General features: G+C 40.5%; 1 protein-coding gene across 2 annotated transcripts; it reads left to right on the forward strand.

Moving 5' to 3' along the window:
* Window positions 1-8,202: 8,202 nt before the first annotated feature.
* Window positions 8,203-108,069, forward strand: NR5A2 (nuclear receptor subfamily 5 group A member 2). Of its 2 annotated transcripts, XM_052802033.1 has the most exons (8): window positions 8,203-8,490; window positions 19,017-19,154; window positions 21,646-21,764; window positions 23,068-23,209; window positions 25,864-26,510; window positions 63,713-63,832; window positions 76,737-76,884; window positions 104,765-108,069. In XM_052802033.1, exons 1-8 carry the CDS (start codon window positions 8,427-8,429, stop codon window positions 105,010-105,012), a joined length of 1,626 nt encoding a protein of 541 aa, XP_052657993.1. In that variant the 5' UTR covers window positions 8,203-8,426; the 3' UTR covers window positions 105,013-108,069. The 2 variants fall into 2 exon arrangements, with proteins under 2 accessions (XP_052657993.1, XP_052657994.1); XM_052802034.1 differs by lacking the exon at window positions 19,017-19,154.
* The last annotated feature ends 36,110 nt before the right edge of the window (window positions 108,070-144,179 follow it).

The following is a 144,179-nucleotide window of genomic DNA, read 5'->3' on the forward strand; positions in this document are numbered from 1 at the left end:
TTTAAGCTACAACAATTTCACTTGTATTCTGCTAGTTTCTTAAGTCCACTGATACTATAGGAGAAATGATATAGAAATGTTTGACTTCCTGCCAAAGCCCTAGAGTCTGCTGCAAAATTATAGAATGTTTTCCAAACCTTTGAGACTTCAAAACAATAGTCTCAGCTCTTGTCCCTTCCCAACATTTTATACAACTACAGTTTCAGTGACTAAAACAGTTCTCACCAGGATAAGTTAGGAAAGGATTCTAGGTCCTTATTTCTTTTTATAAATAAAACGATATAGCTGGTTGGAATCTCCACCAGCTGAAATCAGTTTCTCTCTACATTTGCCTGAACACTGATCTTGAGTCAGAAAGAACTTCCACCCTATTCCATCCCTCTTCTGTCATTCAGTGTTTATCATTTGTTTCAGTGTGCTTTGGGTAAATAATTGATCCAGTACATTTATTTATTTTAAGCTTAATGGATGTTTGCACCAAGATGAAAAGCATCACAAAATTGTGTACATTTTATAGTTTGTGAAACTCTGATGCCTTAATGAGAGAATTCTATACAGCTTCTTGAAATACAAGGTAAGGATCCAGGAAAGGCAAGAAGACACTTCTTTTACAGCTAAATAGGAGTGTCTACACTAGCATCCCACCCTCACTATCAGATTCAGAACTTGCCATGCCATTAATATGAAATGAAAAATCAATAGTTATTGTTAGTCATTACCTCCCATCAACTGATGCATGAGTGTCAAACATGGCAGCGAGTTAATGGTAACACAAGGTTCAGGTGTTATTTTTCAAAAATGGGTTCAAGCCACACATTACACACGTCCTGGCCTTAACTTCTCACCTGGACAAGCACTCTGTCCCCTCTCAAAGCACTAGTGAGCAGCTGAGAAGGGCTGTGTGCCCACACAGCAACCACCTGGTTTAGAGCTGGTACAAGCTTTTCACAAGCAAGATCTTTTGAAGGTCAGTGGTGCTCTGTCCAGACACCACACAAGGGAAAGAGCATGTTCTTCTCAGCTGCTCTTCGTTGTGAACTATACGAGCAAAATAGCTTCCCCCTTTATAAAAGAAAAAAAAATCCAAGACTATATATCTGTAGGGAGAATCTCAAGACAATCAGACTGCTATTTGAAAAGCTTCCACATTCTAAATGAAAAGCACACCCTAGTGCACAGCAAGTCCCTATGTTTCATTATAGAAGTAGTTATTGCCCATTCCTAAGAAAGGATGAGGATACCACCTACAAAAGCTGTCAGGAAACACCAAGGGCCAGCTGCACCCTACAAGGAGACAAACTGGGAGCTAAGGGCAGCAACAACATAGACTGAGTAGAGAACTCACTGACAGAGCACAGTCCCACAGCACAGGAGATGGTCAAGCAGAGTAGTAGCAAGTCCTACCGATGCTCCAGTGGTGATTGGGTGAGAGCAATAAAATCAACCAGCTCTGAGGTCAAGCCAGGAAATCCAAAGAATAATTCAGGAACAAGCCCCCACCCAGCACAGCTCAGGGAAGAAGTCACCAGCTAGAGCTTAAAAGGGCCCATGGCCCCATGGTTGAGGACCATATGAGTGGGGACCCAGGTGAAGCTAATCAGGGCTATTATGGCCTATTAGTGACCTCAGGGCCCTGAAAAAAGCTGCCTTTTTTTTATCATCCTACTATTGCTCTGTTAAATATCTCTCATTGTGTATATATAAGTATATATTTGTAATATAGTATTTTCTAGAGGTCATGATCAGGTCTCCATCTTAATGGTACATGCTGTTGTCTGGACCACTGAAAAGCTTTTCAGTCTAGTGTGAGGTTAGGCAGTGGTGACCAGAGGAAAGCAAGAGTAACAGTTTTAGGATGAGAATAATGTGAGTTTACAGTTAATAAGGGTACCTGAACATCAGTTTGTATTTCCTGGTGTGGTAGAAGTACCCAGAAGCCCTAGTCTGAGACGAAGAACTCGGTCTAGGCGTTATACAAACAGAATGGCTGAACAGGAGCTAAAGATTTGCATGCCACTGCAGATACATTAACAGTCTGATTTAAAGCTGCTCCCTGAAAGTCAGGACTCGGAAATCCCAGGTGCTACTGCTCTCCCCAGATATACAGGGACTCCAATTCTAGGGTCATCTGCATTTTTTACTGTGGCCTAAACATATAAAATAAAATAAGTATACTGTACAACAAACTGTGGGCACATTGTATAAAAAGATACAAAAATATTAATTAATGTTATACTAATCTATTATTCATGTAACTGCACTAGGGAGACTATGTTCTTGAAGGAATGAAGTATTTCTCAGATCTTAAGTCTACTTGTTCTGGTTTTTAAGAACTGCAATATTTACCAAAAGCGGTGCCTGGATGACTTAGAAGACAATGAAAAAAATGTGTTTCTTCAGTGCTATATATCCTTATGAAATATATCCATTGGACAGAATATATATGGGTTTTTATTATGAAGCTTATATCTAAAGTAGTTACTGCTGTTCGTATTTCAGCATACACCTCCAGAAAACAACCACCTTAAATTTTAAATTGCCAAGAGAAAGACTAGTGTTCTGTTTAATTATTACTGCCATAAACCAGAGCAATATTTACCTGCCTATAACAGAGCTTAGGAAAATCCACTTATCTCTCCTACCAGGTGCTACATTTCTCACAGTTATTAACAAAATTATCAGAAATGCTTATTTCTGAATGGCCTTTACCCCACTTTTCTCTCCTGTCCAGTGTCCTTCCCAATGAAAGTCAGCTTTGAAACTGGAACAAATTCTGCACTTGCACGTTGGAAAGACAGAAAGAAGTGGAAGCCCTCCTCTGCACCAGATCTGACCCATCGCTTGAGCACTAAGCCTTGATTCCTCTTCCCTCTGGCTTGAAGGTGGCTCATCGAGTGTGTGTTACATGCTGTTCTACAGTTCATCAGCCTCCAGATATCCTTCTACTCCTGGTTCAATAAATGAGTTTCAGTAAGGAGACCCCCTTTGCTTAGACATGAAATGCCATTCTGAACTGTTTTCTTTTGCCAGTCTTTCACCTTCCATTAGCATTCAACTTGCTCTTACTCCGTGGTCTCAAGCAAAGCTAGTCCGCGTGCAGCGTAGCACACGTGCAGCGTAGCACACATGCAGCTTCCTTCAGGGGTAGAAATTAGTCAGAAACTCATCATAGCACTCAGGGTCTTTCAGGATTTAGTTTCCTGAGGTAAGATTTGGTATTTCCATCCTGCCTCAAGCTAAGGTGTTGGGGGTTTTAGGGATTGGGGGGGCAGGGATGGTAACTTGTCATCCCTGTACATATGTAGGTATCTTGAAAAAACAGAGAATCTAGCTACCAAATTCAAAAGATTTTAAGTTCCACTTAAGATCTGTGTTGAGACCCTTTCTCCTCTCTTTCTCCTCTCCTCCTACCAAAGTAAGATACTCCTGATATTTTATTAATAGTGCTCTAAGAAGAAACTGTTTTCTGCTCCTGAGTGCTGTGTGAGATGATGGATGAGTTCACAACACCTGTTGCTGCTACATACGTGGAAGTAATTTCCCCTTGCCTGTTTCACAAAAATCTGTTCTTTTCTCACAAAGTCAAACACTCTGCTCCTATTTATAGTAAATATCTCCTAGATAAGCTTTGAAAAGGTTCCGTGAGTAACTAATTAATATCATTTCTCTTTGTATGCCAATAAGTTGGATTATTGAAGAAAAGGACGTGTGCAAGAAATTAAAATTGAAGCTACTTACATAGATAGAGAGGCAGATAAAACTTGCCTAGATAGCTTTTCTCACACCAAGAAAAAGTTTTATTTCTCCACTGCAGAGAGCTAGCACTATATCTGTGTCCTACCAGAACTCATGCTACTCCTTCAGTTAAGGCCAAAAGAGGACTTCTGTGATCCACAACTGTATTGCTTCCTTCTGCACAGAACTGAGTTTTCCTCCTAAGCAGTCCTGAAGGCTTCCTAATTGCTTATTTAACCCAAGAAAGTACTTACAAATGTCTGCATTTACTTCCTCTTCCAGATATTAATTTATTAGCAGCAATATTCTCTGAAATAAATTTTTTTAAGTAATTATTAGGGAAAAGTCACAGGAAGCAATTTTATAATTCCTACAATTCATTATTCATCTCCAAATATGGTTTCTATCAAATCATGTTCATCCAAACAGAGAACAGAAACATATGAGAGACTAAAATATTCTGATTAATGTAATCAGGGAAAACGGTTCACATTCTGAACACCCACAAAGAACTTACCATGCTTCTGCTCACCAGAGTTGCATTTGAATATGCTGAAAATCACGAGTAAGGGGTGGCATATGCTGAAACGCATTTCAATGCCATTACATTCTGTTACTGAGGGCATAAATATAACATGTAAAATATAGATATGTAAGAAAACAAAACTAGCAAGACAGTCAATAGTGCAGTCATAATGGAAGACCAAACAGGAACTGAGAATCAACCAATGGAAATAACTTAATAAATTTGAGCTTTACATTTCAGTACTGTAATTACTTCACCGAAAAACCCAAAAGGTGAAGATCACCACATATACCAGATTCTCTTAATTTCTTTTACAGAACTACTGGGGAAAAGGCATAAAACTGTATTTTTAATGCCTTGATTTTGCACATGTAAAATAATATAAAATTCATTAAGGTGGAGAAAATACACTGAAGCATCCGAAAGAATTTTAAATGTCTGTGATAGATCAGGAGGAATATTGGAATGACTGAAATGAAGAAAAGTTTTAAAAGAGTGATTTCCAGATCAAAGAACAGAGTTTGCAAATCTCTTTCCACCTAAGCAAACCTCCAGCTGAAACCAACTGGACTACTCTCAGGAGCAGACAGCTCATGCCTGGTAGGTGCCATGCCAGGGTCAATGCCACATTTGCCCTGGACTTTCAGTAGAACGAGGATCATGTCACTCATTTGATGTGTGCTGTGCTGAACAGTTACCTTTTCTGAGGTGTATTTATAATAAAGGTGACAATACCCTGAGATGGCATAGAAAGACAACAAGGAACATAGTGGATTTGGAGGATCAACATCCAAAATCTTACAGCAAAATTACAAAATCCTGACTGACCTCACTAAATTTACACGAACATATACAAGTCAGGGATTAAAACTCTTTGAAAAGGTCACTGTTCATTCATCAGTCCGTTTCCAGAGCTTGTTTCTTAACATCCTTACGTGCCCAAATGAAATGCTGCTTGTGAAAATGCCCGCAAGAGAAGAAACTCCTTCTGACTTCATTTTTGTGGTCAATGGTTGCAAAATAATTTTATGTGCAAGAGTCAAAGGAGGGATTGTTGCCAAGCTTTTGAAATCAGGTACACTTTCTTTGAGGGACATTTGTCTGAGGGACAAACAAGGGACAATTTCATCATACAAGAACTGGCAAAAAAAAACCCACGACCCTAAATGTTTTTCAATTAATTATCTTCCTGAAAGACCTGAGACAGAAAAGCATGTGTGAAATAGTAAAATTACCTTTCAAAGCCTTGTCTCACCCTCTCAGGATGAAAAGAGAAAAAAAAAAAGGGGGGGGGGGAGCAGGGCAGGGCGCTGAAAAAAACACTGAGCTAGAAAATAAGTTTATGATGCTTTAACCACGGTTAGGAAAAGTTGCTCCGAGTAAGGTCAGTGGTTGTTTTCCCAGAGACTTCCATGTGAAAAGCTACAGTTCAAAATTCCTGATCAAGCAAAGTATTCAGCCCTAAACTCAGGTACTTAGCGTCAGTGGTACAACTCGTATGCCTCATTACGCACACCCTTATGTACTTTTTTCAGCTGGGGCCCAAACATATTACTACTAAACATATCGAGCTGCTGGATCACAGGCTGATATAGATTGTCCTGGAGTTTCCCTGAGGTTCTTTTCCCCCACTGGACTAGGTATAAAGAAAGGCAAAGAAAGTTTGTCTGGTTATGCACCTGGCATACATTCCTCTATCTTTGGAGACAAAGTATCAGAAAGGAAAAAAAGAACATTTTTCAGTGACCCTGACATTTGATACTGATGCAAAAAAGGAAAGGAATGACAGAGTTTGAAGCCAAAAGCATGAAGTTTCTTGATATTTCCTATGATTTAATATCTTTCTCCCCCACATACAGCAGATTCCTTTATTGAGATTCACATATGGGCCAACAGTGCTCCAGCAATGTCTCTGATGACACAGTGAAAAGTTTCTAACCACAGTATCATTTGCAGCTTTTCTCATTTATCTTATCCCCAGTCCCCAAAGACATGCTTTTTCTGATGGAATAAATTATTGTTTTCATTTTTTATGAATAGAAGTGAAAATCTATTTGCTGACCAACTGAATTAGAATAGGCAGAGAATCAAATTCTTTAGGTTTGTATGAAATCTGTTGTTAAAGCTGGGTTCCAGCTTTCACTCAGTCTAAACAGATAAAAAATATCAGTGACCCTGAAAAAACACTCACAGTATCTGTTTAACCAGGCTTGTAAATTAATTTTTTTTCCTGTAATAAATAGGAAGATACTCTCACATAACATGTTTTGCTTTTAAAGCATTTCATACACATTGCAAGCCAATAATATTCATAGCATTGTTGTGAGGTAGCTTGGTACAGTTTGCTCACTTTGCAAGTATAATTACAAGTATAAAAAAGGAAGAAAAACCTGATATCTGGAAGTTTTTGGTGCACAAATCTGTATGATTTTACTTGCTGTATGTACCATAGACAAAATGAGCGGTTATGATTGTGACATTAATTGGGTGAACAGATGTCTGATTAATACACTCCAGCATGGTAAATAAAGCATAAAAATGCACATGCAGTTGTTTAATAAGAATTTGGAAAATCAGATCTTCCCTCTACAGCTTGCCGTCCTTGCTACGAGGGGCTCTAGAGGGGGACAGTACTGCACAGACCAAGTGATAATTCAGGGTTCCTGGCTGTAAGGCCCAATCACTGCACAGTTTGCCACATCAACCCCATTTTCAGACTGGCTCTCTAGCTCTCATCCTGGCTGGGAGAAGCCTGAAAAGCAGTTCAGTTTGAGCATGAACTAACCTGTCTGCCAGTTTATCATCAAAGTCTAACCATCATGACAAAGTATATAAAAGAGCATATGCTGCTTCACAGCCCTCCACAAATTTAAAGAGAAAAAACTCCTGCTGACTTCAAGAGGCTTCAGATCTAGCCCACAGTGGAATAACTTCACTCTATTTTTCAAGAGACTGGAAATATCAAATATCATCTGATTATTCAGGCTTGAGTCTGATCTCACAAAGTGTATGCAGACTTAATCTATCGGGCTACAGCTGCAAAGGCTGCCGGTGGCACTGCAGTGCAAGGAGAAGCCACGCTGCGCTCAGGCTGCTGTAAATGCAGCACGGCATCACCCAGGGAGCCAGCATGCCCCTGCATTTCCTTTGGTGGCTGTGAAAGCAGAACCTGACCCACTCACAGCTGAGCTGAAAAATCACCCAGTCATCTACACAGCTGCCCACCTTTATAATAATTGTAGCAAAACACTTGACAGCCAGTTGACATGCTGTGAATAGGTATTGTACCTCACAGCCTCAGAGGTAAGCGCAACACTCTCTATGTATCGTAATACTGGGATATCAATGTTTAACCATGCTGTAAAGCTCTTTACTGAGAAAGTAGTGTATGCTTTCAACTAAATGGCTACAGCCTGGAGATAGCCTCCAGCCTGAGGACGGGGGCAATAAAATAATTTTGTCTGACAAACCGTCACCAGAGATTTGCTGGTGCTGTTACTCAGAGTGTAGAATCCCAGCACATTCAGAAGCCTCCTTTAAGGAATTAATGCTTGCTTGTTTTGCCATCCAAGGAGTGTTTACAGAAGCCAAAACAACCATGCTTGCTGTCCACTGTGCAAAGAGGTGATGACATCAGGAAGACAGGTCACAAGTATGAGTTTATAGTCATTACACTTATGTTAGTATGGCTTTTCATCCACTTAGTATGATCTTATGACCCCACAACTTTACAACCTTCTACTCTCTGGGCTTCATAGCACCTCTCCACTCTAGGTTAATCATTTCTCTGCCATTATCTGCCAAGAGTTCTTATCTCTTTTGCTGTCACTTTATAACAGGGTCCTCTTATCAAGCTGTACAAAATCACGTGACATGCCAAACCTATCACAAGTTCCAATTCTTCTGATTAGAGACTATCATGAAATGGGATACATGGTTTACAGCAGGTCACTAACGCTGGAAAAAGTACAGAGTCCACTCAAAGACATACTTGTTGCTTTCTGAATTCTTGGATAATTTTTTTTGTTGCTGTTCATCACACCGACTTTCACTGAAGGCTATTATAGCCTGGATCTCAAGGCCAGAAAAGTTTACAGGCTGCACCTCTTTTGTACTCAATGCTGTACACCTTGCACCCAAGGGTACTGTATATTTACACTTAATAATGTCTTCTGGTTCCCACACAGCCATCATACAGGAATCTATAAAACATGGACTTACATCAGTTGGTAAGTAACAGTTTTCTAACTGTTTTGAAGACGCTGCATAAATATATTAGACTTGGGCTGTCCAAACTGAAAAAAACGTTACAATTGGGCAAACCAACAAAACTGATTAATTTGCATGTGTATTTAAGCAAAAAACAACTTTACGATACAACGTGAAAATGATGATTCAGTGAATAACAATTTTCTCCATAGATAATGTGATTATCAAATATATAATCAGATAATTAATGGCATCTTTATCTATTACAATTGCTAATAACTGTGAAATTGTGTGTGCGAGTGTATAAACTTCTGCAAAAATTAGATTTAAATTGCTTCTGGCCTGACTACTCTTGTTGAAGAAAACCTCAGGAATGTTTTGGGGTCTTTTCTATAGTACACATGTCAAATGCAGCTTCTTTTTTATAGCTAAAAATGCAGATGTATCAGCATTCAGTGGGGATGGACTGGATAATAAGTCGGTTAAGACTTCAGAGAAGCAAAGAAGTGAATACTTTCAGTAGTATATGGAAACAGCACCCGTTCCCCATCAGAAAGCCAGCAGGCGCGGGTTGCTCTGGCTTGCAGGAGCGAGGGGCATTGCACAGCCAGCTGCCCTGGGCTGCCAGGGCTGCAGTGGCTGTGGCCAAGCCCCAGCGGTTGCCTCTCCCCGACACCTCCCTGCCCTTCTCCTTGCATTTCCTATCTCGGGTCATTCTGCCTCTCACCAGACACCAGGAGCTAGGTGCCTTTCCTTTGGCGGTGTCATAGCATCTCCTGCCCAGTCAGCCTGTGCCTGGGTCCGGGCCGGGCCGAGCAGGGCTGAAGAAGGCTTGCCAAGGGAAACCTCTCCTTCACAGAGCAGAAGGCTCTTTGCAAGCCAGCCCAGCAGCGCTGCAGGTTCCACAGCCTGGAGTTTTGCAAGGCTGTGCCTCGGCGCAGCAGTCTATGGCAAGGATGAAAGAAAGGATCTTTGGCCTGTATGTGGGAACCAGGGCTCGCTCTCCTCCTCTTGGCCCCAAAGTGCGTCATCACACGGCAGGCGAGGTGCTCGCACTGATGCTGGGTGTGATATGGGCACCTCGCCATCAGAGGCTTTGGGATGGTGGGGATGGAGGGTGCAGCAACAGCTGCAGGAAATAGCCTCAAACATAGCTGAAACCTGATCTTGATCTCCCGGTTGGAGCTGCTGCTTCTCCTGGGGAAGGTGAGGGTGCCTACAGGAAGGGGTCCGACCTCGGACCTGGCTGTGTCCCAGGCAGCTGGCCCCCAGGGTCTCCCTTCTCACCCTCTTCACGTGCTCTACACTTCCCGCACAAGAACTGTGCCCAACACCATAGTGAGGGTCACTGGGCTGCAAATGGAGCAAATGGAGGACAAATGCCCCATGGATCACACCACCAGTCCCACTACCGCCTGCCTCCTGGCCAGCTGTGCCTGGTGCCAGCCCCACTCCAGGGTGGACTCCTGGTGCCTCTCCTCAAAGGGAGCCATGTGGTCCCTCTGGCAGTGTTGTCAGGGTATCCCATCCACAACAGCCAGAGGGCACAGGGTGCTCCCAGGCTGTCGGACATGGCCGTTACCAGGGTCAGGCCGTACTGGGCCAGGAGGGCTGATCCAAGCAAAGCCACAGAGAATTCAAAGCCAGAGACCCTTTGGTGCTTCTCTACAGGTGTGGGGTGCTCCTCCGCACAGCTCTGCTCCCAGAAACACATGGAAAAGGGGAATGAGTCCAGCTCCCCAGCTGGGCCTTGCTCTCTTGGGCCTTGCTCTGACTTTTGCTCTTTCTGGCTGCCAGGGAGGGAAAGGTGCTGGAGGAGCCTCTGGTCCTCTCTCCTCAGCCTTCAGCATGGGATAGTAAAATAATAAGACATCTCATGAATCTGGAGTGGTCACTCACATAAGGTTTCTCAGGGTGAAATGATACCACCCAAGAGGAAGGGAAAATAAGACACTCTTATCTGTCATATCTAAACCAACTAAGTGCCATTTTCATGGTTTCCAAAAGACTGGCAGGTCTGGGTTCCCTAAATCATGTGGATATGAGAAACAGATTGGTGGGAGTCATAAGTTAGCAGAGCACTCTTGTCACCATACCTCTAAAATGCACTTATACATGTGCTGTACCACAGATATACCAGCACAGATTTGCAAAGCATGGCCCAGAAAAAGCAGGTCTAAATCCTGTGAAACTCTCCAAAATCCTGCGTGCTCTGGGTCAGGGGAAGGATTCTGCCCTTGCGTAACACTGCACAGTCAAAGCCAATGGTGGCATCCCTGAAAAGAGCATCTAACTCAGCATTGTAAACTGATAACCACGTACCTGTAAGGGTTAAACGTAACCAGCACCACCCTGCGGACCTCTGCTTGGAGGTGGAGAGAACCAAATAGGAAGGAGCTGGATTCTGTTCTTATTTGCACTTAGAGAGTAATTCTTTGGAAGAAAAAGCTGTCCTGCCAGGGTGTAAGTACAATCAGCAGCAGGGCCAAGTGCTCTTAAGAGTAAATTCCATCCCTGGACTTTCACTTTTGTCCAGTCCTTCCCAGTGCCTCCTTTGGTTTTTCCTCTCAAGGCAGACCAGGTGGGCTTGTGAGGGCCTGCCAGCCCCTCAGGCCAGGGGCACTTGCTGCTTCCCACCACAGGGGCTGAGAGGTGCCCTCGTCAGGGAGCACCTGCTTTGCAAAGATGCACCAAGTGCCTTCACCCATCTGGCGATAAGTTAGTTTTCGGTATAAATCAGTGATGTGTCACAGCAAGAATGACCTAGCTTTCTCCCAGCAACAAGGGCCTCATCCAGCTCCCATGAATGCAAATCAGACTCCACCAATTTAATTAGCAGTGGATCTGTCCCTTGGAGAGCAAACACAACCAGCCTGGAGCTGGAGTGTGAGTAGGCACTACCCGTTGTTGACACCTGCGCTTAGGTTTACAGTCACATAGTCAAAGAGGCAGCTGGAATTCACAAAATCTTAATAGTACATACTATCTTCCAGATGAAGAACATTGTATGGACTTATGAAAATTTTTATGGAAGTGCCATGATTTTTTTCTTCTACCAGATTCCGGGGCAATACAAAGCTACTTGACTAGTTTTGTTCTTCCTCTAATCAGCCTCTTGTCTTAGTGTCATCAGGGACACTGCAATTTTTATAAGCATTAGCTATGATTATTTAACAGAAATAACTGTTTCATTAACTTGAAAAAAAAGGTTATGTAAGAGGAAAAATAATCTACTTGTAGTTTCTTACTGTAAAATTTTTCAGCTTGTATAATACTTACCACCATCTTAATTTTAATGTATGTCCTCAGGCAGTTTACAGTATTATAATTAGTACTCTTGAGTTTGGCAAGGTTTGTTTTTCTGTATTATTATTATTATTATTATTATAATATAATGATATTTCATATGATTAACAAAGACAGCACATATTACCTTTAAAAGTTTGGATTAGGATTTTGGCCAGCAATGATGCAGGCAAAGCTTCCACAGGAGTGAACTGTTTGGGCTGTGTGAGGGCTGCAAGACATGAGCCATGGGTGATTTTTTTATAATAGAGAACTTTTGCTGTTATTCTTTACTTTTATCAATTTTCTTCCCATTAAATACTTTTCCCGTCGTTATACTGCAAATGAGCTATCTACAAAAGGGACAGTATTTACATTTACACACGATTTTTTCCAGTTAGTCTGATTTTAAATACCCAAATACATGAGGTAAAGTAATAGTGATGATGCCTGTGGTCTCCAGAGGGAAACCTCCAATGCTGACAAAACACCTCCAGCCACTCGTCCGTGTGAGCAATTTAAAGGTCAGTTCTCAAACTTGTCTTTATATAGGGTGAAAGGGAATAATTATCTGCAGCAGGAGTTGCGTTTGGCAGCATTGTGGGAAAAACTGTTACAACTTCTCATGCCAGATTATTATTAATGTCTAGAGTTTACTCACATATTACATGAGTACATTACATATATTACATAGATATGCAACCTTATATATTAATATATATTAATACATTCTTATGTACAATGAACAGACATGCATATGTACACAATCCTTATCAAGATTTTTCAGTATAAACTATGCCTAGTTTATCTTCTCATGGTTTGTTTTATGATTTTATGCTTATGTGTGGAGAAATCTTATATGAGCTAGATATATATATATGAGCTTAAACTTTTTTCATGATAAAGATCAGCTATTAAATTATTTTTTTAACTAAACTTTTCCAAGCTTCAAAACACAATTATTGAGGGCGGGGGGGGGGGGAGCAGACCTAAAACATCCTTTTTATTCCACCAACAGATCAAGGTCAGTTGCCCCAGCAAAAGAAATTTCATTTTTAAGCCTGTCTGTGCAGGATAGAAATCAATTATCTCTTATGATACAGAAACCGGCGCTCAGCCCTGACAGAAGCCTTGCTTTATATACAATTATGTTTGGAGTTCTATTTCCAGACCAAGCTCTTGCTTTTTTAACTAGATGTTCCACTCGCGGCTCCAAAAGGGCAGCACAGGCAGAAACAGAAGAGCCTCATCAGAAAAGTAAATAATTATCAGTGTTGGAAAGGGGCGGTGGGTTCGCGGCGGTGGAGGGGAGCGCCGGGACCGTCCGCGGCGTCCCTTCGGCCCGGCCCCGCGGCGGCTCCCGCCGGCAGCGCTGCCGCCCGTGCCGCACCGCGGAGCACCGCGCCGGGCAGCGGCTCCGCTTCTGGGCGGGCGGGCGGGCGGGCGGGCGCGGAGAGGGGCCCCCGCTTTCGGATTCACCTCCTCGTCTCCCCTTCGGGAGGGGAAGCCGCCACCCCCGCAGCAGGCAGGAGCGATCAGAGCGAGCACGTTTACCCGTTAGCGGCAACAGGTCCAAGCAGTGCGGGACTAGAAGGCGTTTTCCCTACGGAACTCATGTGATTTATCGCGGGGGGGGGGAAGAAACAAAAAAAATCTAGCAGAGTTCCTACTTGCAAACCTGGATCTCTAAGTGCTCTAATGGATAAAGGCTACCGCGCGGAAAAGGCTGCGCTTCGCTGCTGATGCTGTTGGTCCAGGGAACCCCTCCCGCCAGCTCTGGGCAGGGCTCACCACCTCCCGAAGGGCGCCCGGGGGTGCCTCAGCTTTCGCACCTCCCCGGGGCCTCAACCCTTCCACGCCTTCCAGTTTGTTCAGCAAAATCTCCGTGGGAAAGCTGCCTTGCAGCTAGAAATGAGTAACCGTCCCTGCCCACACGCGTGCCGTGCCGCCTTGGGGGCGGGCGGCCCTGCGGGAGGGAGTGCGCCCCGAGCCAGGGCGATGCAGCCGGGGGCGCAGCGGGGCCCTGCGCCCCGACCCGGGCGGGCCGGAGCAGACAGCGGCTGGAGGAGGTGAAGGGTTACGACACCTCACTGATGACTCACTTAGCAATAAAAGAAAGGCAATCACGGCGATGCTTTACCACCCACTTGGCCCAGCTCACTCCTCACTCCGGAGTCTCCTGTAGTTTTGCATCACGCTGCTGCCAGGTGTTTATAAGGCGGCAGCGCATTCCAGCGTGCGGCAGTAAGCTTGGCCGGGCTTGAAAAATAGCTTTTCGGTCAATAATTGACTGTTTGGAGATGGTTCTCTATTTCGGACCGGAGAGGATCGACATCTCCGTAAGGCAACACTGAATGATTCGCAGCAGATAAAAGGCTTTGGAAAGCGATCCTCTGTGGTGTGTGCTTTACTGCCGAAAGTATTTCAGCCTGAAGCACCCACTCTGTTTCCCTGACAGTGGATCAAAAAAAGATACAGAAAAAAGTCTATTTTTGTGTTTCGGTTTTGGCGGGGGGGGGAATCAGTTCTGTAGAGGGGACAGTTTACTTTATAAAGCCCGAGTTGGAGGCACTAACAGCCTCCGCTCAAATGAATCCCTAGGAATTAAAAGCAATATTTCCTCGGCAGAATGATGAAAGGCGCCCGTTGGCTACGCGATTTGGAAGGTTTCGAGGTACTCTCCCTTTCGTACTGTAGGGGTGATTGGAGCGGAGGGGGGAAGACATGAGATGAAAGGGAGAAAAGAGAAGAGAAGAGAAGAGAAGAGAAGAGAAGAGAAGAGAAGAGAAGAGAAGAGAAGAGAAGAGAAGAGAAGAGAAGAGAAGAGAAGAGAAGAGAAGAGAAGAGAAGAGAAGAGAAGAGAAGAGAAGAGAAGAGAAGAGAAGAGAAGAGAAGAGAAGAGAAGAGAAGAGAAGAGAAGAGAAGAGAAGAGAAGAGAGAGAAGAGAGAAAAGGGGAGGGCAAGAAAAGAAAGGGGAAAAAAGAGAGTAGAGCAGAGCCTGTATTGGATACACTTTTCGTGGTGTAAACAGTCTCGTAAAGTTGGGCGTGAGAGGTGTGTGAGGTGAAGCAGCAAACTCGCGTTATAAACTTCCCTAGCTGCAGAGGGGTGCTGTGCCTGCCGCGCTGCCACACGCTGCCTTCTCCGGCGCATTGCCCGGGGCCGCCCCGCTCCGTGCCCGGGGCTGTGCCAGCCTGTGCCCGGGGCTGTGTCTCTGCGCCGGGGACAGGCTGCGTGACCGTGACTCTCGCCCCGCACCTGGCTGAAGCCGCCGGTCTCAGTGAGTGATTGCTCAGAGCGGCTCTGGGCTGGCAGCAAACGGGAATGGTCAGCGGGAGAGGAACGGGGGCAGGATGCAGATTTCTCTCTTTCTTAAATACTTCCCTCTAAGTCTTTTTGATTGGCTTTGGATTTAGACTTCCCAGCAGAAAAGTTTCAGTCCTCCATTTATTTATTTATTTTATTTGCTTCTGCGAAGTTTGTCTTGAACATCCCACCAAAAAGTTCTCTTTCGCTAGTTTGCTGGGAAGATAAATCAAACCTTCTCCAGGACACTTTCCGACAGAAAGCTAGAAGGGAGCGTGTTATTTGTTGCTCATCGAGCAGACCCTCCAAGATGGAAATGTCCCCGCTGAGGGAAAAAGGCTTTGAAATTTGCCCAGGTTCTGTGGTCTCTTTGAAGCTGTAAGAAATTGGAGCTTTCCTTGAAATATCATCACACAAAACCCTCTAGTTTGAAAACAAAGAGATGGAAGAAGCTTCAGATTATTTAAAATTAGACCGTGTTTTTTTAATGTAAATGTACATACATTTAAATAGGGAAGTATAAAATATTCCAGGTCTTGCTCCTCGTACTAATCAAGGCTGCTGGAGGCTCCCCGAGCCATCATCTTTTATAATTATAATTGCACGCGTCAATCAAGACCTTCAGGCAAAGTCAGAACAAGGCAGGCAAACTCAGGAGAGAAATCACATTAAAAAAAAAGTTTGGAGAACTTAGGAAGAAATGGAGAAGAGATTAGAAGAAAGGGTAATTAAGGTTGCTCAAGGCAATCGTGAGAGCTAGAACTCCATGTTAAATTAAACGTAGCCACGAGGGACCAGGTATCATTTATAATATGTAGTGCCCTAAACTGTTACTTCGGAGAAATGTGGATGTGCAATAACCACTCCAAAGTATTTTCAACCATAGCGATAGCTCGCGGAGTGGCTTCGCGATGTACAGTTTGAACTCGCTCCAAACCCTTGCCCGGCGGAATGACATTAAGCCCACGAGTTGGAGCGAAGGAGCCGGGAACTGGTGCTAGGGTCGTGCCCGAAGGGAGAGTGTCGGCCGGGGAGAGCCGGCCCGGCCCGGCCCAGCCCAGCCGCCGGCGGAGACACGCGGCCGTCCCGGCCGGGCTGCCCGCGGGGGCTGCAGCCCGCCTGGCCCCGGCTGCGCTTGGGCCGGTTTCGCCTGCCCTCTCCGGACACTGGGTTGCCTTCCCCGGCTTTCGCCTAAAACGCGGGTGCCTCTGCCGGAGCAGAAATAACGAGAGCGGCGGCACGGAGCGCCCCGGCGGGGCGTCGCCAAGCGGCGTGACCCAGCCGGCGGCGAGCGGGAGGGAAGGGACCGGCTCTTTCCCCGACGGAGCGCAGCGGGCTGCAGGACCTGGTCCGGCGGTGTCCTGCCGATGTGTACTAAACTTCCCACGGTCTGCTGCAAATGCAGCCGGAGCTGTGCTCTGACAACGCTTCTCCTGCGGGGAAGGGCTGCGAGGAGGCGAAGCTCCTCTGCGAGCGGCCCCCGGGGTCCTCTGGCTGCACGTCGGGCCAGCAGCAGCCCGACGCGGCCCGGCTGCAGGCTCGCAAGGCCGGAGGGCCGCGGCCCTGCCGCGCCGCGGGGACCCCCGGCCCGCAGCCCCGACCCCCTCCCGGCGGCCCCCCGGGGGAGCGGAGCGGAGCGGAGCCGCCGCTGCGCTGCGGACGCCGCCAGTGCTGAGCCGCCTGGGCTCAGCGCAGGGCGATGCTACACGGCGACGCTTGCGAGAGGGGTTGTTTGTAATTAATGCATCTGGGAACAACTTCCCAAGGGCCGAGACGGGGTCTCAGCCCGAGCTACTTCTGCCTAGGAACGAGGGCATTCCCTCCGGATGGTGTCCATCCACCCCGCCTTAGCCATCTCGGCCGCTCCCGCAGCTCGCCATGTTGCTGTGCTAAAACTTAGTCGCTGGCGAACTGCTGAACTGTCAAATGATAACTTGAGAAATAACGTGTTGATACAGATCAAGAGTTCGCCTGCTCGCCCTCCCGCTCGAAGGTGAATGGGGGAGCGGTGAGAACGGAAGGAGCCCGAGAGGTCCGAGCCTCTCTGCGCGTTGGGTCCATCCCCAAAATGTTAAACCCTGCACAGAGAAGGAAGGAAAGAGACGTTTTCTACTCCAGTGATGCTGGTGTTGGGTTGGCACGGGATCTGCGCTGAATTAAGCAAAGGTCTCTTCTTCCAGTTACTGGGTGCGAAAAGTTTGAACTGACAGGGGAAGAGCACAGCCGCGTCCGCTCTCTGCACGTGGAGGGATTGTCCCACCGCCGGTCACCTTGCGACCATCTCAAGTATTTAGTAAGTTACAACGAGGGTCAGTTTTCACAAACTCTCTCCCAACCGACGGGAAATGCTATACCCTGCGCTGGAGACAGTTCTGCGCCTCACTTTCAATCGGAAGCAATTTTCATCGCCAAATATTTTCAGCTCCTAATATACACAACGGAGATGAAAGTGTCAGAGGAGTACGGGCAGCCGAGCGCTCGGGCGGGGGGCTCGCATGCTTTCAAAGGTGCAAATATCACCCATCCCACACCGCCAAACCTACGCGCCGCAGTGGGAGCGGCGCGGAGCCCTCCGGACCGTCCCAGAGTGGGAGGGGCGAGAAGGGCAGCGGGGGCGGGCAGACCCCTGGCCCCGGCCTGGCTCGCCGGACGGCTGGGCACCCCACCACCCCCGGGCCCCCCGCCACCCCGCGCCGCGGGGCCTCCCGGCTCTCGCCGCCGAGGCACCCCCTTGCGAGAAACGAGTTCTTTGGGACAACTTGGGAACGAGTGCCACTTGATGCACCTAGAGCCGGGGAAGGGAGGCTCTTGCTCAAGCGATGGCTCTGCCGGGGCATTGGCTTTTGTGCAAACGATGCAACTGGCATTGACAGGTTTTGCAAGTTTAGGGGAGGGAGACCCAAAAAGCCAGAATAGGTACAGCAAGCTCAAGCGCGGCTCCCGCCTGCTCTTCTCAGGCTCCAGGGCTGCGCGGCGGCAACGTGGCCGCAAGGGTCGGGGTTCTCCGAGCGCAGGGGGTTCTGCTGCCTACCCCCGCCCGCCCGGAGGGAAGGCGAAAGCTGGGGATCTCGCAGCCGCCGCTGGCCGGGCGGGGGCATTGCCCCGCCGGCCCCAACGGAGCTGGAGCGGGGCTGCCCGCCGGCAAGGAGGCACACCGCGGGAGGGAGGGCAGGCGCAGCCCGGCTCGGTGGGGCCAGTGAACCCTCGGGCTCCGCTGGGGCGGGGAGGAGCGGCTGCAGCCTAGGCCCCCACCCCGCAGCCCGGGTGAACAACCGGGCAGAGGGTGAGCCCGCTGGGCAAGTGTGTGTGCTCCTGCGCGTGTGTGGTGCCTGTGTGTGCGCGGGGGGTGTTGCTCATCCCGCCTCTGCCTTATTGGCTGCAAGGGCGGTGTCGGGGCCCCCCTTCGCCGGAGCCCCCCGCGCCCTGCAGCCCTCGGGCTCCGGGAGCGCCTCCCCGCGGGCCCGGGGCTAGAGGTCCCGATCGGCACCTCCGCACTTGTGGCGGGGGGAAGAGGGGGGGGGAGGAGAAGGAGGAGGAGGGGGGAGGAAGGGAGGAGGGGGGCGGGGGTGGGAACCCTGTCTAGCAGCACCGGCGGCGGCAGAGCGCTCCTGTGCACTGTGCCGCTCCGCATGGATCGGGGCGCCGAGCTGCCGCCGTGCTGAGCCCCGGGCGGAGCTGCTGAGGGCTCCCGGGGTTCCTCCTTCCTCCCCGGCACCCCCCGGTCTTCCTCCTCCTCCTCCTCTCCGCCCTCGCCGCCTGCAGCCCGGCTACCGCTCCGCGGCTCCCCCAGCCGCGGGCACCCGGCGGCACTTCCCGGCGGCCGGGGCCGCTCGGTGCTCCCGCTGCAGCAGGGCGAGGGCTGGCGTGGAGCAGAGGGAGGGAAGAGGAGGAGGAGGAAGACGCAGCGGCCGCCGAGCGCCCCTTGCTCCAGCTAAATCTGTGCTGCCGTGTCCAGGTGCTGGTGTCGCGGACGGACACGGAGCCCCCAGCCCAGCCCGCAGCCGCCTTGTCATGCTGCCCAAAGTGGAGACGGAGGCCCTGGGACTCGCCCGGTCGAATGGGGAACAGGGGCAGATGCCGGAAAACATGCAAGGTAAGGGGGGAAAGGCACGGCGCTCCCCCTCCGCGCACGCTCGGCTCCCCCTCGGCAAACCGTCCCTTCGTCCTGCCAAAAAAGTTTACGGCGGCTGCCTGCGAGCTCCCCCGCAGCCCCCCGCGCCCGCTCCGCGCCCCGCCGAGCCCCTGCCTTCGCGGGCCAACTTCCAGCGTGGCTCGGGCGGGCACCGGGGCCCGGGGCACCAGCGCCGAGGGGACGGCAAGGCCCCGACCAGGAGATGCAACCGCCGCCGGGGAACCGTCAAGCATCTGGCCGGCGGGAGCCTGCCCTGGGGTGCAGACGCCCCGCCGGTCGCTGCTCGGGGACACCGCGTCCGGGGTCCGCGCAAAACTGAAGTTTATGGCAGGGGGAGTTAGGCGGGGAAGTCCTGCCGAGCACCCCGTGTGTTTCACACCGTCCCGAAACGGGACCCCGAGGGCTCTGCCCCGCGGGTGCGGCGCCCGCAGGCACAACGCAGGTGGCAGCGGCGGCGGTGCGAAACTTCGCTGCACGGAGCCCCGACGCCGCGGCGGATTTGCGCCCTTGCGGGGTACCCGCAAAGGCAGCGGGATGCCCCAGCTGGGTGCGGGAAATGCTTCTGTGGGGCGGGACGGGGCCATTCCCGGTGCCGCACTACGGGCCGGAGCGCTGCGCGGAGGGAGGCAGCGGAGACCCCCTCCGAGGGCCGCCGCCGGGAGGGTTGGCTCCCTGCCTCGGAGCCGGCAGCCCGGTGCGCGGGCGCTGGCCACCCCGCCCTGCCCTGCGCGCCTCTCCCGGGGCACAAACTCGCGTCCCGGCTGCTCTTTCGAAATTGTCCTCCCTTCTGCCGGGAGCCTGCTGGGAAGCAGGGGCGGGGTGGACCCGGGGCCTCGGAGGTGCCGGAGGCGGCCCGCCCGCCCGCCCCTTTCCTCGCCCGCGGAGGAGGCTCCGTGCCAGGGCACGGCGCTAGGAAAACCCCTGCTTCCCACTTGGTTTTGCCTGCGAGGGAGGGGAACTTCGTCCCAGCGCCGGGCCCTGGAGCCGCGGCCGCGGGAGCAGAGGGGAGGGCCGGGCCCTCCTCCTCCGCCGCCTGCGGCCGCCCGTGTCCGCCCCACGCCGCTACCAGGCGGCGATCCCGGGCCGTGCCGAGGTCGCTCTGGAAACGTTTTCCCGGCTGTGAGGGGGGCGAGTTAATGCCCCCCACGCTCCCCAGCAGCTCCCCCGAGCGCCGGGGCGCAGCCCCTCTGCCCGGGCGGAGGGGCGCGCAGCTCCCGCGCCCCCAGCCGGGCGACCGGTCCGGGGGCTTCGGGCGGACTCTGAGCGCCCCGGAGCCCCCGAACTGTGGCAGCCGCGGGGTTACCGGCAAAGAGGCGACATCCGAAGCGGTGCCGCTGCTATGCCCTCGCCTTGCTCAGGAACCCTCCGCTGCCGCTGCGCTTGTCGAGCAGTTCGGAGGTTTAGCAGCAGGGAAGGGGAAGGAAACCGGCCCCGCGGTGAGCGCTGGGCTTTCTTTTGGGGACTAACCAGAGCTGCTGACTGGGCTCTTTGAGGGGGAGCCCGGCTCGAATGGCCGCGCCCTGTGCCTTCATTCAGCTTGTTTTACCCCCCCGTCCCCGTCCCCGTCCCCTCCTGACTGCCGGCTCCTCCCCGCCTTTTCCCCGAGCGGCAGAAACTTCAGGCGGCCCCGGCGCGCGGGTTTCCCGCCAGCCCCCGGTACCGGGGGGCGCCGGCTGGGCAGGCCCCCACCGCATCCCCCGAGGACGGCAGTCCCGGACCGCTACCCCTCTGCCGACCCGCGGGGAGCCGCGCCGACGGGGGCTGAAAAGGGTCTCCCCCGTCGCCGCGGGACCGCTGGCTGCAAAACCCGGGGCCTCTGGGCATGCAGCGCTCACCCCATCGGCTGGGGCGGGGTGGGAGAGCGAGCTAGCTCGGAGGGGTGGCGGTCACCCCGAGACAACGAGTTTGGGGGGCGCGGAGGACGCTGTTTTAAGCTGGTTTTGGAAGTAAGTAACTTGGATTTAACGCGGCGCAAAAGTGCTGGGTCTGTAAGATAGAAGTTTAGGCTAAGTAAATATTTGCAGGCTGATGTTGAAAGAAAACTTTAAAGGAAACGAACTGAGTTGCTTTAAATACACAAGTGACACTTAATCTTATTCTGCTTTTTTAAAGCTTGCCCGTGATAATTTTCGGATTTAAATGAATTCATTTAGTTTGTGATTCTGTAAACTAGGGACTAGGTTAAGGGCACTCTGTAAATATAAATATTTAGAACATAAAACTGAGGAGCTAATGGGTTTTGTTCCACTTGCTAAGTATCATGCAGATTTGCTGTTGATGGAAAGTTGCACGTCTCAATACAAACTGTGGTTTTTAAAATATAACTTTTTTTCCCTCAATTTGCAGTCGTATGTATGTTTAAGTGAGCTTTCCCTCTAGATGAGAACTGTTGCAGAAAATTTGAGTTATTAATGTAAATTCTAATTGAATGTGCTATTTCTCCTTTCTCCAGTGTCTCAGTTTAAAATGGTGAATTACTCTTATGATGAAGACCTTGAGGAACTGTGTCCAGTCTGTGGAGATAAGGTGTCTGGGTACCATTATGGACTTCTCACTTGTGAAAGCTGCAAGGTTCTGTACTAATTACTTCATACAAACACAAGTACAGCAAAAAAAGTTTCAAATATAAGCAGAAAAAATGATAATTAAAGAAAACAGCTGTGTAATAATTTGGCTTATTTCTGATATATTTCTTGTTACATTCACGTAAAAAATTAACCACCAAAAAACTTTAGGATTTAGAAGTCTCTTGGAGAGATCTCATCTGCACAAATGGAAACAACTTGGACTGTTTTGCATTGTAGTTTTATCAGTGCTTTTAAGTATTCTGCTGTTGTGAAGTGATGTAGTTCTAGAACAACTTTCATTCCTAACTGTCCTAAATATTGATTTTAGTTGATTTATATACATTCAGAGTATTTCTGTTCCTTGAGGATAAAGTAGGAAAAGTATCCTCAGTACAGATCAGCTTTGGAAAATCTAATGCAGCTTTCTTAAGATTTTTTCATCCTTCAGTATTACAATGTAAATTTCTGTGACTATAATGACTGTGCACTTTTTTCATACAAACTATAACTGTCAGAGCTCACTCGACACACAAAAGCAAGTAACTAATGTATGATTTGGTTTAGATCATTCATTAATTTTGAGAATAAAATATTTGTAAATGCAACTTACCATATTGGAAGAAAAATGTATCTGCATGGTTCTATTATACTAAAGGGTTTAAATACTTGTGAATTTATGACATGTCAAATTTGTCGTGTAAATTTTTTTTAAAGTTCTTTATGGTTACTTAAGTAATGCACTGTAAAGGAAACTCGTTTGCCAGAACAATGCAATTTAAAATATTCAGTTGCATGGAAAAATTATCTTAGCACATTATATTTTCATTAACAAATAATCAATGAGAAATGAACAACAAGCACTTATTATGCCTCTAGCATGGACCACTGGGATGTACAGTAGCCAGAGGTATTCCATATTTCTGTTATCTTTGCAACGGTGTCCCTATTTATTTAATGTAAAACTACTTGAAAAGGAAGACTTTAATAATTTTGCAATGATTAAAGAATACAAAAGGAACTGGACAGCCTCTCTATTTCTGCTAACACTGTTAGGGGCACAGGAGACTATAGCCAGTCTTACCAAGCTTTGGCATGAGTCTATAAAACATAGCAGTAACACAAGAAAACCTCCTCTGGAGTATGATGGTTTTCTCCTGGGTACATCTCACTGTAATTTAAAATAAACTATGTAACTTCATAAGTGCTTGAGTGGTGTCTGAAAAATATGTTACAATGATTTCCATAAAATAAAATGCTGAAACACACTATTCAAGCAAAACAGGCTAACTTTTGTATCTATCATACAGGGATTCTTTAAGCGAACAGTCCAGAATAACAAAAGGTACACATGTATAGAAAATCAGAATTGCCAGATTGACAAAACACAGAGAAAACGATGCCCTTACTGTCGATTTCAAAAATGTCTAAGTGTTGGAATGAAATTGGAAGGTAAGAGCTATAGTCTTGCTGATATTGTCAACTATACTATAGATTAATTTTGAAAATGATAGGATTTCATATGTTATTCCATGCTATTTTATAAAAAAAAGCTACATATTTATTGTGGTTTTGAAATTATAGTAAAAGGTGACTTTGTATGCTCAGTGAAATTGTTGCTTTATAAAAAAAAATCTAATGAGTAAATGGTAAATCACTAACAACTAGTCAAAACCATAATCCATTTTTTCATATATGTATATAATTTGATATTTCAGTATTTTAGAGTTTGTGAATGAATGGATCTAGATAGAATAGTTTTGCAGCTTTTTAAAAGGACTTAATTTAGATTAAACATAAAATACGTAAGAAGTGTCCGGATTAGAAAAAAAATTAGTCATTGCTATGGAGAGTGGTCTGGTTTTCTTTATATTTTATCTAGGGTTGGTTTTTTTATTCTTCTGACAATAAGGCAGAAAACAGAGAAACAGATAAAATAAGGGTTTTTCTCACACCAACTTGCCTTTGGGATTAAGGAACCAAATAATCTCTGAAGTTGTGTCCTATATTTTTGAGATGCTGCACCTGAGATGCTGTTACAAATGAAAGAGAATAAGGCATTTTGAAGCATACTTTTTGACTTCATTTCACTTTCTCATGTACAGGGAACAATGAAAATGTGCAATACCCTTTGAGATAACTGAATGCAAAATTACCATCGACTTGAATTTGCGAATCATACACAGTTAATTCTAACTTTGGTATATAAAATACTAAATTTCAGATTTCATAGCAAATGGCATTCACCCTAGATGCTTAACCAGGAAAAAATCAGGCCAAGGAGGGAAACCATAAACCCTTAAGGGAACCATAAATGATAAGACCCAATCACCTGAGTCTGGCAAAGGAAAGCTGTTGATATAGCTGAAGATAAACAGAAAAATCACCCTCCTGCAGTTTGATGGATTCAATACTATTCTATCTGCCCACAAGACTGAGCTAGCACTGACACACTGCACTAAACATCCTGAACCACTGCATGTTCTTCCAAATTCAAGTAGTACCATAACAGGGCTTTTGGAATCCTTTTCTCATTGTTGACGTTAAGAATAAGGACAAAATACATTTACCTACTCCTACTTTTAACTCCTCTCAGTTGCTGACAATGATACAGAATCAAATTTTGTCTTCTGTGATTACATGCAGTTCACCTCAATTTCTATAACAGTTATAGAAAAGCATTTGTTAATCCAGTTTGGCTCACAGTTTTTAATTATAGAATACCTGAAAGGGTACTATGTATACAGATTTAAAGTTACTTACATTTACCAGCAGGGTGATTAATTATTTTAATTTCCTGTATTTTGCTCAAAATCAACATTCAACAGCAATATTAGCAGCAACATTTTTATTACAAATTTAAGCAAAGTGCCTGTAGTTTTAAAGATACTCTAGAAAACGTACTTTAGCTTCCTTATCGACACATCCATACAACTTCTTTTCCTTTGTTTAGAAAACTGGAAGAACATGTGCTTCCATAATTGTAAATACTTGTGACATTTATATGTGTATTTCCCCAATAGCAATATATATAGCCTTAAAGTCTAGTTCATAAATTACCATGGACCAAAAAAATCATTAAACGTTAAAGTCCTTATGATAATGTACAGTATTATGCGTATCTAGCATTCATAATAAATTTTTAATGTTCTACTAATCCCGAAGATAAAAAGCTCAAGAACTTAACCTCCAGCAATCTCAGCAGTCTCAACATGTCACCAGGCTGTCAAAGGTTCCTCTTTCAATCTAATTGCCGTTGGGCAAGGTGGGCTTGGTGAGAGCTCCTCGCCAGTCCATTACATATATAACATGGTGACAGACACTGCTGTGACAGAGACCACCAGTATGACTCCCAAGGCAGCTGTTGAGGTGGATTTGTTTTAATTATTTCTAATTCCAGAGATATTACAAGCCAGAACAATGTCAATAGTTTCTGTTTCACTACCACCTTCTGCGTGGAAAGTAGCAAGCTGACAGCTTTCTCTCTGCACATTCCAACTGCAGCTAAACATTTCTGTAGAGCTGTTCAACTACCTAGAAATCTCTTAAAGTTTTACATCAACCTGAAGAATCATCAAAAGGAAATATTTCCTTTTTGCCAAGACAAACGTATTCCCCTTTGTGATTACTGAACATTTCACAATTTACATTTCAGATGTTTTGCTGCGGTGGAAGGCAGTAATGGAATGATTATAATGAGACAATGTGGTCTGCTGGATACGTCTCAGACAAATTCTGGACATCAGCCCTTGTATCTTAATGACATAGTAGCTTGACATAAAACCAAATATACATTGAGATCTCCACATGATCCCATAGCAGGTGTGAAATTCCTGTAGCCAACCATTGTGTTTGTCCCTGTGTCCTAATCAATGTAAAGAGAAGTCTTTCTATATTAGTAATATATGCATGTGATATTTAAATTACCAGAAAAAAGTGACATTTGTTAAGTCAAAATAAATCTTTTTCTTTAGGAATAAAAGTGCTACCTTGAATTTAAAAAAAAAAGGGGGAGTTACATTTTTGCTCTGTCCTAATGTGTGTTTCATTAAAGAATGTTGATTCCAAGTTTTAATTATGACTTACTTCCTCCTCTCCCCTGACAGCTGTGCGAGCTGACCGAATGCGTGGTGGCCGAAACAAGTTTGGACCAATGTACAAGAGAGATAGGGCACTGAAGCAGCAGAAGAAAGCTCTTATCCGAGCAAATGGACTTAAACTGGAAGCCATGACTCAGGTGATCCAAGCAATGCCGACTGACCTGACAATATCCTCTGCAATCCAGAACATCCATTCTGCCTCCAAAGGCCTACCTCTGAACCATACTGCCTTGCCTCCTACAGACTATGACAGAAGTCCCTTTGTAACCTCTCCAATTAGTATGACAATGCCACCCCATGGCAGTTTGCAAGGTTACCAAACCTATGGCCATTTTCCAAGCCGTGCTATCAAGTCTGAGTACCCTGACCCTTACACTAGTTCACCAGAATCAATAATGGGCTACTCATACATGGATAGTTATCAAACAAGCTCACCAGCAAGTATTCCACATCTGATATTGGAACTCCTGAAATGTGAGCCAGATGAACCGCAAGTCCAAGCTAAGATCATGGCATATCTGCAGCAAGAGCAAGCCAACAGAAGCAAACATGAGAAGCTCAACACATTTGGGCTTATGTGTAAAATGGCTGACCAAACCCTCTTCTCCATTGTTGAATGGGCTAGGAGTAGCATCTTTTTTAGAGAACTTAAGGTAGGTAACAATCTTGCATTATATTATCATTCAATCAAGAAAAAGATACCATTTGTTACAATGTTGTACTTCAAGCAAGAAAGTATGGTTTACCTTTTCTTCCTTTGCCCCCCAGCATCTCATTATTAATTTATTTGGCTTGAAGTAGGCAGACTATTATGAGGAGAAACTTGTAGTTGTCTTCCACCTGAGCCTGTAATTAACCGTAGCAAAGAGATTCAAGTTTCAGTTCAGCTCTTCTGTATTTTACTATTTATCACAACTGTTATTAACCTCCATAGGGCCTCACATAAATTTTACTCTTTCTCTGTCAGTATTGCTCACTGTCTGGCTTGTATTCAGAGTTGTAAGCATGCCTGTTACACCACTGTACATTCATTTATGTAATTATTTTATTACCTCATTTAATATATAGGGGAATGCCATTTCTGTGCATCTCTGTACACTCCTTAAATAAGTCCATATTTGGAATATTCACTTTCTCACTGGGATATTATTTTGTGCATTCCTGTGCATGTAGTTAACCATGAAGGCTGAATCCTAAGCAGGGTACACACAGAACAGAAAGCAAGGAGGAAGAAGATACCTTAAGGACTCCTTTTGGTTCTCATCATCACTGATACATGGGGGATTCCCTTAACCTAGGCTGGCTACAGTGACCTTTCGGCTCTTAATTTTGTTGGAGCACGCAATGAATCCTCATGCACAACTCTCTGGCCAGAAATTCCCCCCTTTACATTTCTTGGACTTTTTTGTTAAGGCAGTTTTGTGGTCTGTTGTGGTCAGGTCTGAAATTTTAAGCCAGAAATTCAGGATAAGACAATAGAGATAAACTACAGTTTTTAACCACTCTCTTGATACAGAACTTAGCTCTGGAATGAATAAAAGATCTTCTGTCTCAAAAAAACCCTCAAGATTATGAACTTAGACCACATCTGAATTTCCCTATTATATTGCTAGTTACTGAATCTCTGTCTGCTACGCAGAGATGTTTTTGCCACAAATATTTGCTGCTGAAATCTGTAAAGTTTTGGGACTACACATAATTTCTTGCTGACTACTGCCAAGCTAAGGGAAAAATAATACAACATCTAAATACAACAATTACTGTAGAAGTTCACTGAGAATTGAATCTACATGAATCAAGAGCTGCAGTCAGGATGCTTGCCACAACAGTATTTCTGTCATAACCATAATGATGCAGACACATGAAATAAAGCCTGATTACAAGAGAAGCAAGCTGTATATGTTACATATACAACTCCAGCTTCTCTCTAATTTTTCATGAGAATGGTTGCAGGAACCGTTAAAAACTCAGTCTGTGTAAAGAGAAAGAAGGGAGGAAGTTTACTCAGAGGGGAAAAAGAAAATGGATTAAAGAGAGGAAAATACTGTCACATCTTTGTTTGCTAAGTTGTTTACAATTTTATAGTAAGCTATAAGCCACGCTATGCATTTTAAATAATTTAAAAATTAAAACTGCAAACACGTTACATTTCCAATAGACTATGTCCTAAATATCAGGGACCAGATCTTTCTACTCATACACTGAGGATTACTTTAGTCTGGAGTAACCATGTTAAAAATCACTGAGACTTGGAGAACTAGCTTTAGTATAAGAATTTTAAAGTTATGATCAGCCTTAAAATTCCAGTTATGATTGAAGTGAGAATATGAAAACATATTCAGGAAACATTTACTTTTTATGGTTCCATGCCTTAATCAATAGGCAGATTTTATAAGCATGCAACATGCTATACTGGGAATAGTTTTAGAGACAGTCTTCACTTCCAACCTCATCCGGGATGATATTCTTCAACCAACATATTTACTAGTATGGAGACAAAAGACGCAGAAATTTGTTTCATGAAAATTCTGACCAACTTCTCCTGGCTCTGGACATGTATACAAACTACCATGTATATACAGACTTCTGGAAATACATATATTCTAGAAATTCACTACATATAGCCTTTGACTAATGAATTGACTTTCACACATTTTTAGAAGTCATCGGTTTCATCTTAGTATTTGTTCCCTTTACATCTTAGAAACTTAGAGTTCAGACAGTTTCATACCTTCTGGCACATCCAGATCTTTTTTTTTTTTTTTTTTTTTTTTCAATTGGACAAGATCAAATAAACTGCACAGCATTCCAGAACAATAGCAACACACTTGGAAATCCATCTACATCCGATATTTAGGGGCCAGATTACACACAATGCTAAGAACTTTAAGCTTCTCAACTTCAGAAAAGTGAGGTGCTCAAAATGTATTTAGATCAGACTCTACACCATTAACAGCACCAGGTAACATCATCTCTCTTTGCAGCTGAGAGCAGAGGATCAGAATTAAACAAAGGGTTTCCAAACCTTTACTGAACACAGCTCTCTTCTATCCATCCATGGTTTCAGTTCCTTCTGATCAAGGTAGCAAAAGCAGCTATTTCAGATTGCTCCACAGAACATGAATACCTGTGGGGGAGGGAAAAAAAACCCAAACCACAAGACCTAAGGATATGACAGAGATTTTAATTTCAGAAGGAAGGGAAGAGGCAATTGTGATAAAGGTGCAACTAGGTTTTCAGAACAGCTAACTTAGTTCCCTGCCTATACACAGCTGAGAAGTATGTATTTGCTTGAGAAGATATTTTCTTATTATTCTTACCTGTCTAAACTTAACTTAACAACTGAATCTTGAGATGTCTTTCAGATAAGACGTGCATTAGTAGATCTGTGGGACTAAAATTTTAAATTACATAATTAAACACTAAAAAAGTATAAATGTGGCTTGTATGAAATTCATCATGATTTTGTCATAAGTGATGCCTTGCACAACTGGCTGCGAGTTACTATTCAGCATGTTTGCAATTCTTTACTGTATCCTTTCACTTCATTCTAAATTTAGTCTTACACATCTGTCTCTTCAATTCATATAAAAGGGCAAACATTTTCCTTTCTGCTACACTTAGAGATTTGTAGATAGCAGAGTTTAGGAGGGACTGAAAAGGAGGAGCACATGATAAAAAAATGCTGTCCCAGTCCATCAGTGGTTTAGGCCACATTTACCCTAGAGATAATAACAAAAAAACACCAGTGAAGTACAGTTTTAAAGTTTTCTCTTTTTCCTTCCATTTGGCTGAAAATTGGGGTTTTTTTAAAAGAGATCTCAAGTGATAACAAACATGTTTTAAAACTTTATTTCATGAAGCTTTTATCAGCTTATGCTTATCAATCACAATCATCTCACTTGTTGCTCTACAAATTGTCAACACCTCTTTTGGTATGTGTTATATATGTAAGCATGTAAAAGGTAAAAATATTGACTGAGCAGGAACAACCTACAGTGTGCACTGCATTTTACAGAATTTGACCTGTATATGAATTTAAGTACGTAATTTAAGGCTAATGCTCACACTTGCTTAGGAGCAGATCCTCCCATCTTCACATTGGATATCAGAAATTGATGGAAATATTAACGAAGCATACAGCAGAATTAGTAATAATGTCAGAGAAAGATCCAAAGCAGCCAGTTGCAATCCTGTAACTTTGAATTTAACACCTGCTAAAATCTCAAACATACCTATCTGTCTTGTGAAGTCAGAATACTTTGTAATTAGTAATTACATCATAAATTTTGGGGTTTGACGTCACATATTACTTGCTTATTCATAATGAGAAATGTTTCTGTATAGTTCTTTATACACAGATGAAATAAGAATACAGAGATCACCTCCCAGTAGACTCATGATGATACTAACAGTAATAGTAAAGAAGGCCTTTGTTTGCTATTCTGGAGTTGTTGAAAGCTCAGTAAATATAAAAGTAAGATATATCCGTCTTATCCTCAGCTAAGAAAACTCAGGAATGCCCTGGGGATGCTAGATTTGTAGCCAGCTGTCTTAGTCAGGTGAAAGGTCTTTGTACAAAGCTAAAAAGAAAATATTGCAAGAGTTTCTAGAGTCCAAAGGTTACCTGGCCTCGAGAAAGGATGCAGACAGTTCCACTGGACTGGTCTTTCCTCATCAGCCCTCATCAGGGAAAATTCAACAACTACTTCCAAAGCTAAGTATTCCTGAACCCATAAAAGAAAGCAGTCTCTGCTTGGGGCAGGAAGAAGACAGGACCTGCACTGTATAACAGTCCTCAGGATACTTTCTCCTGGCTAAGGATCAGAAAATTAACTAAATGTTGATAGTTACAAAAAAGACACAAAAGGACTTGTGACTCACAAAAAAATATTACCTTGACTTATTTGGCTATTTTAGTGAGGATGTCATAGGTCAAAGTACTATGTGAGCACAAACCCATTTAGTGAATGATTGCAGGAAGAGCCAGTGTACTTCATGTTAAAGCAGCTCATCCTAGAACTATTCACTGAGTTTGCAAATTTAGGCTATTCATTGATGTCAGACTGTATCAGTTCTGGGACAGATTTCTTGCTATAAGTATAAATTTGTCCATGCTTACACTAGCTCCACATGTGGCCTTCAAAGAAACAACGGTTTAACCACGTATCTCAAAAGAACCCTATCTATAGAACTTCTACTGTACATGGTAATACAGATGTTTTAGCAGCTAATAAGCTAACAGAGGCCTATTTTTGTATTACATATTCCCCATAAGCACAACTATATTAGCAGAGTTTCAAATTATTTCTTAAAGCAGTACAAACTTAGCATGAATAGGATTAACAGGACTCGGAGTCTTAATTTTTTTCTGTAAAAAGTATTTATATAGATATAGTAATATAATACTCAATACATCATCTTTAATTTCAAATTTCAGTCTCCATGTAATCATGTATCAAGAAATGCATAGAAAATAAGGAATTGCAGTACAGAAATCCAGTTATTTAACTGAATTAACACAGAATAGGAAAAAAAATAGTTTGGGGGTGGTTTTTTTTGAGAAAAAATATCAACAGTGGAATACCTTAAAAGTTTTTCTTCAGGATGATGAAACGTTGATATATTATTTAGACTTAAGTAATCAAAAGCAATTTGATAACTTCAAGTGCTTTTGGACTTTGTAGTATGTTTATCAGGACAGGAAATGTAACTAATATAGGTGATGAAATAAAACTTCTGCAGTGTTCTTTCAATCAGGGAAGCTGCCAGAAACTGATGTCCAGGATTTCCCTTAATATCAGTAATCAGATTAGATAATATGTTGTCATATGTCGCTGTTGACTTTTAATCTGGTTTATGTGTATCTGGATCTGAAAAATTTCTCAAATATTTAAAAAATGTTGGGGAAAGGGAGAAGTATTTCTCTTACACAACCAAATAATTCTTTGCTTTAGATGCATTAATTTAATTTCACAAATAGTAAAATCATTGCTATAGAAAGAAGACTCAGCAGAGAAACCAGGGTTTAATGAAGCATGGGATTATACCTGCCACATAGCTGAACCCTGTAGGGGAACACTCTGCTAAAAGTTAACTTTATGATCTTATTCTGGCTCTCCTCTGAACAAAGGATGTCACTAAATGCTGTATTTCAACATGTGGGCATGTCATTTTGCAGCCTTTCTAAACAGTTTGCTCAATGCTAAGCCTCTGGTACTTTTTCTAGGGGTAAGAAGAAAGATGACGTTCTCCTGCACCCTTTCATGTTGGAGCTGGGTACTTTAGTTTCACTCTGCCGTATGGTGTTATCACCTTTGATAGCAGGACACTGAATTCAGTTGCTCTGGATTTAGTCATTTTTCCATCTAACACCCAATATTCAGCATCATGTTGAGACTAAGAACCATGCTCCATGTAGGTGGGTTTTTTTAAACACTGCCACTTCTACACTTGGGTGGATCTGCAGTCACCAGTTCACTGTAGCAAACTTACCTAAGTTCCCATGAATAGCCACGATGCAGTAACAATGATTCGTTACTTATTATTAGAGAAAATTTGAGCAAGTAACAATTCCAAAAGCTGTCCAGCCCATCCTAATGCTAGTGACAAGCAGAGATATTATAGGCTGTAGTATCGACATGGGGAATTACATAGCTACAGCCACTTCTGCCACATGGCCTGAAGCAGACGCTGCAGCCTTGATGGGAGGGAAGAGCCATACTTGCATGTTCATCTGTGAGTTGGAGGCATTTGTTACACAAAACGGAAGTTTAACATTACAGTTTAATTTTTTTCTTCAAAGCGTAAGTTTCCAATTTAAGTTTGACAACTGTCAGCAGTGATAGTAGAAAGATCAGTTGGGTGCATTACCAAATGTATATCACATTGCTGTAGGGCAACATGAAAAAAATAGTGCTCTTTGGATCTTGCATGCTGTGGCTAGTCCAAAGTGATATTAGAGTGAATGCTAATAATGACTGCTGTACTGGCTAAGAAACTGAACATTGAATGCTCAGCCATGTTAACATAATCTGTTGTATTTCCAGACCACTATTTTTAACTGTTATTTTCTGCTGTGAGGATTTGCTCTTTCTGCCAAATGATGGAGAGAGCTTTGCACATTAAAAATTAAACAATTCCAGTCTCTTGGAAAATCATAGCTATGTTTCCTGGTTTTGCTTAAGAAAGTCACAGTTTTATTGTTAGTGACAGATCTTCACTTGCAAAGAACTCCATTTTTTGCAAGTTTCTGCCACAAGAAAAGCTATTTTTCCCCCTTCAAATTATGACATTTCCTACAACCAGGCAGTAAATTTTACTACAGGAAGAGAACTTGTTTCATTCAGATCCAGAGTTTTTGTACGATACCTGTTTCATTCAGATCCAGCACTTGTGTACAATACCTATATGATATTTCTGTTGTATGGGATGGTTCCCAGTTACAGTAGAAGTTTGCCTCTCTGAATCTATCATCAAGGCCATTCAGATTTAAGGATGTTCTTCTGTTAACCTGTAGCCTTTAGGATCACCTACAGTAAGGATGAAATCCTAGCCATACTGAAGTCACTTACCGACTTCCTATCAGCCCTGCTGAAGCCCTATAATATAAATGGATGTTATTCTATACTTTCATATGTAGAGGTAAGCTGCTCCAGAACAAGAGATGATCGTCTTTGTATATACAGCACTATGGAGTCAATAGCTCACATAATCCACTCAGCTCTAGGGCTGAAAAATGCTGACAAATGACAAGAAAAGCAGAGGAAAGTGTGATTTATGAAGAAAGATTAAAAGAGATCTGAACATTCATAGCTTGATGAAGCAATGAATCCAACTATATGGCAGCCATGTAGAAGCACAACATCTGAACAAAACAAAGAACTTAGAGAGTGGGGAACTCTGTTCTACCCATAGTAGCACCGAGAAGATGCTTTCCACAACATTCAGTCATCAGACTTATTATTGGAGAAAAGACCTAAAGCTGAGGGCTTTCAAATTGTGCTGTTAATTGTAAGATCACTCAGAACAGGTTGGACGCACTATACAGCTGTATAGGCACAGGAACATACTAGAGGACTTAAGTCTTTTCCATTTCCAATTTTAAAATTATTATAAAATAGACTTTCAAATAGAGGGAGTAAAATCAAGAGGCAGACTGCACTTAAACATCTATCTGGTATCTCTCTACTTCCAAACTTTGGCCAGTATGCATTAACAAGCAGATTTTCAGACTTCTAAAATAGAACAACCCATCTATTGCCAGGGAAGCACGTCATTTTATGCTAGCCAAAAACTTAGCCATGGATTTAATTTTATTTTTGTCATGCGTCAAAGCTATCACGGTTTGCGCCATTTCATAGCCTCAAGTTACAAGACTACTTCTAAAAGGAAGCAAAGAAAAATTTCATGCGCTGCAAATAAGATTCAGTTGCTTATTACCCCCACCCCCCATAAGCCAATGCATAAAAATAGCAACCTCAAGAAAGGATTAGTTTTAGTACAAGAGGAAATAATGTTTCAAAAATTAGTTTAAACCTGAGTGCAATTCAAGAAATATCCAAATGAATGATAGACATTTGGTTTGAACTCCATTACAGCCAATATGAAGACAGTGGCCATGTCCAAAATCTGGTACTCTGTTAAATGAGTGCAATACACATCTTTCAGTAAAGTGACATGAAAGTGACATAGCTATTTAATCCCTCCCACTTTTCCCACACCTGGCTGGAAAGAGCAGTTAAAAGCAAACTGAAACATAACATCACTATCTTTAGGACAGCCTTTAACTGTTTTCTGATTTTTTTAATTTTTTTTTTCTAATAAGAAACCTCTTAATTATCAGGTTTCATTTCAACTCTGAATAAAAAGCACAGTTTTATTCAGAGTTAATGTTGGCTGAATCACGACACACTGTCCCACCACATTATAAAAAGGATCTGAAACATTTGCTCTCCACATGCCACAGGAACCGCCAGGCGCTGCAGCCCCTGCCACCTCAGCCTGGCTGAGGGACACAGGCCTGCCGCCCCTGTGCTCAAACCAGGGCAGGCCCCAGGGCTGCCGGCGGGAGTGGCCCACCCCACCACCCTCACGACCCCCAGGGACAAGGCACGATTTGAGGGGACAAGGCAGGGGCACGCACAGGCGGTGAGGGAGCCTTAGCTGCGAGGCAGCCCAGGGAGGGCCAGGGCCTTGCCTGGAGCTTGAATGGCGCCGTGGGTGGGTGGGGGCCAGGTGGGGCTGTTAGTGCCCGCAGGTTCCCTCAGGGCCCTGTGTCTGAAAGAGGAGCTGTGCCCTGCACGGGACATCAGCAAGTAACTCTGGGAGCAAACCCTAAAAAAGCAGCTAACTCAAGGGCTGCGGCTCTGCCTCTCTCTCACGTTCCTCCTCTCTGACCTGAGGCTGACTCTGCTGCGTAAAAGGGGTGCGGGCGGGCCGCCTGAGGCACCGCACGAGGCTGAGCACCGTCCCCTGGGCAGCCACTCTGCTGCCCGTGTTTCTGCACCCGCACGGCGCTCAAACCCCGCTGCCGGGCAGGGCGAGGCGTGCCTCGGGGTCGGCGCCCAGCTCTGGGCTCGAGGCGTGTACGACCTGGGTGAGAGCAGGGCTGGGGGGCTCTAGCAGCCCGCCTGGGAAGCAGCACCCCCTTCCCTATGTCGCCATTAGGAGTGGGCTGCAACGGGCTGGTCTGCCCTTCACCGGTCCCGCTAGGCAGCACTGCGCGGGTGTAAAACGGAGACACGCACGCAGGCATCGGGGTGCCAGAGCACTGAACGGGGGGATGCCGTAGCTGCCTGGGTTTGTCCTCCGCAGAGGTGCGATGCCCTGACTTCTGCCTGTGCGTGTCTGAGTGGATGGCAGCTACCAGGGAAAGGAGAAAGGGTCTCTGCTGAAAGGTGAAGCGCCAGCATGTTCACCTCACACTTTGCTTTAACCTTTCCCCAAGTCCGTCTGCTTTCAGTAGAGTTGAAAGACACGCACCAAATTTTTCCCTAAAATGTTCTTTATTTGAGCTTTCGAAACAGGGACTGAAAGTTGTTGCTATTGGCATCACTGCAGGCACATTTGTAGAGCAACTACAGAAGAAATAAAAGGGCAGATTTAAGAAGGAATTAAGGAAAACTAAGAAAGAGGTAAAATACAGTGCTGGTGGCACAGGGAAGCTATAATTTTAGATGGACATCCTCATGTCTTTTTTCTGCTTCTGTAACTGGTAGAAGTTCAATTATAGGTGGTTAGGTAAACATCGGGGCAGTCTGGGCAAACAAATATTTAACACTGTGCCTTGGAAACACCCCAGTCATTAAAGCAACCATTACAGACAAAAAAATATATGATAAATTAGTAAAATAAGATACCAAATAATCATATTGTGGTGAAAAAAGAAATGTCATTTTGTCTAATTCTGGAATCGCCTGTCATACCCATCACTTGGAAAGGGAAAGAAACTAAAATCTGTTTTCAGAAATTCAGAAATAGAAAAATGCTTTTTACATCTAAATACAGCTCTTGCATTTGTTGAAAGAAAAGTACTTTGATATTTGTTGCTAAATAAAATCTTGGATCAAGTAAATTTAATTTTAAAAATTAGTTGAGGCAACAATAAACACAGGAAATATACATGAATAAAGTGTTCTAAAAGTCAGGCAACTCTTTTAAGACTATAAATATCACCTAAGCAAGGCCACTATAATTAGCAAAGGGTGAACAAAAGAAGACATCCAGAAATAGATGGGGAGGGGGGATGTTGGAAGGGTGAAATGTCTTGGTTAACCTTATTCAAGTGTTCTTTCCATAGCATAGGAAATGGTTGCAGCTAGCTCATGAATTCTGTTGGTATTAACTGATTTTTTAAAAGGACATTTCCATGTTGTCTGTATGCCAAGGAAATTCTTTTACTGGCATGTTTGCTGAATACAGGAAACATCACCCTGACTAAGTGACACTGGATGTGACGAAGAATTGTATCTTTATTCTGGTGTTACAGTCAGCACCGTCTGTTTCATCTGGATACCTTGTGGTATTTATTGGGGAATACTTACTGCAGTCTCGCAATTTGTCCTGAGTAATGAGCAAACACAGTGACTGGTGGTGCTGAGTCATAATCCCTCACCACTTGAGAAGCAGCTTGCTGCAGCCCTTGTGCACCAGCTGCTTATTTAGTCTGAGGGCTAATCCAGCACTTTAGAGGAGGTAGAGACAGGGCTGTCTAGTCATCCCCTAATCTACTTCATCCTTCTTCAAGGTATGGGGAGAAAAGAGTAACAGAGTGCTGGAAACCATCCTTGTCTCCATGCTAGGGCCAGAATTCCCTGTATAAGGAAATAAATGTGTACCTACAACTGCTTACTCTCCTAAATAGAGCGCTGAACAAGTCACTCTTGCATATAGTAATTTTCAGTGTAAAAGTCAGGTTGTGCTTACGGGCCCAGTCTTGTACTGCTTATCAGAAGAAAACTTTACTGAAGCCAATGAGAATTTTGTCCGAATAAGAAGTGCAAGTTAAGATCTTGAATACTGTATTTCCAGTTTCACTTGCAGCATCTGCCAGTTCCTGGTTTCTTCCATAAAGCCACCTTTGTCAAGTTTTTACATTTCCTATTTGCTACATGTTATTTCTAAATGCCGTTTTTGTTATTTATTTCCTCTTCTTTTCCTTTCTCTTTCTTGGGAATAGTGTTAGTACCACAGCCACTACATAGGAGGCAGTAACTACAGTTATTTGTGGCTCTGGGCTCCACTGACCTGTCCTACAGAGACCTTCAACAACAGTCAGTGTGCCTCAGCGCCAACCCCTTAAACTCCTTGTGCACTCTTTTGGGAAAAGGTGGAAATCTTTGAGAAAAAGGTTCAGAGTGGTCGGACAGGCCAGCGGTCTCCTTTCCATCTTGCTACTCCTGGAGCTCAGTAAAAATCACAATAAATCCATAAAGGTAGTTAATCCAAACTATTAACTTCAGGTAACAGCAAAAACATGTAGGGAGAATAATAAGCGACAATTGCCCAAAGTCTCTGGTTCCACTCCCATTTGTCTGTGCAGTACATAACGACCCTGACGTTAGAAAGAATTGTGGGAGATGGTAGCGATGTAGTAGACAGGCTGCTGGGAGGCATGAGGCTAAATTAGGTGGTGGTGCAAATCATCTAGTGTGCAAGTGGAAGCCAAGCATAATGTGTAGCTCACACCCAGGTCACTACAGTATAAAATAGTTTCAGCTTCTTTTGTAACCACTCCACAATCACTGATGTTCCATCTATCTACATATGGAGAGAACAGAGGGAGATAGAAAGCAAGCTACTCATAAATACTATTGGAGTATTGTTTGCATTAGTACATATATAAGTACATATTACACTCATTAAAAGCAAGACCAGGCAATTTTCTGCATTTGAGGCTGAGACCTAGAACCTCCCAACAGTGTTTTGAATATTGGACATATTGCTAAGATTCTACCCAGACTTTCTAGTCTTTGAGACATCCAAAATTGCTATAAGGAGTAGCATCAAAAAACTGTCTTTCTGATGCAGGACTTGGAAAACAATGGTCCTTGTTTATAATACAGTGGATAAACAGCAAGAATATTAGCAACAGCAACAACAATAATAACAACTTTAAGTAGCAATAAACACATGGCAATTACTTTACTTTGTTTTGGACCTGTCATTCACAAGATAGATTCGCATTCTGCAAGTGTGGTCAAGGACAATGTTCTCTCCTGACTAAGAATGAACTTTCCAGGGGAGCGTTCCCAGTAGGAAAGGTTACACCTCAAAGTCGGTGTTTACATGGCTAGCTCATTTGGTAATGTTGAACAGCATATATTTTTAATTTGCATGCTTCTCCTTTAAGGCATGTCCTTCTCTTGACTTCAGTGGGAGCTCCACATGTTTTGCCTTTGATTCCCTTGCATGCTGGCAACTCTAATTAGTGTTAATAGGAGTTTCAGTGGAGTTTCTCTCTCTCTCTCTCCCTCTTTCTCTGTAAAAGAGGATAGTTTTAAGTAGTTTACCCCAGCAGAGGCTGGTGTATTTAGAGATCAGGAGTTGGAGCTTTATCAAAGTGGCATATGTTGCCTATCAAGAATGTATCTTCATTGCCTCTCTGTCCCTGCCAAAGTGGAACTTTACCTTTTTCTCCACGCTGAATAACAAATGGTGGCATAACTGTGAGAAAAAATGTCATTGATCATTCTAACAAACTCCCCTCAATTTTGAAAAGATTGCTTAGTATTGTCTTTGGGTTTTTTAACAGTAATAATTTTAACTAGTTAACATGGCCTTTCTCTATAAGTTGCTATCATAGTATCTTGGCGCAATAAATATGAGTTAGAAAAGATCAGTTCTTTGAGACTGACATCCTCTAGAGCTAGGTCCTGCAGCACATACTAAACCTCAGCCTGCTCTGCCCTATAGAGATTGCTTTGGATTTCAGAGATATTTTGTATAGGGACACAATATTACATATTGAGCAAGTCTGGGAGAATCTGGTCCTTTTTTGCAGTGCCGCTGGTTTTATTAAAAATTAACAACACCCTTATCCCCCCGAAACCCTTACCATCAAACCTTGCATCCTGAAAACAGAAATACTGTTCCATTTTGAGATTTTCATCTCAGAATTGCATACCCACATATACTGACAGACACAATGAACAGGAGCCGCTTTTCTCCTTCTTCCTAAGAACTATATCACATGTGGCTTTCTGTGCTAATATAACCCTCTTTCCAATATTTCAAAAGACAGAGAACTTCCCAGCATGATGATAAAGTTTTCCTGTGTTCCAATAATAAAAGTTGAACATACCAGTAATTTCCAGTTCCTCTGTGGTCGGGCAGCCTGTGAAGACTAAATCAAAAGTACCCAACCTGCAATATCAGTGTAGGAGTCGGAAACAGATGTTCACCGGACAATACAATTTGTTGTCACTGTCGATACTATATGGCACTTTTCCCAACAGAAATTGTCTGTAGCTGGAAAAGAATGTAAAGAATGACTCATGCCCAAAATTATTATTATTATTTTTAAATGTTAAATGCTCCTTGTTTTCTTTTGTTTTAAATGACTGAATCAGGGAGGCATAAGCACTCAAAAATACAATTAACTGGACTTGTAGCATCTGTGTAGTATGTCAACCAATTAGTTTAAGGCTTTTTCCTCAAGACAAGACATTATGTTATATAAAAACCAGCAAGAGACAAATTCTCTTCTTTAGAGTCAGGGTGCTATAATGTTTAATCTTATAAATTATTTGATGATCAGTAGCTATTAAACAAAAAGCACATGGTGGGAGGTAAATGGGACAAATCATTTAATGTGTATCTGAGTATGTATTTATAAAGATTATTATTATATTCAGCTAATAGTATTTTTATACATATAATGATATTTTTAAGTAGTTTCTTTCTGTCTTGGAAATTCTAATAGGCCATTTGGGCATTCAAAACTGATCGAACACTCAAATGAGCAAAATCCTCTGTTAGAGTAGCATATGATGCCTAGCCTCGATTTCCAAATTTCATATTACAAAAGCAGATGCACTAGATCATACTTACTGTAAAAGGCAATGGATTGGGCTAGGTGCTCTTTAAATTAAATATTAATTTTTTCAGGGACACATCAAATATATTTAAAAAAAAGGGGGGGGTGTGTGCAGAAAGCCTAAGTGAAATCAGGCCTAAATACAAATTAATATATTCAGTAGGAGTGTCAAAGAGAGCTAAAATCTGACTGCCAGAGCCCTTCGATATATCACCTATATTTTACATGAAAAAGTAACACTCCAGGTATTTTCAAAAATGAAGGCATCTGGGATCTGAATTGGAGTTCACTGAAACCAGTGACAAAACTCGCATGTAACCGCTGACTGTTTTATCTCTGGCAGGCTTTCTTTAGAGATATTAAAAAGAGGAAAACGTGTGTAATCACAGGGCCCAAACAAGAGCAAAAGATTTTAGCACTGTAAAATCAAACAACTGTCTTATTTTTACAAATGCATGTGGTAACACTTCACAGTAATCTTTTTGTAATATTAAATTTGCATTTACTGTGTTTGCTGTTGCAGTGTTCTGCATCGTTTAATGCTCTACATCAGGCTTTAGTCAATGGGAAACATGAAATGATTTTCAGCTGTGCATTTCTTTATAACTACTGCATGATTTAGCCTCAAGTCCTATGCATAGTTCAACTTTTTTTATGCTTTTCGATTTAGTGAATTTAGCTATACTTTCATAGTGGAACACTACCCCTGCAGATGATTTTGGGTAAGAGCTTGAGCCCTGTGCAAAATTTTCAAAGTCAGCATGTGGTAAGACAGGATGAAATAGCTGATGAAATGTTTAGCACACTTGTAAGCAACGTGCTGAATTCTTGTGTGTGTGTCTGTATATGTGTATTTTTATATACATTCATGGGTTAAACTGAGTTTTTCATCAGCTAGGTGTTGGCAAGTGCCAAAGTGATTTAGGATTAGAATGGGATTTAGGCTGACCAAGCTACAGTTGTATTTCTCATTTCATCATCATGCTAGGATACTGTGACAGTTGTGGTTTTTTTTTTTTTAATTTATGAAATAGACAAAATTAAATGTCCATACCAGACGTACCGTTAGGTTACAGGGAGTGAAAGAGAAACACTGCATTAGGCCTTATTCTTTTGTCTGCACCCAGCAGAGAAGTCCTGAATGTACAAAACAGCTGGGAAACTTCCTATGTAGTGCACAGCTTGAAAAACAAATTCAAGATTTAAAAAAAAAATCAATCTGATTAAGCTTTATTTCAAATGACTGTTATTCTGGTTCTCTAGTATATCTCTTTGTAAAATACAAATCAGTACAGATGTGTGTTATCTGGGAGCATTGCATAATTTTTAATACTAACTCTACTCTCATTTTAATCGTCATGACAGTTGAATCCCAATAAATGTTTTAGACATTAAAGACTTCTCATTGCAATACCAGAGACAGCATGTGCTCATACAAAGTTTTAGTATTACTTAGAATTTCAAAAATTACTGGATTAAAACAGAGCCATTTGCAAAAGTGACTATTCCACCATTTTCAATGATACTGCTTTTTATGTGTTACTTTTTTCTGCTGCATGACACTTTGCTGCCTCTCCTTGTCAATTTAATTTTCTTTTTTGAAAAAGAGAGGCTTCAAGGAGGAGGCAAATTTTGACGTTCAGGTTACAGGAAAGATTTCTGAAAAGTGGAAGGAAAAAGAGATTACTGAAATTAGCGTGAGCATGGCCTGCCTGCTAGCGAGTGGAGCGAGCAGTATTTGGAAGAGAGGGAACCCCTGGCCGCCGTGTAGCATGGCTGTATACACCAGAGTTAGTTAGAGTGCTCTGAATCTCATCTTTTGATCTCGGGCGATATTTTTCTCTGTTATGTCACAGAGGTCACCTGGCTCATGTGTGACAAACTGCCTGCATAAGTCACAGTGCCAGTGGCAGAGATTTGTAACCATGTCCCTGGTCCATTGCCTTTGAATTATTTCGCAGGCCCTCTGCTTTACATTTACACTCTGTCGGAAGATGAACAGGGGAAGGGAGTAAAATCAAGGGCAGGGTCTCATCCTGAAGGACAAGGGGAAACAGGTGGAAGGTTAATGGCCCTGGAGCGTATCCACAAGCCTCTCAGGCTTGATATATGGGCCTCAGGCCTAAAACGGGCATTGGCTTTCAAAGATATATTATTTCATTTGAGGAGAGACATTCTGGAGTTCCTGCATTTGTCTGCTGATAGATGATCCTGTGTCCACAATTGGTTATGGCGTGTGAGTTTTCCTTGGGCCTGCTCCCGTACATAAAAATTTTGCTGAGCTCTCCAACCTTTCGCATGCCTGTGAGAATGGGATGTGTGCGGGCCTTTTGGCAGGCGGCTGGATTTTTGTTGCAGCTATTTTTGTAGTTCCTTTTGAAGCACCAGGCAAGTGGGGGATGAAAGGCGCTTCTGTTCATTCATACGCGGCTGGGCAGGGGCAGCCTCATGGGGATGAAAATGGGGGAGAAGAAGATGTCAGGGATCCATTATGCATACATGTGTCTGCAGCCCAGGCGGAAGTCGCTCTGTCTAATCCCGTGTTTTATACTGGCACATGCCCACAGAAAGAGAAATATGGGGAAATCATTTGCAGGATTTTTACAGCCTCTCTTCGTTTATGGTATTTCAGTTCTGTCAGGGTTTTTGCATGTGCTCGAGCTCATGGGGAAAAACTAAAATAGTGACTCCATGTCTTAAGATCACATTTATTGGGGCCCTATCCAGAACAGTTACCTCAGGCACCTCATAAAAATGAGATGCTACTGCCTATGTCTTCGTAAAGTGCCAGAGGACCCAGAGCCAAATCATGCTTTCGCATGCATTAAAAATCTTTAATGGGCTTAAATGAGTAGGGTTAGATACAGAGGTCTAATTCTGCTAAGTGCAATAGGACTGCACTGCGGGCAGGGCAGAGCATTGGCAGGATCTGGCCCTTGCTCCATCTGTTGACCCCGCTCAAGGAGGCACCTAGGCGTGCGCAGAGGCAAAGCTGAGGCAAAGGCTTCAGTTCAGAGAGGGAGCAAGTCCTGGCCTGGATTCACTGCCACGCTGGCATTCCCACAGCATCTTCTGTCATTGCATAACTGTCCTAAATCATGGCAAAATCTGTTTAAAACCCAAAGAGTTCAAAAACAATTAAAACCCCTTAACATATATTATGCTTTAATGTAGCCTACGTAACAGCTTGTTAAGTTGTTCTCTTGATTTTAAAAGTATACTTGTAGTAACTTATAGGATTGCATTTCTAAGACCTATTACTCTCTGACAGCATGATTTAAGGAAAGGTGGATGTATATGTTTACTATATAAAGTATATTCATTTAGGTTTGTTTTAACAATAAATAACTGTTCAGTTTCAGTGGATAGATTTTGAGTGAAAGAATTCACATTAATTATACTTAAATATCTCCCAGTTCTACCTTTTTAAAATTTTTCCTATACTACTAAAAAAGCAAAGTAAGCACAGTATACATGTCATAAGTTTCAATGTAGTTTGTTTGTTTTGCTTTTGTTACAGTAAAATTTGTACTTATATAAATAAGAAGATTAGTAGGTTAGTAGATTAAATTTAAGCCTAACTCATGTCTCGGTCTGAAATTGTAATTGAGGTGTTGTACCGGTACTGTCTTTGAGTAATTAAGAGCTGTTTTTGCTGTCACTGAACTCAACTGCTAAACTCTCAGCACTTTAGTGTGAGCAGGATCAGGCTCATTCTGCATTTCAGTCAGTTCCTGTAGAAAATGTCCTGTTGTAATGCAATTATTCTCTCTTCCTTTAGCGTCCTGCAGACTTTAAGTTAGACAAGCAAGCTAAAGACTTGAGAGACGTATTTAGTGTCTCCTGCAGCAGTAGGAAGGAAATCTGAGGACTTGTTAAAAGGAAAGATTTAGAAGCAGAAATTCTACAGAGAGAACTGAACAGAGTGTTAGCAGGCAGGAGGATCTGCTTTTCCACTTGTTGCTTTGATAACGGATAAAAGGCTGTCATGAACTGCAGGCTACCAGCTGGGAGCAGATAGAGTAATCCCAGCAGAGGGTTGGCCCCAAACTACACAGGCATTCTTTTAAATCTTTGAGACTGTTGGAAAGTTGTTTTTCCCCTACCATCGTCATCATTATTCATGATGATGTTTTCCACCCTGGTTTAACATCTTGGTCTCGTAAATCTACTTTACAATACTTTTCTGTTTGAAATGTAAGCAAATATCATGGAGACAAAGATATTTCAGCTATTTCATTCAACTGCCTAAAGATTCCCAAAATAAATTCCAGAGAACTGGATCAGGCATAAAATACCACTGCCATAAGAAAACCCTGTTGTTTGATTGTAAAGGTATATTGTGCCCAATGTGTGGATAATCATACGAACAATTTGTAATGTATGTCTTCCTGGTAATCAACACACTCTATAAATGAAATGTAGAGGATGTGTTACTTGTAACAGAGTAGCAACAGAATGTCATTTGCTAGAAAATGAGCCGAAGTGACCCCTGCATGGTGCAAACACAAGGACAGACAGAGCCCAGCAAACCCATGCACGCCTAGCCTTACTTGCGTGCATTGTGCCACCAAGGTCGTGTTACCAACATGCTTAGACACATGCAGGATTGGGCCATCAGCATTTGTTAGCATTTGTACAGATGCTTGAGGAGCTGTGTTGTTTCAACCTGCATTATTGCAGAGAAAGAAAAAAAAAGTACTTAAAGCTCTGATTGTCATTCTATACTGTTCATTTTAGTGATATATTTAGGGGCCTAGCTTACTTTGTATTCTTATGTGTAATTACCCATATAAAAAACACCACTCATTAGTGTTCTGTTCCACTGACTTAATTATACCCCTTAATTAAATCTTGACTAACTGGGGGTCACTGCAGTGTCAGTGGGATTTGTCACTGTTTGTCAGCAGGTGTCTGGTCACATCTATTTCTGGTTCCCCTGTTGCTGTATTCTGCTTAAGAGCATGGTCTTTTCTAAATGCAAAGGAAGATTATGCATTACCTTACTCTGTTTCGTGCCTCACAAATTAAATGAAACACCAGTGAATCCGTTTTGTAATACTAGCACTCTCCCAATCTTTACATACAGGAGGTGGGGAATGAAGCAAATATAAACCTTCTCCGAACACAGTTCATTACCTCACTTGTGTTCCTTTGCAAAGGCTTATTCTTTCTGTGCTCAAAAGCCATGGTCTTATTAATTTATCAGATAATCTTGTGTTCAACAGGCATAAAAATATATTGCAAATATCAATCCAGGATACTTCTCCTTTCCCCTACCTCCTAAACATGGAATGAATTTGAATCATGAGCAGCAAGAACGAGCTAAATCAATATTACATGCATAACAAATACAACATGGCATGTGCTGCTATTGCTGTGTTGCTCAGAGTCAGAAGACCGAGGCTCCCGATTCAGTGTGTCCTGAATAATTCAGTGGGAGTTCTGCATATGCAATAAGTGCATAATAGTGCCATTTCTTTCTATTTCAAATTTGCATGTTTTGGGTTTGTTATTTTAGAAAGTTACTTAGGGGAAATATAATTCCCATGTTTACGCATATAATAGGCACCTAATGTTCATCTGAATAATTGATTAGTCAAGTCAGGCTTTCATAATTAGCTATTGGCTTTCTAGTATAAGCCCACAAAACACTTGTCAATCTACAGACATTTTTAATTTATTAATATATATGTTATCAAAAGAGCTGCGGTAGTTACCTAGAAAGCATTTATTATTTATTCTGTCGAGGCTGAGGAAGCATTTCGATTCTAGACATGTATTTTCAGTCTATTGTAACTTTCCCAGAAGATTATCTTTTTGTTCTGAAAGTTTTCATGAACGTTCTCTGCCTGTGAGCGCTTGCTTACAGTGGAAATTGGAAAGAGGGTTTTTAAAAAAAAAAAATCCATTTAGCCATTCCTGTGTTACACAGAAGCTAGTGACATGTTTCATTGATTATAAAATAATGTGTATCACTTATTTGTACTCAGATACCTAACAACCATCTAAATAGATGCCACTAGCAGATATCCCTAATGCAGCCATAGATTCTGTGACCAGACAGATGCATCTGTTGATAGCACCTGTGACAGTGATACTGCAGTTAAGAGTTGTGGAGCTATGTGGTAAATTGCAGAATTATAAGATAAATTGTATTTATTATGAACTTCATGACCTCATTTGAACTCTACCACTAATCCATTTTTGCTTCCTCATATTCTTGACCAGTTTTCAAGTAGTTGTTAAAGGGAAAAAACATCCTCCTTACTCAAGAAACTGTGCATTTTGAGCCCACGATATGAAGTTCATAAACCAAAACATTTGACTATGAAATCCAGAATGAAAATTGTTCAATTCTTACAAGAAGTAAGTTAAAGACCGAACATCTGATAAAATGAATGGCACTAGAAATTTTGTGGTTTATTTTATTGGGAAACAAATTTCACATTTCCATTGGGAGGCAGCATTTACTTCTAGCACTTGTTGAGTGTGGGACACCGAATTTAAAAAAGATATTATTATTATTTATGGAAAAGGTGTTTTAGTTCTGTATATGCTATAAGTTTACTTTCCCTTGCCCCTGTTCAGAAGAATCACCTTCGTTTTAGTGAAAATTTATAAGCATCTGCTTCCCATCACTGAGATCAGGACAAATGCTTCAAATAAACATGTAAAGTGCTTTCCTGAATCAAAGCCCTTCTGAGGCCTGTACTATTGGATGGGTATTAAGTAAGTTCCTTGCTTTGTAAGTGGGAAGGTACAAATATAATATCAGAATTCTAAAGCCCTTTTAAATCTAAAACTCTTATATTATAGAATAGCTTTTTAGTTTGTTTGGAAAGAACATGATGTAAAAAACACATCATAGTGGTAGAAAAAAATGTATGCCCATTTTGGTGGTGTGATTTATTTAATTGTGGTTCACCACTATGAATTATGTGGTCTCACAAAATTCACACAAGTCCTGGAGCAATACTACAGCATCTTGTGTACCATACACATGTATGTATTATGCATAAATTCTCTCTCAGTTCCTACTTAAAGGTAGAAGAAATATTAGAATCCTTCGCTTTAAAAGAAGTTTGATAACATACCTCCCATTGAAAAATGCAAATACATTTCTAAGGGTGTCATTATAAAGTCCCTCCTCCACAATACATGTATCTTGTACTAATATAAAATTTCATTATGTATTTTATATCCATTGCAAAATATTAGAAAATTAAATGCTGCATTGCAAAGAATACAATATCTGTGTAGGACTGGGAGCCAAGTTTCCAACTGCTGTTTTAATTTTCTAGATAACATTTTGTGCAGTGTTAAAATTTCAATCACTGTTATACTAATATAAGGATTTTCTATTGGGATATTTTTAAGCATAGCAGTTTCTACCTGGAAAGTATTTATAGTTTAGGCTGGTGGACTAATTAAGGATTCAAGCTGTGCGAGCATTGAAACATCCACATTCTCAGTATTAACGTACAAAGTTCTCACCAGTTCCCCTGTCTATTAACCTAAGAGTTCAGTAACATTTCCCAGTGGTATTGTATGGCTAGCTCGGTTCTTCCATTTAGACTTTGAAAGAGCATTGTTTTCAAAAAGTGTTTTACAACTGGAAATAGATGTATCTGCTAAACAGATTCATATTTTCATGATTAGACAGGTGATCTGATCACAAGGTGGAAAAGAGATCATATACATAAACAATGAATTAAAACCCTGAATAGGATTGCTAAGTCTGTTTTTCTAGGTTACAGCTAAATGAGAGCCATTATGTGGGCTTTCAGATAAACTCACAAAGCTCTTATCTATATAAACCTGATAGATCTGCCATTATTCTTAGTGACTAACAGAAGTTATATCATTCAGTTTCATTAAAAATGCATTAATCCTTTTTTAGTAACCTTCTTCTAATTCATTGATTCAATTATACAGTGAACAATAAAAATGTTTGGTATAATAAAAATACAGTATTAAAATGTGTTATACACAAATATTTCATTGCAATGAGATTATTCAGGGTTTTAAAAATATTAACAATATTAATATCATGCTCTGAGACAATAAAGTGTATGTTTTTTCAGCATCTCTGAAACTATATTTCAAAAAGATTAGTCTTTAAAATGAAAGGCCTGAAATGGTTGCTTATAGTATTATTTGCGGTCACTTCGTGTACAGACTTCCTGTAAAGCTGGTGACACTTACAAGCATAGGTTGATTAAGGGACAGAAAAGTGTTATAGGACGTATGCACATATTGCTCGTAAATATTGTGAAGCCAGGCTCCTCTGATGAGATCAACTCCTCCCGAAGCCACTGGCCTTTGTACTAAGACTCCCAGGGTTGGACCTTGAGTTGATGCAAGTATTGGGAACATTTTGCTTGGAGGGCAGTATGCAGCATTGTGAGCAACTTTCACAGCAGTGCCAGCTACTGCAATCCCACTTACACCAGCTAAGTCAGTCAGACCACCGGGACTCCAGCATAGCTCTCGATCTGGCCATTCAGGTAAACCAATTGGAGTAATTCACCCAAGACTTTAATTGATTTTGACACAGCTAGTACTTTTTATCATTTTGTATTTGGGTTTTTTAATTAATTTTTGTGGTAGGAGAGCAAAATATCGTTGGTTGTATTATATGTATTATCTCAAATGCTGATAGCCAGGCATGGCTGAGCAGGTTTCTGTGCGAGACAGTCAATGTTGCTGGTTGCTGTGAAAAGCTGGTGTGATTTCTGCAAGTGTTCCAAGACTAGAGGAGAAGAAAGCACTTCATATTTTCATTAGTCATCCCTTTACAGTTTTACTTTTAATTCTTTCAGCAAAGCAGATTATTAAAAGCAATGACCTGAGGTCTTTATTCAGATATCAGACTTGCAATCCTGTATAATGTGCGCCGCAGGGCAGAGGTCACACCGACAAGTCTGTTAATGTAGTCACTCTGGGATAAGATCAATCTCCATACTTCACCATATTGATCTAATAGCTCATTGGCACTTCCCTCTTTGAATTGATTAGCTCATGTGTAAAAGGAGATTGATGGGTTTCTGACCCTGAGGAGTCTGTCAGGGGCACACCCATGGCAGGGGAAGTGGATGTTTTCACTGCTTCATTTGGGTGGCTCATTATGTGGATGCCTCACGGGGAATAAGGGTCATAACATTGTTTTATGAATTATTTACAACAAAATATCAGGTTTTGCTTCATTTGGTGCTCTACCTGTACTGAATCCATTCTAAACACAGCATGAAGAAATACACATGAATGGCCAATTGTACCAAATATTTGCCTAAAGGGAACCACCACATATAAGTGACCTTAAAAAGCAATTTTACTAATATAAGGTAATTGTAATAGATATGAGGGTAGGAATAGACTTCATGGGTCATCTAGTCCATTCCCCTTATGCAATGACAGAATATTGATGATATCTAGAAATGAATTACATTTTAATTGCATATTCTGGTTAAGTACTCACAGTGAATCTAGTTCAGACATCTCAGAGAACTTCATATGCACACTGTACTGTAGAAAGAGGCAATCTGCATGCAACACGTGAGCTAAAAAATAAACTATGCATATTTCTCCATTGTTAAAAGTAACCTAAAAAACCCAGATTCAACTCCATTTATCAAATAGTCATATATTTGCAAAATGCATATATTTGACACAGTAGATTGGATTTTGGTGCCGTATGTGCTCATGCAAGAGGAAGTATAAAAGGAGCTGTCGCCAGAAGCTGAATTTAGAAGTTGGCTTATGTTAGGTTGTACTTAAAAAATGTGCGCATTATCAGAGCCTTCACAGATAAAAAGCAATAAAACTAAGGACTGGCTCCTTGAAGTCTTCTTTTGAAGCCCAGGCATTTTTGTATTTCTGTCTGCATATGAATTGTAGAATCAGTCTCAAAGACATTTATAATGAAATAATTTCTTATATACCATCAAAGCTCAGGATACTGTATGATACCATACCTAGGATGGTGTTACATAGGATGTCAGGTTATATGGTTATGCCACAGTACAAAAAATATTGAGCAAAATATTCTTATGGTGTTGTTAAGCTGATGCTTATATTTATGTAAGGAGACAGTGTGCTTCACTAATAATATCTTGTTGTATTATTTAACTGGACAGTCTGGCTTTATGTGGGGGCTTGGCAGTTTAAATTGAAAGACAGATAATTTTATTTACAGAGAAGTGCCCATGTATGCTCCATGCAGTCAGGCAACCCTTTTCTACTATTAGATTTACAGTAACATAAACATGTACTGCATAAAAACATAGTAATAGGCAGTCCCTTCCCTAAAGACCTTATATTTTAAAAGAAACACACCCTTAGGCAGATTAGTTAAAAAAAAGGAGAGCGCCAAAGAGAGAATTCAATCCATTACCTGTCAGTGAAATGATGCTGGATATTTGTATAATCTTGCACTCATTTATACTTTTAAATCATTCAGGCTATTTTATATACAAGAAAAATTGCCCTGGTATAGACTTATGTAGCCATATTAAAAAAAGTTCTAATACACCTCAGGAAAGCTTATTGGAGGCAGAGTCATGATGCACTTTGATAAGTCTGGGATAAATCTTCTTACATTTGGGTATCAAAGTAATATTTTAGTCATGGTAAATCTTCAAAAAGAAAACTCATATTAAACTTAATTACAAACCAAAGTAACTGGTACTCAAACCTAGATTAGTAGTAGATTGCCAGACACTTGAACACAAGCTATGCAAAAAATGATTTTTTTTAAGAAAATTTTGCCATTTTATTACAAGCTCTTGCCCATTGACCAAGTTTCTGCCAGTCTGATTAAAACTTAGCTCCCACAGTTGTGGTGTATGGTGCACTCATGGGTGAATAGGAAGTGATCAGAGCAACCTGATTTTGTTGTTCATCACCCCTGCTGTCATTCAGAAATGAGCTAAGAAAAACCTAATAAATTAGAAGTAGACTGTCTCCCTTCTTCCTAAACTCACAGCTAATCTTCTATTGCATACAGACATGTAGGAACCCAATTTAGAGACTCAAAATTTTGATACCTGTGTCCAGCTGTGACAGCAGAGAAAGTCAGAGGCTGGCTGAGCCATGTCACAGTCCACAGTCATTTTTACGTGTAAGGTTCCTGCTCATTCTGTGTTTTGTACTGCAAAAGTTCTTCTCACCAACATAACAAGCAGCCCCGATAAAATCAGTTTCTTCAAGGATCTTTTTAAACATTAATATTAATCCTAACTGCAGTGCTAATGTCTGTATGGGACCTGGGCAGAGTTGTGACAACCTTATTTTAATGGTACTTCAGAGATTTCCAAATTAGAATACAGGAAACAGGAAGTGGGAATAAATGAAACAAAGCCAAATGAAAGGATAAATGGAAAAAAATATTTTAATAGACATTTGCCTATTCCTTAAACATTCATTCAATCAACACTTCCTGTGATTTTTAATAGCATGGCTCTGTCTGCTCTTTTACACTTTGTCCGGAAAGGAGCTGATTTTTTTGAAGATTATGTTCGTAGTTGAAAGGGTTTAGCTAGATGGTAGTAGCTGCATGCCGAGAGCCTCCTGCAATGCTTTTAAGATGTAAAGAGATGTACTAAGTCTTTTGGGTCATTCCCATGTACAGTAGCTCATTGGCTCATGCATCACTGGTTCTCACTACTTCTCCACAACCTTCTTGTATGACTTCAGCTTCCTTTGGTGGTGTTTTTAAGCAACTTTTTCTATCAAGTCAGATGGATACTGGTTTAATACATGATAACCCCCATTCATAACGCTGAATTTGCTTTCGCTTTCTCCGTTATCATTGGGCCTTCTTTCTCATTTAATCTCTGCCCCAGTTACTGCTGCAGCCTTTGGGATGTAAGACAACCTTTCTGTGTTTTTTTCTTCATCAGTACACCATCTCCTTTCACATCTTGACTGAAGATACTGTTTCTCATAATTTCTAACTGCTTTTGCTGTGGCTCTTTTGGGCTGTTCTATCACAAAACAGAGGAAAACACAGTGGAATACATTTGTATGGCGAGTGCAGTGTTTTACAAGAACACCAGCCTCTATTGCCAAAGGTGTATTATAGGTGACTTTCTGTCCTGTTTAGCACGCTACAGCTCCCAGTCTTGAGACTTCAGATCCATATGTTTCAGTGATTCACGTATGGGCAGAAGGAAATACCTGCCCTTACATAGTTGGATGTTTGTCAAAAGTATTAAGAGGACTATGAAAAGTAAAATATAAACTAACATATTTTAATTCATGAAAAAGATTGCAATGCTGTGCAATCAAAAGATAAAGAACATTTAAAATACAAAACTGCTGATTTGATGATAACTACAAATGGTATGGAACATCCAATGTATTAGATTCTTTGTGTAGTTCATCAGTGTCCAACCCTTGGTATCACTAATACTTACCTGGAAAATTATTCTTCTCTCATTTACACTGCTGTAATGTTAAAGTAACTCTTTTTTAGTCATGACATCAGAAGATTATTTGCATATTCCCATCGGTGTAACTGTGAATACAGACCTACCCTGTGTACACAAACCAACCTTTGTAGGTGTCACCTGTTAAAAGAGTAAGGTTATACTTCTCTAATGGCTTGCCTTTTTCCCATACTTCACACCCCTTTGAACAGCTGTACTGGAAACAAATGCAAACCCTATTAAGAAGAAGAGTAACCACATAGTGTAATTTAAACAAAAGCCAATTTAAGTAACTCTTGTGTTAATGCATGCAAAAAACAGTGTTCTGGGGCATACAGCACTTGAAAGAACAGGACCCTAAGTGTGTTGAGAGATTATTCTGCCTGCCTGTTACCATATTAAAAAGTCTTTCTCAAATCAGCATGTCTCTTGTGTCACAAGTTAAAAATATTTTCCATATTATACTTAGTTGACTGAGTTTTAATAGAATATTTATTTTGTGGAAAATAAATTTAGTTCTTACTAGGACTTTAATAGTAACAATCCACTCCTGTGTGTTGTATTGATCTCTGTTGAAATTTGATGTTGGTGTTTTCTAAGAAATTTTACAAATGAGAACTAATGTAGGAGGTAAAGTTTACCCATAGACTCTTAGAATAAGTGTCAGCTGGAAAAATGGGGTAGCTGTAAGAAAAATGAAAACATAATTTATCCAATAAATCACCAAACAGGAAAGGAACGTTACATATTAGAAATCCTTTCAGATGATACTAAAATATGTGTGACTTGGAGAAGACCACAGAGACTTTAATCGAAGGCTGCTGTACAATAGAGTGAAACTGCTGATTCAATATATTGAGAATAAATTCACCAGCAGTACCATAAAATTTACGACTCAGTCTTGTCTTCTGATTCCCCAGAGGATATCACTGTGCATCATAAAAAGAAGATCAGACCTGCAATGCTAACGATGAATTGAGTGGGCCTAATTCTGATTTTGTTTATGTGGAAGTCAAAGGACTTACTTATGTTCATGCAAGTTAAGAGTTAAGAATATGGCCCGGAACATTTTTGCAGTTAGTTTGTTGACATCAGAAAAAACAGGTGTATTTCTGGAGTAATTCAAGAGAACAAAACAGCTCTAGTACCAAAATTGCTACACAAACTACATAGCTTTATCTGATTTTTTAAAAACTTCTAGACCCAATTATGCATAAACTTATGCTGCACTAACATCAGTAGAGATACTCACAGGAGTAGGATTTTGAAGGTCGGTTCTATGGGTCCAGTCCTGAAGAAGGCACCTCCTGCTTCACCCTGTGAAACAGATGCTGAGAAGAATTAATTTTCCTCTTCCCTTATCTTTGCATTCACTTTGACAGGGAAGAAGCACTGCATTGTAAGCAAAATTTTCAGTTGGGACTAAAAAGAAATCCTTTTCTTATTTTCAGTTAAAAAAAAAAAAACAACACCCAAAAAAGAACATAAGAAAAACACATTTATAATTCATCAGAAATAATGCTGACTGCAAAATACTGTCATTTTCATGCAGTTTGCACAGAGATAAATGTGAGGAAAAGAAAAAAAATAGGAGTGTTATATGTTGCATTTGACGCACTATATAATATATATATTTATATACACACACAAAGTTTATTGTAACAGCCCTTTCATCTGATGTTTGAAGAACTGAGATTTGTCATTTACCTTCTCCTTAATAGAGGGGAATACTGTCTAAATGGAGTCCAAAGATCCATAAAAGAAGAGAGGTCTTATTTTTGAGTAGGATCACCATCTGCTGCTTGCCCATACTCCCTTCAGCAATCTGAGGCCCCTAGACTCACGCACCTTGTGTTATATTCCTGCAAGAAAACGGGATGAGTGTGAACTGTTGCTCAAGGCTGCTTTTTATTAAAGTACTTTGACTCAGTGGAAGATTAGTACTGAAACTGATAAATGGCTGGTCACTGCTGCTTTGATCCCTCTTTCACAGTGATCTTACATGTAGCTGTCCAGGGACATGCAAGGGGAGAAGCTGTTGCAAAGCCATCGCTCTTCCCGTGTGCATTTGCTAAGCAGAAAATACCACAGGCCATTCAGAGCATGGGCACCACATGTGCACTGCTTCACATTTTGGAAGGGTAAAAGTGTGGGGATTTTCAAAAGTATAATGTTGCTTTGTGCTATGAATTCCTTATTTATGTCCTTTGAAAAACTGAAAAGTGGCTTGACATTCCAAACTCTAATAGTTCCATGAGCAGGGAGTTAATGAAGCATTTTCATCCTTCTCTCTTCCTCTCTCTCGGTTCTCTGCAGTTGAATAAAGGGTGAGCATATTAGCCTTTCTTTCAGCATGGTACCCAGCAGTTACTTTCCTCTATCTGGATACTGATTCACGCAAGGCATATAGGAATTTAACGTCTTGGATAGATGAACTCCCTGTTGAAATAAGCAGACTGGTGGATTCAGAAGTTATTGAAGGAAGAGGTATATGCACACACACACGCGCGCGGGCACACACCAAGTGAAATTGCACCTTTATAACAGCCTCTTTACATGCTCTAAAGGAGCAGGCAAAGGCACACACTGAAGTATTTCTATATTTCCTTTTAGTTTTAAATCACGAAAAAATGTAAAATGCTACCAAACTTGGACAGGCAATAGGACAGTTGTCTAACCCAACATGGGCTTGTAAAGATCACTCCCTGTCTTTACCTAGAAATTTAATATAACACACTGGTTTCTAGTAAAGAGCTGGAACAATCATAGTTAATATTAAATCATTTTTTCTTGGACTTTGTAGCATTTTATTACTGAGGTTATAGGCAGTAATCACATTTTATTCGGGCATTCACGGAGTCTGAAAGTTATGTGCATTTACTTTTAAAACCACATTGGCTGTTACATGCTGCTTTTTGACAGCAACCTTGCACAGGACATTTCCCACCGTTAGCAGCAACCCATCTGGAGAGCCCAAATCCTTCTCTACCTATGTAACAATTTGGAAACCATGCATGCATTCAGGAGTAACAATTAGCCTCTGGACTGCATTTGTCTTATAAAACTTTTATTTGGGGTGATTTGCTTCACTATAGCATAAGAAAATGGAGTAACAACTCAAGCTATATGTCTGCAATGACTTGTGAGTGATCTCCTAACTACATTTGAAAGAAAGTTCAACCATCCCTTGAACCTGTATGCTTCAGGCTGAGCAATTCAGACAGATGTTTAATCACTTCATATTCAGTAGGAAATGGCTATTCAATTGCCGTAGAATTTAAAAGTAGCACTATGAGGTGAATGCTTCATGTTACTTCTATATTGGCATTCCCTTTTAGAAATATAAGTAAAAACAATTCAGCTGAATCCAACATGGTTTTATCACATAAATTTCAATCATCGTATTTTAATTTTTTAATCATTAGATACCCTTTTAAATTTTTAGTGGCAGAAAAGCCCAAATCTATAGTGCAAGTTGATGCAAATGGAAAGAGATGAAAAAGGATTCTCCAACTTCTCAGAAAGGGAGGTGTAGACTGGGTAAAAGGTGAGTGCATTGTTTAACTGAATCTGCAGCAATAATTATAAGGAAAATATTTAACTTAGAGCAACACAAAAAAAACCATGACCCTGAAACTTTTAACAGGTAGTTCATCAAACGACAGGATGAAAATACCTCTTCAGAAGAAAAATTGTAATAAATCTGCAGTTGTTGGTTACAGTATGCTAAATATTGTGAAACACTTTCCTAAAAGAAAGACACAGTGTGGTTTTGATAAGATTAAGGTGCATTTCAGCAAAGCATACACATTATTCTTCATTTTACTGTTTGGCAATTTCAGTGTTCTTCTTCAGAGAAAACAAAAGCTTACAATGATTAACGTTCTGTGCTGTGGGAAGCATACACTCTAGAACAATGCTACTCTTGTGTTGCACCAGCCTTCCTCATCTATAACATCATCACAAATAGTTTTTCAACTGAGTAACCCGCATTTCTGAGATAAGTCCTTCCTTTAACTACAATTGATAATGCATGATTGTGTATTGCAGTGTCAACAGAGGCCTCAACGAGCCTGACAGACTTCCACTGAGTCCCGTACCAATAGCTCAGGACTCAGCTGAGTGGGAGTCCAGGGTGTAGCAGACAAATGTGACACTCCCACCCCCAACCTCAGACCATCTTTTTGTCCCGCCAAGAGACAGTGTGTCACCACAGTGCTCAGGATTAGACCTTTACTCTTCAAATTGAGAGTCTATTTCCTCCACTCCTGGAAATACTCTATGATGTGGCTTGCATTATATCAGTAAGATAAATTACGCAAACTAACAGTGGCATCTAAATGTATTCTCATGTGTGCCTGTTTTCTAATCTTTATTAGCAGAGAACTCAGAAAAGTGATTTAAAGTCACTTTACGATTCTAGGTGGCAGTGGAGGAACTCAGGCATGCTACCAGGGAATTCTGTGTTCAACCTGAATTCAGATATTAAATAGTATGAAGTTCACTGTGCAGATAAGCAATACCACGTGAATCTTTCACAGTGGACACAAAGAAATGTCACAGTTCCACCAGGCTCCATGGTTCTATTAAAGCCCCAGGAAAAAAGGTCAATGGACTTGTTTGTCTCTCTCTTTTCACAAATCTGATTTTTTTGAAGTTTTAAATGGGGAACACTATTTTGTAATGAAATTGAAGAGCGTAGGGAGCATAGTGACCCTCCCATGCTTGGGACATAGACTCTCCTACTGCGCTGTGACCCACCTTCATCCATTCCTGTCCCAAGACACATGAACTCCTCTCGACCCAGCCATACAGCAGTTCTGCTCTGGTACTTTACAGAGAAGAGCTGGGATGGCCAATGTCTGGGACAACAAGAGGAGTGTGCGGGCTGCAGCAACTAGGATGTCCAAGTAGTGATTCCCTCCTGGGGTGGGAGAGAAAGAGAGAGCAAACGTGCCAAAGGTTTCTTTCACAGAGATCACAATACTGAAATATTGTCAATTAATACTGATATTGTGCATGTTTCTACCATGATGTCACTGAAGATATGTTTCCAGATCAACACGGGAAGGACAAAATCTTAAAACCTTATCAGAATATAGTGCATTGCATCCTGCCATCTGCCTGTACACAAAACACCTGTCAGTGGATGTCGCACGGGCAAACTGACTGCACAGTGTCTCGTTCACCATGTCTACCTGTGTCCTGGTTTCGGCTGGGATAGAGTTAATTGTCTTCCTAGTAGCTGGTACAGTGCTATGTTTTGAGTTCAGTATGAGAAGAATGTTGATAACACACTGATGTTTTCAGTTGTTGCTAAGTAGTGGTTAGTCTAAAGTCAAGGATTTTTCAGCCTCTCATGCCCAGCCAGCAAGAAGGCTGGAGGGGCACAAGAAGTTGGCACAGGACACAGCCGGGGCACCTGACCCAAAGTGGCCAACAGGGTATTCCATACCATGTGATGTCCCATCTAGTATAGGAACTGGGGAGTGGGGGCGGGAAATCGCCACTTGGGGACTAGCTGGGTGTCGATCGGCGGGTGGTGAGCAATTGCACTGCGCATCATTTGTACATTCCAATCCTTTTATTATTACTGTTGTCATTTTATTAGTGTTATCATTATTAGTTTCTTCTTTTCTTTTCTATTAAACCATTCTTATCTCAACCCAGGAGTTTTACTTCTTTTCCTGATTTTCTCCCCCATCCCACTGGCGGGGGAGGGGGAGTGAGTGAGCAGCTGTGTGGTGCTTAGTTGCTGACCGGGGTTAAACCACGACAACCTGTTTATCTATCAGCATTCCAGATGCTGGGAGACCCTTTTTGCATAACTAGTTACTCTCTTAAGTTAGTTTATTCTGGCTATCTTGGTAGCTAGTAGGCAGCACAGTGGGATGGGGCTGAGTGGTTGTGGCAATGACTATTTGTCTTCCAGCCTGCGACTTGGGCAATATGCTACAAGTAGTCCAAACAGCATGAGATACAAGGTTATGGATGACTCCAAATTCTGACATGCTTCCTTGTCCTTACTGTAAGCACAGGTAAACAGGATTTCGGTATAGGAAATAGGATTTAGCTATTGCCATGTGTTAATGCTGTCAGAAAGCTACTCCTTGCTCCACCTTTGTATCCATACTGTTTGAGAGAGCAGACAGTGCACATGCCCACTTTCAGCTCTGGGACTTCTCCTGCCCATGCTGGCAACAACCGGCATCGTCTGCTTCTCTTAACACAAAGTACTTGCTCCTTCTCTGCCCCAGCAGCATCATTTACTGTCACACAAACCCTTTAAGTCTGCATCTCATCCTCCTCACCTTCAAGGTTTTACCCGACATCCAACTTCCCTTATATCTTCTCTCACCACACTGCCGCCTCTAAAGCCTCGTCCTAAGCACTCTCTTTGCTTCACCTGTCACTTAGCAGCAGTTTTACAAGTGTGATGTTTTACTCCTTTCATACTTGTAACATTATTACTGTATCATGCCACCCTGCATGCAAAAATGATCTCCTATTTCTTTTGAGTCACACACCCTCTATTAGCTTCCTTCACATCTTTCCTTAAAAGCCATTTCTTCAGCAACAATTTCCAGTTACGCTATCCCCACTGGTATGTCTTCATCTGAATGCCACTGGCCAGAGAGGACCTAAATTTAACCATCTGGGCACAGTATTCACTCATGTTTTTGCCTGAGGCTAGGTAGCTGTTAAATGGATATAATTTGATAACTTGCTTGGGTAAGACATGAGTTACATTATCCTTGTGTCAATGTTCTCTTATGGCAGGGAGGAGCTGCAAATTTGGGGAGCGCTCTTGCAGCAGCCAGTTGTTGGCCATATGATGTTCAATTTTTATTTATAAGCATTCCCAGTAGTTGGGACAAAACACACTTTTTTCTTCTTGTTAAAACATTGATAACACTCTTAAACATATCCACAAACTGAAGAACCTCAAAGCTTAGCCAGTAGTACAAATTTACGAGCTTCTTTCTAATTCAGTGTATACCATGATTGAAAATGATGTTGATTATAAGGAAGTCCCAGACTGGAGCTAAGTTATCCTAGTGACAGAATCTTTTCTTTTCACCTGCTTACCCTGTTAATGGCGGACTAGCATGCTTTGGCTTTGGAGTCAGAAGACTGAAGTCCACAAGGTGCTTTTTCTGCAGAGAACCTTCCTTTTCAGAACTCACTCTCTACTTTGGCCACCAAAACTTAAGCTTCTTTGCCTTCAGGATCAGTTTAAGGCACATACTTGTTTTGGTGAAACACTGATTTTTTTCACTTTGCCAGATAATAGGCTTCTGCAACTCATTTATTGACATGCCACGGGAACACAAAGGTGCTTGTGTTCTGGCTGAAGTTACACGCATCATAAAGTTTACCAGCTCATTCTAACATAAGAAGTGATGTGTTACAGGTTTTGGTCAATGTGATCTATATTGTTTTCTATTTTTCATTTCAAATGCATTAGAAGAGATAAAGTATGTGTTTTTTCCTCATATGCATGCCTTTCAGAAGTAGGCTGGAATTGATCACCTGCCCTACATTTTAGTAATCCATGACCCTCCTTAAAGTCATCTCTTTTTCTTCCTAGTGCAAACTGGGAAGCATTCTGCTGCCCCACCAGCTTTCTTAAAATGGCAAAAGTAGCTGGATCTAATAGTTTTCTGAAGGCAATACTGTGTTTCAGATGTGTATTGTGCTTTGTATGCTATCCATTTTGTAGACTTTCACTGATTAAATTACAGTGAATATGGAGGAGCAGATTTTGTGAACTGCTAGCAGATGTTCGCTGTTGCTAGTTTTATGAATCTTGTAGAACAGCAGGAACAGCCTATGTGCAAAACATTTTTTTGTGATTTTGCCATCTCATACTGTTCTCACAGCACTGGCTTGGTAATGATATGATAAAGCTTGGGAGGTAAGCTTTGATTGCAGACTAGCTGCTGTTGGAGCCTTCAGAAAGCCAGACCTGTAAAGCGTAGTTTGTTTTCAAAAGCCTGTGGCTGAGACAGATGGGTTAGCCAGAAATATGTCATTTATAATATAATCAAATGCTTGACCTCTTATTCAGGTATTAGCTGTTATGACATGGATGCTGAACGTTTAAACTGTTTCACAGTTTGTTTCGTTCAGATGTAAGCTGCGATAGCTTTGTGTGAAATGCTAATTTTGGATGAAATTATCATGTTAGCATGATTTATTTGATTTTTGTAACACCTTGTTGTACAGAGAGGAAAATGATCATGAAACAGTTTCACATAAAAAGCAAGAGTACTAGAATCTGTAAATTTCAAACATTTTCCTCAAATAACGCCTTATTTTAAACCTGGCCCAAGTTTTGGAAGGGAGTGTATCAATGTGGTAATTTACTGTCCTCTCTTGAGCTAACAAGTCACTTGGTTGAAATGGTTTTGTAGTCAAATACATGTTGTGGGCAGAGGAAGAGATCTTTAATACAGAATCAACCTTGCTCTGTGATCTGAACAGAAATGAATTATCATGGGCACAGACAGCTTAGGGATGGAGCAAGGCTGAGTTTGTGATAGCACTAGCTTTGCTTTGACTTAGTAATATATCCATCTACAGAGTCCACACCTCTTTCTTTCCTCCATCTCTTTTGCCAATGGATATGTAGCTTACAGGAGTTATCTAAGCACATATGTGTATTAACTGTGACTGTAGGCAGAACAGCAACTGTGATAAAGGATTATTCTTAATACTGGAAAGCCAAAGCATGCAAAATATTTGAAATATCGGAACTGAGAGTGTTTGCACAATACTAACTCAGCCTTTTTTGTGTGTATGCATTAAAATCTGTCATAACAGAAATGCAGATTGAAAATAAAATAAGACTAGGACAGCCAATCTTAATACAAGCATTAACTAATTCTGCAGTTCTTGATTTTGTAACCTGAAAATACTATGTTAGCACAGATATTTGGATATAGTTTTCCTTGTTCTTTTTTTTAAAGAGCAAAGCAGGGAGGAAAAAAAAAATTTTAAAAATCCCAAACCAAAACAACCCCCCATGAAAATTATATCATCCCCTAGGTAAATCAGTAGTGGGGGGAACGAGCTATGCAGTTTTCCAGCACAGATACCTGCTGCAGTCATGGAGCAGGCAAAAGCAAGAACTGAGAGTCCTAGTGCAGGCTGTGCGGGAGAAGTGATCTGCTGTGCACGGATTCTTCTGCTCTTTTGTCCCCACTGGCTTTGTCCTAATCTGCTCCTGTTCTCTCCTGATTTCATTTGCTTGCATAGTCCAGCAAGAGGGAATAATTTGAGACCAAAACCTAAGGGGGAGAAACTGGGACAAGAACAGTTGGGAGAAGACTGTCGGGGGGGCGAGAAGGGAAGTTAAGATGAATGAAGGAGGCAAACAGACTTTGACGTTTAAGATGTTAAAGTCTGAGGTATATGGCATGTGACTGGAAAGAGGGAGACAATGCTAGGTAACTTTCACAGGTGACACTACAAAAATCTATTAGTAACAAACTTCCTTCTCTACCACACAACTGGAAAACAAGCTTGAAAGAATAAAGTTCAAAAATTCATTAGGTTGTAGCTGATAAAATTTGAAAACATCTATTGCATTATCTAATTCAGTTTATGCAAGATTGCTCCTTATAACATGGTTTTGTGTGCATTATGAAATCTAGTTCTAAAGCAATTGAAACTTAGAACCCCTGAAAAACAATTTCAATAGTTCCATGTCTCAGAAATTCTAGACATTTCTCTACTTTAAATATTCTCTTTGCTAATTTCTTTTTTACTTCTGCTAATTTGTAGCATTTTTAATCTGTTCAGCAATTGCTATCTATGCAGGTTCTTAGAGTCCTTTTAACTGTATATGTGCTATTACCACATCTGCGCCAGACACTTAATTGCAGCAAGGCTAATGTACGCATCTCTTAACTCTTTCAGGACCCATGTCTGAAGTCAAAGACTTTGTTTGATTTTAGGAAGAGATCAGTAAGTTCAGTAAGAACAGGTCCAGAGGATATTGATACTTACAATGACTTAAATTCATAGTCTGTCTTCCACTAATTTGTGAATTTTTTTCCCGCATTTCCATGGAAATCTTAATTATTTTTCAGTCTTTAAAGTAAATAAAACTGAACGCAATCCAGTCGCATAGGAATCAGTTTAGCGATATACTTTATTGTCCTGTGATATGTACATCCCATATAACATAGCACAAAAGCTTCATGTAGGTTGCTTGTGCTGAGTGCCCAGTATGTTCCTTCTATTACCAAATGCAGTCAGTGATATGTCTCACTGCTTACTACTGCCTTGTGCACAGCCATTTCTTGCCCTACTGGTGACACTTAAAGCTGCTTAGGTTCTGTTTATGAAAAAGTTTTCTTCTTTTTTCATAGTACCACAACCATTCTTAGAGGGAGTGTTTACCTCTCTCCACTTTTTCCTTTGCAAGGGACCTATCTCTGACTTGGGCTTGTTGCAGCACATAATGCTCTTGAATCTGTAGATTCCTTAATATTTCCAGAAGCTGAGGTTCAAGGATGGAGAGTATGGGAAAGTTCACATTAGCACTATTTCTGCTATTCTTGTTTTGAGTAAAAATAATATCCCATTTCCATGAGCATTTCATAAATATACTATTATTATTATTTTCCATAACAATACCATAGTTCTGCTTTTCTGGAATGTAATCAGTAGTGAATATTCTATACATTTTATGGATAAGGGTTTCAGCAGTGCCCTATTTAGTCAGCTAAGAACAGCAATTTTGTGGATGAATAAGTTTTGATAGCATTTCTGTTCTCATGAAGTTAATCAGATGCTTGAAGAAGGACTGACTCCATCATGTGATGTAAGACTGACTCCCAGAGTGATGCCACCACTGTCTGTGTTTGCTTTACAGGTTGATGACCAAATGAAGTTGCTTCAGAACTGCTGGAGTGAGCTCTTAATTCTAGATCACATTTACCGGCAAGTGGTGCATGGGAAAGAAGGCTCCATCCTTCTGGTTACTGGGCAACAAGTGAGTATGTGGGCTCAGAGAAGTATCATTGGCTTTTTAATAATAATTTTCAAAATAGCAGGAGTTTAACTAGGTCAGAAGCACTCCTGTGTTCTCAGAGATTCTCCACAAATAATGTAGAGAAAATGACTTGTGCACTCTGTTCCTAGTCTGCTGATTACAGGTAAACTTCTAAAAGCAGATATAATCATAAGCACTTTGTTTTGCAAATATACTTGTATACTTCAGTGATTGCAAAATAGCAGATGAGAAGTGTTTCTTGAGAAGTAGTATTTCCTTGGGGCTGAAATGGTTTCTGACAGCAACAACACCACTCCCAAACCTGATGCTTTAGGTCTAAGCAATTACAGCTTATTTTCCCTTTGGAATTGTGGTTTATTCAAAAGAATCACTAGCTGGGTCAGAAACCTAGAGAACCTGCAGCTACTACCTCAGAAATATGTTGGTTTTAGAGAAGTATGTACATGTGTGAGAAACTGGGCAGCTGAGACATCTAATCCCAGGAAAATTATTCAGTCCATAGGCTATAAATGCAGATATTGTCTCAGGAGCTGTCTCAGGGTATGCACCCTGCAGTTTCTGTACAGCTTTCCAAGGGTTAATTTTCTTCAGGTGTCAGATGCATAGGTCTCCCAAAATGCAAGAGCAATAATGTGACAAATATTAGGAAAACTGTGAGAAAACCCAAAGGAAATAGAAAGTTTTGTCTCCCTCGTACTTTCCAAAGCACAAAGAACTCGACAATACACTAAGAACCTTATTCTTAAGATTCTTAATCTGGTTTAAACAGAAAAAAAAAAAAATCACAGTAGCAAAGAGAAGCAAAGTGTGCCTGAACATTATGTTCCTGATTCAAAGTGAAAACAAATGATGGCCTATTGGTATATAAGTAGCTGCAAATTGAACTGCCTCAATTCATATGTGTGGGGAAGAGCACCTTTTTCCAAGATACATCATTTGTATCTGCGTATTGTGGAATTTGCTTATACCTTTAGCTATAATTTTAAAACTGTAGACATTTCTTAACACTAAGAACAAGTGTTTATAAGAATCAGAAGGAGAAATAACTGTTTGCATTTATGATTAAAAGGTGTACAGTAGAAGGGAGAAATGATCGACTTGTCCAAGAAAAGAAGTGGGAAAATTCAAATTCTAGCTATGGAACTGACTCCTGCACCTTTGTGGAAAGTCACTAACCTGAGATAAAGTTGTACTCCCTAATTATATGAGCAAAAATTAGTTGCATTACTCTTGATTTATATTGGTGCTATTGAGAAAATGATTGATCTTCTTTCCATTTCATCATCTGCAAAACATGGACAATTTTACCAGCAATTCTTTTATTTACCACAGAGGGTGCTTGCTTATTCCTTTGTTTATAAAGCTCTAAGTATATTGACAGCTTTCTGTTCCAGAGAGAACTGCTAAATTAGAGTCTCATTTGTTATGTGATTAGCAAGTTTTTAAAGGTACCGAGTGCCTAAGTCCCACTGAAATCATTAGAGACATCTAAATACCCTTAAATTCTAGCAATTGTCCCCATTTTTCCACAGTAATAATTCTTACCTCATTAGCCACTTTTATCTTTTCTTGGAAAAAAACCCCAGCTGTACATGAACTCAAGGCAAAGCACAGCATTTCATGTAGTGGGTTGACCCTGGCTGGATGCCAGGTGCCCACCAAAGCCGCTCTATCACTCCCCCTTCTCAGCTGGACAGGGGGGAGAAAATATAACAAAAGGCTCGTGGGTCAAATAAGGACAGTTTAATAAAGTGAAAGCCAAGGTCGTGCGCGAAAGCAAAGAAAAACAAATGATATTATTCTCTACTTCCCATCAGCAGGCGATGTCTAGCCACTTCCTGGGAAGCAGGGCTTCAGTACGCATAGTGGTTGCTCTGGAAGACAAAAATGCCCCCCTTCAGTCTCCCTCTGCTTAGCTTTTTTATATCTGAGCTGACGTCATATGGTATGGAATATCTGTTTGGTTAGTTTAGGTCAGCTGTCCTGGTTATGTCCCCTCCCAAGATCTTGCCCTGCCCCAGCCTGCCGTTGGGGGGGGGCAAAAATGTTGGAGAGACAGCCTTGATGCTGTGCCAGCACTGCTCAGCAGTAGCCAAAACACTGGTTGTTATCAACACCTTTCTAGCTACTGATGCAGAGCACAGCGCTATGAGGGCTGCTATGGGGAGTATTAACTCCATCTCAGCCAGACCCAATACAACTGTTAGACAACAGGTAGCAGGATGCTTATTAAATATACTGCTTACAAATCATCAGCTGGTTTTGGAAGTTGTATATTTCCAGGCAGAATTATAGTCTCTGGCTAAATTAAAACCTGGCTAACTTGGACTGATCACATCCGTCTTTGCCCCAGGCTTGTCAAATAGGTTTAATACATCCTCTTTTCAACGTAATTTCACATTCCTATGCCAAAGTTTGTCCTTTTGAAATCGGTGCAAGCACCCCCAGAGTCTCCCGTCATCTTCTGTACATTCCTCTTTGCACTTAGGCTGCTTGGAGATCAAGGAACCATATTACAAGAACAGCAAACAAGAACACTACAGTTAGTCCCTTCTTTATGGATGGACTCCTTTCCATTTCACGCTTGCTAACAGCTGGAAAACATACTCGCATGTATGCACCACAGTTTCTCCTTGAGAAACAGGGAGACACCAGACCTGAAGTAAATATGCACTCTCCAGCTGCTGTTTTTGAAACTGGAACAAGTCTGAAATCTACATGTAATGCCACTGTATTGTCCTGATTTCATTCAGCTCTGGTCACTGTCATCCTAGATTAAAAGTCAGATTGCTTACAGAGTGGGCACAGCTGCACTGACTGCGCCTGCTCTCGCTGGGCTGTGCGTTGCACGCGTGCTCACGGAAAGACTGCTGGTATTGCAGAAGTGCCACTACTATGCCAGTACATGAGTTGTATGCAATTTGTCATTCAAAAGCATTTACTTTAAAATATCATCCATTTAAATGATTTTCATTGGTGAAAATCATTCATTGAAGAACCTCTTTTATTTAGAAGGACAAAGCTGGGTGAGCTAAACAGAAGGTTTAAAATATCTAGAATTGCCAGAGCCACAAATCTTAAAAGCACAGAATAATCCAGGCTGGAAGGGATTTTAAGGAGTCTCTAGTCCAACCCCTTGCTCAAACGAGGTTTCTCAGGGCTTTGTCCAGCTGGGCTTTGAAAACCCCCAAGGATGGAAACTGCACAACCTCCCTACGCAGCCAGCATCACTGCCTGACAATCTTCATGGGGAGAAAGTTTTTCCTTAGTTCTGGTCTAAATCTCTGTTTTTTTCAACTTATACCCCATACTGGTCACTCTGGTCCTCCTTGAGCTCTGCTGCACAGCACAGAGCCTGGGAAGACCTTGTTAGTAAAGACTGAAGCAAAGCAGCACTGAGTACCTCAGTCTGGTCTGTGTTTGCTGCCACTGTGTTTGCTTCAGCTGCTGAATACTGCCTTTTTGCATTGTAGCTCAGTTGTGAGTTACTTGTTTAGCCAAGCTGATCCAATACAACTGCTTCTTTTCATGTCAAGATGGACCATATTGGCAGCATCGACTCAGTTTGTTGTCATTCTAAGACACAACGTGAGTTCAAATGTATTTATGAAAGGACAATTACGACTGTGTCTGTCTCCTCTGTATTAACTGTAAAATAATTCTGGAAAGCCGCACTTCTAGACCCAGGCATTATGAGTCTTTGCTATTGCACTACATGCTGCATACTTTCTGGTTGCTGCCCTGATCCTTTCAGTTTCTCCAGTAGAGAAAGGGAAATAACCATGCCACCATCTCATAAAAATTAATTGATTAAGGTGTGGAAAGCACTCTGACACTTCTGATGAAAAGTGCTGTAGAAGTTTTTATTTACTGCTACCAGCAAAGCACTATGAGCAAAATTACAGTCAATCATCTGGCTTTCAAAGATATTAACTTTAAACTGAGGACCTGAGCTAGATAGCCTACTTTATTACCTGAGAGATCATGATTATTGTCACAAGCTAGCAAATTTAAGACCTCAGAAGCCTCACTCCTTGCTTTCCTTAATATATCCCTCCATAAAAGCTACTCATAAACACAGTCCTTTTTACAATCACAATCACAATCAAGTGGGAAGCTGTAAGGGGGGAACTTATCACCACTTAATCAGAACATAACTGCTTTCTCCACTTAGGCTGCACAGCCTCTGTTCCTCAGACACAAAAGTCAAACTTCATCCAGCTCTCCAGGGCCACACCGCTGTCAGTTCTATACTAGGTATCTAAAATGGGCTAGTGGTTAGAAGCACACTCAATAATTTTCAAATGCATTGGCTCAAAACCCATTACCTTAAGGCATTCCTATCACATTTCCATACATCTGCATTTCCCTCAAGCCACTGGCTTATGAGTTTTACCCAGTGTCAATCCACTGTTCCCACTTTGATGGGGAAAAAGTGCAGTCAGCAACAAAGTAGTAAGCATTGGCCCTTGCACAAAAAAAGACTTTTATTTTATTTTGTTATTTGTTGGAGTTGCATAAATGAAGCTCTTTTGTGTGTATGTTTCAAGAAAGCACTTTTTTCAGATCATTACAATTCCTCAGCAGTTCCTCAGAAACAAGTTCCTCCCTATGCTGCACACTTCATTTTCTGCACTAAGTACTGCCCCTCAGCAGTAGCAATTACCATTTCAAAAGGAAATAAAGTAGCACAAATGCATTTTACAACTCTCCAAATTTCATAATAGAAAACAGCTAAGGAGTGATTTGCAATGTGGTGGTTTATTGTAAATCATTGCCAATATGCTCTCCATATGCCAAGTTTCGTAGGCTTGCCATGTGGCATGTAATTTTAACAGACCATTTCTAATTACAGGACTTTAATTCCTCCAACTTGAGCACTTTCCTTTGTATCTTCCACACCAGCAATACGCTGCTAGCTTCCAAGATCCAGCACACACAAGGCAGATACTAAAGCTCTGTACAGAATATCATTGTTCTTGCATTTTCACGCAGCAGTCAACACATGAATTGTAGCCTTGGCTGCCCAGACACAAGCTGCTCATTTTGTTCATACCTACACTCTACTCATTGCCAAATATTCCCTCTGCTGAGTTTGGTCAAAGCCTTTCAGATTAAAAAGGATGTCCAAAACCGTGCCTAAATCTGAGATTTTTCTGAGATTGTTGAAACTACCGATTTAGTTAAAGTCATCACACAAATACATCTTTCCACCTGGATTTGTATTCTAAAGCATAGCACCAGAGAAGAGCATGAGAGATAACCAAGATCTTGACAGTGTTGTGTTTTGAAGCAAATAAAAATTTAACTTCAATTTAGAACCGACTTTTGTGGCTTGAACCTCTCCCTAGATGGGATACTTTGTAGATCTTTCAGATGTATGTTATTGAAAGGTGGTGATGTGTGTCCTGGGGCATTTTCTGTGGTAACGTCATCTCTGTTAGACTTACCCACTTGCAAAGAAGGCTTCTACTCTCCCAATGTTGCTGTATTTGCTGAGGCCTTTGGAGAATCTGTTTGTCTAGGAAACAGACTTGCAAGTTTAAGGTAAGATCACCTTGCCACTGAAAAGGTTCTCAAGAGACAGCTGAACTTTCAGACTGTGGGCTACAGATGACTGTATCACAAAGATCACACTTGCAGAAGTATCACTGTTGTACAAAAAGTTACAAGAGTGTTAGAGGAAGGAGTGTCTCCAAAGGACAAGAGAAAGGAGCTGGCAAAAAAAAGTAGATAAGGAAACAGGCTTTTTTGTTCATCCTAAGAAATGGCTAAAAATACATACACTAGTCGTAGGTATAGAAAGCTAATGAATATCTAATAGAAAGCTATTACTTCTTATGTTCTTGGAAATTAGTAATTTTTATTTTTTATATATATATTATTTTTCCATTAGATTTGTAATTGCAGTCAGTGAGGCTTCATAGTTGTAGCTGGCAGAAAAGAGGTATTGGCATTGGGGGGCCAAACCTAAAAGTCCTTCCTTACATAGGCAAACACACACAGGATTCGATTCAAGGTGGATAGAAAGGAGGTCAAGCAATCATTATTTTGCTCTTCAGTGTAGTATTTGTACTCTTGTATCCAGGCTTGCACAGTTCCTCACTCTAGTGGTCTCTGCCTAAAGGAAAAGGAAACAAGGTTGTGCTAGTTGTTAAAAGTGCCTCACATCTTACGAAGATATTATGCTAGCTGCTTTTAGGGTCTGAACTAGATGTTCTCCATTAAACTAGGTAAAACACATCAAAATTAAGTTATAATCATGAAGTGCCCACTTCAGGTTTGTCCAAATATTCATTAAACATTTTGAGCCTTCCAAGTAGCTGTGGACACACCTGTGAACAAACTGATCCCAATTTACATTTGCTTTGCTATGTTGCCATGAAACCATAGTAGCACTATGATTTTAAGTCTAAAATTCCAGTTCCAGTCAAAAGTCATGGAGAGGACACCCAAAATGAATCCTTGCATGCCAGAACTGTTCCATTTCCCACATTCTAACTGTTGTGTTCATAGGAAACACATTTCTTTTGTATTCTGTACACATTGCTCCCATAAAGAGAACAAAAGCTATTTGCCTGGAGTCTGGCAGCATTTCTTTAAGGCTCCTAGTCCTCCATATAAGTCCTGTACTAGTGAACTAATTTCTCCATATAAATTCATATAAAGTCCCATATTTGATTTTAAGCTTGCCCAACATGAGAGACAAGTTGTTCAGAGACCCAACTTGAAGAAAGCACCGCATCAGTCTGTCCCAACCACCTATTGGAGTAGCGATACTGACGGGATTCAAAGTGAGCATATCCAGTCTTCCATTGATGGGAAAGGATTTGAAATAGTAGAGTAGAAATTTGTGTAAGATAAGAGGGTAATAAGGGGAAATGAACTCACATGGTTAAAAGCTCCCGGAGAAACAGTCTGAGTTAGCACAGCCCTTGTGATGTTACCTAAACATACACAAAAAATTTCCAGTGACGGTCTGTCTTCCGATGAAGTTTATAGATATTCAAAATCAGCAGTGATTCCATATCATCTCATCTCTATATGAAAACCACAAAGTGCATTGCAACACTTTGATAAAGAAATGGATTCTATTGTACTCTAGGTTAGCTATGTTCTGCACATTACTGTAACATCTTCATACTAATAATTTGAAGAACCCAGTAGTCACCATTACTAGAGTGGAAAATTTAGTGGTAGCGATTGGAACAGCTATCTGCATGAAACCTAACAACACTTTTATTATTATGTGTTTCGTAACATAAATATATCTACTATAAATGAATCTATACATGATCAACTACAGGGCATAGAATTTTTCCAGTCTTGATGTACAAGTTTTTCTGAAACTAAGTTAGAAAAAGTAAATGCAGTACTTTGGAGTGTTATCGTTTGCATATTATAGCTAATTAGCAAGCACAATAACATCATCCTAGGGGAAAGGTCCACTGGCAACTTAATTCATTATCTTCTATTATTGTGTATCACGTTAAAATGACAAGCATCTTATGCTGTATAAGTCATCACAATTTTAATTAATCCAAACCTGATATAAGCGTATCAGCTGGTTTTGTCTGTGCCGAGTCCTCCTCAATTTTTGTACATAGGCGCCTCTTCAAAGTGGTTTTCCATGTTCATTTGCTTAGAAACATAACATGAACACTGTTTTAAACGTTTTGAATGAAAGTAATAATTATATGAAAATCTCAAAATGAGTTTATAACCACCGTAGTTGCCACTGAAATATATATTTCAGGAAACAGTGGTAATTATGGTTGTGATAGTAAATTTACTTACTTGCTATATACTGTGCTGAATGCAACCTTCTGAGAGAAAGGCTCATCCACCCACATAGCCATACACTGGAGTCAACTCACAGGCTCTCAGCAGGGTCAGGCTTCAAAACCCAGGGCAGACCACTGCGGGCCACTCCCCAGGCTTTCGGTGCAGTTTGTAACCGAGGAAGGAGTGGTGGGGGAGCAGCCCCCCAGCAGCAGCAGCCAGCTGTGCTGGCCAGGGTTGCACAGAGCAGAGCGGAGAGGAGCGGGACGGTCCCTTTGCTGCACCTAGGCACCCGCTGCCTCCTTTGCCTCTGTGCCCCACACAGTGATCTAATTTACTAAATTAAATAGGAAACCAATCTTTCACTAACTTGAACTACCTTAGTCTGCTAGAATGTTTGTTCGTTATACAGGTACTGTATACAGCCACGGCAGGGGCTTTATTCCGTACTTGTGCAATTCCTGTTCTGGCTGAAAGGAATGGCATTCAGTGACAGCCAGAACCTGGTAACAGCCGTCAACAAGTAAAATCACTCTACTCCTAGTGCCTCTGTACCACCCTGCCCTGTCGCAAAGCCCGCAGCCTCATCTGCCCAGCCCCTACCTCTGCCAACGCAGGGAGCAGGGAAGGCCAGCAGCAAACTAGGTGGTAACTGTAAGAGGTAGCACTGAGAAATGCTGAGGAGAGAGGTATGACATGAATACTGCCTGTCCAAGGAACTTACGAACATTTTTCTACTTGGGATTCTCAGCTGGAAGTTCCCTCCCAGTTAAGCACCAAGCAAATCCTTTCTCTCCAAACCAAGCCAAAGGTCCCCCTCTTTCTGCCCAATACTCGTGATCAGAAGATATCCTCAAGACGTGCCAGATTTACCTGAAGAAACTTGATACTTCTCACCTTCAGAAAGATACCCCAATTGCCAGGCTCAGTGGGATCATGCACTCTTTAGACTGGAGATTTGACCCTGGATTTCCCACACCGCAGTGGCTCCAGCCACTGGTCTGCTGAAGAAATCCTGCCTTTGGCATTTTTGCTGCCTTAGGTGGATGAAAGCCACATGGTCCATAAATCTAAGAAGAGCTGTATAATGAGCTGGACACACAGTTATTTACCATTGTCATGACTTGGGTAGTCCTGGCCAGGCCTCAAGGCATTTTGGCACCCAAAGGGCTGGTGGAAGGTGGAACTGTGAGGACTTCAAGCACAAAGTTAGGTGGCAGCAGAGCAGAGGTTTTGAGTATCTAATTTTAGATTTAGGCACTTCAGTGAGCAAATGGTATACTACAGCACAACCCCTAATATAACATATACAGTGATGTCCATGCTAACCTTAAACATGCCAGTTTAAGCACCAGAATGGCGAGAACAGGCAGCAACGTAAATTATTCAGTGCTGTTCTGTCTGCGTTGCTTTGGTACCAAGATAATCCAATTAAGCCTCTATCATTACTACTTCATCATTGCTATATCCACCATGCAAGATAGCACTGTGTACTGGTACATGAGGAATTCACACTTATATTTGTCTGTGCAGCCGTAACTTTACGCCCATCATTTTACTTCCAAATTAGGTTATATGGAAGCTTCACCAAAGCTTCTGTTTTCAAAAATGCCAGTCAACATACCACCTTTAACATCAAAATCAACTGTGAAATGTAATACTATTAATTGGGAAGCAAGAATAATTTATTTCAGTTGTGGATTTGATTTTACCAGATTAATTAATGGTACAATATAAAGTAAATGCTAAGACTTCAGTATGCAATTAAGCATTTTGCTCAAGATCCAGGCTATTTTAATCTTTGTCTTTTAAAAGCATTTTTAATCATGAATTGGAAGGTAAAAGAATTAATACACCTTTTAGTATCAATTTCTGCATACAGGACCAAGCAGGCAGGACAGCACACTCTTTAATGTGACCACTTTTTCGGAATAGACATCAACTGAGGCTTTTTCATGCACAGTTGATTTTGTATAAACTGATTGACACCTTTGGGGGTCGTCTTTCCATTGACTCATAATTTTGCTCACTCTTGAAAAAAGCCTTCTGCACACCCAGTATTCTCTAGTTAAAGCTGAAAATTCAACTCATCATATTTACACAATAAAAAAAAAATCCATTCTGTCTTGTTTTTAATTGCAAATTCTACTCAAGGGACCAATTCTCCTGCTTAGGAGGCAGCCCTGTGCCTTCTACTAGAGAACCAACTGCAGTCAATTATGGTAATGAAATGTCAATAAATATAAAAATTTAATACAGCCTGCTCTTGGTGAGTGGCAGAGGAGGACTTGCCTCCCAGACAAATTTGCTGGTGCTGCAAATATTAAATGCACCTGAAAGAGTAGCAGGTTGCCTGAGAGCTCTCCAGTAGAGGGATAGTGGGAGATCCAGGCATCTACTGGGTTTTTCCATTATGGCATAATCGCTGCACTAAGGCCACTGATATTCTTGACATCCAGACATCTTAACTTCTTATTATGAAGTGAATAGCATATTTCCCCCACAAACTGGAACCTCAGTGAGGGATTTTGAGCTTTTTTTCCTCCCTTAACAATTACAAAAGGGAAATTAAGTTGTGAAAGTTGATTTTTATATGTGACCAGTTTCTCAATATGAAGTAGTTGAATCATGTCACTATATTAAACTGCCCTTCAAGTAAAAAGTATTTGAGGTATGTTACTTTATTTTTTCTTATTATTTCTGTAAGTATATATACTTATATATAAAGAAATACATATAAGTGTATATACAGAAAGAAAGAGAAATAACAGATGAAGTAGAAAGTAGTTCATGAAAGATGATTTGGCTAGGATTTCCAAAGACCAGATCCTAGTTTTGTCACAGATTTCTTTGGCCCTGACTAAGCGATTTAATGTCACTACATCAGTTTTCCCAGGTGTAAAAGAGAGCAATAAAACCTACGTCACAGGATACCCTCACAGCATACTTAAGCATAATCCATTGACTTAATTGGAATGTAAGCACAACTTTAAATGCTTTACAGAGTTGGAGCAGTGTTATTCTTAACATACATACAAAAAGTGTAACTTCATTTCTCTTGTACAATTGCCTTCAGTCAATATCTTGGGTGCACTAAGAGTACATATAAATAAAATGTCTTATTAAAAGTCAGTTACCTATTGATTACATTAAGGTCATCACTAGGAAAAGTTATTTTTAGTTCCTTTCAGTCATCTTTCTATCTTTCCTGGCTGAAATTTTGTCAGGTTTAAAGTCTTTCAGGTTTTTTTCTTGCTTTACTGTTGTTTGTACTTGAGCAAAATCAATTCAATAGTTTTAAAATAAAAAAACATATTTCAAAATACATGTTCCTTAACAGTTTTTTAAAAAACAGATCTTAAGGGATCAGTGCCTGGAAAAACAAAATTTTGCAGCATTGGTCTGTTTCCTCTGGTGATACCTGGCCGTTCTTTATTAACTGCTTTATTATGGGAGACCTTAAAGATGGGATTACAGCACTGATACCTTTAAATAAATCATTAACCCAAAGTGTGCACTTACTGTTGTGCTTAGTTTTAGTTTAAAGCCAGACTTCACTTATGCATGCTTACATCAAGTGTGGTTAGTATTTCCCTGTTGTTATGGAAACTCCTACAAAAGAAAGGTGTTGGTAATATTAGAGCAGCCAGGCAAGAAAAGAATTGTTTTAAAATGTGTCAATAACCCACTTAGGTCTCAGCCAGTTGGCCAGGAGGAGTTCAACACAGGAGCAAGCAAGACACCTGGCCGTTTTCATGGGACAGTGGCACTTGCAGGGGATGTGTAACACACTCTGATGAAAACCGGGCTGAGCTGAAGGCATTTCGGCTGAAGCAGTTGCACCCTGCTCCATGCTGCTGTCACCGTGCTGGAGCTGCCGAGCCTCACAGCCTCCAGCCCAGTCTCAGAGCCAGCTCACCGCAGCACCAGCCCCTACACTTCACCTTCACATCACGGCATTCCCATAGGCTGCAGTACCCGAGCACTTTTCCACTGCTCACCATCCCATCACAAAGCATGCAAAAGTTAACGTGCACATCTTCAGAGTGGCAGAGGCTGGTATGGCCATCTGCATGGAAACGTCCCCTTAATGGGACTGGTATTAGCCAGAAAAAAGTTTCAGTGTGCAAGCAGTGGGGAGGTTGCCCGAGATTCAAGGATCACCCAGGGGTGTGTCAGCTATGACAGGCTTTAAGTATACTTTGCTTGTGAATATTACCTTTTTTTAATATGGTGCATTAATTCCAGCTTTCTGTTGGCTCTCTATATACAAGTGTCACTTTGGAAAGCTCATAGACATGTCAGCCTCCCCCGAGAACAAAGGGGCATCACAAGGGCAGCAGACCCCCCAGAGCAGTCCAGCTCTTTTCTATGTCCCAGAGAAAGTTTTGTGCCCTGCGGTTGCTGCTTGGGAAAATGCAAGTGCAGCCGGCCTGTGTCACACACCTGCCTACTCCTCCTTCGCTAGCGGTGGAGGACTCACCGGAACAAGTCCGTTGGAACCAAGTCCAACAAATACCAGGATTTTGTGTAGCTAAGGAGAACAGAAACCACCCACACAGTACCTCTCTTTCCTGTGGGAATACACTGATGTTTCTGGGCTTGAATAGATGTTTCTGGCCAAGTTATGGACACTGGACCATTTCCCATGAATACCATGAATACCATTGTGTCCCTCTGGACTAATACACCCCATGTAGGCGCAAAGCTCACTTCATCAGTCTTTCTTCGCAGGATCATAAAATTACGATAAGAACAAGAGACACCAAATGAATAAAACAAACTGATACAGGGACAGGGGAACAGCTACCAGTGTCATAAGCAGTTGCCATATATAAAGCTTCTAAAAAAGCTAATACAGACAAACCAGCATTCACATTGATGTGACATACCATTAAGATACATAGTTTAATGATATTTTCAATATATACCATTGTCCTAAAATAGGTTTATATATAAAATAATCTTGACTTGATCACATCATTAAATTGAGAGTGATTCTTTTATCCAGGAGTATCCTGGTTGTATGTGATTGCTTGAAACGTCCTAAAGTGGTTCTGCAGGTGTGATGACCAGACAGAAATACAATTCTCTTTTACAGGTGGATTATTCCATAATAGCATCCCAAGCTGGAGCCACCCTCAACAATCTTATGAGCCATGCACAAGAACTAGTAGCAAAGCTTCGTTCCCTGCAGTTTGATCTACGAGAATTTGTATGTCTCAAATTCCTGGTGCTGTTTAGTTTAGGTAGGTACACTCTACTCTTCATGCTTAATAGTGTTATTATTTTTTTCTAAAAACATTGAAAATATTTTGCTTTTCTTAATTTTTTCCCCCAAAACATGATTTTGAAATATATTTAATGAGGTTCACAGTAATCTGAGGATTATTTTTTAATTATCACTTGCAGGAAATTATGTATAAGGATTAAAAGTGGGTTTCTATGCAAATTACTCCTAAAACCTATGGAATTTAATGGAGTATTACAAGCTTTCTGTATTTCTCTATGTGATTTCTGAATATTCCAGAACAAGGATAAAATTCTATTAGAAATTCTAGAGAACAGTGGAAAATACGGATTGCCATGTTTTTCTATGATATTGAATATAGTTATGTAAAGCAGATGGAGTGGGGATATGGTTAAAATATCGCTCTTTTTCAAAGGCATCTGTGGTAAGTATAAACAATCTTCTTTGCATATGATGGCTGTCACATCGTAACCCATAAATCAGGAAAGTATCTCATAGTTTTTAAAAAGTGAAAGGAACTCTTAAAGTGCAAATTAATGATAATAGCTATATGACAGATCAGTCTAGGAAATAACCTTTAAAGGGAAGATTGTTTTGTACTAGTGGAGAGGACACAGAATGGGAAAGATACCTGTGCAAGACAAATTAGTTAAACCAGTGCCCTCCAATGAATCAGTCAAGAAAAATCACCAGTGCCAGGAATAAAAAAGGGCTTAGGGAGATGGATTCCTATTGACTTCATAGGAACAGATTTTTCTGCCTGTCCTCTGTTTCAGGTTTGCACTTTGTTGACTTAATAAAGCTGGTCTACATAAACTTTGGCCAAGTGAATTTTTATTTACTGGCAGATAGTTGAAAGGAGAGACTTAAAAACATAAATAAGGTCAGACCCAGCCATACCTCCATAGCCAAAACTCCTGTTTTACTCAAAAGGTATTTTGTCTACAAAGAGAGTGTACAGTTGAGCCAAGCACAACAATGAAAGAAATATCAGCAGTGGTGACATTTAGTAATGTCTTTCTTTAATTTTCAGTTTTAAAAAAAATCTTCTGTAAAGGAATAAAATTCTACAAATAAATTATTATAATACAATTGCAATTAGACTAAAAGGAACAGTTTGGTTTACACTGTAAAGCGTCATTTACTGTCTCAAATATGTCCCTCCATGTGGTGTTTACAGAATTTGAACCTGCTTTGGAAAATCTTAGATGAAGCTCTCTTTAACTACAGGGAGCGTAAAAGATCAACACTTCAGAGGTATAGGATACAGAACATGTAGAAAAAAATAAGAATTATTTAAAAAATTAGAATGATGCTAACAGAATTGACTGTTATGTACATTCTGAATCCTAGGAAGAGATGATGGATTTCCCTGGTAACTATTAACATTTTGTATTCAGGGCTTCGTTGCTTTCCACGTCTTAGATTCAGAGAAGGAGAAGCAAGCCATCTGTTGCAGAAATTATGTTTTCTGAATTAATCTGATGAATAACAAGAATTCAGATTTCCTAATTCCTAATAATTAGTTTTTTCAGTCATTAGACAGTGGCACAGAAACATTGAAAGAGTCTGTAGCTCTCCTCTGATAAAATATTTAGAGAATTCATCTCAGTTCAGTGATATTTTAAATTAGCTGAATAAGTGAAGTGCATTTGGAAAATTCTCACATTTAGGTGGCCTTTTTGTTTGATCGCTTTCATCGGCTCTTCTAGCACTTTGCATTGATTTAAGAATCATTCTTACACTGTTAGCTCTTCTAGTCCTGCCAGGTAGTGGCTCAACTTCTGAAGCAGTTGGGCAGAAATACCTTGCAAGCTTGTACCGAGCCAGGTTATCCAGTCTTTTCTCTCATTTATGCTACCATAAAAAGAGCTAATTCTGCTGCTGTTAGGAGCCTTGTAGTCACATCACTTGCATATAAAAGCAATGTAGCTAAGAAAGGTTCAATACCTTTGAAACCGATTAGTTCATTATTTAGCATATTGTATAATTCCATTTGCTAATAGTCAAAGCAAGATGTTATTCTGCAAAGAGTAAAATGTAAAGATGTTACCACTTGACCCACAGGACTCAGGCAAATATTTAATGAGAATGATGACAAAACTGAAATGAAAAACACAGACACCCTTTCCCGCTAAGTACTTAAGTTTGTGCCCAAAAGTACGAATTAATCCTCTGGCTGAAGTTAATAAGACACCTCACATCCTAAAAGTGAGTCAGGTTTTTGAAGACATTGAACTGCCTAACAACACTGGTAGGCATTCAGCAGGGCTGTCAAAACTAGCTGAGCATCAAATTCTACATAAATAACTGGGAGCAAGTACTGTACGTAAGTATCTAGGTGCATTTGGCACATATCTACATCTCTTAGGCATCTCAACAGAAAACTGGTCATAATGCCAAAAATATATCACTTAATCAAAAAAATATTTCAAAAACCTCAGCTGGCTCTTGTTGAAAATCTGGCCCTGTAATGTTTAATGGAATAAAAAGCGCTTCAAGACATACCAGCCTTTTTACATTTCTAAGGAGGTTCATGCCACAGTGTTAACCAAACTAATAAAACCTTATGCTATTGTTCTTTAATATAGTGCTTGGTTGAAAAATAAATGTCTAATATAAAGCCTCTCAAAGGCAATGCAAAGTCAATAATCCACAGAATTAATTTATTGAGAAGAAGCTGTTTGTTTTTTATAGCCGTACAGATACCAGGCTGCCTTGTAAAGCTATTTGTTATTCATGGCTGTACCGTATTGTCTGTCTCTTCACAAGATGGCAATCTCCTTCAGGGCAAAGAACTTTGTCTCTGCCTTTTTTCCTAACATTTCAGAAGTGATTATCTTTGTAAACTAACAGCAAAATAATGTTCAAAACCCAAAGCACTTACAATTATTTTTCAAAACACAATTAAATCATATCAGTTTTGCTTGCTAGATTTTACACGAGAGAGGTAATTGTTCATTACCTACTTGTCAAAGGTTCCAAAGGGTTTATACAGGAAAATACTTTTGATTGATGGTAGCATTAAAGAAGATGCTGTTGAAACTTAGACAGATGCATATTTATTGTAGCCTTTGCGGCTAGCAATGCACAACTCTGGATGCAGTCAAACCACATATACCCACTCCACTGAGTGATACACCCAGGTGCAGGAGCTCAGCTACTTTCTCCAGTGGGCCATCTAGTCTGTCTGGGCTCATCTGACCAACACTGCAAGTATATATTGGTACAGTTGACTCAGCAATTATTCAATAAGCCAGAATAGTTTGGGAACTAGTTTCGTAAGTGTGACATCTCTTTACTTTAGTTCTATATAGTATTAATATATGTAGAGTTATGTAACTTTTAAATTCCCTCCATCAGTTATAAAAAGCAAATGTCTTTACAGCTAGGTAATTCTTACCTCTCTGTACATAAAAGTCTTCTTTCACATCCATGGATCTTCATACTTCAGTGATTGTCTGTCGGTCTACCCTCAGTGGTTCCTCATGCTATCCTTCAATCCAGTCACTGCCAATCTCTGGAGAAGCAAGTCCCTCACACCTGGACTGTTGTTCTCAGCAGATAGCCAGTTCAGCTGAATCAGTCCTTCAGCTCTTGTGCTCCCACGGGTTAAAAAGTCAGAGAACAAATCAGTCCTTACAACCAGCACAATCACCACAATCACACTGGAGATCACCATCTTGTGCATGCTTCAGACTCAGCTGTATTTTCGATTAAAAAGAGCCTTGACTCATAAGGACATTAAAGCACCAGCAGAGACCCCTTCCTTCACAGCATCACTGCTCCATCAGTCAATTACTCTGTCAAGACATAGGAAGTTCAAACTAAATTTAAATTCCATCACATTACTCTGATCCACTTTACATGATCTACAGATCTACTACACAAGTCCATCAGGGTTCTCTTAAAGAATCACAGTCCTTCCATGAGTCAGTCCTCTGTGGCAATTCTCTCGCTGTGTACCTCCTCACTACACATAAACAAATGTATGTTGCTTTCCTCTCTCACTGCACACCAGAACAGCATTACGCAAATCAACCAGTCTAATTGACACCTGAGATCACAATAAAGCAAATAGAAACAGGTCTTGTGGTCAAAATTGCCCTTCACAGTTTTGGTTGTGTAACCTGATATAAATGCTAAGCCATCTTCTAGTCACTTCTTCCCCTACTTGATCTCTGATGGACATGTCTGAATTCTGTGCCAACATCTGTCTTTGCTGCAAATGATAAACTAGATGCTGATTGAATGTTTTATTTGAAGATGAGCTGGACTTCTGAAGCCAAAGCATTTTTATTGCAAAGAAGCAATCCATCTGCCAGCATGATTTATTTGAAAGAAGTCTTCTGTTTAGGTGGCCTAGAAATAGCAATTTCTGTTATCAATCTCCATTTCAATTATCTTGAGCTATTAGCTTGCTTTGAAGTAAATCAGGACACCAGTTGATAGCAATTATCCTTGCCAACCTTTCTTTGACTGAGGTTTACATCATATTTGCAAACCCCAAAACATGCCTGTTTTCTGGGGCATCGTTCCTGTGTTGTCACATATAGAGGTATTGTCCCCTTAATTTCAACTAAAGGGAGTGAAGGTAATCAACACACCAAACCACAATTTAACTCAGGTATATCAGCCAATTTTTCTTCCACAATCTGAAGATATGTTGATAAAAAAATCAGTAGCTCAAGAGATAAGCAAACCTGGATTTTCTTGACAGTAGTTGCATTTGACAGGTTTCTTTCAGGCAAAAAAGAACCAAGGCAGAGCCATGACAATTCAGCAACTGTAATCACACAGTTGATGGAAAGTTAGTGGCCAGGCACACATTGCAAAACTGGGAAAGAATAAAGAAATCTTTGACAGACTTGAGTGTTAAACCTACTTTTAACACTACTTTATGAACCCATGTCCAAAACATGGAAAGAGCACATCTGAGAAAGACGCTGTTCACATAGTTGTGTAACTGTTTATCAAACTTGCTACTAAATGAGAATAAACCTATCTGGCTTTCCCAAAGCTAGCCACATTGACGATAATGCAATTTCTTTACTCTAATCGCAGAGTAATAATACACCTAATTTTTCTATAGCACATAATCAGTATACTACACAGTACACATTATCAAAAAATAAACCCAAAATAAATACAAATGGTCTCTTTGTCTTTAATAATTGCTGGTTTGAATCAAGATACACTACAAATAGAAAAATCAAATGTGTCAGTTTATCAGCCTCTTTGAATTTTCACTACCAAATTTAACATTAGTTTGGAACCCCCCTTCTTTCTTTGTCATAAATCAGAATTAGAAATTAAAAAACAAACAAACAAAACACAAAAGCCAAACCTCACCCCACATGTGCTGTTGAATTCTCTAATTCTGGGGCTGAAATGGATTGGCATGCTCAGCTGGGGTGAAATCTTGGCCTCACTAAAGCCAAAGAGAATTTCACACTGTTTTCACTGGAGCCAAAATTTGTCTCACTGTTTCTTTGATTTGCTTCCTATCATAGAATAAAGTTCAGACCAATTTTTCAACAATTAAATTTGCTAAATGAGTAAATCTAACTGACGCTTGAAGAACCAAATGAATGCCTTACATGGGATGCTTTCTATCATCTTCTGACACAAGAAATCTCTTCATTTTGCCATCCAGCAGCTTTACAGACTGGTCACTTAACCTGAAATCAGCCATTGTTTTCTCTTTACCAAAACTTCCCATTTGTCCTGCTAGTTTTTATTATCTGAACTCAGCAAGGATGATTTGTCAAACCTTCCATCAGAGCAGTTTGTAAAGTGAAATGCCAATAGGAAGAAAGTTAGACATCATTTGACCCATGTCCAGGCACTTGTCTGCCTGTGGAGCTAAATGCTAGACTAGGCAGCAGCTGACTGGTACTGCTCCCTTCTCATTGTCAGGACACAGATAAATGTACTTCATTTAAGAAATGAAGGCTTTATCAATGGACAAATAATTGCAGAGCCACTATTGATCTCACATCTCACTTAACATGAGATAAGAGGGTCCTGTAGAAATGGTAAACATTTAATCGCTGTGGATGGCAAACAATGGGCTCTTGCTTAAACAACAACAAAAAACCAAACAAACAAAAAAAGAACTCAGTTTTCAAACAAACCACAGCCTTACTTAAGGGTTCAGCAGAAATCCATCCGGATCTGCAACACTCCATTCCCGTTTCTATTAAATAAGAGGAATATTAGCAAATTAATCTTTCATTGCTTTTAGTCTCCCTGAAGTGTCATTGCTGAGATGGGAGGAGGCATTGGAGGTACAGCGCTCCACCATTTGCACTTTTTGGAGAGAAACATGCCTGTTAAGATCTTCATGCAGATGAAACAGGCTGAAATGAAGCATTTTCGAGGCAGACTCTACCCTCACCGCTCACAGGACTAGAGGGAGCTTCCTGCAAACGTGCTCCCAAAGAGAAGCAACACAAAGCCTGCCTGTGCTCCATTTCACCTGGTTGCAGTAACTCACATCAATGCAGTTATGCAACATTCTGGAGCTGAAAAAAAAAATTAAATTAGCTATTGCAGTTTTTAATATACTTTATGTAACATTATTGGTTTATTAGATTTACAGACTAGCTAGAATCTCTGCCTCAGTGAGCTTGCAATCTAAATACACAGAAAAGATAAGAAAAAATGCAGCAGCAAAGAAAGATGAAACATGGGGCTGTACATATTTTCACTTCCACAGTTTTTGCTGAGGGTTTAATTTGGGATATCATGTATGCAGATAGGAAAATAAATGTATAAGCATCAACTGGAAGTAATATAACAAGAAATATTGATTAAATTTTTGTAGTACTTATGAAGCTTAAGGGCACACAAACAAAAAGAATAGGAGAATGAAATGAAGGAATTAGTGAGGCAGGAGATTTTATCAGACCAAAAGGAAAACAGGAAACAAGACCAGAAAATTAGACAAGAACCAATTAATACAGGATTATAGACACCTAAGTATAATACAGACATAAAGGCACAACCTAGCAAATTTTGGCATGTAGATCTTTATTGCAGCTTTCCTAATAATCACATTATACCTTCAACAAATACAGATCTGCCTTTTACACTCTGTTTAATAAGACTGCACTAGCTTTTCAAAGCACAGTCCATGGAACATGGGAACTTACTAAGAACAAGAATTAGCCAAAAAGCTGCTGCTTCCTCTCATCATTCTGATATTTTAGTATCAGAACAAAACTAATTAAACTAGCAGGTGACTGGCTCAAAACACAAGAATTCATTCTTCAACACAGCATATTACCCAGCTCTGGCACTCCTTGCTCCAAGATGTTGTCGTGGTTTAACCCCAGCCAGCAACTAAACACCACACAGCCGCTCACTCACTCCCCCCCACCCAGTGGGATGGGGGAGAAAATCGGGAAAAGAAGCAAAACCCGTGGGTTGAGATAAGAACAGTTTAATAGAACAGAAAAGAAGAAACTAATAATGATAATGATAACACTAATAAAATGACAACAGCAATAATGAAAGGATTGGAATGTACAAATGATGCGCAGTGCAATTGCTCACCACCCGCCGACCGACACCCCGCCAGTCCCCGAGCGGCGAATCCCTGCCCCCACTTCCCTGTTCCTATACTGGATGGGACGTCACATGGTATGGAATACCCCGTTGGCCAGTTTGGGTCAGGTGCCCTGGCTGTGTCCTGTGCCAACTTCTTGTGCCCCTCCAGCTTTCTTACTGGCTGGGCATGAGAAGCTGAAAAATCCTTGACATTAGTCTAAACACTACTGAGCAACAACTGAAAACATCAGTGTTATCAACATTCTTCGCTCTGAACTCAAAACATAGCACTGTACCAGCTACTAGGAAGACAGTTAACTCTATCCCAGCTGAAACCAGGACAGATGTAGAGGATGCTGAAAGTTTTTGTGGTTACCAAAGTCACCTGGAGAACTTAACAGAAGGAAAATCCATTGAAAGCTATGAAATACAAAACCCACTGCTTCTGGCTGTTGCTAACCTCCAGCTGCTGGACCCTGAGCGACTGCTCCTAGGAGGTATCGCTCCATGCTTTTCTTCTTCTTACACTGTTCCATAGGGCATCTGCTCCTGGTCACTGTCAAAGATGGGACAGTGGTCTAGAGGATCCAGAGTGCCAGCACAGCCATTCTCATGCTCTCATCAGGTAGGTGTGAGCCATTTCTAGTTTTCAGGGACTCTGTTCTCCTCCCTGTAAAATAGGCCTGGTGGTTCTTTGGCAGGATACCAAGAAGCTCAGAGATAACACTTTGTCTTCACAAAGCACCTTCGGTGCCAGGATCTGAAGTAGGTGCTGTGAATGTGAAGCAAAAAGTATCGCATGACCGTCTTCCTGGGCAAGCCAACGCAAGCCAGTAATGGAGCACTTCTACAGGGATAGACTTGTCATCACAAATGTGTTCACTTCTTACTTGCAGTGACAAACAGTACCTAGGATTTAATGTAGTCGTCTTCAAAGTGGTCACTCTAGCCTTTTTTACTTTTGGTAGTTTGTAAATATACAACTACTTTTACACCTTTTTATATATATATATGTTAGTTATAATACACATGTATAACTGGGCTGTTATTATGAAATGGTTTTATTAAATCCATTGGCAGTTTTCTTATATTTATCCATTCTGTTACCAAGTGTACTGCTAAGATTGCACCGGGTAAACACCAGTAAGGGAGCAGTCGAGGGGTTCTGTAAAATTAGCATTCAGCCAGGGCTTTCAGGCTTCCCCACATTACATTTAAATTTAGAAAAATACTTACTGCACACTTGTCAAATCCAGGCTTGTATCTCAACCCTAATGTCTGACTACAGTAAGCATTGGAGGATAATACTGGCAAAGAAACATTTCCCAAACTTTATGTAATCATTTGGAATTCAGGAAGGATCGATTAGTATTCAGGAGATGTGACTGCTCAATATTTATACCCATAGAGGCTTGGCAGAAGCAAATAATGGTACATAAAGCTGATGCTTGTCTTAATTAAATGCAGTATAATAGGTGTTGGGGATTTTTTTTCTTAGTGAAGAGAGCAGTTTAGCAATGACCAGATATAACTCATTCTGAAGTTCAGAGTTTAAAACTAATCAATATGTATTTATAACAAGGGAGGGACTGAATATAATTTATTATTAGCTGACAGCTGACTAATAGATAAAACCAGGATTTATTTAAGTATGTTTTTCCACATACTAATTTCTGAAAAAATATTTGCCCCTTTGGATTCTTGATTATTTTTTGCTGTACTAACAGTATTTCATAGACTTTTTGAAATGAACGTCTCGCCTGCAGATAGGCTATGAATGAAACCAGAGAATGTAGAATAAGACATCTAGCTAGATGATCCTTTCACTGTGACAAACTTATTAATAGTAACATTTCCTAATTTTATAATTAGGAATACTTAATGGCAAGTGATATTTTAAAATGCTCCTTTAAAGTATACAATCTACATATGTGATGATGAACCGGTGTTGACTGGCAGACAGTGCAAGGATGACAGGCACAATTCCAGCACACCTACAGCCCAGGCTTGTCTCAGATGTCACAGGAAAAAGTTTTGAGAGGGAATATGAAGAAGGTGGATAAATAGATCTGGCATATTAAGCATGAGAGGCAGAGCGGAGAAAGCAGAAAAGTACTTGGTCTGGAAAGGTGGCGAGTGGGAAACGGAGATGGCATTGCAGGCAAGTCAGAGGCAAGACATGACCTCATGATGCTGAATGACTGATGATAGATAAGGAAGGAACAGCTACAAGACCTTGAAAGCAAACACAATTTATGTCTGATGTAGCAGGGAAAAGGGAAGATGCAAAAAGACAGGGAAGCTATGAGCTAGGAAGGGCATCTTGGCAGCACCATTTGCCAAGGCCAAAGGAAGAAATGCTGTGGTAATTAAGATGTAACATGATGAGGCAACGTGGTATTTGTTAAAAGTTTAATCTAGTAAGCAATGGCTCCTGTGCATATCCCATGGAAGTCAGTGAGAACACATTTCCAGGATTAGCTATGTAATATTAGTTTGGGATTAATTATATTAGAAATAGACAAATTTAAAGGTGAAGATCACTGTCTTTTGGAATACTCTGTTTCTTGAAATGGAGACTCTGTTTCTTGAAATCTGAAATCAAGATGACCACTTCTTTATATTATCATACAGCCCAATCAAAAGTTATAGACTTGATGTCCAACGGCTGGATGGACATCTATGGTTTGCATTGAACAGAAGGCTGAAGGAGGTAATGATGATGATTACATGGGTGCTTTCTTGTCCCCAAATCAGTAACAGTAAATTTCATAGGCAAGAAGTTTAAATTTATCATGAGTCTCCTAATTTCACAGTTTTTACAAACTTTTCTCCATTTGTCAAGTTTGAATTTGATAACTTCTATCGTGAGCAGTTGTCAGCAATCTTATATAGTCTCTTGCTGCTGCATGTCCCACATTGCCTTGGAAACTAGGGATAAATCTCTTACTAAAGATGATGAAGGCCAGGAGAACGGTTAAATAGCCAGTCTGCTCCTGGAACATTTAACTCTTCTCTGGGTCTCAAGCAAAGCAGCCAGGCTATTCCACTCCGCCACTAGAAGAGCTATTCCACTTTTCTACTTTAATCCTCTGGGAAAGTAAAGCAAATGAATACAGGCGAAACCTCATTTCAGAATTGTCTCATGAGGGATGTTCTCCTTTCATGGAGCCAGCATTGCCCAACAGAGAAATCAACCCTCTTGTCTCTAATTTGCTTCTGACTCCATTACTGACTATGGAGCTTTGAAGTCTCTTAAATGATATCTCAGCTACCCTATCCAGTAAGTGAAAACAATAGTTACCTATCTTTTTAAACAGTGGTGAAATCCAGAGTATTAAAGATACCATGTAAGGTACAACCAAATTGAAACAATGTTGTCTGAAATATCTACAGATACCATAACAAAGACCATTGTTAAAAGGAATCTGATTTAAAGTATCTGTATTAGGTTTTGAGAAAATGTGATCCTTTCCCTTACAAATTACTCAACATGAAAGCAGTTCCTTGCTGTATTTTCATATTAGGATCTAAAACTTTGCAAAAAAATTGAAAATTCACTTATTGAGAAGCCATTTTTAGAAGTGAATTTTAGCATTTTAGCACATGCAGGACAAAGTGGATTTTCTTGTGCCCTGTTCTTTTATTTCTCTGCTTTTTCTGATTACTCTATAGAGAAAGAAAAGCAAAGACATATTCCCTTCACTTTTCCTGTCAAAACCCATAGCAAAGCCAAACAATTAAAAATCAGTCCTTAAATTTCTTACAGATGCTAAATAATGATGTATGGAGTGACGACTTTGATAAACAACCATTTTCTCCTCAGAACACTTTTTCAGTGAGCTGACAGGTTTTAGTCCAGCCTCCCATGTAGATTCCACACATCGTGTAGTCAGTATGAAAGTAAGTAGGACAGTGTCATCTTACAGGTATCTATCTTAATGAAATCTCCAATCAATTATTTTTGTGAAAAAAACCCACATAATATAAAAGGAATAAAATACAAATGCTATAAGTTATAAGGTATAGTTAAGAATTAAACCAATATTTTAAATAAATAAATCTTTAATCATTCATCTCAGCCCTCGGTGTAGGAGTCATCAACGATAAAATTCTTGCAGGAACTCCAGAGGTAGCCTTCTATTTCACGGCTGATTGAGTTTTTTGAATAAACTTCACTAAATTATAGAGGAAATTTAATAATCACTGTTGATTTGTCCTGGTTTTATTTCACCAAATGCAATGGATGTTACAAATACATCTCTCGTGTAAATGTTGAGTACAATGGCATTATCTGAGGCACGAATTTGATCCAATCTGATCATTACTGGTTTATGTTGTCTGCTTGTCTGACAGCTGCAAGTCATGGAGAAAAAGATTAACCATCTTCAGCAAGTACTTTTTCTTTTCATGCTGTTTTTTTCTAAAATGCATATTTTAGAAGGTTTTGAAATAACAATAGGATTAGATGCTTGAGAGAAAATTAGGTCATATATTTGTTAGATACAAATCTCGCAAGTAATTAGAAACATGGGTATCAAGCAATATTTGTATTCTGTACTGCTGCTTTTGTGTGGAGACAGTGGGGATTTCAGAATAACCCAATCAGTGTGCTCTGCACTTTTTCCCTCTCCAATATGTTTACAGAATACTCTAACAGCTCCTGTAAGGGGGAAAAATTACCTGCACATAGCCCACATTTACATGTGTCTCTACTTTTGGAATACTTTTACAATTTCTGTCCCATTTTTAATATACATTTCTGGTGTTTAAGGTGCAAGTTTGAATGTATTATATATGTAACAGAGGAAGTATGGGATTAGATAGAATTTTTTTAGCTGCTGTTGGCAGAAGAGTTTAACATCAGCAGTTGCTTTTGTTAGCCAAGTTTCCCAGCATCGCATGGGAATAAATGGCTATATATTAAGGTATAGATAAATGAATGAATATCCTTAATCTTGGAGCCAGTAAGACCACCATATAGTTTTAATTTGAACATGAGCTTAAATGCTTCACTGAATGAAGAACATGCTAAAGGAATATAATGGCTAAATTCACTTTGCAGTTGTAACAGACAACTTATTAAATACTTTTTATACCAGAATGTATAGATAAAAACAAAACTGATCCTCGTGTGTTTCTAGTTAAAAACACACATTGCAGAGGCTCTTACCTGAAAGTTTATATATGGGTGACTGTCAGCCAGTTACTGGAGACGCACTGTACGTTATGCCAAATTCCCTCTTTCTCTTATCCCTTTGCTGCTTATGCAGGATTGGACACTGGAAGAGAAACAAAAGCAATGGCTTTCTCTGAGGGAGTTAAAACAGAGAGGTGAAATACTGTAAAGAAACTATGAAAAGAAGTAGCAGGAGAATTAAACAGGAGGCCAGGGGGGAAAGAAAGAATGTGCAAGAGTGATGGGAGAAGAGTGGCAGAGAAGAGGATATCTGGGCAGAGCAGGAGCCAGGAGAGGTTGATGAAAATGAGGGACAGCAGCGATGTGGATCAGAGGAATAGAGAGACACTGGAGGGCTTGAGAATAGGAAAGGAGTCAAGAAAACAGGGGGGAAAGGCCAGGAAGGAAAGAGAAACCGTGGAACTGTGACCAAAGCCAAGCCAGAGGTGGAGAGGGAGGAAATAGAAGCAAACAGGAAAGAAACAATGAAGGAAAATTCAGAAACAAGCTTTATGACCCAGCTTTGGACACAGCTGTGATCATGAATTGAGAGGCAGAAGGGGACTGGGCAGAAACACTCTTTCCCAAGCTTGTGGCTTAGAGCGTGTACCAATGACTTCTGCTGGCAGGAAAGGGGAGGGAGGTGGAAATAGCAACTCCTTAGGCTCTGGCAAAGCTGCTACCAAGATTGGATGAACCTCTCAGAACTGGGGTTCCTTGTATTGCTCTGGTCCTCTGCAAAGCCATCGAGCATGGGACAAACTGAAAGAGTAAGCCCCAAAACAGTCCATGTGGCTTGCAAAAGTTTAATCTGCACATGGCCATCCTCCTAAGAATATTTTAAAAGTTCTTCTTTATAAGATTAGTCAAAGATTATTGAGGAAAATCCTACATTTAAACATCATCTGGAGATGGGTACTGGGAGGGTTTGATGTGTATTGTAAACATATTGCACAGCACCTCTGCTTGCCAGGTGAAGGAAAGTCTCATCTCAAGAAAGAGAAAGACTTCAACATCAGAATGGGGAATGCCACTGCAACAGCATCTTTCCTCTCTCCCAACACCAAAAATTGTAGTAGAGACCAGTGAACTGCTCAGGACAAGACAGACAACGCTATCCAGTCTTTCACTGGGGGAAAACCCATAGCCTAAGCCAAATAAATGATACCAGACTGTTCTTCAAGCCCAGTCTGAGGCAGGGTGGATGAGTGGTAGTTTGAGAAAGTCCTTTCCTCTTGTCTAAGTCCATCTCTTCTGGGAGACATTTGGCTTTAGAGAATGGAGTCACCAGCAAGGTTGAACAGGACAGGTATCAGACTCACATCCCCTGAAGTGCTGGAAAACCACCCTGCACACTGAAAATACTCTTTCAGAGAGGAACATTGCTATGAGGTTACTGTGGAAGCAGTGTCATCTAGACTGCACACTGTGCTCCAGCTGGCCAGCTCTTACCTGTGTTTCTTCCTCCCTTTCTGTAGATAAAACTACCAGAGATGAGCCAGGGAGTAAAGAGGGAACAAAGCAATTAAGAACATTCCTGCTAAAAACTCACTAGACATACTGTAAAATTCAGAGATCATTGTGCCCCTCAAAAACACGGCAGAGAGAAGCAGACACTTAAAAGAGCTTTCAATTACTTACGTGCCTTTGGCTCCCTTTCAGGATGCCGTGGAACTGGAAACAGCCGTGGTAAATGTATTTTCTCTGCATTTGCCTTTCTTGACAAAATAGCTCCAGTATTTTGATCTCAAGAATAATCAGCTCTTTTGTGTTTCCTTTTCAACTAACTGCAGACTTTTGCAAGTTAAAAATTAATGACAACTTCTCTTCCTCTTTTTTTTTTTTTTTTCTTTAACAAAAACCTTCTGTGCTCTTTTCCGGGGGGGGCGGGGAATTCCTACAACCTTTAAGTTTTAGTCTAAATGGCATTCAAACCACTCTTTCTCCCTCCTTCTGCAGTAACACACAAAACGAATTCCACCACAACAAAACAACCCGGCTCGTGGAAACCATTATTTTAAAGATGAAACATTGTGTTGTGTCCTTTACCACTATTATGGGCAGTCAGTCTGTTAGAACATATTGGGCGATTATAGGCTAGTCTTTTCAGAGAAAGCCATGGGTTTCAAGTTAGCAGTAACCATCTATCAATTCTTGAGATTATGCCATGATTTACTGTCACAGCATCATGTATTCTCTGATTTTCTGCCTCCTGTGAAACATTGTGCTTTCCTTTTCTATTGATGTATCAACTATAATAGTTACAAGCAGCTACAGAAAAATCAATAGCGAACTTTCGTTACTGTGCACATAAAGAGTACCATGCTGTGAGAGCACCTTGCTGTTAAATCGTCACCAGCAGTAAGGTACACTATAAATATCTGTTATTTTGGTCTAAATGAAGAATGTCTGAATTTGAAACAACAAATATCTAGGATTTTTGACACCACTGGATTCTATGTCAAGTTTTTCCAATATGTGATTTTTTTTTTTTTTTCCAGGTGTCAGGCTTGATTTGTATTTTCTGTGCTGGGATCTGTGTAATTTTTTTTAAACCTGAAGCTGACACAGGAAATTAATATCAAAATAAATAAAGTATTGCTGGGCTGTACTTAACAGTAAGCTCATTTAGGCTTGGTTGGACAGAAGTGGTAAGAATTGTGTTAATCTTTGTTGAACTAGTCTATATCTTACTAGTCAAAGTAAGATGACTTTGATTAAGGTGAACAGACCAATAATCTTTGTACTAAACACACAGATAGAATAGAGGTGAAAGAGGTACTACAGTGTTACCGCAGACTCAGGGGTACTCCTAGGATTGTGCACTAGGAGAAGGACTGAGTTGCTTTTTAACAAACAGTTTGGAAAAAATAGTAAAAGTTTTGGTTTAAATATACTTATTTGCCTCTGGGAACACATTAACTTCCAATTAGTGAATGTAAATGAGGAAAGGCAAGAACAACAGTAAAGATGTGAGTGTATTGCCTTGAACATGTCCAGGCCATTTGGCATTTCAGGCCATTTCTCCAGCAATTGGGTAGGAGTCCCTGCAGGGCAGGAGGACAGTTCTGCTGCAGGAGTTAGTGCTTACTTTGGCATTTTGAGACTATGGTAAATTACAGCTATAAATGCACTGTTTGTTGCTGAATACCTTAGATTGGAAAGCCTATGCATTTCCATGAAACTAAAGCACAAGGATGCACATGTGTACTTACATGAATTGTATCCTGCCAAATGCATATCCCACTGCCTGCCGTGGTCGCAAGGTTACAGGAAAGCACTATTTCTTGGCCTGGACATAACTTTCAGGAAAATTAACTTTTCAAGTAAGAAATCCAAATTGCTTTTACAATTTTCGTAGTACTAACTCATATAACTTTTACCATATTTTTCCATTCAAAACAGCAATTCACAGTCCCATCTGTAAAAAAATACCTACGGGTGGGGAAACATCTCTGCTTTGAAGAATACAGTGAGATCTAGCTAGAACCAATGTTAATCCAATAAGTATTGATTTAGGTGGAGGAGGATCTAGAATTAAAAATCCTTCCAGATCCTAAGCAATAAAGGCAAAATCCACAGTTTAATTCAATAAAGCATCGAGGGACTCCGCAGAGCGTCTCCGGGACCCTGAGGGCATGTACATCACCGGTGGGGCAAGCCTGGCCAGGGCAGGAAAAGCGCAAACCTCAGTTTGCAGGAGGCTGAGCTCCCTTGAGTTCCTGAGCCCCAATGCAGACCGGCACAACAGACACTACGCAGTGCCAGAGGCATGCTTGCTTCCTTCATCTGGCATGTGGCATCCAGGGACCAAAAAGTACCTCTGCCCTTGTGCAGGGAACGTGAGTTTTTTGGCACCGTGTTAGGGGCAGCTTCGGCCAGAGGCTAATGGGGATCTGGAGCCCCTCAATTCATGCTCCTCACGTTAAACCTATGACTCTGTTGTCTATGGAAACATCTCATCCATATCTGACCAAACATTCGAGTGTGAGCTGAGCAGTGAGCACAAATCTGGAGTTTACCTAACTTATTTCTGCTGTTCCTTACTGAGCAATCGAAATGTTCAAAATGTGCTGAAGCACGACCTTATCTGAGAGCCTCCAGTCCATTCTTATCAGGGCTTCTTGTCAAGAAATCGGAGGTAGCTGAGAAATGAAACTCTCTTCTAAGAGCCTCATATTTGAAATGCATGTGTAAGAGTATTTCGTCTATTCCACACTTCTCTACCTTATCTGTTTAACTGATGAGTGACCATGTTGCCAGAGGGACGTTCAGGTGGGCTTTTCTTTAGCTTTCATATTTGTATGTTTGAAAGTGTAAGCAATGAGGATGAAGAACAGTGGTATACACATCAAAGTCTTTGGGAAAAGAGTCCAAAGCCTGACACACACCTGGATGCCACTCCAGTGTTTCCTGCGTGCCAGCACTGACACTTGCAGAGTGACAGTGTAGTTACAGATGTCCCTGTTTGGGCTTCTGTCACTCTTGTTTGCCAAACCACTTCCACAACTAAGTGGAGACATATGCCACAGTAAAAAATGAAATATGCAACTTCCACTCAGATCAGTAGGCAATGTCAGAAACAATATGCTTTTAAACACTGCAGCAGAAAATTACTTACCTCCATTGTGTTTACTGTCCATGAAAGCAAGACTAAGAGTACAGGAGAACATAAGTGTTTCTTTTTTCCACCACCTAGCAGGAGGCCCGGCAGCCTGGGCCAAGCCAGGGGGATAGGGGGACGAGGCAGGACCCCTGTCTCAGGGCCACCTACTCTGCTGTCACTCAGTGAGGAGCACCAGTGCATGGTGCATTGCATTTCAGCAAATTCATAGGCTGTTGCAGTCAGATGTGGTAATGATCTGATGACTGGTACACTCACATATATGATGGGACCAAACTCATTGGCGCTTTTCATCTAAGCCAGCGAATTTTTTGTCAATGCTAATCTGATAAGGAATTGAAACAGCATCTGAGAGACAACAGCTTCAATGTACCATCAATGGTCTCGTGAGCTGTCTGCAGTTACATTTACATAGTAAATAACTGTAACTGCCCAAAGTAGAGTCTAGCTTTTCTACATAATAATAGTAAAATTCCAGTGTTTGGCTAATAGGAGTCACCTATTTGTTTCTACTGTAGTTCTACGGTAGTGCTTTCCACACTAAGCAATTAAATGAACGCTTTATATTATTTCAACACAATTATATGAGAAAATAGTTCTTTTACTGATTTCCACTTCCCATATCTTACACAGGCAGAGGTGATTATCTTTTTCACATTCTTTCTAAACTAGAATCAGCTTCCACTGATACACCTTAGTTCAGTGAAAAAAACTCTGTTAGCGCAAATATGGCCACATAAAACTAGTAAAATCATGACTTTTAAAGTCTCAAAAAAGAGGAAAAATAGGGTTTTGAAATCAATATGTCTGAAAGATGATTGGTTGATTGTTTCACACTAAGCCTACTCTCAAAATAGTGCAAAAGTCTTAAAACTCTGAATTATCTGTCAATTACGTTGACAGGAAGTCATAGTAGAGTATTGTACCTCTTAGACCAGCATATCACTAAAACACCTTTGCTTAACTATATTTCCTTCTTTTAAAGAGAATATATTGTAATAATTTTTACTCCTGTGGGACTTTGGATCCAAACAAAAGGATAAAGCCAAACAAAATTCACCAAGTAATAAAAACATGGTATGAAGATCTACCCTTATCTGGAAACCACTATAATGATATAACTGGCTGGTCTAATATTTTTAACCAAGTTCAAAAAAAGTTTGAAATATAATAATTAAATGCAAATACAGTCCTGATCCCAAAGACCAGAAGAATGCCTTTAAGCTAGTATTTATAACAAGAGCTATTCGACTGAGCTCTCTTGTAAATTTTATCATACCTGAGGCAGTTTTCCTCAGTCGATTAGCTGGAAAGCTGAACATATCCTGAGGCAAACCAGACATCTAGTACAGGCTAAATTCAGCTACTGGAGCTTAAATTTGGCTTAATATATCCCCACTTGGATCTGCCTGTTTAATTCTCTTTCATATGATAACGTTGGTTTATTCATAGTCTGGACTTGCCACCTGAACAAACTGTACCTCATATCTTATTCTAATGGAATAAGAAAACTTTGCAAAACCCACAAAAAGTTCCTGACTGAAAATCAAATGCAAATTTGGGATTAAAAACTGTTTTGTAAAGTGACTACAAGATTAGTACAGAGAGATTTTTTCCCCTAAGGAGTACTGCTTTTTATGATCATGCATTTTTTATACTCTGCAGAGACAGATGGGCTTTATAAAAGGATACAGCCTGCTACTCAAAAGGGTTTCAGTGGCAACTGCACTTCTGTGTTTTAACCTCAGTAGGAATTTATATTTGATATTTTTCCAGAAAATATTTATTTTTCTTCTTTTAGGACTATATCACCCCTTGGTGTAGTTCCAGCTGCAGAAATACCTCTGAGATTCATCTAGTCCATTATTCCTATTTTAAACAGTACTTTAGTAGGAGAGGGATAGAAAGGGATAGGACATATAATGTGCAAGCTTCTCATGAGTGCAATAAATCCAATCATTCAGAAAAGCTGCAAATGTCTAAGCAAAAGCAGAGCAAATATTTTCTAGATGAAAGCAAATCTTTCCAAAATTTACATTCCTTTTTTTCTAAACAGTTTCTTCTCAGCTAAATAGATGGTTTCTCGCTGCTCTCTACATTATACCGTACTGTCTATTGTTGCAAGTTGCATATAACACCCTTTCTGCCTTAGTTCATAACTTCAAGGATTTTGTACGATGTCCCTATCACCACTCCTAGGAACTTCATAAATATTTATGACATCTTAAACTATTCACACCCTACAAATTGTAGACATTTACAGCCAGCTCCCTTAAAACCCAACAATCCTGTATTGTTCATGTGCTATTGAAGATTAAAATGATGTTTCAGAAATTAACTGGGAAAACCATTTGGTTCAATAAATTTAGTATTTATTCTAATTTTTTAAACTCTTATCAGAAGCCTAGTTTCTGCTTTTATCAAATGTGATACTGTCTTCTGGTAACCGTAAGTGTGATATAAACTAGTGCTATGGCTGTAGATTTGTCTGCATTTAAGCACATATATATATTTTGAAGCCTGCTGATAGCATGATAATTAACGTACTAGTTTTCTTATCTATACTTATTCCAACTGAATATTCAGAAAACAAACATTTCTAGCCCAGACATATAATGTGAACCTGGGATTAGATGAGGAGTTAGGAAAAATTAGTTTTGACTCATGTTTTTTCTCAGTTTGTCTGTGAGACCTTTGCTAAATCACTTCTGCCCCAGTTTATCAAAGTGTGCTGGCATACAGATATGACCATGGCTCCACAGGATAGTGGTTACACAATTTTTTTCCTGGAAAAAACAGACTTAAATTGAGACTTTTTTCCTAGGATCGATCTGTCATTTACCTTAAGTGGTCACTAGGTCAAATATACAAACAAACCTGGAAGCAGGAACCAGAAATCCATGTCAGCCCAGGCAGGTTGCTCACCACCAGCCTACAAAGGCAGGCTAAAAATTTGGGCTTAAATCATGTAGGGTTATTTTTTTCAGTGCAGCACCAGAGCTTCAACCCAAAGGCTGGAGCACACCTTCACTGAGAACAGCCTGTAGCTAGCAATAGCTTAGACCACACTCTGGCATGGTGGGAAACCCCAGTTGTTTGGGAATTTCCTTGAAGACACAACAGAGCAAGTGCTCTTCAAATTCCTGTTCCTCTGTCGTGTCTTCAAAGAAAGCAGCAGCTACCCTCTTATGTGGAACCTAATCCTATCAGTGAACACTAAGCATGGGTTAAAATACCTACAGCATAAGCCTTCAGGCAATAGACAGGCTGCCCTCCAGTCCCAGATGAGTAAGAGACAAGCAACACTTCGCATTGCTCACCCAAAGCAGGAGCACATCTGGGACATCAGCAGGGGCATAACTCCAAGCATGGAGGAAGCTTTAGAAAGTGGAAGAAAGTGAGGTGGTACTGGAGTTTAGGCATGGCTAAGGTGAAGCACCAGCAGTGGAACCACTGCTTGGGACTTGGTGCCTGTGGTCTGTCCCAGCATCTTCTGGGCTGGGCCATAGTTTCATCAACCAGCTATCCCAACTGGGTCTCCACACCCCTGGCTGTGTGGCTGTACCTGGCCGTGCTTTTCCCTCATGAGTCTCAGTGAGAAATACTAGACTTTATTTAAGGGTGTAGCTGGCTGTGGACTTTGGGCCAGGACTTGTGAGCAGCTCTTCCTCCAAAGAGGCCTGGCAGGATCTTGTTTTGCTGTGTTTCAGTGACCACTGTATCACGTATGCCTCATTTGCAAGTAATAAGGATGTTGGTTCCTGGGGTGCCAGGATGAGAAGCGGGTGGAGATTTTGTTTGTTTGTTTAACTTTCGAGTCAGTAAATTCAGCCTGAGCTGTTGCAAGTCATGCTGTTTTATTTTCCTGAGTGATGACTCAGTAATTACACTAGTCAAAGATTCAAGAGATCAGATTAGGCTTTGACCTTTGTCTTTACTGGGACTGCAAGGAAAGAAACAACTGAAATTTAGTAGAATAATTTCACAGTTGCACAAGGAGAAGAATCCAGCTTGTTTCCCCATATCTCCCTTTCCATTGCAGAGCTAACAGTAGCAAAAGCTATTATAAAATTCTCCACGAAAGTCAATAAGCATAGCTCTTAACAGACATCAGGATATTATATTCTGAGTAAGAATCTGTCATTTTAAAATCTTTTTAGAATAGAAAAGTATGCTTCAATATTTTAAATAACACTAGAAAGAAGCCTACCACTATAAAACAACACCAAAATATGTTTTACTTGAGTCTGAGTTGTTCTGAAACAAACCAAAGGTCCATCAAGATTGAATACTGAGGGGAAGAAATAGGATTCAGACTAAGAATTACAGCTTGTTCTCTCATAAGCATCTTATTTTTGCTTTAAAACATATACCATTTTGCCCAGTACTTAGGTGTGAATGAAATACATTGCTATAGAAGAATTTAATCAAGATTTTCAAAACAATGCGCCCATTATCTGATGTTATGTTCAACTGAAAATGAAAATTACTTTGTGACCCTAATAAACAGTCAGAGTTCGATCATTGCACTGTTACAGATAGCTTAACCACTGCCAAAAAAGAATCCTTCTAAAGACAGGAAAAGTTTTCTACGCATTCAATTTGGACTTGGGAGTCTCAAGAAAATAAAAGTGGTTTCTGTTTTTACAATGTAAAGGTTTTTCAAGGTTTGGAAAGTGCTAAATATAGTGCCTTACCACTGATTAACAAACGCATCTATCAAAAATTGTTTCCCTGACTTCTAAGTAAATAATATTCAGCACAACCCTGCTGTAATAAAACTGAGGGGAATTTTGCAGTAAGGAGCTTATCTTTACCATAAATCTTACTTCATTATAGCATTTTGTCTGTCAAGAAGGCTTAGTTATAGAACAGCATACATCTGCCTTCGTGACAGATGTGCTATATGGAACCACTGTTGTTGCCATTAGTTTCGATGACGGAGAATTGTGGGTAATTTTCAGAGATTGGCTCTTTATCAACCATTACTACTCTTTCCCTCAAAAAAATTTCTATCACATGTCAAAATCTACCTGTGTTTTAAGCCCTGTAACCCGGAGGGTTTGCAAGGCTAGCAGAAAGTGGGCAAAGAAACTAAGAAAAAGCTGTGTTTAAATAGAGGAAGGTTTGGTAACGTCACCTCTGTCCTGGGTAATCTCTCTTCTTTGAGCTATTCTGGGGGAAAAACCTGCATCAGAATTAACATATTCCATCTTCAAGGTCAAATGGGAATTGGCCTCACACCAGAGCCCCTGACAGAAACCCTGACTTCAGGGTGAGGAGGCAAGTTGTATCTTTCCCTGATAAAACAGCGTATTTCTAAGTGGAGGCAATGCTGCTCATCAGGCCATGCAGTCTGGCTGGGAAGAACAGAAAAACCTCTCAGAGGATGAGCCTGAAGGCCATCCTAGCCCAAAATACCGTCACTAGAGTTTGGAAGACATCATATTTTACCTACATATTTAACAGTCATTCCAAAGAGCGACTGAGCTTTGGGACCAGCTGGGTTAATAAAGTCCTTAAATGATGGGGCTTGTCAGCCCATTCAGGGTGAGGAAGCTCAACCCTGGACTGGTATCGACTCCTATTGTCTTGAGTATCTGTAAGACTGTTTCCAGCCTTATGAAAGTGAGAAATTTCTCCCCATGGAGAAGCCTAAACACAATCTTATTTCATCCTTGCAATACCAGGACTTGCAATGGTGCAAAATGCAGAGAGGCAGCCGAGCTGCATGTGCTCACACCTCTCCATCGCTTCATGTAGGAAGAGTATCTGATAAAAGATGCGAGCAGTAAAATTTAACTGGCTTCCTTTGGGAAATATTTACGCTGCTCCTAAGGAGTTACTATTTTTCAAATTTAAATCTCTCATTCTGTTTCATTTTTCTTTTCAAAATTCCCAGACCAAGGGAAACTCTCTACAGATTAGTAGACCACCAGATCTTCAGTATTTCATGTTTGGAATATGAGAGGGAGAAAATCTCTCTGAAACCTAAATATTTCCCCCCTCTAAAGACCAGACCCATTTTTGGGGAAAATATGCAAAATGCTCTCCTCAGGCTGAATGTTGTATGCAGTTTCAGCTTAATGCACAGCTTTATAGCAGATGTAGAAAATAATCAAAATGGGGGGATTTCTGGGAATACTGGCAGACCTTTACTGTGACTGCAGAGCAGATCCTGACACACTATAATACTGTTTTAATCGTCAAAAGTAAGCTACAGAGAACAAAAATTCTTTGTTTGACAGAAAAGCAATTGCTATTTCTTGTAAAACATATAATATATTCCAGAAGACCTAAGGGTTTACTTTCCAATAAGGATAGAAAAAGATGTGCGCCCCACTGTGAGCTCACAGTAAGGCTGTTTCATGTAAAAAGTTGGTAATTAGTCCCTGAGTGAATAAAGTAGAAGAGATAAGAGACTGATACTTACTGTAGCAACACAAAACACTTTTTCTAGCTGCTAGGATTTAAAGGGTGTGTGGGTGGGAGAGGGGGGACCTATTCCTACTCATTTAATTTATTTACAAGCATCTAAACCTCAGAAAATGATTTCTTGCATTAAGCTTAAACATGTGTACTTTAAATTGTTACTAACCGATGTAAAGATTGATAAGAGACCTTCCAATTCTAAAAAGCAGACAGGAACGAAGAATTATATGAAAGCATAAAAGACTGTTGTGCTGTACACATCAGTAGCAGCTTTCACGCTCATTGTACACCACTGCCTTCAGCAGACTTACACCAGCACTGCTTGATGTTTCACCAAGTTAAGTCATTAGCATTCAAAGGATCTTTATCAAAAAGGAAATACTTGGAAAACTAAATCACGTACCTTTAGCCAGAGTTATATAATAAATACTGAGAACAAAACAAACCCAAAGCACAGGAAAACCATCTACTTACAAACCAAAGTTATTATTCAATAACATTTGTATCACTATCAGCTAAATACAAAGTACCAGAAGTGAAAACTGTATAGCATTTCTTTTTCTACCTGCAGAACTTGGAGCTACTGGAAATAACTTAGTATTCACATGTTTTCCTTTGTTGTTATTCATCTTTATTAGAGCTAGAGTTTCTGATTCTCTCTCAAAAATAACTACGTAACTTATATTGCAAACTGTGTTTGGCAAACTTCTGTTTTAACAGCATACAAAATATCACGAGAGCTTTACACAGTGGTCTCAGCACATATACTTCGACTTCTCTCTCTCTCTTCATTTTGTCTTGTTTGCTTTACTGCAGCATTTATTGTTAACGTACATGAGGTGAGAGCGCTTATCACAAGTTATATCCAAAAATCTTGGTTACTTCATGGAGACTCACTCCAAAATACATAACTGGTCATCAGGTTACCCCTATATCCCCACTACTGTGATTGCAGTCCTGGAGAGATCTACACACAGATTAATTGTGTAATGATGTCCTAAACTGCAGCCATTTGGACTACAAGTCTCTGATTCAGTATAGAAACAAGTCAGAAAATTTCTATGTATTTTCACCGGTTAACTAATAACATCTTGTTTACAAGCACTGAGCCTGACTACAAATATCAAGAATTTGTGTAGAGGAAGTACATTAAAAGTATTTCCTCAGGCTGGATGTGGTATAGAAGACCCAGAACTACTTTTTATTTACTGTTAGTGTTAATTGGACTTGTTTTTACATCTGACTTCAGGGCTTATGTTGCCACATATGAGTATTTAAAGAACTGTCCACTGAGATGAGAAAAAAAAACAACACAGACCTTCTTCCTCTGTAGTTCTGCAACTTCCATGCAATTCAGCCAGGCCGCGCAGGTGACGAGCATATAGGACCACTTATACAATGCACAGGTACACCTACTGCCAGAAGCCACCGATCCTGTATATGCGGGTAATATAGATAAAATACCATGCCTCCTTTTGACTTGGAGTATGATATCAATACAGCTGAAGACAGAATGCATCCCTATAAAACATTCATTGAATTCACCACTTTTGCAGGAAAACACAGAAAATTTGCAACTCTCAGATTTTGTTTCTTCTTGATCTTTGTAAAAATTGATTTTGTGATGTTGCCAATAAATATATATTCCATGCAGTAACATTTAGACAGAGAGCAAAAATGAGAATGAACCTGGTTTTCCAAGAAGTCAGCACAATTTAATCTTACAGCATGATTCACAACAGACAGCAACAGAAAGATGCCCTTTGAATTTAAAGGGGGTTGAATCAGCTAACAGTTTCTAAAACTTCCTCATGTTCGAAGTTATTTTTAACAGGAAAAAAAGTTCAAAATACTGATTCTGAAATCATTATACATTTTGTCGTGCTGTTTAACACAGTTTACTCTCCAGCATAGGCTCTGTTGTCTGTGGGAATTTCTTACGTTTTAACACCTCATTCATGATTGCATTTTGCATCTGAAAGCAACCTATTTAAAATAATTGTAATAGTTGATACTGTTCCTTTCTTAACTTTATAAAAATATGCTTAGAACACCCAATTTTTAAATCAGGTTACACTGGCTACAAAATACCTTGGGATTTTTATGTAGGTACGTAAAATAATAAACAGCTGTATTTTGTGTGAGAAATTGTCCAGTGTAATACATGAAAACATGATTATCCAAAGATCTCCAGAGACACTGGCAAAAAGACTTTGGATAAATGAGTTTGAATAGCTAAGGGACCAGGCATAGCAGCTTTGAAGTTTCCAGTTCTCCTCACTCTGGATAATGCAAAGGTCAGACAATTCTTGTTGGACAGCTGTCAGTTTAAGTACTGTTAGTGAGTTCCTTAAGCCAGCTAGCAAAATTTGGACAGAGGTCGTGTCCCCAGTTCCCAAACAAGCAGCACAAATCCGGGACCCACTTGCTTCATTTCCACAGTGAAACTGGGACAGGAAAGAGGCAGGCAGTAACAACCACAGCAGGAAACACTCGCCCCAGCTCATGCAAGAGTGAACCTGAAGCACAGGCAGCAGCCAGCACACCCCAGAACGGCTCCTGCTCAAAGCCTGTAGCTCAGGCCCTGGAGGCTGTGCGTGCTACCCTGGGCTGCCATTGGGATCCTTGGCATCCTTCCTATCCTCTCATCCTGAAGAAAATGTTTGCCACCTCCAACCATTTCCCTCGTGTTCCAGCACACAGTTATGTGCAGGAACCAATATTTGCTCTATTTAAAGCACTTCTAGGAAAAGGTGCAGTGAGACCCAATTTACACAGCCCCCCAGGCTGGTCCCCCAATCCATCAGCAATGCGTGTTCCTGTTTTGCAAAGGAAAACACTCATTTCCCCTCCAATCAAAGGCTGGCATTTACAATGAACCAAATTCTGCCAAATTCCGCCAAATTCCCCAACTCCTGTGTTCCAAGAACATCCACAGAAGAGCAGATTTGTCTTTATTCAAAGTGAATTAGCAGCATAGTTATGCTCAGTAGCACTGTGCTTTAGCATTACAAGAAGCTGTGTTACAGTACTCTACTGATGCTATAAATGATCAAACACCAACCAAAACAAGTTCTCCCGGCAAAAGCACTTTGATCACTTCACTCTTTCTGCAGTATAGCAGCACTCTAATTTGCCAGCTTTAGAATAGCTTCTGCATTCTCCAGACATGTTGAAAGACAATGCCATCGGAGTAATTTTTACACAGGGAAGCAAAAAATGAGGAGTTAATATACTGGCATTTATTTCTGACCAGCATTTCCAGAGCTTGAACCTGCTGTATAGGAACTGAAGATAATCAAACAGAGGCAGAGTGAACAAACTGTACCAGCCTTGCTGATGTAAATGCTCCTGTTATCCAATACCAAAAAAGAAAAATCAGTGTTGGATTTCAGAAACCATGTTCAGGTTAAAGGGCACCATTCTTATCTAATATTCCACCCAAAGGACAATGATTTCATTTTATAAAGATCATTAGTCAGTGAAATATATATTTTAGAGAGTTTCTAGTAGGGAAGATTATTTTGGCAGTCACTGGAGTGTACCAGATGGTTCATTAACATAGGCTAGACAAGTCAGAGGCTTTCAGAATCATTTAGAAAATGTCAAACAGAAACAAGAACCCTGTCACTTTTTATTAGAATTAACTACATCATACCCTGGACACAGATTTCACCTTGGGTCAGAAAAATTAATACAGAATTATATGAATTGTGTAACATACTAGGTTAAAGATAGGGCTTCCTCTTGGGACTCATTTGCTAGCAATATATTATGGTCTTCTACTTTAGGAATCCTCAACCTTTCTTTTTGTAAGCTATGAAAAGAGCTGACCTTGCTCAGACTCCATTGGTGTCTAATTGATTTGAGGTATATGCAGAATTTCAACAAGACACTCCGCTAAAGGTCTTTTGTGATCATTTTCCCAGGAAAGTTGGCAAAAGGGTTCACTGAATATTCAGCAGCTTGTAAAGGATGCTTTTGTCAGGAGGAAAAAAAAAAAAAATCCATTTAGTGAAACACTGCCTTCGTAAACAGGAATTAAAATGCAACTCAATTGTTGTTACTTTTTTTTTTATTATCATTCAGATGTCAAAAATCTTGAGAACTTCCAGCTTGTGGAAGGTGTTCAAGAACAAGTGAATGCTGCTCTGCTGGACTACACAATGTGTAATTACCCACAGCAAACAGACAAATTTGGGCAGCTTCTCCTGCGACTACCAGAAATCCGGGCCATCAGTATGCAGGCCGAAGAATACCTCTATTACAAACACCTGAACGGGGATGTGCCGTGTAATAACCTTCTCATCGAAATGCTGCATGCAAAGAGAGCATAAATTATACCCATTAGAGCTTCTGCTTTCAAGGAAAAAAAAAATATTCTGAACTGCTCCAAGCAACACTAATTAAAATGTGGTTTTAAGACTTTGCAAAATGGTATAATAATCAAATACTAATAGTAAATAAGTGATGTATCAGGGTATTTGTATTGCAAACTGTGAATCATATGCTACACATCCCCAAAGGAATCTATATAGGACTTTATACTGGAGTGAAGTGAACTTACCCAGTGGATACTATCACCAATGTCACCACGAAAGAGGACAGAATTATTCTTGTATATTTAACTCTGCTGATTACCAATATGAAGAAACTTGGGAGAAAAAACCTGATCCGTATTATCGAGCTAAGATAGTGAGGAATTTGAGTGCACTAAATTCCTTCACTGCATAGTAGGACTTTGAAACCAGTTCTAATAGATGCAAAACTGCATCTATAGCATCTTCTGTCATCCTTACGAGGACCCAACACTCACTTCTTCTGCGATAAATGATGTGGCATCCATTCAACAATCTGTGAGAGAGAGCTGGCGTAGGCCATGTGCTATGTAGTATCGCCACCAAATCCCAAGAGGCTGGTTTTGACTGTCGGTCTCTCAGGCCTGCAAATTGCTAATATGAAGAATCTGTTATCCAGTTAGCTTGGCATTCTTACTATGTTCTGAAGTTTGTTTTGTCACGTGTTCATGTTGTTCTATCAGGCAGTATCCCTCTTCCACTGCTGTTATCGGATAGCTATTAAATAGCTAAGATAAATATTCCAGAACAAATTAGCCAATTCAACGATATACTTAACTAGTGGAGTGGCTAAAATATGGCTCTGCTATATATTCACAGCCATTTCCAAATAAAGGAAGTGGAGATATTTTAGCCATCACAAACAAGAGCTTCTTTGACCAAAAAAAAAAAAGTTTTTTAGGACGCCAAATACTGATGTTAAAAAACTAAAAAGAAAATTAAAAAAAAATGCATTTAGGGATGTAAGAATAGACAAATGAATTGTATGACCTGATGATGCCATGGAGCTTATTAAGAAATGATCTTTAAAATTGCCAGTAATTAAGAAACTTAAATTTCAACTCAAACATTCAATATCTGATGAAACTTCTTCCTTTTAAAGTTAGGTAATACACATCTTCTACGCAAAGAAAGAAGAGTGATACTGCTATGTCTATGTAGGCCAAAGTCTGCTGCAGAACAAATATTAGAGAAGAACAAACAATTATATCTCTGTCCAAATGAAGGTATCAGTATTAACATGTAGTGCTACAGTTATAAGTCTTGCCTTATTTCATTACCCTTAAAGGTAACTGTGCAGGTGTGGATCAACATACATTTAAAATAAAGTATTAATCTCTAACATTAACAAAAACATAGTGTTTACATTCTTTAGGTCCTGTGGGGAAAAAGCTGTGATAAAATTGCAGAGCAGTGATTTCCTTATTATTTCTTTTAAATTGGTAATTATTTTACCAGTACTTAATTACTGTATGTCGTGAGACACTAAAATCAATAGGGATATTTCATTTTTACTTTAATTTTTAAGATTATCGGCTGCACAATCACTTGTAGAAACTGTATAAAATCCTAATCCTTTAATTTTTTTCATGAAGATTGCTGGCTTTTGAATAGTTTATTTATATTGTATATGATAGTTTTCACTGTAGACAATTATGATGCTAATTTATTGTTCTTTGGTTTCATCTTTATATAAGATATAGCCAGAATGAAGAAGTCAAATATGTGTTTACTGTAGCATGTCTTCAAGCTAGTGGAACATAGTTCAGGGACACACAAGGGTCTTTACAAATTAAAATCATTCACTTGATTAAATGTCTGTAAATCTTCATAATCCTAAATGTAGTTTATTTAAATCTATTGTAAATTATGTGAGTTAGAGCTTTTTCTGTTTCATGTGAACTTGAAAAGGTGCATTTCTCTTATTTTTTTTCCAACCATTCATACATTGTATACCAAAGATATCAGTTATTACATCTGCATTAGTACAAAGCACACTATTTTAATCGTATTAATCAGCTCTAATATTCTGTCCATGCATAGGGTACAAACACAGCAAAGCCTAGTGTCTGCGACTCCTAGATGCCTGTCTTATATCACAGAACACACGTACTGTTGTACACACCAAAAGCAAACCAAACACAGCTCCCTGACTCATCCCACACAGCAGACATGCAAGGATTATTTAAATAACAGTGTTCTCCCTCAAACAAACTAAATTAGCAGAAAGGAAAATGCAGGTGGCGATTGATGGTGGCTGTGAAATACGTTTACCCATGTGTACAAGATAAGTGTGGTCATTCTTTCAGTTTTGGAAGAAAACAAAGCATATTTCAAGTGTTGGCATTCTGTGCTTTCTCTTTTTTTCCTGTTGAAATGCTACAGTGAATCTCACTGAATATTAAGAAAAAAGCTGAAAAAATCTTGCTAACTGTATTCACAGCACCATTATCTATATACAGGACAAAAGAATTAAAATAAGGACGTAGAAGAAAAGAATGATTTTTTCATACAATTTAATGGAAACAATTTCAGATAAACTAACATATTTGCCCACATCTGTGGTTCCAAGAATCCCACCAGATTGCCCAAAGTACACGAACAAAAAAACCCAAAACGAACCAACAAAAAAAAACCCCAAAACCCCACCACCCCCCCCCCCATGTTAATTGTTAACTACTTTGTAACCAGACATTTACTTCTGACTGCCTTATTGATTACAGGACATATTAGTAAAAGCAGACTAACATTGAAAGGGTTTGGCTTTGGCTGGTTTATTATAATTGTTCTGTGTTTGTAAACAGACAATCTGTAAAGTCTGACTATTTGTATTACAGATGTTCTGCAGCTGCCTTGGATTTAAATCCATGCAACTCTTAGAATGTGCAGTGAGTTACTTGTTGAAGTTGAAGTTCTCTTACTGTATCGGTGAAATACATATTGTCATGTCAGTTATTGCCAGGAGTTTCTCATTGCCAATGGAATTATATTTTTTTTTCAGTATTTCAATAAATATTGATATGCCCATGCTGATTACTTTATAATTGTCTTTTTAACAACATCATTCCACTGAAATGAAGCACCAGTCAAAAATCAGTTACTCAGAAGAGGAGAGTAAAATGCAGGAGAAATAAGCACCAGAGAGAATTTGATGCAGAGCAGAAGACACAAATGTAGATAGCGGCACCTTCAAAAGCTCAGACAGCTATGGTGAAATTGCCTAGGCTGAAGCAAAATAAATACAGCTAAACAGATCAGAAAAGCTGAATCTCTTATCAAAAAGGAATTTACCAGTTAATACTTTCCAATTAATACCTTTCATCTCATACCGCACACTTAATTTTTGCTTTACATGTTACCCATGAAGAGTTAAGCAGCCAAAGCATCAGAGAGGGAAAATGACAGAACAAAAGAAAATCAGGTAACAGGATCCAGCAGAGCTCAGGATAACCTCTCAGCAATGCAAATATGTGGCAGGGCCAGGGGCAAACCCACAGCTTCCAACACAATGGCCAGCAGAGGCTGCCAAGGAGGCAGATGTTACTGTTACCAGAGAAAAATATTTTCCTAAAGTTGCCCTCTGGCTCATCGGATTGCAGTTTCGAGAGCAGGAGGTGAAGTGGTCCAAGAGAGCTTGTCAGCAGTACCCTACTGTTTTGAGACCAAGTCCACCGCTTCCCCTGAACTGTCTGGTAGTTGAAAAGGGGCTGTTCTCTGAGGTGCCAAATGTTAATGCTTCAAGGGGAAAAAACAGGGCCATAACTAGGTATTTACAAATCCTGCACTTGAACGAAACAAAGCTGGTTCAGTGTTGCAATAAAAACAGATTAAACCAAATAGGATTAGGTGGCTTACAGGTGAGGAAGGACTATTTTAACTTTCAGGAATCATAACTGAAACCCATGATTTTGCGTAAGACCCAGGGTCTTACGCAACCCAGATTTCAGGGTTGATATATTTTAGATAGTTTTCCTTATGAGAGATATATTTTGGGGCAATACATCTAGTATATACAGTACGCATTTAAATTACAAGAGGATTTATTTTTAACCGAGTTTGACACTGGTTCTGGAACGATCTGCTGTATTTTTTTATTGGAATCATGGAGAGAGGGAGTTCAATGTAACACAGGTCAAGTCAGTACAATACTTAGTGATCTTGACAATTTCCTGGAATACTGAATAACAGTTTTTATTAACCCCTAATTTGAAGCCTATAGTCTAGATACATCACAAAAGTTCTAACAATATTTCTACCTTCTCCAATATAGTTGTTGTTGTTTTCCAGGGAAATTCTATATAGGTGCATCTGCCGGAATCTGGAATGGCAGACAAAGAGCATTAAACTAACAGCAAGCCAAGAAAATTAAAGATAAAACTTTTAGGGGCATCAGGTCCTAAAGCTATATAACCCTGTGATGCTGGCATGAGCCCAAATACTTCTGTGCCAGTCCAGCAATTTCAGTTGCACATAAGCCTGTAGAGAAGAGATTCATTTTCTAAGGGTAATTTGCCAACAATATGAAAAACCTTTGCTGAACGATAAAGGCAGAAGAGGGCCTGACCCTCAGATGGAGCACAGACATGCCCACCCTCATGTCAGTCGACCTAAGCTGAAGAGAGCAACACTAGAAGCTACTTGATAGATATAGTCTGATCCAGCACACATCAGTGGGACAAGAAAAAGCTTCCCTTCATCAAACGTACTTTCCAAACCTCTTATTTTTGCTCCTCTGCAGAACAAAACCCTCTCCAATTTATTGACGGTCTTTAAGTCTGGCATGCGAGCTTGGACTTGCAATACTAGGTGAGTTTTCACCATTGCCCCAGTAAGGTCCTCAGCCCTATTTCCTATTCACTGTAACTTCCTTTAGTCCTAGATTAACTATCAGGCTTATGGCAGTTTCTGCTATGTATGTCCTGTGTACACCCAAGTGGATAATTCAGGCGCAAGGTAAAGCAAGATGGTGGAATGCAGACTCCTGATGCTGTCTGTATTCATGGTGGCGCAGCTGTAGTGCCCTGCACAGACCACTGGTGCCCTGCCTTGGTAAGGACTACAGGTTTTGACATTAGTTAGCAATAAAACACAGGCTAAAACAAACTGCAGAAAAACCTAGCGCTGGAGTCACAATTTTGTCCATTCACATCTTGCTCTTCCTATGCTTCGGGATCAGTAAATTTCCTGCAAAAGGGTGAAATGACTCTCAGTTTGAGATGAAGGATGTTAGGACGCTTCCAGTAACACCAATCATTTATCCTGCTGCTGCAAACCAAAACTTTCACAGAGCAAGATCCTCCCTGTGCAGCATTCATGTCAATCACCCTGCGACTGATGCTGCTGAATGTTTGCTGGATACTACCAATCCAGGCTGTCAGTTGCAATTATATAGCAAAACAGGGACTCCGCACCAGAGGGAATAAAGTGTGTTTGTGGGAAGGACCCCAAACAAGTCACTGTTTGTACAACAGAAACTGCTGACAGCCATTCAGCAGCTGCTGGCATGCCTACAGACACATGCACACACGCCACATGGCACCTATGGGAATTCTGAAAGCACGTTCAAACATCCAGTACTTCTGTTCCTATATAAAATATTTCATGAGGCACTGCTCCCTGGGGGACACCGACCTTCAGTCATCTGCGCGGCTTGATTCCTGTTTCACAGCGGTGTCCTTCCACTCGTGTAAACAGAACAGCGTTGGTGCAGAATAATGGAAAAGTGAGGCAGGCCTTTCTGATCAGTACTGTGGCGTTTATATCTTGCACTACATCACTACAGCTGTCCTGCTCTTTACCACTTGATCTCAACCTACATGTATCAAAGAAGGGAAGTTCTTCAAAGCGCTCTGCTTCCTATAGCAAAGCAGCACATTGCAGCTGTGTGTTAAAAGGAGGCCTGTAGGACTGCCTGAATTTGAATTTCACGGTAAGAAATATGGAGTATTGTAAATGTCTATTATGATCAGTCCATAAACTACAGTAGAAAGCAAAAGAGATAACAGGGGAGGAATAGCTCCAAAAGAAAATAAAATAAAAAGGAAGCACATGGACATGGAGGAGACACAAGGATTTTTATGTTTCATAAATATTTAATCTTGATTCACTTTTAATCTAAAGGAAAAAACCTAAATAAAATATGCTGGATTATTATCATTGCTTTGAAAGATTAACAAGGCCTGAATAAATTATCATTTATGTATTTTAGGGACCTGCCACGGCAAGGGATATTGTTTTTAATTTTCATTTAATAAACAGTTTTATTTTACAATGTATATAAATTTCAGATAAAAAACATGGCATGGAATAATTGATTGAATATGTTTAATCAATTCATTCAACTCATGCTGTGAAAACGGAAGCTTATTATTGGAGTATGTTTTTATTTAAAATCAAACACTATAGCTGCCTCACACACTATGTCAAATTGTTTTTTCACGTCGCAGATTCTACAGTATTCTACAGCAATGTCCTGCTCTTCCTAAGAAGACGTTGCAATGAGTCCCACAACGCTTGGCTTTGCAGTTGCAAGCTCCCCCCAAGTCCTGCATGTCTTTGCATACAGAACCTCAGACGCTGAAGCTGAGAGGTGCTGACCATGAGAAGGTGGGGCTGGGGCGCAACTCATGGTTTTTGTTTCTTTCTTTATGTTAGTCTCTCTCCTCTGCTCCCTCCCTCCCAGTGACAGCCCTCATTCTTCACGTGAGCCTCTTGCTGCCTTTCCACTCCTTTCATACCACTCGGATTCCCTCCACCCCAATTCATGCTAAACATTTCCGCTTTAATTTTCCTTTTCTTTGTATTACAAACAAAAGTCACAAGTCAACTTCACCCAATGCATCAAGATTTTCAGAAGAGTAACCTATATGTTGGGGAGGGGGAAAGGTCAAGGACACGATATTGTCTGCATGTTTCGAAGCAGCAAAGTGACCACAAATGTCAAAACAGGAAAGCGACTGCTGGACCTGGTCAGACCAGGCTGAAGAAACCCCAGCCAAAAGCAAGACAAGGTCACCAGTCAGTCCACTATGTCTTGGCTTACAATGGCCATCTCCACAGACCTGAAAAATCAACAATTCTTACCTAACATTGTTTTCAGAGGGAAAATAGGAAACATCCAAGAATTTTAGTTCAAGAACGGCACATAAATATTAATACTGGAATCTAAACAGAGGAGCAGCACCAGGGCTGGGATTAAATTATTTTAAGACAGACTTTTTTGCGCCAACACCACACTTAGCAATATTCGACATAACCAAGGAAACAGCCTTTGCCAAAAAGCGTAAAGGGAACAAAATTTTTCTCTTTTTTTTCTCTGTTTTTTTAATATATCAAACTTTGACATGACTTTACCCCTTGGGCATCCTGCAGGGAAAAAAGAAAACTAAAAAGAAACCCCACTGTACTATTTGGGGTGACAGATATAAGACGCCTTTCCGTGCTGTCAGAAAAACTGGCTGGTACCTCACCTGGTGTGGCCAGGGTCCTGAGGAGGTCTGGCGGAGCAGCATCAACAGTGTCTCAGTAATGTTCTGTTCAGGTTGGAGCAGCAACTCCAATGAGGCAGCAGGGGCACTCGCTGCAAGTGAGCGCTGCACAGCCTGGCTGCTCCGTGTGTGATGGTACAGCACATTGGTGTCACGGGTTGCCAGCCTGTGAACGGACAGAGGAGGTAAATTTAGTGAGATTATCTGCTGCTCTAGAACTATGCTCCCCCATTTATTTACTTGGAAGTAATTAATAATGCAGAATCATTGTCCTTTTATTGAGTGTGGGAGTTGTGAAGAACTTAGCAGAATTTCAATAACAGATATTTTCAAATATTTAGACTAAAATTGATTTATTAAAAGGATCACTGTACTGATGCTATAAGCTTCACCCTGACTTACCTCTCACCTAATTTGTTAAATTCAAATTTTGGCACTGTTTGGAGGTTGATTTCATGTGAACAACTACACGCAGTAATAATATACACAAAACAAGAAAAAAGCTCCAGAAAGGAAGTGATCACTTTAGGGTGATAAAATTGAGGCCAAGGACACTAGAAAAACCCTGTTTTCTTCCTGGCAGTTACTTTGTAGTTGTTCTGCTTTGTTTTAATGCCTTCTCATGAAAGCCCTAAGTAATACAATACAAACTAATGTAGCCAGGAAGAAAATGATAATTGGTTTGTAGTTTAAAGAATTATTTTAGAAAAAAGTGTATGTACAGACATAATTGACATGTTCCAGAAGATAGATAAAAGAGCAAAAAGTCTTGCCCCACTTTTTTCTTTAAAAAAAAAAAAAAATTGTTGTATTTTGATAGGCCTGTTAGTCATGAGGTATTTGAGGCTCAGGTCTGTAGTACAGCTTGTATGAGAGATGGTTCCTGGAGATCCAGAGCAGACAACCCAGGAATCCTTAATTCTCTTCAGTCACAAACTCGCCTGTAATCCTGGAAAATCCCCAAGATGCGCTGCCTCAATCTTCCCACCTGTAACACACAGCCAAGGCTGACCTACATCCCGCGCTGTTCCAGAAACATGGTTATTTGTCACAATAACGTTTAAAACCTGTAACAAATATGAGAAATAGTTGATAAGTGCCATCAGGATGTGAGGTGTTACTGGTGTATCCACCTGAAGGGAGACTGGCTGCCTGGAGAGCACCCAGGCTGCTCCAGAGGGGCAGCCTTGAAAGGTTGGATTTCCCAGGCAGAAGGCAGCTTTTGTGCGCATCTCCTGGCATCCACAAATAAAGCCTGGCTTTGGGGATGGTGTTTTATTGACAGACTCCCCCTATCCCAAGGTACTAAGGAAGAAAAGAGAAAGAACCAAAGAACAAGGCAAGTTCTCCTGGGAGGAAACACAAATGAGGACAAACTCCCTCTTTCCGTTTCAAAGGATTTTTCTTCAAGTTATTTGATATCATTTCAATCAAATGTAAGCAGAGATTTCAACATGTTTCTTCTGAGAGTATTAGCCTCTCTAACAACTCTCTCAGTCTCTCTCTCTCCTCTGATTTCCCCAAATGCACAATGTGTGGTCGTCAGCGTGCTAAGTTAAGCGTTCCTCCCTTAGATCATTATTTCCACTCTTTAATTGTTCTTTCAGCCTTCTGTAGAATTATTGTTACCCAGATTGTGTTGGTGCTGCTTTCCAAACACAGATGAGTAACAGTTCCTGCCTTTAAGAGTACACATTCTCGAAATAAACCTTTCAAATTCTCCACCCAAGACAAAACACACCAATTACAGCTGTAACAGTCTTCAAAGGTTTTTCAACTCTCTGAATTCCTATTTCTGACATGAAACAAAATACACATCTTTTATTAACGTAAAACTAAGCGGGGCCTTTTCCAAGAAACTGAGCTTGCATTGCAAAACTGACCTTAAGGATCTGCACTTCCCCAGAAATAAAAGTCTTGAGTTTTAGACCTTTGCCATGCCTCATTCCCGTAAGCAGCATGTAACGCGGAAACTACAAAAGGATCTCTGTGCCCCAGCCCAGGCTGGTTTATGAGCAGCACTTACATGGCACGTGCATGATGGTACAACCAGGGAGACACTGCTGATGGAGATCTTCCTCCCTTTACAGGCTGAGCTGTTAAAAGGTAGTTAGCAGACCTGTTGCATAGATAAGTTAGAATGGAAAAGTTAAAAGGCAAGGCTTTAGGAGAAGCCATGCAAAGCCACAACAGAAATGCAAAGCAATTCATTCCAATTAGTGCAAAGAAAGAAGCTGAAAATTACTCAGGGCAGTCAATTCACTTCATTACACAAAAGTTTATTTCCGTAGCCCATTCACATAAGAGTTTATTTGGTTTCTGGTCACTCTAGCACACTGCAAAATGTAAACTGTACAAGCTAATCAATCCAAGAGTGGAGGAATGAGGTCTCATTCTGTATTTGCTGTCGAAGTTCTGAGCAGAGAGATGGGCTTGGTGTTATTGACACACGGTAAAACATCTCTCTTGAGCACACTGATCTTTGATTATAACCTGTAGGTTTGTGGCCACAGATTCTCCTAATTTGTTTTGCTACTGTGTAATTTCTTCTAAGCTACACTAAAAAAATGCCTACTTGAGTCATGGGAGAACATTTTCACAGCACTTGATGCGCAGAAATTTTACTGCTGAGCTTTCGGAGGCACTTAGCTCACCACATAGATACTCAGTATATTGGGTGGCTGAACTGTAATAAAAGACATCATTAAGTGAAACATTTGATGGAGGTACTTGGCTCATTGGGTCAGTGGTTATAAGGAACTCCTTGTGAAGCTAATAGATAAAAAAATGAACTCTTTTGATTTCCAAAGACTAGTCTCTCTTTTTAAAGAGGGATACATGGCAGTTTCTAGTAATAAACATAATAACTTAAGACATTTTCAGGAAGACCACACATTACCACTGTCAGAGCTGCAACAATACTTTGGTCATTGGCATGTACAATCAGCACTGACATCAATAAATTTATGTTACAAAACTTGCCAGGACCCCGCATTGTACTATTACAATGAAAGTGCTGAGAGATTCACTGATTTTTTAAGAATTTGCTCTCCAAGTCCACTGCAACCTTGCAGTGGAGCCAGACAAATCCATTGAAACATAAGTTACACAATTTCTTTCCAAAAGTGAGACAATATCGCCTATAAGGTTACCAAAAGTTTGTGCTTCTCACTCTTCCTCTAACCTTCGTCCTATGCATTCTCCACCTATCTGCAGCACAAACCCTCAAGCCTAACTCAGTGGCCAACAACATCACATCAGCTTGATTTTCAAGCTTTAAATGGAGCATAGCCAGCACTAGAAAATGTGGTATTAGCTGGCCAATGTGCAAGCCGCAGTGCAGCTGCTGACTAGCTATTTCATTACTACAGGTACATCTCCAAGTAAGCAGTCACAGATGCCACCAGTCTCTTCCCCCTGTCCCACCTTCTCTGCACTGAAATGTCCCTGCAGGGGGACCGGCTGGCTGTCCCCCACCAGCGCTGGTCAGGACAGCGAGCGGAGCGTGACTGCGCCCAGCTGCAGCCGAGAGCCATGCATGGGAAGAAGTCACCACACAATAAGTGTTTTAGAAACATTAAGCCTGTGAAACCAGAGTGAAAGGTAATGGACTGTTTTAGGATATTAAAGCAAATGTGTTGACAACGTAGTAACTAAATCCAGCTGTAGGAGAAGAGACAGGGTCCTGGAACACAACTTCCAACTTTCCTTGGAGAAAGGAGACTAATCTGGAAATATATCCCTAAGAAAATTCTGCTTTGGACCTCCTAGTTCAGCTACAGGTAAGAATGAGTCTCCTTTCTTCTTTGGCACTACCAAGGGTTTCCTGATGAGCTAAGCTATGGGTGACAGAGCAAACTACAGAACTCCTGGGGAGGGTCCCCATGTGCTTCACGTTCACAGCTTCCTCAAAGAGGGATCTCAGTTTGAGAGGGACACTTGACATTTCAAATACACCCGTATGGACTGGATCAACCTGTGACTGGTGGCATATAATATAGTAAAGGGTAAAGCAACAGAGCATAGTTCTTACAGCTCAATAATATTTTTTTTTCCTTCAAAACAGTGAATTTCAAACATTGAGAACAGTGCACTCACACTCCAGCTCTGGCTGATGCTCACATAGTAAGTACATTAAGAGTGAAGAAGCAACATGCAATGTCAAACCATTTCCATGAGTTTTGCTATCACTGTGCCTCAGCAGTGAATGTTTTTGTGTTCAGAGAGGTTGAAATATAACATGTCTACAACTGGGAAGTACTGCTCTTTAATAGTATCACTGGTATTATCTCTATGATAGTTTAAAAAAACCCCACCAAACTATCAATTTCATTCATTGCACAGGAAGCTGTATGTTTATCACTAGCATGACAAAGCCCTGACCTGGCTGAGTACCTAGCTACTACCACATCATGCATTTGAAAAAGTTTAATGCTTAACAAAGGAATAGCAAGCAAGAGATGGCACTGCTGTCATACTTCTCTACTACTACCCGTACGAAACAGTTCAGTTGCTTCATTGCCTCTGTTTTTCCGGCTCTGCTACTTTCATTCTTATGCCACCTCCTGCCTTAATTTTAATGAGCAAAAACTGGATAATAATCACAGAACAAAACACACAGTTTTCTGAGAATCTATTTACCCATCTGCTCCAAGTCTGGTGTCATGTCACTAAACCATCATTAAAATAATTGCCTCTAATAGCAGGTTATAAATGACTCCCCAGTCAAAGACTATAGCTACTTGTATAAAATACACTGCTATATTGGAAGAACACAAGCACTGTTTCTTAAACAATTCATTTGCTACTTATGATATATAAGTGCCATAAATAATGCAAATTTAATGGGGGAACCCACCTAGATATTTTAAGCAGCACATTTCTGGAAGAAAGGGATTGTGGTTCTACTACAAATCTCATCCTTCTATATCACCAAGCACAAATGGCTTTCACAGCCCTTTTTTACAAAGCCATCTCAAAAGAAACAGGATCAGTGGGTGGAAGCAAACTTTTATTATCACAGAATGGTTTGGGTCAGAAGGGACCTTTAAAGAACGTCTAGGGCATCACTGAGGAGACGCTGAGTTCCCACATCACGCAGGCTGCTGTCTTGGTCCCAGAGGTAGTCACTTGATATCAGTCGACATCGAGCTCTGAAGCAGAAATGACACACATGCAGGAGCAGACCCTCCCAAGCATGCAGAAACCAGCAAGACAACATCTGTTAGGTCACAAAATATGCCAAACTGTTGAATTGCCTGTGACCTATCACAGCCACCGCTCCTACACTACTTGAGTTACCACCAAAGCCAACAAGACACACAGAAGCCATAGTGACTGAGGAAACCATTGGAAAAGGTTTGGGGTTTGCTCATTTATGTGGCTTTTTCTCTTGCTTCTGTATCAGTAACAGTGTGACAAACCTAGCAGCAAAAACTTCTACGACTTCACCCAATGAAACGCTCCTCCAGTATTGCACAGGTTAGCAGAAAACACCAATTGTTTCCCAAACTAAATACAAACAAGCCTGTGCTTTTGCTACTAAGAAACCTAAATATAAATTCCCTTTCTGCCTAAGGGAGGAGGGTGTGAGGCCCATGTACTGGCCAGAGCACAGTCCTAGTCCTGACGCTGGAGCACAATTGTAGGAATTGGCCGGAATCCCAATTTCAAAAATATCAAGAGTGACAGATGAAAAAAAATTAGAAGTATATCTTAAATATACCTTTCCTCATCATACTTTTTTCCAGAGAAATTGCTTCTTACAACCAACTTCCCAAGATTTTTTTCAAGCTCTCCATCTAGGCTTTCATAAAGACATAAATGTTACACAAAGCTAAGGTCATACCAGCACTATTAAAGGACAGCAACATGACTTTCTAGTATCAACTTTCGTGCTCCAAAACACTGTTCTGTTGGCCTGAAAAGGATGTAAACCTACATACACAGATCTGTTTTAACATCCCGGGTTGGTAACGCCAACTATAACTGCTTCTTATTATGAGAGATGCCTGGAATGCCCACTAATGTCATAATTCCCAGTAATTATAAGCAAGAATGGTGACAGGATCAGGGGAATTTAACCATGGCAATAAATATTACAGAGATTACCAGAATACCAAAAAGAAACCAAGACAAAAAGTAGTCTGCTGAGCACTGTGAATGCATTATAACACAGTAGCTGGCAAGTCCATGCACCAGTGTCTTCCATGGGTTATGTCTGGGGTTGCTGCAGGTGCAATCTCAGCTGTTCACAGTCAATTGAAAACTGTCCAGTAGCAGGAATCTGCCATGTAGGTTGGGTCAACATTTCTGCAGCGACTGTGCAGTAATCAGTGGAGACCTCCTGAAAATTCAGCACTTGGTATGGTCTTAACTCTGGGTACTTGAGGATTTTCTTGTCTGGTTGGGCTTCTTGAGTGGCAGGAAGGAAGATGGGGGCCATTGAAGGGAGGAGGTTTGAGCATCCTCCATCTCCTCCCCACTTACACTAATAATGTCAATGCCATCTAGTGGTCAAGGTACTGTGACGTAAAAAAGTGGGTAAAGTTACGCAAATGTTGCTTGGGGTGAAACCTGAGAAATGTAACTTTTTATACTGCATACTTTATGCTTCTCGTCATAAAGAACAAAAGAGCAATTTATACTGGAAAGGCTGTTTTTCAGTACTTAGAAATGTTCCTGAACTTCTCTCTCGATGGGTTCAGCAAAGAGTGGTATTTTACATCTGCCTCTGCATCCTTCTGTTTCTAAACATGGCAGAGGTAAAAATATATCAATAATGGGCAAACCTTGCACCCAGCTCTATGAATGGCAAAAGAGATTAAACAAACACCAATATTTAAATTTAGCAAAGATGTACCATTGCAAGACCAGAGCATTTGAAAGCTGTATTTTCAACAAAACCAGGCAATAAATACAGTCCATTCAAGGACATACATACAGTCAATAACATCCATAACATCCACTACATTACAGTACACTTAAAGAAGGCAAGAAATAGAAAAGTCATACGGATAAATGCACACTTAACACCTAAAGTCTTTTTGTCAGAAAACAAGGAGATGAGTATTTAACATCATCATCAGTATTTAACATGTTTGTAATACCTTTTGTTCAAATTTGATATCCAGTTTAGGGTGCTGGGGATCTTTCAGTTTGATTCAGAATGCTTCTCCAAAGCTTGTCCAAGACTGGCTATGTCTGGAAATGTGGTAAAAACAAACCTTGTTGAAAGATGGTCACTGCTTACAAGAACCTACCCTACTTTTCTTTCTGAAACCAGAAATGGCTGACACACACAACAAAAATTACAAATAAAAGCCAAGGCAAAAGAGCTTTTATGTCTGCATAAAACCTGTTGTCCTGGTTTCAGCTGGGATAGAGTTAATTTTCTTCGCAGTAGCTGGTATAGTGTTGTGGTTTAGATTTAGTATGAGAAAAATGTTGATAACACCCTGATGTTTTAGTTGTTGCTAAGTAGTGTTTAGACCAAGTCAAGGATTTTTCAGCTTCTCATGCCCAGCCAGCCAGAAGGCTGGAGGGGCACAAGAAGTTGGGAGGGGACACAGCCAGGGCTGCTGACCCAAACTGGCCAAAGGGGTATTCCATACCATGTGATGTCATGCCTAGTACATAAACTGGGGGGAAAGCTGGCCAGGGGCTGCTGCTCAGGAACTGGCTGGGCATTGGTCAGTGAGCGGTGAGCAACTGCATTGCACATTTCTTGTTTTGTATATTCTAACTCTTTTATTATTATTATTATTATCATTATTATTATTTTCTTCCTTTTCCGTCCTATTAAACTGTCTCTATCTCAACCCACAAGTTTTACTTCCCCCCCCCTCCTCAATTCTCTCCCTCATCCCACTGAGGGGGCAGGGAGACTGAGCGAGCAGCTGCATGGTGCTTATTTGCCAGCTGGGGTTAAACCATGACACCTGTTCAACCTAATTTTCCCAGAAAATATGATAGCAAATTGCAAGGTGTAAGGCAAATTGCAAAAAGTACCCTGAAAAAAAATCATGTCAAGACATTTCGGAAAAATGCTGAACTTGTTCATGTATTATAGCACATATCACGTTACTCTGAAAGGGAACGAAAACTTACCATTGGTTCCAACACAGGCAGTTTCTCCTCCCCTGCACATATTTTCTGTACATTCAGACAGAGATTTTGCAAGCACACAGCTACAACCTCAGTTTTGGTCCCACCCAGCTCAACCCTCTCTTCAGAAGCCCCTGGTTTTCAGGTCTTCCTAACTTGTTCTTGCAGATGCAAGATTTTTCTAAGTTTCACTGTAGTTTTCGGTATAGAAACACTGCTTCATACACACAGATGCTTGTGTGCTAACCCAACCAGTTGGTAATATTTTGAGTAATGCATCATAAGAGCAATGGCACCTTAACGATGTATTACATTAATACATCATCAAAGCTATGACACTCTTATGATATATTAGTTTAATATATCATAGCAGTGCCATATCTTGGACAATGTATTACTCCAAAACATAGCAACAGCCAGAAAGCTCTCAATGTAAGTTTTGTGGGTTTTTCAACTTATTTATGAGTTTGGGTTTGTTGGGTTTTTTTAATTTCTCAGAAATAACAGTGTTCACTAGGGACAGTAGACTGTAGTTATCTACTGATAAATACCAATATTCCTAAGAAGCTATTTCACAGTCCACCACCTAATACACCCTAATCCGCAGTGTGGATTATTGTGCTGGGGTACACGTAGTTGGGGAGGAGGGGAGTGCTGGTGCGTACCTGCTTTTTGCCCGGAGCCCCCGCACACAGTGGTAGGAGAAGGGGAGCTGATCACCCACTCTGTAGTCACACCAAAATGCCACACACAACGAGCTCCTCCTTAAAACAGCCAGCAAAGGCTCTGTAAAATGAAGGGTTTCTTAAAGACAACCTTCCTCAAAGAGGGTTGCTGGAGAAGAGATGGAATTTATTTTTAAAAGAATTCCCTACTTTGAAACACTGTGCTGACATTTGCAGTGACATACCAAAAACCCCACCAAGACAGTGAGATGCGTACTCATCATATTACTCGCACCCCCTGCATTGTCACACACCCCGCCTTCAGCTGCATTCCCTTTCCTCAGCCCCACGCTTGCTGGGCTCCTCCTTTTCTGGCACCACAGAAGTTAGCTTAGACACAAGCCCTCTACGTTCAAAGAGTTGCCCGTTTCCTAAGGGCACAGATCTTCCCAGACAGGAAACATGAACACATTTAATTTTGAAGGGCTTGGCTGAAGTTCCCATGAGCATCCCCAGGGTTAAGCCAAGCCCCCTCCTCAGGGACCTTCCCCCCACCCGCTCAACACCATGGTACGTCCAAGGCAGCACATTTCTCCCACCAGAGAAGATGTGGCCTATTTCTACATATGTACTGCTCCCCATAAACTCCAGGCTCTTTTTGCCCTCCTTCGTGCTCCTGTAACTCCTGCTGTTGAGAGACAGCTGCATTTGGCGCACAGGTCACTGCTGCTCGCCAGCTCTCTCTGGTCCTTCCCACTACCTGTGTGGCGTGTGCTGATGGTGCTGGGATCTCTTGCAGCCTCTCTGGGTTTCCTTTGTCCCTGCTGAGGGCAGTGGAAGTTACACTGGGCCACAAATCTGCTGTGAAAATGGTAAAAGCCCAACATTGCCGGTGTTGGCGGTCCTCAACTCCGTGGTTCCTGGAGTACCTCCACCTTCAGACAGTCTTGTGGAAGTCAGTGCCACGTGCTGGCATTAGGGTCCACCTCCGTGGGCAGGTGAGCAGACCTGAGACAATGCAAGGGAAGCAAGAACTGCTGAGGAGGGAGGGGGAAAGCAAGAGGGACAAGGCAGGGAGGGCAGAGAAGACAAACAGGAGACAAGGAGATAATGCAGAGGCCTCCAGCAGAAATCAGTGCTTGCAGTTTCCTGAGCATTTGGAGTTAACCACATCCTCAGTTCAGAACTCATCCCTTGGATGAGTCTGACTGAAGACAAAAACACTCAACCCCTATAAAGAAATCCATTTATACATAAATAAGCCAATTCTGTGAATGCTGATTTGTTTTTTCTGGTCTTATCTCTAAGATTCCCTACATTAATATTTTCCAATGGTCTAATGTAACCTGTAAGAGACACTGTTTTCCCTGCCTAACACTTCAACTCTATTTTTGAAGCAAAACCACATTTCTTATTGTTCGCGCGGAGGATAAAGTATGTCATTACTAAGCTACAGTTAAGTTACTCTCTATCAAATTACACTTGTACACATTCTCATAATTTACAGGCAAATGTGAGTCTGGATTCAATTTTTATTTCCCTTCATTTGAATACACTAATATTCTTCTATTTCTTTGGTACACAGCATTCTGTATTTTCCCACGGTGCTGAATCCTTCAGAAGCATAAAACATAAGTAGTCATAACATTACTGGAGGAGGGGATAAATGCTACTCATACACATTTGAAAAACACAAGTCTTTACAGAGAAGGAAAAAAAATAACACACATTAGCAGAGTAAGAGATTAATGAGAAAATGTAGCCAAGAAAACAAAAAGGGGTGCTCAGTTTTCAAGGGGTGGGAAAAACCTCATAAAACCAACCTTGCTTACGTATAAAATCAACTGCCGTATAACAGACCTGAAAAAGTGTTCTTTGCATATATATAGTCCCTTTCCCTGTAGGTCCCCCAAATATTTCACCTAGGTGAATCCCCACTTTAGAGATACAGGGAGTGGGGGGAACAAAACCTATCCAACCTGAGTGACTTTGGGGAAAGCTACAGAGTAATTTTGGGAGTGCAGAACAGAAAAGGAAAACAAACTACTTTCATCTCCTACCTTGTCCAGTAGCTTAGTCCTCAGTATTCAACATGGATCACAGGGCTAGGTGATCCACAGGACCCTGCCCTTCCTGCTACACCTGAGAGCAGAGCTGGAGTGAAGACAGGAGGCAGCAGCCAAGACCTGCGCTGTCCACCCAGCAGTGGGCAACAGAGTCCTGTCCTCCATATAGCCCTTTCCTGGGTCCATCCCCAGCTCAGATGATGTTTTTTGCTTGGTGAGCCACCTTGGCTTGCTGACATAGCTAAAGTATCACTCTCTCCAGGGTGATGGCTTTTGAAACCTGCTAACCAGCTCCAGGTCCTAATCTTTACACAAATACACTCTATCAGAATTAATACTAATGGAAACGTCATCAAGACACATCTGTGTGAAGGAAATGTAGCACAGTGCAGATGCTGAAGTACTAACAAATTACAGTGTCTTAGTAGCAACAGATATTGTGCAAAGATCTAGAGCCTGACATATGTACCGGATAAATTAAAATTATATGAAAACATATTTTAATTATAAGATACTAACTATAAAATACCAGCACCTAAACCATTGCTGGACTGTCTTTCTGAATGTACTGACAGGAAAAGTTATAGAGAAAATACCCATTTCTCTTGAAGAACTATAATTCAAAAAAGAATTCCCCCCCTTAAAAAACACTGTATAACATACAGAACCCACAAATTTAATAGGTGAACAGAAGGATTTCAATTTAGGTTTTAGAATATAAGATGACCTACAAAGAAAACCTAAACATTAATCCAAGCACAGAAATAAGTTCTGCACACCAAGGGTGAGTGCAGAAATAACCTCTGGAGAAGAGGGAATTTATAGCTCCTGCAGAATCCATTCACCAGTTTTGGGTTTGTACTTGACACTTTGAGTGCATCACTCTGGGACATAGCCGCTGCACTGAGGCAGCGCATAAAGCAAATGGAGAATTACCCGTTTTTTCATCTATAGGACAGCAATGAAGATGATAATAGAGAGGAACCTTTAAAAAGTCTGTGCCATACCAGAAAATGCGCAATTCTTACTGGTGACCCTCTGAGACATTTCAGTACATTAAGGAATATTCAGGTGTCTTTGGTGTCAGCAGCAAACACTGAACTAGCTAGAGGACTTTATTGGAGCTATAAAGAATGTTTTCCAGAGGGTTTTCAATTTATGCACTGAATTCTCCCCTCATACTGCCCAGCTAGCAAGGGAGCACAAAGCTCATTTTTCAGTGTGTTAGATTCCTATGAAAGTTGGCATTCTTAGGTTTTTTTAATAGGATACTGCCCCATGCCACAAAACCTGTGGCCAAAACTTATTAATGTTCTCAACAAACTATATTTTGTGATTTTTGAATTCAAAATAAAATTCTACACCTTTTCTTGAAGTCATCTATGTAGTACCTGTGACACAAAAACATCAGCTAATGATAAGAAGACTTTTACCACATCCTATATCTGAAACATCATTTGATAATGCTAACTTGAGGATTAGATTAAACACGGCACCTTACTTGCATTAAATTCTATTCTTAGCGCATTCAGGAGGAACATTGCACACGCTTTCCTGAAGAGCTGTATGGAACCGCTACCATGGTACAGGCAAGACTGGAATTTAATGAAATCCTCATCTTAATTCATGGCACTCCTAGCCCAAAGCACACCGAAGGCAGTGTAAGTCTTCAAAGGTGGGAGTGATGATGTTTTGGGATGGGGTTTTTTTGTAAAGGAGATAATCAAGCTAAAGAGAGGCAAAGGGAATGAATCAGTCCTGGGGCGCTTCAGTGGCAGGATCAGGGACCAAACCCAGGTTTTGAAACCCTGTGCTGTTCCCTCCATCCGAGCAGAGCTGCACCGAGTTCTGGAGTTCAGTGTGGGGAGCAAAAACAGGCAGCACACCTGCTAGCACTGGGAAAAGGCAAGTATTAAGCATGGGAGGAAAGAAGAATGTGCCTCCTGCTGCTGAAAAGGGAATTAAGGACAGCCAGGCACAGACTTCCCAGGTGTAGCCCCCATTCCCACTGGAGGTCCTCAGGACCCGCACCTACATGACACCATTACAAGGTACGGTTGTGCAGTCCCCAGAAGGGAGCTGTGCCCACCCTAGAGGCAGCCCCTCTTCAGTGGGAACAGTCACCATACATACAATAAACATCCTGTTCCTCTGCGGTCTGCAAGCTCAGGGAACAAAGTTAGGCCACAAAAAGATTTTGCTGCTCCTGAAAAATTCATGTCCTGAGGGACGACCCCTCAGACGAACCTGGCCAGTCTTCAGCCTGCAACTGGCCCTCAGCCACGAGCACAGCAGCAGCAATGTGCCGCACGAGGCTTCCCCCACCGGTGGTCAGGGCTCCCGGACCAGCACAGAGGAGGGGACGGGGCCTGGGGACAACCTCCAAGCTCTTGGGGGAGCTACCAAGGCTTTCTGCAGAGGTGTTTTCTGTATTGTAAGCCCAGAGGACATCTGTAACTGATGTACCACTGATTCTGCATTTTGCCCAGCCAATTTTAAATGTCATCTAACTCGTACTGCAACCAGCTCAGGAAACTTATTAGATAGTTGTGCCCCGGGCTTGGTTAAAAACTGTAGCGCAGCTGGAGCCTCACCTGATTTGAATGCATTCATACAATGTTAGTCAACTATTTCAGGGGAAAATGGACAAAACCCAAAACTATTTATTCACATGTAAATCTGAGGTTTCCTTTTTGGGGGGAGCAATTCAAGTATTTTTCTGAGATCTGTTGCCTACTAAAGCTGTTATGTGCGAGTCACCTGTAAACAAAACCAAAACATAAACAAGGAGAGCCATGTAATGTTATAAATCTCATAATCTGAAGTCTGATGTTCAAAACAATTAAAAAAAAGTTTCGAGTCCTCATTACCCTCCATATAATTCAATGTGTATTTAAATTCCTCTGGTGTCAGCTCTCCCCACGAAGTCTTGTTCAGATCACCACAGGAATTCACTGCAAATTTTGCAAAGCTTTTGACCTATATAATCTTATTAAACTTTTATGAAAAATCAATGGAGCTCAATCATGTTATGAGCTGTTCTTCACACACGTGTCAGTAGCAAATGGAGAAGTCCATTTATCCCAAAGTCTAAACTGAAGATGTTGCATTGGATACAAGTCTCCAATCATATGTCCATGGTGCTGATGAACTTAGAGTAAAGATTTAAGAAAATAAAAGATATGCAACTTTGGAGAAAAATATGAGACTGAGAACTTGGAATCTATGTTTTTGAAGGAGGAGTAGGTTACAAGTTACATAAATGCAAATTAAGTAATTGCATCAAAAAATGTTTCAAATAGACACCCTAAGGAGCTATATTTTGATTCACAGGGAAATAGGCAACTTAATCACATAATCATATCACTAGCATCACTAGGAGAAAGAGAAAAGAAGATGGAAGCATACTTTCCTCTTTTCTTTTTTACTAAGGTTTTTTTTAACAGCACAAAGCAGGGTAATGAGGAGTTGTTGGTCCCCTTGTCTGGGCTGGTGCACTCAAAGGAAAGTGCTCCCCTGGCACGCTCTGCGGTTCTGCTTGGGAGCAGAAGCACAGGATAGTCCAAGCACCTCAGCAAAGACTTGAGAGGAGAGTGAGGAAGACCTCACACATTGAGGGTACGATGAACACACACGTCCAGACAACCTGACATCACCTGTGCCTGCCTGGTGAGTCCTGTAAACACCGGCGTCTGCAGGGGTATGAGAAAAATAAATTAATAGATTGCCTCTCCATATAAACTATCACACCTTGAACATGGACTCTGGGCTGCAAGGCTACTGTTACTGGCTTACTGCTTTTTTAGCCATTTTATGGGCACACAGACAGGACTAGTAGTTCAACACCATATTTCAGTTGCAGACACTGAAATAACTAGGAGACAAACTCTGCAGAAACTCCCCTGGGGAAGTTTCAATACTTTAAGCTCCAGTATATTAATTAATGCACAACGCATTAAGCTTTAACAGAAAAGATAGTGTCTCTTGTTTGTTCTATTACTATTTCTTTATTTTTCTTACCTATTGTTTTGTTTTTAATTTCCATGAGTAAGCAGTATTGGTATCCTGCTGGCTTCCTGCTAGCCACAGGAGAAGGAAGGGGAATTTTTGCAATAATTTAAAAATACACTGAAAGTATGGAAAGGTTAAGAATTCTGAAAAAAAAGAAAAAAAAAAAAAGAAGAAACTAAACAAAGGCAAAGCAACCCAACAAATTAGCCTTTCTCAAATAATCAGAGCAGATGGGAATTCTACAAAGAAGAGGCTGGTAAAACTGGGTCCTTAGTAAAAATATACCTATATTTTAAAACAAAGCCGTGAACATAGTTTGTTTTGTTTGGTTGTTTTTTAAAGTAAAATTCTGAGTGGTCTCCAGCAAGCCATCCCAAGGTGCATAAAAGTGAGATTACTATTCACATTTCTCAAATAGAAGCATAATGCAATATTCCACTGCAAATGGAAGAGAAATCTTTTGAAACTAATAATAACCTTTCTGGTTATCATCTTGCCAAATCCACAGGCTATTTGCTTTTATGCCAGACAGGTTTTTTTTCCCAGGAAAAGGCAGCCAATACACTTCTGGTATGCAAAATGGGTTTTGCTATAAATAAGAAGACAAAAATTAGTGAAAATCATAAGAGGAAACCATATACCATGTTTTAAAATTTTCAAAGACACAAATATTTCACACCAACTTCTTCACCTCCTAAATCAAAGGAAGGCATTAGGCTCAGATTGATAGTTACATTAACTAAAACATCTGGAAAGGCTATTTACATGTGTTCTGCATTTAATTAGAGCCTGAGACCTTTCACACTGCAAGCATACCTTAGCAAAGACCTGCAGGTTTACCCACCTAGAGTGGACAAGGGTCAATAGGCCAGCTTTGACCAGCAAGAAGTCTGAACCTAAGGAGCTTTATACACATTTTTGCTAAATTAATCTGCAGTCTTGTACTTTTTACCCTGGCTGCCTTTGCTATAGGAAACTGAAGTCACACTACAATGTAGTGCAAAAAGGAACTAGTACCAGGTCTTAGTCTTTAACAAATGTTGAGTTCATTTTGTTGCTGCATCCTCTGAAGGGAATGCTGTTTTGCTGTCTTCACCCTTGATTACTGTGGGGAAAAGCCCTAAATGGGATATTCTTTTGGCCTGATGGACAAAACACGTGTGTTGATGCATCTCACAATGTGAACATGGTCATCAAGGGAATTGCTGCTTAACCATTCTCAAGTTAACTTGGGTACTGCAGAGTGTTTTCATGATCTTATATGTACTGAAAAGACAATTGAGGAAAAAAGGTTTAAAATGCTATTTTCTGCAATTTACATCAAGTACATCTATAATGTAAGAAGCAAACAATAAATGATGATAAAAATAGAAAATTATAGTCAAACAATACTCACTTTACTCAAGATATAAATACTCTCATCAGCTGTTATTTAACAAAATTTATCAAGACAACAGGGAATGTCTGGAAAGAGACTCTGACCACCCTTTTGACTTCAAATAAAATAGGAAATAAACTTGATTGCATTTAATGATTAGTTCAACATCTATTAAAACCAAATTTCCAAACCTCAGCTCTACTCTGTCATTAAATATAATCATCCCTTAGGAGAAAAGGAATTCATTCAGTTTTGTATATGAATAATACTTTCTGTAATGACTTTTCCAAAGCAGACTTGTGGCTTTGGGTTTTCTTTTTGGTGGGGAGGGAGTGAGTTTTGAAAGGGGACAAAGTTCAGAACACAGGTATCAGATGTGAATCTTTGGTACTTCAGTATGTAGGATGGGTGGCTAAGCCCACCTCAGAGTTGTGACTGGAAAAACCAAGGGCTTAAGACATGTCTCAGTCTCACACTAAGTTACACAAAACACTACATAAAGTTGCTCAGTTTCAGTCTGTAAAATGGGAACAATGAGATTTTTCTGCCTCATAGTGGTATCACTAAATTAAAACCCATTAATCCTTGGCGAGTATTTAGATACCATACTGATATAAACCCTGTAAGCAAAGAAAGCACTACCAAGTTTAATGGAGTTATTCACAAACTAGGAATAAGCGATCAAAGGAGGAACTTCTTCATTTTCATTATAGGTGCTTAGATATTTTTGTCAAAGTCTTTATCAGTATCTCACAGGTTATAGTCTTTGATAGTGTAAGGGCAAAAGGGCCATTAACTTTAAAACCAGGCCAGTTGACCCCAGCTGAAGATCATGACCAATCCTACTCCTACTTAGTACAGTGAAAATATGACTCTTCCTAATTCTTTCAAATTTGCAGAAAAGCTGCAAAATGCTCTTTTTTTTTTTTCTTGCAATTATGCTGGTTCAACATACTCTGATTATTATTATACACTTGCTCTGCTCATGCCATATATCAGTTATTTTATGGGAAATTCTACTGTTAGGTTAATAAAATCCCTTCCATCTTCAATCTGGTGCTTTTATATAAATCAGTGTAGCATGTGTTAAAGATCTAACTTCTAATTACAGTAAAGCAACAAAAGAGGTGGAGGGAGGAATATGTAGTTCATTGTCAGTCATTTTATCAAATAGCATCCACATTTGCTTGGAAGTAAGGCCTTATTAGCAATCTCCTTCCTCAGTAACTACCCTCCTTTAGCTTTTAAGCCAGGCATGTAGGTGATTAACAGAAGCTCTTTGCTACCTATAAGAAAGCCCATTAAATTTAGTAAAACTTCAGCTTTAAAGAAAGGCATGACTTAGCCAATGCAGAACAACTCTGACAGGGCTAACCTGGCTATAATCAGAATTATTTCTCAATTTTAAGGGGAAAGGACAAAGCACAGTGAACTGTCGGGTATGTTTGGTTTTCACTTCACTTTATTGGATTGGGGAATTAAAAAAAAAAAAAAAAAAAAGACTACTTAGGAGCTATACTGCTGAATAACAAAAAAATCCTAACAATCTCTGTCCATGGAGGAACTTCATAAACATACCAAGCAAACTGCTCTGCTAAGAATGTCCCTTTATGGTACAAACATGTTTAATTAAGCTTATGACAGATGGAAAATTGTAAATGTGTAATATACAGAAAGCTTATTTTTAAATTACTAGACCAGGTTTTAATTGCTGATAACCTGAGGTCAGATATACAATAGGCCAGGCCTCTGTGAAGCAGTAAACTTGGCATCGGTTCTCTACATTCAGGCATAGACTGATCAGATTTTGTTTTGCAAAGGTCATTTAATTAGTAGTATCAGTAACTCTTACTACTTTAACATTATCTTCCTTTAGCTACTGATACCATTTTGCATGTGCTAAGTAAAACAGGAATTAACAAAATTCCAATGGCTTACTTAAATGATAAATAACAAGCCATTTTAAGAAAGAAATCTCCTAGGGAGTGCGGAAAAACCTGCAGCTGAAGGCAAGCAAGTCAGGATGTGTAACTCTGCACAGGCATAAACAGGAAACGGAGCAGCTTGCATTTGGATTGACAATCTGGCTCTGAATGGCTCATCTACAGCGGGCATACTGCTTGACCCCTGTCAAACACGAGAACCGTGGTTTTGCAAGAGTTTTCTGTCCTGATACCTCTCGGGGCTCCTTTACGTAAAGCAAAAATCTATCTTTCTCTATCATTCTGCATGTTCAAGAAAGGTCTTGCCGAGTGAAATACTTAAAATTAATGATGTCACATTTATTGTAAAACATTTCCTCATGCATCCACTTCCTGTAGTTTTGGCAATAAACTCCCTGGAATGGAAACATCAGAGATTAATCATTTTGTAATGCAGAATCATATTTGGTTCTTTTATTGTCATGTTCCAGTGTAATATAGGAACTAGCTTGACCTTCTAGAAAAGAAGTCTCAAATGCTATGCCCACCAGTGTCACCAGGGTTTAACCCTACTTCTTCCATATATTTCATATGTTTCTGATGCACTGTGAATTAAGAATTAAACATTGTGCAAGTTCACTGTGCAAAACCTTACCCTGGTGTTTCTAGAGTATGTGTCCTGCAAGCAAAGTTCACCATAATGCCAGGAGATGATCTCCGTGCAAAGCAGTGTTGTATACCTGCTGGGTTCAAGGACTCAGGGGACAGGAAAATGACAGAAAAACTCAGGACAATAAGGTGAATCACAGACCTTTCATGACAGAGATATATCAGACCCCTTCCATTACATTCCACAGATAAAGATGCCTGTAAGAAGCCACTTCACCTCTGAAAACAATGTGGGTGTTGCAGAACTCAAAGGAAATTACCAGCAGTAACTTTATTCCTAAGGATTCCAACCCAAGGGTTTGGTCTTTGTACAACAGACACAGCACCAAGGAAAGGAGATTTAGCCATGCAACAAAAAAATAATGAGAAGATCATGAAGAACCTGGGAGTTTGTTCTGGTTCTCTGCAACATTTGGGGGGGGGGGGGGGAGCCCACAAACAAGATTTTCAAATCAATAGCCTAAAGTTAAATATTTTATTAAAGCTCAGAATGAAATGGAACTGACTTGAAAAAGTTATGTGTACCAAATCTGGATCTGGGAACCTCACGTTCAAAGCTTCTGAAAACAGGCATTGGTCTTGTATTCGACTTAACAATTATCAGCCAGAACACACCAGGAAAAATGCACTATTTGCCATATCACCTTTGCAACTAATAGTGAAACCAGATATTAACATTTAATATTTTTATCTTGTACTATGATCACATATTGTTGTCAGAAAGGAAAATGGCTCTGTAAAACATTACATTTTATTACAGGTACCTCTGTTTTTTAAGTTTTTAAAAACACCAAGCAAGATTGAGACAGCTTCAATCGTTCATTCATACATTTACAGAGGCAGTAAAATCACACTTACAAAGTAATAAATCACATCATATTTCTCAATACTAAAAGTCTTGCAGTATCCAAACTCTTATATTCAACATTGTAATTAACAGGCTTACAGAGTAACAACTACTATTTGTAAACAAGCAAAAAAATTTGTGTATTATATATCATATAATTACCATCCTTTTTTAACATTAATAGGTTATTAAAGAAACCTCCTGAATTCAGAATGATAATTTCCTTAACCACTTTGTAAATGCACTAACTTTGAGAATTGCAATACTTCTTCAAAAAATCTTCTGCATGGTATAAACATCTTAGAAAGAATATCGCTAACATACTCCATATAGACCTTCAGAACATGTTCACAGTAGCCCTGTTTTGATGCTGCAGAGCTCTATTTATTCAAAACCTATGAAGTGTGACAGGATTTCTCTCTTAGAAGAAATATGCACGTTTTTGTCCATTTTGTGAAAGTTAGTGCTATCACTAACAAGCACCTGACTGACATATGCTGGGATAAATACAACTGGTATTACAAAGAAATAGTGAACACCAATATTAGATTCTTGTGGTTTAAAAATGTTTGTCAAGTGCCTTTTTTTTTTTCCATTTTATTATTTCTACCACGGTGACCAGTAACAGCTAGGGCTACAGGGCACAAAGCAAAGAAAAAAGTCCCTACCTGAAAAGGTTAACAGTCCAATTCGATCTTCTCTAAGACCTTAACAATCTGATGTTTGTGGGGAGAAGGGAGAGCTGGTTAGGTTTCATTTTAAAATGAAGTGAAAAAACAGTTGATTTGTATTTTGCAAACAAATACTCTGCAGACAGGTAACAGCTTGCATGTGATCTTTCACTCACATATTTGAAAGAATATTATACCTCTCAATTCTTTAAATCAGTGCAATTAAGTGGGTTTTTTTTAGTACTTCCAAGCATTTTTGGTCATTCTTTCAAGAATGGTATACAATTAACCAGAAACCATGCTTGCAAAATACAGCACTGTTTTGGAAAGATTTCCTCATTTACAGTCTTCCTAAGAATTTCATTGCAGCTTCATGAAAAACAATAGCCTGAGCGAAGCTTGTGTCCCACCAATTAATTTATTTTAGCGAGTAGAAGGCAAGGATCTGGACTTTCAGTAAAGCGTACACCAGGAACAAGGGTCAGAGGAAGGAGATGTAAAATGTCCATTTGTCACTTACACATCTTAATCACTAATAAGACAGCAGTAGATAGCTCAGAGTCTTTCAGGGAAGAAAGCAAACTACTCCACACACAAACATCCCCATCACATGGCTAGTGAGCACTGGTGGCACTTTCTGCTAGGGCAGCAAGGCGGTCCGGTCCAGCAGTGATCAGCTATGTGCCCAAAAAGAGCTGGCACGGCACGGTATATGCTCGACACATGTTTGGTGGGGGTGGTGCTGGAGGGAGGCTACACTGGGGGAAAAGTAAAGGGAAATTAGATGGGACAATCAATTACAATATTTGAAAGCATGTGATTAGCATACAATGACCAATTTCCTATTTAAAAAAAAAAAAAAGTTCAGTGGCATGTATTTAAGGCATATTCAGAATGTTATTTTAACACATAAGCAACAATAGTTTTGAAATCCCTGATACGAACTGAGGATAGAGCTAAGCACCCCAGCAGTGACACAATATAAACTTCAGCACATGAAATACTGGAAGTTGATGTAAACAGCTTTTAATAGCAGTGAACATTTGTTCGCTTTGTTTAGACCATCTGGATGTTCCATTGTGTTCAGTTCAACGCCGACTGCCGTCGGGTGACAGTTGATATATGTTAAGTACAAGCAAAGTGCCTCAGCCCACTCCAGGGACCCTGAGGAGAACTTTTCAGTGTTTTGTGGAATATGCTGTCAGACCGCAGTGCAGTCGCCTGCATCCTTAATGGCTCTGGGCCAAAGTCCTCTAGCTTTCTTTTTTTTTTTTTTTTTTTTTTTTTTTAAATCAAAGCAGAGTTTTGCTTTTACTGTTTGAAAGGTTAGGAAAACTATGCCAAAGTTCTTCCAGGCAGCATGGAGACCATCAGCTGACAGGAATGATTTTCAATATGGAGCAAAGAATAAAGAGAACCACTAATCCTGAGAGATTGCAAGTTTCACTTATTTTACATGCAATATGGCTAACAGCCATTGAATGCAACAAAAGAAAAGAGTTACTCGTAAACACAGTGATGTAATTGTTCTGAAGAAAAGATAGGAAATCAACAGTTAGAAGCACAGAGATTTTTCCATGCCTATCCAATAATATACTACATTATATGCTGCCTACATTTTGGCTAGTTAGTGATGCATCCTTTGTGGGCGATCAAAGTTGTCTTTCAGGCACGTTGGCCATTTCACATTTAATCACCGATTGTGAAATGCTTTGACTCCTGAAATTAAAGAAACTATGTAAAGGAGAATTATTATAATTATTATTGCTACTATTCTGCATCTTCACATAACCACTACTTCAGTTCAGCTTTATTCAATTAGTATTTTTGGAAAGCAGAAAAGGCAGAAATCTGAAAGCTTATTTGGATGCATTCACAGACAAAAAAAGTATTTTCAATTTTAGAGTACAAAACTGAAATAGTTTCACTCAGCTTTCCCTTAGGATGTTGATCATGTAGTGCAAAACCGTTTCTCTACCTCCAGAAGTATTATATATTAATAAATCATGTGATACATCTGGAATGCCATTGAAAATCTTAGTATCACTAATCTTTCTTTTTAAATCTCAAATCAACAGAAACAAAAATATTGAATAACATGGAAGAATACACCCAAGATGCTCACAGCATATGATCTTCTCTTCTCTCTCTTTCAGCTATACCTGTTAGATTATTTAATCTTTTTTGTTACTGGCTTTTTCCTGCGAAGTTTAGCTCTCATAAGTTTGACTCTTACAAGCTGTTGCAGTAACCTATTTATCCACCAAAAAGGTAGCACACAAGCAGCAACACTCCAAGGTTTCTCACATTATACTTCAGCCCTGACAGGGTCTGAGAGTACGTATTAGTTTCCATTCCACTTTGTTTAACAACCTCTCATGAAGGCTATTCCAAAGGTTACCAGGCGATACTGGCTGTTACAGAGGTATCCACATTAAACCATCCTGTGAGAATCAATCTTGTTTCACCCACTCTGAAGCTACCAAGCAAACATTATGTACGTGGTAATTTCAGTCACTGTTTGGAAATAATCTCCTCTTTCCTTTTTTTCAGTCTGACCCAAAAGAAATTATAGTCCAGGAATAGAAATACCTTCTTCTAAAAAGATTACAGAGCGAGCTTCCAAATTATTTTTTAAGTCTACGGAAAATTGTCCTGCAAATTATATGCATTTGAATGAACATCATCCTTTTCAAATGCAATGAAAAGAAGCAATGTTTCCAAGTGAAGTCAGCAAGTAGTAAATTCATCCATTTAAAAAATGCTTTACATAACTTAAAAAATATCCACATCTTAGAGAATCAGGTCAAAAAATAAAGGTGATCAACACATTCTGCATTCAAGCTCAAAAACCACGATCAAATTACAACATTCAGACAGAGACCACTATTACTATAAAGGAGTCACTGCTCCGGCTGGAGTTAATATCCAGCTCATTTGTATTGCTCACCTAAATCAGTCGAACAACTCAAGTTATTCGGCTGGATTTCTGCTGGAAGACAATAATATATCTACATTTCCAACGTGCAGGTAACTTCTAAACCTTCTCTTCCCTTGTTGTAAGGTGCTAGCTTTTATAATTCTGCAATCAGAACAGTTAACACAGGATTGCCTCTTTTGAACATTATTTCCATTTTGGAGAGTTTCTGGAAAGCATAATGCACAGCCAATTAAGCATTAAGAAATGTATATCAGATTTGCAATTTGAGTTTACATTTATGCTAGGATTTCAAATAGTTTTATAAACATTAAATAAATGCTGCAATACCACTGAACTGCAAGTACTACACAGTAAATTTTATCTAATTTCCAGAAAGATAAACAGGCAGAGAGAAGACTACTTAGGCAAAGGGCATATGATGTCTAGCTCTAGCTCCGTTCAAGAGGACACCTATCCCAAATGCTGCTGCTGTTCAGGCACTACCTTTTTCCAATTATTACTTGAAGTGGGGGGTTTTTTTTTAGAAATAACCCCCTTTTTAAAGTTTAAATCCATTAAGCCCCAAACTGCCAGTTCAGTAAGACTTGGGCTGAGCTATAAACATATCACACAAGCTTTCAGTTAGCTGATGACTAGGACTCACCCGTGATGTTAACAGAAATTGAAGCTATTTATTTACAGGCCAAGCAGTTTGTGATCAAATGTTTTGCAAATTTCCCTGCTGTTCCAAACACATACCCCATGCTTAATTACATTACATCTTTAATTTTCTTAATTGTTTTAACTCCCTTTTTTTCCCCTTACACTGTCTAGTCAACAGAGCTGCCCATCACAGCAGGCTTCATAATCAGTAGCATACTCCATCCTTGTACTGTAGAACACAAGTACAACAAATGCAATATATTTTTATTGTCTTAGCATAATATTAAGGTGTGAAAAAATTATCAACTGATTAATACTGCATCAGACAAGAAATCTATTGTAAATTAATAAATCATGAAATAATTTCCTGTTTCAAAACCAATATAATCAATAGTTCTCATGCTATTTTATACCATCCTGTAGTTAAGGAAAAGAAAAATGCAGATGTTATTAAAATGTCTTATCTAGGAAAGCGTCTAAAGTTTCTGCTCTGTTTTTCAAAGAATGCAGTGGGTATCACGAGTTTATGAGCATTCACACACAAACCAGCCGAGTACTTAATTTTTTATGTTTGTGTAGCAATGTAATATTTCAAAAGAAATTGAATTTAATCGGATGCAGTAGAAGTTATTCAATAGCTTATAAATGGATGTACTGTAATATGTAATGTCACCTAGCTAAAAAAAAAAAAGAGAGAGAAGATGCTAATTCTGCTGATGAAGATATTGTTTTTCCCCTCTTGTGCCCCATTCATTATGCAAGGCTGCAGAATATGAAGTGTAGTGTGTGATCCGGACGATCTAATGATCTCCCACACCTGCTCATCTGGTACAATTTTAATTAACACTCCAAGGAGGTTTGTCAAGAGTAATCAAAAACATTGTCGCTTATAAAGCTGTGGCAAGAAATCAATAGTTTTCATCAGAAAAGGTAAGGTCTGGCATAACTGAACCATTTAATTGCTTCATTCCAATAAACAAAACCTGCACGTTTTAATGACTTGATTTTGGAGATCAATATCTAACCACATATTGCATTAAACAGCAACATGTGGTGGGATATTCGCAGTCATTTCAATTCAGAATGAAGCATTCCTCTTTTTTTATTTCATCTCAGATGGCAATAGGTTGCTGAGCCTATGCAGTGCTATGATTTATATCAAACGAGTGACCTCTAGGGCCGTAAGACTAGAACGGGTGACTAGTTCTCAATGGTAAGCTACTGGCACTTGACAAAGTGCCTGAAGCAGAATGAATTTACTTCTCTTTTCCTCAATCATCAACAGGCTCTGCCCTGACCCCCATACTGACTCCTATAACAAGATCTCCTGTCTCTGACTGAAAAATTTACTGTCATGTCTACTTTTCATTGAGCTCAAGTGAGTACTTCTGTCACCCTCAGTGAACTGAGTCTGTAAAAGATTTAACTAAACACCAGTCACAGTTTAAAAACTAAGCAAGAACAACTCATATAAAAAATACTGCTTTTAAGCACTTCTGTTTCTTAAAAGTCTGGGAGCTATGCCTTTTTATTATGGTTTTGCTTCTTTAAGTGTTTGTCATTAAACTGTTAAAAGCTACTGCTCCACAAAGAAATGGATGAAAGACTCACGGTATAACGCAGGTATCATAACATTAGTAAAATCTAGTAGTACTGGAACTCTCCTTCCGGACACAAACGCAGCCAAAGTTTAAATGCTTGTGAACTATGAAAGATTCAACAACATCAAATTTTACATATTAAGAGATATCAACCATAAATCACACAGCCATTTGAATTCATGATCTGATTTGTATACAATGTACAGCATCACAATGCTCAAAATGTCTACATACAGTAATGATATTAACAAATTTTTTTTTACTATTCAAAGATTTTAATTTTAAAGCAATACTTGTAAAACAGTTTTTCCACACACTTTCAATATTAACAGTTATCATAGAATATATGATACCTAGCTACACATAAAAGCATGCATGGTCTATCTTAATAATTTTAACTAGCATTTTACTATTATTTTTAACTTTATAAAGCAATAAAAACTAACACTGCAAGAACCCTGTCTATAAACAATAAGACAATTAAAAGAATGACACTTGATGGTTTATTCCAACATCTCACTAAACCCTTACACAAAATTTTCACTCCCTCTTTAATTTTCAATTCTTCTACCCTCCCTGCTTCACAGCTTCTGGCTATTGGCTTTTACAATCTGTCCCTAGAGAGCCAGGAGTTATTACCTCTGTCGATGGAAGAGAAAGGGATGTTATTCCCCTGTCACCCTCTCCGGCTCCAGCAGATTCCTAGCTCTGATCTATAGCCTTCATTGGAGAAAAGCGTCTGACATGCTGTTAGTTCTCAACCCTGTCAGATCCATCTACCCATGCTACTGGCATTACTTACTGGAGTCAGAGTCACAGGAGTCAGACCAAAAATTTGAGAAAAAAACACTATATCCACTTCTATTTGAGTAAATATAAGAGAGAAAGCGTTTTCAGGAAGCACTATGTGCCACGTACACTTTGAATCTGAGCTTAGAGAGCGCTAAAGTAGTATCTGAAATTATTCATGTTTACAACAGAAATACTGCATAATCTAGGTAGCGTCAAGTAAACCCAAAGGATACAGAACAGTTAACAAAATGGACTTAAGCAAATTTAACAATTCCTTCAATACTGTTTTAACAAACTACTGCTTAATTTCTTAATGCTTCCTTTCAATCAACATTCACATGGCTGCTACATAAAATGGGCACCTTTGATGGCAGGTGAAAGGCAGCGCGAGATAGTTATGACTCACTTTACTTGTATGCTGCCTGTCATCCCACAATACAAATCTATACATCAGCATTTTGCGTGTATTATTTTACAGGACTTCAACACTAAATTAATCTTTAATTGTAAAGTATCAGTAAGGTGACTGTGTAGATGGCTGGTTTAGTTCATCTTATACTCCATACACTCAGCAAAATGAACGGCTCTCCCCACCTCACACATGCTGACTGAACAGCGTAGAGCCTGGCTCTGATCTCCGCTACCTCGTCCGGTCAGAAACTCCTCTCAGCAGGCTAGAGCCAAAAACATTGTGCTCGGTGTGACTGTCAAACAAGGGGTGATGCTTCATCCCAATACACACAGCTTTTGCTCACACCATGAGTATTAGCAATACAGACAAAACTGGGAAGAAGTAGAAGTCCTGCTACAGCAGGGCTCAACACCTCTTCGGGCAGATGGGTGCCATCATGCCCCTCTCCTCACCAAGGTCCTGTGGGCAGAGCTTCTCATGTGCCCATTTGCTGTCTCCTTGCCTCCCCCCCCTCCCTTTCTTTCTTTCAACAAGGCTGTGGGAAGAACAGATTTGCTTCCCATTTACAATTTTTACAGAGCAAGCTCCCCCTTTCCATATTTCACCATAAGCAAGGAGGTTGAACAAGGAAGGTGTTGCTGTTTCCAACTCCTTTCTCTCCCTGTACTCAACAAGAAGTGGGAGCAAGTGAGCTACTCCTAGAGGAGATAAGGGATCGGAGTTAAAGCAGTGACTGTAGATGGTGCAGGATGACAGCTACTGGACATTGCCCAGGTAGCCAATAAGGCCAACAGCATCCTGGCCTGTATCAGAAATAGCGTGGCCAGCAGGAGCAGGGAGGTGATTGTTCCCCTGTACTCGGCACTGGTGAGGCCGCACCTCCAGTACTGTGTTCAGTTTTGGGCCCCTCACTACAGGAAAGACATTGAGGTGTTGGAGCATGGCCAGAGAAGGGCAACCAAGTTGGTGAGGGGCCTGGAGCACAAGTCTTATGAGGAGCGGCTGAGGGAACTGGGGCTGTTTAGCCTGGAGAAAAGGAGGCTGAGGGGAGACCTTATCGCTCTCTACAACTACCTGAAAGGGGGTTGTAGTGAGGTGGGGGTTGGTCTCTTCTCCCAAGTAACAAGTGATAGGACGAGAGGAAATGGCCTCAAGTTGCGGCAGGGGAGGTTTAGATTGGATATTAGGAAAAATTTCTACACCAAAAGGCTTGTCAGGTATTGGAACAGGCTGCCCAGGGAAGTGGTGGAGTCAGCATCCCCGGAGGTATTTAAAAGGTGTGTAGATGTGGTGCTTAGGGACGTGGTTTAGTGGTGGACTTGGCAGTGTTAGGTTAACAGTTGGACTTGATGATCTTAGAGGTCTTTTCCAACCTAAACGATTCTATTTACTTTTCCAGGTCGGAATTGTTTTGGACCAGAGAAATCACCACTTCATCCTTAGGAAATCAGAAAGTTCAGCAAATACTCTATAAATTTACAGGTAACAGCTAGGACATAGACAGACTTGAAGATTCATGGTAGGCAAGGGGATGTCCCTGCAGAGGGGAACAGTAGGTAGCAGAACAGGATTTTGATCTTGAATGAGCTTCTGTTGGAATAAAAATAATAAAAAGTCTTCACTTTTGGTGTCCCTCTAAACCCAAACACATGCTGCCTACAAGTTCTCGTTCAGTATTAAGAAATCAGCTCTTGCCTGTTTTTTAAGTTTCCACACTCATTCTGATCCCAAATCTCCAGCAGAAACAACAGTGCCTACAGCTACAGAGGACGTATTTCCCCACTGACAAGCAACAAGAACAGCCCGAAATCTCACAAGACAGACCAGTAAAGTTTTCCAGATAACTAATGTTTGGGGCATTTTTTATACAACCACATGCCCTTCTGTCACTTTCCTGAGGTACAGAGCTATAAACATAATCGGTTTTATCTGCCAAAGCCAGCAAACATCATCTTAAAATGATTTAAATAGGCACAACAGAAGTTTTGAAGCACAAGCAAATGGGATCTTACTGAGAAGGAAAGGAGGGGGGGCAACAAACAGTATTAAGATATTCTGTGTGAGGATGTACTAGGTTATCCTTTTTAGTGTGAAGAGAAATGAGAAATGATTTAGTGCGTTTAACCAGGAAACTAATAGAAATTAGAAATTATGGAGGAGAAAAAAAAGCAAAGTACTCTGCTTATGCACAATGGTAGCTGCTCTTTTTCCTTAGAGGCGCTGAGGCCTGTCAGAAAGGATACAGACTGCTTTCTCATGCCAATTTTACTCAAATTCATGTATGTTATCCTCCTGAAAGTAACTTTTTTTTGCATTGTAAGAGATTATAACTGTAAAAGATTATCATTAAATGCCTGACTCGAATGGCGTGATGAGGAGACATTTAACACAGGAATTATCTGGGCAGTTATGACTATACATGTGTATGTTTGCACATGCAAACGTATTTTTGGCAGATTTTTACACTCATCTGGAAAACGTTCTGTATAGAAAATTGTATGATATGAATACATGAAAAATGTAATATACAAAAGTAAAAATAACCAGCTTAATTTTCCACAAGCAGCCTAAGACAGCATTTTTGGTCAGAGTCACTTTTAATACGTAATATTCTAGTGTTCAGACCTTCACCAGACCATAAAATTTAAGACAAATGCAAAATAAATAGGCAGATTTAAAAATTAAATGAAGCACAGGTTAGCCAGGCAATACAAATGCTAGAAGGTAACACAGCAGTTTAAAATTTGCACTAGCATACACTTATATTATTTGCTATATTTGTTACTTCCTGAATGTATAAAAACATACATGGTCTGAGACAGAAACTATCATATGTTGCCCAATTTAAGAATTTCACTTTCAACTCATAATAGCTTTGTATTTCTTCTTAAAGCCCCAGCTCTACAAACAAAGCAATTCTAAGAAGTGCTTTAGCATTTCTTAAGTGAAAGCTGATACACTGCATTTCTACCCTTCATAGGAGTGCACCCACATTGGAAAAAGGGAGGGGTGGATGGTGTCTAACTTAACCATGATTCAAAAATAATTAACACATGGTGAAACTCTCCTGTGAACAAGAGTACACATAGTTTTCACATCCTCTAGCAGTCAATGTAAACTGGAGCAGGAATTCCACTCGTTACAGGATGACACGAACAACTATTGGAGAGGAAAATGTTCTACCATAAATACCAACCAAAAAACTCATCCTACTTTGAATTCTAAACAAGCAAGCACATACTGCTAGTATACCACTGAGGCATTTAGATCCAAAATATGACTTTTGCTTTGGTTTTGTTTTTATTTTTTAATTTGTATTCAGTCCAAATAGATGGCATTATAACAGTAGTAAGGAGATGCCAAGTATGAGGAATAAACATTGAAAAGGCTCTTAGTTTCATGTATAAATCCCCCTAAACCTTGGAAAATCAACACGAAACGCATCTTAAATCATTGGGAAGAGGCCTCAACACTGTAGACCTCCAGTAAGCTTATTAAACATTCTCTGTTCTATTCATGGATTCTTTAATATCAATTCAGAATAATCTTTAAAAAAAAAAAAAGTTGGAGTTTAAATTATTCCTAAATGTGAATTATTATTCATAAGAACCCTTGAGTGTCACCTCATCACCTTCCATTAACAAGTTAGAAAGGTGGAAAATTTCATGTTCAGGTTCCTGAATTGCACAAATAACCAACCCACTACTTAGAACAATAACCCAGTCTCCTCTTTTGAACTAATAATTTTTTTTAAATTTTTTTTTTAAATACCATATAGACCTTTAGGTCTAACCTCCATGGGACATGCAACAGCAGAAGAGAAGATGCCCCTGAGGGGACAGGGGAAATAGAATAACAAGAAAATAAATGCAGCAGGAAGATGAAGAAAAAACAGGGAACTTTGGGACAACCGCGTACAAGGCAAGGGACAACAGTCATGTCACTGATAAAGGAATTTGGAAAGAAAGCACTCAATGAATTAGGCTTTGGTGTATCTTGAGGTACAGAATAAGAAAGTAAGATTTTGCACAGGCTTGAGCAGGACTGCAGAGAGAAGAAGGGAGACCAAACTGGAAGAAATGGTATTAGTTAAGAAAACTAGTTACTAAAGCAAAGACAGGCATTTTATTGTAGGAATTTAAACAAGCAGTACACCCAGGAAGAACCAATGAGGTTTGTCTACCAAAATAAGGGAAGAAAGGCTCAAGAGTCAAGATCAATACTTCAGCAATCAGTATTGAGAACGGTAATGTTAACAAACAGTGACTGGGACTAAGCTGGAGGTAACCAGAACAAGGAATGAAAAAGCCAGAGAGATGTGAAAAGATTTCAAAGGGACTTTGGATGTCATCAACATTAAAATACAGTTTGAAGCTTTAAATGCAGAAGCCAGTCACAGAGAAAATACAGAAAGAAGGGATGAGAATTTGGAAGAATTATTGCAGAGAAGACTGAACAGGACCCAGTAACAGTGAAAAGAAGGAAAATGTGCAAAGAACAACAGAAAAGCATTCAGTGAACCCTGGAAGCCCAAGAATGAAAGTTTAAAAAGAGAGAGAATACTGCTTGCACCAAAAAAAAGCAACAGACCAAGCAGATTTTGCCTTGAAGAATCTGTTACTGACCTTATTCAAGGAAAATACAATTGTGATGAAGAGAGAAAGAATCTGGCTATTCACCATGCAAAAATTAGCAAGAAAAGAAGCAAAATCAAGTACAGAAGTGGCATGTTTGTGTTTCAAAGGTGTAGGAAGAAAATGGGAAAGGTATCTGGAAGCATTCATGAGGTCAAGAGATTTTATTTATTCTTTTGGACAATGCTGAGTATACTTCAAAGTGCATGGAAGTTCCCATCCATGAATTTTTGTCTCCTTGTAAATCTCCTCCTATATAACTTCAGCATAACTCTGGAAAGAACAAAATTCTCCAAAACAGC

Source organism: Harpia harpyja, chromosome 11 (assembly GCF_026419915.1).
Source record: "Harpia harpyja isolate bHarHar1 chromosome 11, bHarHar1 primary haplotype, whole genome shotgun sequence".
Taxonomy (NCBI): Eukaryota; Metazoa; Chordata; class Aves; order Accipitriformes; family Accipitridae; genus Harpia; species Harpia harpyja.

Coding starts and splice junctions, on each gene's coding strand:
- NR5A2 (XM_052802033.1), top strand. CDS start 8,427: ATGTCTTCTGGTTCCCACACAGCCATCATACAGGAATCTATAAAACAT. Junction 8,491..19,016: donor ACATGGACTTACATCAGTTG/GTAAGTAACAGT, acceptor TGCCGTGTCCAG/GTGCTGGTGTCGCGGACGGA. Junction 21,765..23,067: donor TCACTTGTGAAAGCTGCAAG/GTTCTGTACTAA, acceptor TCTATCATACAG/GGATTCTTTAAGCGAACAGT.